Source organism: Perissodus microlepis, chromosome 23 (genome assembly GCF_051167445.1).
Source record: "Perissodus microlepis isolate ML-2025 ecotype Zambia chromosome 23, ASM5116744v1, whole genome shotgun sequence".
Taxonomy (NCBI): domain Eukaryota; kingdom Metazoa; phylum Chordata; class Actinopteri; order Cichliformes; family Cichlidae; genus Perissodus; species Perissodus microlepis.
Window position 1 is genome coordinate 18244999 of NC_140482.1, and position 144179 is coordinate 18389177.

Consider the following 144179-nt stretch of genomic DNA (forward strand, 5'->3'; position numbering starts at 1 on the left):
TTCCCCTAAGCAGTGTACAAATTACAGTTTACAAGGCATGCAGGAATAAAAAAAAAAGATGGAGTAGATAGACTGAAAAAAGAAGAAGGTGGGAGGGAGGGTGAGCAAAAGCAGAATATCTTTTCTCCCGCTATGTTTTTTTCTTTTTTTAATTCGGCAAAGTGACATGTAAATTAGCCTTTAAGTGCTCCACTTGGGGACTGCGATCGTGCCCTAATTGTCACAGTCAATTGTGGCCAACAGTCTCTTCAATCCAGGCAGCTTTTGACAACAAGCACGCTAGGATCAAAAGACGAATCATCGACTCCCCTCCTAACACATACGCCAACACACGCACACATACAAAGAGAAATAGAAGCGAGAGGTGCGAGTGATGGTTTTACTCGGTGAGGATCAAACGTGGAAGGAAGTGTTGAACACAACAGCAATTTGCTTCCTACGCCAGCTTATATTCCCCAAAATCCTTTGAGTGTCAAGATAACAAACGCCATGGATGACAATGTTGGAAGGATAGTGCGTCTAAAATGAGCAGTGGAGGTATACAGTGCATCCAGCAGAGCGTGAACTGACTTTCTACGAGTTCCTACAGGGCCATAAACTTTAGCAGAGGATGAAACAGATCTGTTTGTCTGAGGCAGCTCTGAAAAATAATGCAAACATCTGAAAGCACAAATGAGCAAACTGGGAACTCTGTGAAGTCTTATCGAAGAGGCCAAGGGTTCAAAGCTGACTTCTCTGCAGTTACCCCACAGTTGATGGCAAAAAAACCCCCAAAAAACATTAATTTGCTGCAGTCTGGTTTAAAGTTAGTGATCCTCTGGGAAGACACACATAAACACACTAAAACCAGTTGTAGTCATGTGGTCCTAGGCAATAAATTAACTGATAGTGAGTTTGGACAGTTGTAGGTGATATTCTGGGAATCATTTTGTTTTACTGAATTACTTCTGTGGTATAATGTGCTTGTTTTACACTTTACTTCATCGATAACACCAACATCCTAAACTCTAACCCTTTGCTATCATAATATGTGGCTTTTAACTAACACACATCAAACACATTTTCCAAATAAAGTAATTTTCCTTCCCTCCAGACCTTTTGGGGTTAAAACTATTCAACCATCTAACGCACCAGACTCACTCACTGTGAAACTAGAAAAAGTGCAATGCAAACTGACTGCCTTCAAAGAAAAATTGCGCCTCACCACCAAGTTTTACTTACACCAATCAGGCATAATATTATGACGACCTGCCTAATATTGTGTCGGTCCACCTTTTGCTCCTAAAACAGTTCTGCCCCATCGAGACATGGACCCTACTAGACCGCTGAAGGTGTGCCTGGGTATCTGTCACAAGGTATTTGGAGTCCAAGTCAACACCCAAACTTGGTGTTGTGCTACTCAAACCGTTTCTAAACCATGTTTGCTTGGTGGCAGAACATTATCCTCCTGAAAGAGGCTACAGCTGTCAGGGAATACAATTTCCATGAAATGGTGTACATGGTCTGCAGTGATGATTAGGTAGGTGGTACGTGATAAGGTAACATCAGACCAGGCCACATTCTACCATTGCTCCATGGTCCAGTTTTGATGCTCATGTGCCCATTGTTGGTGCTTTCGGCAGTGGACAGAGGTCAGCATAGGAACCCTGACCGCCTGTCACTGGTTTACCACTGATCTTTCCTTGAACCACTTTTGATTGATACTGACTACTGCAGGCTGGGAACACCCAGCCCCCAGTTTCGGAGATGCTCTGATGCAGTCTCATAGTTTAGCCCTTGTCAAACTCACTAAATTCCTTGCACTTGCCCATTTTCCTGGCTTCTAACACATCAACTTTGATGACAAAATGTTCGCTTGCTCTCTATTATATCCCACCCACCAACAGGTGCCATAATGAAGAGATTATCAGTGTTAGTCAAATGGTGTTCATTTCTGGTTTGCATCACACATGTTGCAGTTTCACCACCACTTTGGCAAGCAGTTTGTGACTCCCCTGCATCTTCTATGCAAACTACAGGTGACCATCAGGTGGCTGATGGAATACGCAGCGTTTTGAAAACGCTCTCGAAAGCACATACATTTGGAAACTGTGCTTTCGCGTGGCAGTGCGGACAGCAAAAACGCAGACTTTCTAAAACGATGACGCATGTTAGTCATATGATGCAGTCATGTGACCTATTAAACTAAGGCTACGTCCACACGTACCCGGTTATTTTTGAAAACACTGATTTTTCTATGCGTTTGCACCTTTCGTCCACACGTAAACGGCGTTTTCGGTCACTGAAAACGGAGATTTTTAAAAACGCCTGCCAGGGTGGATATTTTCGAAAACTCAGTTTTTGCATTTACGTGTGGACGAGAAAAACGGAGAAAACGCAGCGTCAAAGGTGTGTGCCTTTTTTGACGTCACACTGTGCGCCACGTTATTGTTTCGGTGAAATGAATTTCTACAATACTGTTACTGTTAATTTTACTCTCTGCAGTGTTTAAATGCTTACATATACACAGACAGTTTCTGTCCCTCCACACATACGACTCGGTTCTGCTTCTATGCCCCAGCTTTGTTTACTTTTTCCCACCAAGGCTTCTAGACTTCTGATTGGCCAACATTTCTGCACGGTTAGAAATATATCGCCACCTGTTGCTTTGGCATGTTCCTAGCAGCGTTTTCCTTCATTTCTGCGTTTACGTGTGGACGGGATGATTTTTTAAAATGAAAACGGAAAATCTCAGTTTTCAAAAATACCCGTGTACGTGTGGACATAGCCTACGATAGCGGAGGGCATTATACAGCAGTTGTTTTGTTTGCTCTCAATTTTGACAGCCCTATTAAAGAATAATATCAGTTGGTACATGCTCCAGATAGCTTTTCTTCAAATTCTTTAACTCTCACTCACTTTTGCAACTTTGTACTTTTGTGTTACTCGCTGCAACAACTCTACCTCATTGTTAGTCCATTTAAAAAAACTCTGTGCTTTTCCTCGACCTTTTGGCACGACATTTCAAAGAGTTTCAATGAGGCAGGTCGAATCTTCTTGCGTTTCACGTATGCGCAGTACTGGAACGTAAGCGTTTTTGGCCGTTTCAATGTGGACGCACAACTCTGTAAAAACGACTGAAAACGCTAGTGTGGACGCGGAGCGTTTTCAGACGAAAAAGCCGTTTTCAAATCTATTCGGGCTAGTGTGGACGTAGCCTGTGTCAGACTGCCAATGTCTAAAGCAATCCACAGGAGGTTTTTGGTCCAGTGCAATCTACCTCATTTTAATAAGTTTCCCCTAGCAACCGTTTGGGGAATATAGAGGGCCTGAGTCTCTTTCCCTCTGAGTCTTTTTCTTTTTCTGTGAGTTGGCTAAATCACAAATTTCCATTCCTGGAGGCAACACCAGTTCTTAAAAAGTGGCCAGCATCCAACCCTGGTTGAGAGGATGGTTAGCTACTGTGCCAATCTGAAGAGAGTACAACGGCCCTCCAAACAGTTAATGACAGAGCAAACTGGTTAAAAAGAACTCGTGTCTATGTATTTATAATCTGTCAACTTGGCCTATTTAATGGAAGCTAAAATGTTATAGCACCTAAAAGTAAGACTTTAAAGAGAATAAAAACTGAATGTTGCTCTAAAAGTGAGTAAATGCCCCATAGACCATTGAAAATAATAAAACAGAGCATGTTATTTATTGCTAAAAATGTTTGCCCCCAAAACCCACCCAGTGTTTGGTTCGAAATTGATTGGTTTGATTTCAGCCAAATGTGTTTACTTTTTAAGATATCTTGCTAACAAGCAGACAGGGGAAAAGCTTTAAAGGCTGATATTATTCCACCGAAGACTCATCCACTTCATACCCAACAAACTTTTAATACAGCTAATCATTTCAGCCTTTTTAATCAGTCCACATATACTTTACCTATTCTTGAAAAAGAAATGATACTAAGGAAAATTTTTAGCTGCAGTTGCATGTATTTGCATTCCTAGGTGTTGCAATATTACGTGGGATTGCAGGTCTTATTTTTCGCCTTTATCCATATGTTTAGAAACTCTTTTCCTCTCGGAGCAGTGCTTCTTTCCTCTCTGAGTGAGAACTCGCCGAGAACCAGACAAGGTTTCTGCAGATGTAAGTTAGATCTTTTAATTCTATCCGTGCGTCCTGAGAGGATGTAAACTCATATACGGAGGCAGATATTAAGAGCACACCGATATGCAAATGTCTGTCGAGATTAGAGCTACAACAATTATTCAAATGTTTGATTAATTATTCATCGGAGACGCCGTCAATTATTCATTTCGGTGAGCGATAAGTCGTCTCTCTTTTTCTCCCCCTTCATCTCGGAGTGAAAAGTTTTCTTGAGGGATCTATCAGAATCCCAATCAAAACCATTTTATTTGCGAAGTGCAGTAAACGTGCAGGATTTGTTTTGGTGGCAGCAGACAGACGCTACACTTTAAATACTGTCTCTTTGTGCTCGTTCAAACATGCTCAGAGCGTTTCTGATAATGGTTTTTACAAGAAATAACTGATTTCTCTATATCTTTGTTCTCTATATCTATATTCCTTAGATCTCCATATTTCTATTTTCTCTGTGATCTGCATCTTTCTGTCTATTCTTTATTTTTCCATCTCTGCTTTCTATATCATTATCTCTATATGTCTATTCTCTGTATTTATATTCTCCATATCTCTCTATATTCTTTCTATGTAGTTATCACTCCATTTTCTGTATCTCCTTTTTGCTCTGCCTCAACATAGCTGTTCTCTATTGAAATCAATCTGTTTTCTAATGCTGCACTGTGGTGCAATTATCTTAAGCCACCCCTCCTTTCTTTATATTTTGCTAGGATAATGGAAAACAGATGGGCTGGTTTATTGACAAGTGCAAATATACGTGTAAATGCAGCATATAAGGCAAAATCCAGAGTTTGTACAATTCTAACAAGCTTGAAATTCAATATTTGGTGTGACCACCTTTATTCTTCAGCACAGTCTGAACTCTCTTGGGCAGTTTTCTTTTCATTTCTTTAAGTAGTCTTCAGGAATAGTTCTCCAGGCTTCTTGAAGGACATTCAAAACTCTTCTTTGGATGTTTCTGCCTTTTGTTCTGTTCTCTGTTCAAGATGACCCAACATTGCTTCAATAATGTTGAGGTCCGGGCTCTGGGGAGGCCAATCCATGACTGATAGTGCTCCACTGTGTGTTTTTCTATCCAGGTATGATTTTACTGCATTGGCAGTGTGTTTGGGATCATTGACATGATAAAAAATAATGCTGTTGACAATCAGATGCTTTCCAGATTGTATTGCAGGCGAATCAAACCTGATGGTACTTTCTGTGTTTATAATGAATTAATTTTGACAAGATCGCCAACACCACAGACCAAAATGTAGCTCAAACCATGACAGAGCCTCCATTGCGTTTTACAGATGGCTGTAGCCACACACTGTTGTTCCTTCCTGCTGATCTTAGTACATACTGATGATGATTTGAACCCCAAAATGTCAAATTTGGATTCATCACTCCATCAGACCTACTTCCACTGATTTTCAGTTTAGTGCAATCTGCAGTCTTGTAATTTGGCATACCTCAGCCTTTTCTCCCTGTCAAGAATGGCTTCTTGACAACCATCCTTCCACATTTCTGATGAGGCTTCAGTGAACAGCAGATGAATCAGTAGAGGGTTCAGATGGATCTCTTAGGTCCTGTGTCAGGCCTTTGCTGGATTTGTTCCTGTTTCTTAAGGTCATGACTTTCCGATACAGTTCACCTGCTGTAAATAGTAGTTTTAGTAGATAGTAGTTACTGTAGTTTTTTTCTTCTTTTGTCTTCCACATTTCCAGTTTCCTCAATTTTTTAAGGACACACTGCACACCATGAGAAGTTTTATATGACAAGTTATGACAAGTTTTCAGCCAATAGCTCTTTGGTAATCACAAAAATTGTATTTTAAATTTGTCACACTGTGTTATCTTTGACATTTTTCATAGATTTAACTGAAAAATGATCTGTTTTTGAGACAGGCTGCTAGTAACAAAATGTCAAGTAATTCATAGGTCACTGCTAAGTGGCTTAACAAAATAGAATTCCTCTTAAAATTGTGAATACAAGAACTGATTAGAAAATGAGTAAAAAAAAACAGCCAACGTCCAAAGAAAAACTTTGAAATACCTCGAGGAAGCCTGGAGAACTATTGCTCAAGACCACTTTAAAAAAATGACAATGAGGGGTGGCTCAAGACTTTTGCACAGTACTATACAGCTACTCTAAATGTCAGTTACGTCCAAGAAAATAATACATACATACATACAGTTATGTACTTGTACACTGAATATGACATATTTAAAAAGCTCACATTTGACTTTCCTAAATTACAGTTTAACAAAAATTAAATAGTCCCGATCTGCTGGGGTTTCTTTACATTTTACGCTGTTGCTGGTTAACCTTTGTGTCACATGAATATGACAAAAGATGTCAACGTGTGTCTGGCTAAAATAAAAGTTTTCATTCAGTTTTCTTTCCCACACGGTTGCTTTTTTCCCCTCTTTTTTGAAGACTTTCCACAGGAGAAAAGGGCACACGATGTGTTTGTCTTTCTTTTTTTAAAGTGGCTCAGTCGTGGTCATTTGTAGAAGACTCTGCTCGGGTTTTTCAGCTAACAAGAACAACATGAAAAATCAATACTTTTTTTAGTGTGAGCATTTGTTTCTGCACCAATCAACTATGCAGCGATCTTGTTCTCTCTGCGAGCTTTCTTGTCCAACTGAGAGAGATCAGAAATGCTCAGATAAAGAGCAGTTTTTCCTCCTCTCGCCCTTTTTCTTCCTCACGGCCAATGTAAACTAAATTCATTTTGCATGTTTGAAGAGTCCTCGCAGATCACACGCTCCAGCCTTCGCCTCTCGCTCTTTAATTGTCCGTCAATCTCTGGAGTTGTTGTGGTGCCGGGGCTCTTGCGGTGGCTATCACAGAGCCAAACCCCGTCGAGAGATTTCCAGTTTGATGTTGCAGAGCTGGAAGAGCCACAAACGAGTGCAGAGAGGAGCCAGAAAAGGAGATGTGATCTGGGATACTTCTGTCGTGCATTCAAACCCTCTGAACGCCAACAACAACCGTTATTTTAATTGAAAAGAGGCGAAGCTCGCTTTCGGGGCTAAAGCACAAACTGTATGCTGAGGCTTTAACACTCGAGGGGCTGAGCTGCAGCTACTTGACAGCTGTTTTGAATTGTAGAAGTGCATTTTCAAAAATGTCCCTCCTCTTTTTTTTTCTAGACCCACTTTCTGGTAAAACCAGCTTTGTTTGATTTTCTACATGAAGTGGTTATAATTGTATTTACACCAGCTCCCTCCACTGCAGGCATGTTGTTCAAACTCTGTCCATCCTCATAACTTTGTCTAACCTCTGTCTTTCTCCATATCTCCAACAGGAGTGGAGCAGATTTGAAGTTTCTAGCAGTTTAACTCGACACCTAGATTTCCACCCTGTGGGCAAATCTGAATCATTGTGATGATCGCCCAAAGATAATAAAAAAAAATCCCCTCTTACTTAATGTCTAAGAGATGTCATATGCCCTTGACACATGAGCAAAGCGGCACCACCCATCACACGAGGTGGAGCTGGTGTATATTACTGTCAGACTTTGTGGTTATATCACAACTGAACACTGAGCAGTCGTTGATTGAAACTCTGCAAGTGCCCCTTAAAGTCTCCGTGCTCATAAAGGAGGGTAGTTTTTAAGAACAAATGCTGCTTAATGCTACAATCACACAGGCAGCGGCACGACCACAATTATGGCGGCCGAGTGCAATGAACTTGTGATCCTGACAAGTCCTGCAATGACTTGTGGTCAGTTGACGTCCTCAGAGCAACCCTGGTACATCAACTCAGTCGTAAAATACGATGGAGTCAGCGTGCTATCAGTTTGTGATTGAATCTGATCAAATTGGTATTTAAATGTAATTGTCACACACACACACACACACACACATATATTCTTTGAGTCGCTCTTTTTCATGATTCACAACCACTCAGTGCCTAGTTGCCAAGAAGTCGGGATTTTCTATGCAAACAATGTTCAACAGAAAAAATCTGCTGTCATCAAAGCAGTCACATGAGGTTTTTGGTGCGACATCCTCCTTGCAACTGATTCGACTCTCAGGAACTGCTTGCCAACTAGTTGTGGAATGGACGATTTTGCCTAGTGACCAGAGATAAATGGTAAATGGACTGGTGGATGGATGCAGCTGACATTTGACATCCAATTAGCAGATGACCTGCACAATCACCTGAGCTACAGCCACCCTAGGGGTTGCAAAGAGGCCCTGGTATGTAGTATACCAGGTATGTAGTATACCAGGTATGTAGTATTATACATAAAGCACGTATTCTCACACATGGTTAGAAAGTAGGGTAAGGGTTAGTCCTAACCCTACCCTCTGGTTTACGCGAGTTCTAGATTGATCAGCAGCCTGGCTCACTGTACTATCATTCATCGATCATTGATCAGTGCTTCAAATGCATCTTATTGGCGAAGAATTCGCGAAGAATTCGTGGCAAAGCCAGGTGTAGCTATGGCCTCGCAATCATTAACAAGGAACAGCAAATCCAACCCTAACAGCACTTTAGGATTAGGTAGGATTATGGTGGAAACAATGTTTATCAAATGTACAACGATTCGGGGTAGTTAGACAACTGTTTTATGGCACGTTTTAAAATTCTGATTTTTTTGCATAGCCGGTATACAAAAGGTGGCGGTCACCTCTTCGTTTGAAGAGTGAAACCAGTGCACAAATGTGCAAAAAGCAGGAGGGTGACTCCTCTGGTTGTAGAGAAGCCTGAAAAAAACAGGCTTACTTCTCACTTACTTACTTTCCTAATTAGTTTATAGGGTAATTTGCTACTTTCTAGTCTTATTTACTACAACATGATAATAATTTTTATAAATTATGGTTTAAAAAAAGAAATAAAAAAAGAATGTTTTTGGTCAAAAGTTGCAAATGTGTGTGATGTGTTTGCAAACCAATATGGTGATAGAGAAAATACTAAATAGTCTGTAAACCAATGAGAAACGTTACAGTTGCCATTCTTTATATACAGTCTATGATTTTTTTAGTTATGTGTATTGTCACTCATATTCAAAATAGTATTTTTTATAGGAGTGGGGGATTTTCTGTACAGAACTGAACAGTAGTTATGTTACTGGGACATTTGTACTAATGCTACTTCGCGATTACCCTGAATTTCATCTGAATCTCTCATTTCTCCCTGGGGAGTTTCGGCTTCCCATGTCGGACAGAATTCTTTGTAAGGCTATTTTCTGCTTTGATGTCATGAACCAAACTGAGAGGGAAACGCTGAATCATTGTTTTGCTTGGAAAAGTGTCAGATTTGTTTTTGCCAATAATTAAACTATTAACTGTTGGCATGAAACAGCAGTTTCAGCAGCTTCAAGCCAAATGCATCAGCGTCGGGATCGTCCTCCATCTTGACCTTTGACCTCCATCATGTCAGTTGTGCGTAACTGCAGATAGCGTTGAAAGTTTCGCCCAAATCTGGGCATTGGCATCGACTGACAGCGTTTTCTCGGCATCAGCTCCACTCCTTAATGGATGGATGTCGGGTGTGTCGTGACACTTGCGATTCCCCGACTGAGGCGTCAGTGCCAAAACGAGCTCAGCTTTGGCCCGAATGTGTCTGCTGTCTGGCATCTTTAACCTGATCTGTAGTCACATAAAACCTTTCCTCTCTCTTCCTCTCTCTTTGATGTGTCATCAGCAGTGAAACTCCTCTCGGCGACCCAAAATGAGGCGTATCACCCCCTCACCGTCATCCTCCACGAGGCTGATTCTACAGCTCTCGCGGTGCAGATCTGAGCGGCACAGGTCAGTTTTAGATAACAGACACACCCGAATGCATCACTGTCATGCAACACTCTTTTATTTCTCCCTGAAATTAAACCATAAGAGAACAGCACGCACAAACGACCACAATGAGTATTCCCCTCATATTGTAACAGGTTTGGTCGAGCTGCTTCTGCTACTGATGATGCTGCTGCTGCCGGACTGGGCATAGATTCATCACCGCTGCGTCACGTGACGCTCACAGATCTAAATTAGGCCAATAATCAGGGACGCCTGGCGGCTGAGTTGTTGAATGCACAGCATGTACATGCAACAGTCCCGAGGCGTGTTCTGCAATGGCATCCTTCTCTCTCGCTCCCTTCTTGCCTTATTTCAGCGTGCAGCAAAAACCAGAGATGCACACAGACACGTTGATCCCTGCAAATATATCCCTAGCACATTGTGGGCCTCGTTAATAACCACACACACCGGCGGTGTCAGATGGTCAGCGATGTCGGCCACGGAGAGGGGAGAGCGGGCACGGCTGTAACACAAGCGACCGCACCAATCAGGGAGGAGACGGGAGTTGTTTGGTCATTTAAGGTTGGAAACAGGTCGACGTAGATCCTGGAGGGTTTTTCTTAGTTATTTACACTATTCCAGATTAATTGATGTGATTTACACCAGAGTGAAGAGTGCAATTTGCAGGCAAAAGCGGGGATGGAGTGGGTTGTAGCACACCTGTAATCCTCAATGTGTGACCCTAATCCCAACCATGTCTGACACAAATGGCAGCTGATTTTTTTTTAGGGGGTGTAAATCTAAAAATAATATAAATAATAATTTGTTTTAGTTCCCTGATTGCAAAGACTGAGAAGAATAATTTTCAAAAGCCCCCTCCCCCCAAAAATCACCTTTTTTGTGAGGGTTAGGGTTTGTATTTTATTCAGTTAGTGCAGATTACAATATTATATTTTTATTATATTTGGCACATTAAGACTTTATTTTTTGCTTCCTCCTTGTCCGTTTAGGGTGAGTGCACACCGTTACACTGAGAGACCGGAGAACACCACCCGACACAAAATCAGGAAGCTTCCAGGATGAAGATCTAGCCGTCGTCTAATCGAGAGGTCGGAGCGTCCCCGGGCAAAAATACTGAACCTCAGACTGCTGCTGACAGATCCCTCATCGTGTGTGTGGGGTGTGTGAGCTCCGAGTAGAAATGAATATAAGTACAAACACATTTACACTGACAGAGGTATGCAAATTAATATTTTCAAAGGACAAAATCACATGCAAATTTTTACAAACCTAAAAAAAAAACCTTGATTGATTGAACAATTGGAAGCCAGAGGAGAAGTAAATATTAGCACATATATGTGTGTGTGTGTGTGTGTGTATGTGTGTGTGTGTGTGTATAGTCTGTTTTCTTTCAGAGAGATTGCAGATTAAATTTTCACAAGGCAAAAAAAGAGAAAAAGATTCCATGTTTGTAAAAGCTTTTGAGAATAAGGGTGGGGTTTAAAAGTAAGCTGTAAGAGGATCACTTCTCAAAGGATACCTGCACGGACAGAAGTTAAGCCGCAAGTGCACGAACGTGTCTAACAGGTCAGCTTGTTACAGACGGACTCCCTGCGCGCTTCTTCTAGAGCAGGAAGTTCGCAGCATCGGGTGAAAGTAACACCGAATAGCGTCTATCACAGATTCTTCTTTAATTCCAGCAAAGCGCTTTTTCTTATTATTATTTTATTTATTTTGAATTTTTTTGCTTGAAGCACAGCACGCATCTCTGCCTCTGATTCGGCTTCTTATTGCTGATTTTTTCTCCTGCCACATTAGCGGTAAATACGCCACCTTTTGTAGGTTTGATTTGTGTTCGTTTACGTGAAATCTTCTGAGGACTCAGTTGCTGTGGGCAAAAACGATCAGCAGAAAACCCACTAAAAGTCAGCTGCTTTGACCTCTGACCTCCCCCGTTTGCCGCCTGTGATCTCAAAGTTGCATCCTATGAGTGATGTTTGTTATTATTAACACGGAGGGTTTTTTCTCTCTCTTTTTTTTTGTAACAGCAGCTGACAGCGAGCGTAACCCGACTGCTCAGCAGTCGCACAAACAGAAGCCGTAATTAGACCGACAGATCCTCCAAATACTGCGAGACGTTCTTGCAGAAGCCTCTGCACTGCTGTCTTTGTGTGTTTACACCGTCGAAAAAAACTAAAAGTGGGCCTCCTCTCTCTCTCTCACACACACACACTCTCACTCACACACACACTGAGGCTGGGAGAGAAAATTAGGATTATAATCTCGGTAATCAGCAGTCACGCCTGAGGCGGGCAGCTGCAGAACTGCAGAGCTCCAATTTAGGCGTCGGACATTAAAAACCATTAAAACCCAAGTGAATTTCCCACTTATTGATTTTTCTGGGGCAACAATTCAACTTCAGGAAGGAGGAACAACAGAAAAAAGAAAGAAAGCCAAAAGAAAAAGCAACAGCGGGTAATGTGCTGCGAAATGTTCTGGTTTTTATTTCCAGAAAAGAAAAAAAAGCCATAAAAAACACACGTTTTGATCATTTTCACTTCAAACCTGCACAGTTATCTCACACTTTTTATTCTGCAGGTAATGCGCACACACACAAAATGATGAATCATGCATGTGTTGTTTTGGGTACCCCCCCTTCCCCTCCCCTCCCTTCATTGAAACCAATATATTCATTAAGCACAAGGTCCCCCTATAGGTCACACACCGACTGTAATCCGTTTTCACGGTGAATATGTGGTGGCCCCACGGACGATGGAGGGGTGGGGGTGTGGGAGAGGTGCCACTCAGTGGGGACAGAGTTGGAGCTGTGGTTCAAGTGTGTGTGTGTGTGTGTAAGAGAGAGAGTGAAAGAGGAGGAAAAAGGGGGTGGGGGGATTATGGCGTGACTGCTTGGTTTACACCGTGGTAGCAAATTACACGTGACAACAATTCACCCGGAACCAGAACCACTCTGGACCCCGAGCAGCAACAGCAACGGGGGGCGAAGCAGCTTCGCTGGTCCTCGTCATGCTCAGGTTCCTTGTCTTCCTCCTACGACATCATCCTCATCAGGGTTTAAGGAAGGAGACGAGAAGAAACGATGGAAGTGATTAAAAAAATACAGAAAAACAAAAATAATGAGAGAGAGAGGACACTTTCTCTCCTTGCAGACAACAACAACAATAATAATAATAACAATAACACAGAGGAGGGGTTTCTATGCAAAAGTTTCTTTTGCAACATCTGATGTTTTTGTTTTGTTTTTTTGGTGTGAGTGTTGGGGGGGGGGCATAGGGGTGGAGGTGGTGGAGGTGATGGGGGGGTTGAGGTGAGGTGGGGGTGAATCAACCAGTTCAGCCCCTTGATTGATGATTTAATTAGCCATACAGTGGCGAACTGCAGGGAGGACAGGACGCAAAATAATGCTTTATTTACATAACCAATCAGAGCACTGCAAAGGTGGAGCTTCCTCCCTCTCTCCCTCCCTCTCTCTCTCTCTTTCTCTCTCTCTCTCTGTGTGAGTGGTGCAGAGATGGTTGACTTCTGTAATAAATGCGGGATTCATCCTGTTAAGTGGCGTCCAGAAACACACACACAGACAGAGAGGGAAAAATCACTCGAACCATCCCGGAATATTCCTCTGATATTCCTGCGCGGGCTCGTGCGGCTGTGGCGGTGTGGCATCACACTCACTTTATTCCAGTTGGGGTCTTTTTTTAAAATAAAAACAAACAAACAGAAAAAATGTAATGATTTTCCCCCTCCCTTCACACACGCGCCGAGGCTGCGCGGCAAGCATCGAGGGAACAAACGGCGAGGACTCCTGCAAACCGGCAAACATGGGACTATTTTTTTTTCGTGTTTTATTTTCAGTTTTTTAAGTTGGATAATGCGCCGAGTTTGCGCGCAGGTGCATTGATTTAAACACACCTCCAGAAACGAACCGCAAAAAAAAGAACAAAACTTGTTCCAAAAGCATCAAAAAATAAATACGAGGGGGGGAAAAATAAAAGAATTAAGACGAGCCGAAAACAAGAAAATGATCATTTCTAACATTTTTAACTAAAAAACGAAAACATTTTTTTCAGAACCCAAAAACTAATAAAATTGAGGAAAAGCTGCATTTTCACCAAATCTACATATTTTTACAGCGTAAATAAAAACCGAACATCCGCCAATCTTTGGCAGCCAATTACAAAATAATAATAATAATAATAATAATAATAATAATAATAATAAAATAAAGAACACATGTAACTGCCCCCCCCCCAGCTCCAGCATCCCTCTCCTGTTTCTGCGACTTAAACCACATTACTCCTAACAACAGGCACACATTTCCACGAGCGAACACATATAAAAATGAATCATCCTTATGAGCTTTTTTTCCTTTTGCCCCCCCTCCCCCAACCACCACCACCTCACCTCCTCCACCTATCTTCTCTCTCTGCAACACAAACACTCAGAAGACAGGGGTTAAAAAAAAGAAGCACACTCACTGTCGCCTGGTTCTTACTCCGTGTCGAAGCCCGACATAGTTGGTTTCACGCTCCAAAAAAATAAGAAGAAGAAAAAAGAGAAAAAAAGAAGACGAAGAAGAAGAGAGAGAGGGAGGGAGGGTAGAGAGAGAGGGGGGGGGGGGGGGAAACTTGAGCCCAGAAAGATGCTCACGTTTGGCTCTCCTCAATTATCCCCTCCCGTGAAGATAGGTGGCGTGCGTTTCAGGGGGCTTCTCCTCTCTCTGTGTGTTTGCACGGCAAAGAAAAGGAGGTGGAAAGGGAAAAAAAAATGTCATTAGAAGAGGCGTAACACGTCAGTCCCTACCCAGGTTTGTTTCCTGGAGTGGGTGTAAGACATCAGTTGTAAACCTGCCCTAGCAGGAATAGCGGTCCCTCCCTCCTCCCAACTATTTCTAAGGCTTTTATTTCTAAGGCTTTATCATCACCGGTGGAACAGGACCCGCTCACCGCCGCCAAGCTCCCGCTATCAGCCCGTCCTCGCAGCTCCTCTTCCCCGCAAAAAGAAGCCTCTGGACCCTCCTTTAAAAAAAAAAAAGCAAAAAAAAAGAACAAAACAACAAAAAGAAAAACCCAAAAGAGAAAAAAACAGAGCCGAGCAGGTATGTGCATCCTTACTTTTCTATCATTTCCACTCTTTTTTTTTTCTTTTATATTCCTCCTCTCTCGCGCTCTCTCTTCTTCTCTCTCTCTCTGTCGCTCTCGCGCTGTCGCTCGCTGTCTCGCGGACAAATTGTGTCGGATATTACAACTTCCACGCGCTCGCGCCAGAGTTTGGGAGCTCCGAAACTTCGACTTACCTGCGCAGGTGGAGAAAGGTGCGCTTGGGTTTAAAAAAATTATTTATTTTATTTTCTTTAAAGGAAAAAAAATCCATCCGCTTTTTACATTTTTCCCACACACACACACGCAGACACACGCCTCCCTGCGCTCCGCTCGCCGTCTCCCTCCGCGGTGTCCTGTAGAGGCGTCCTGCGGGGTTGTGACAGTCGGGGAGAAGCTGCTTTTTGTCGGGCGTCTGTCGCCGCACAGTCCCGGAGACCCGGAGAAAAAAAAGGCGATTCCGTACGGGTGTCTTTGTTTTTTTTATTCATTTATTTATTTCCTCTCGTTCTGGATCTTATTTGAGCCATTTCTCCCACTCGCTCGCTCACTCAGCTCTCCACTCCTATACCCACTTCTCCCAGTAACGGCGATTTGCGCTGATAGATTCGCAGGCGAAACGCGCAATTTGGCTCTAATCGCTTCTTCTACTTTTATGTTTATGCGCCATTTGTGCCTTAAAGCTTTCTTTCCGCTCTCCCCTTTCTTCTTCTTCTTCTTTTGGCACATTTGAACAATTATCCCCCCCCCCGTCCATCTGTTATTTATTAGCAGAGTTTGGATTCACTTTATTAAACCTGAAAGAGCAATTTTTGCTCAAGTGTTTATCGGGCGTTGCGTGACTTTTAAATCCCAGGGAAAGCCCTCCGTTTTTAAAAGAACAGAGTGACTGAAATGTGAGTTTGTTCTCCCTAAAAAAAAAGCGCAAAAAACTAGAAAATGATTGTTTTGAAGTTTAATTAAAAGAAGTAGATTTTTTTTTAAAATATTTTGCTTACATCGGAGAGGAGGAGGTAGAGAGCGGGCTGTGAAACTTTCCTGATTTTAAATAAGAAGAATTCCGCTTCTCGTCCTCAGCCCTGATCTCTGAGTCGATCAGCTGAAAATCTAAATTAGACGGACACGGATCTCCCCCCCACCCTCCACCTCACCGCTCCTCTCCTCTCCTTCCTTTCCCCTATTTCTCCCATTTTTTCTTTCCTCCTTTCTCTCTTTGAAACGATCTGTCCCTCCGATCCAACACGCATTTTCAGCTTCTCGTCCGGGGCGCAAGTGGATGTGGATCACTCTCACACCCCTCCTCCTCCTCCTTCTACTACTTCACCACCACCACCACTACCTCCTCCTTCCCTTCACCCCAACTCACATTGTTGGTGCTGGTGTGTGTGTCTGTGTGTGTTTTCAGATCTCAAGCTGAAATCAAGGAATCGAGTCCATGCGAGCTGCCATCTGATCCCACACACACACTTATCAATGAAGCAGGAGATCATGGCGGATGGCCCCAGGTGTAAGAGGCGAAAACAAGCCAACCCGAGACGGAAAAACGGTAAGAGAAAAGATGACGGGACGCAAAGCTGCTGCTGTTGTTGTTGTGGTGTTAGTGATGGTGGTGGTTGTGTGTGTGTGTAGTGTAGAGGTGGTGGTATCTTTGGATGTAAGCCCGCTTTCAAGGCTTCTCGCTGCGGTTCAGGGGTGTGTGTGTGTGTGAGAGAGAGAGAGAGAGAGTCCGCGTTCATTCGGGCTTAAAAAAATAAATTATTATGACTATTTAGTTTATTTAGTTTTTACGCGTGGATGTAAAGAGAGCGTTACCCCAGGAGAGAACGTGTGCGTAAATGCGTCCTAGGATTCAGTTTCTCTGTCCTTTTTTTTTTTTTTTTTTTTTAGTTATTTATAATTTGAAATAATAGCGGCTTTTAATTGTGGTGAAGCGAGGGGGAGGGTGGAGGGGGTGAAGATTGTCAGGAGGCTTGTGTTGAAAAACAAAACAAAACAAAAGAAAAGTCCAAAAATGTTAAATAGTGAGAATAAACTTGTGGATGTTGGAAAGTTTGGCGGTTGCCGGCTGCTTTCTCTTTGGGGAAAAAAAGAGAAAAGACAAGAAAAATCCGCCATGGGGGAGGACTGAGTGTCTGCCTGAGTGTAGCGGTCACTGGCTGTGGAGGAAAAAAAGTCCAGTCTTGTGACTTTGAGTTTTTAATCCACGCGCTGGCACTCCGTGACCACCACACACAAAAACACACACACACTTTCCCCCTCTATTTCTATAATAAATCCACGCTAATGGGCCTTTATATTCTTTCTTTTTCATTAGTATTTTTCAAAGTCTTTGAACGCCTCACTGTCGCTGCTTTTCCGGGACATATCTCACAGGAGGTGGCACTTGGCTTCTCTGGTTCACTTTTTTCCTTTTTTGAATTTTTTTTAAACGATTAAAAAAACAACAACAACTTTATTTTCCTATCAGTAAGTAAAGGCAGCACGAGAGACTTGTATAAATAGGGTGACATGTCCGATAAATGCTGGACATTAATTGGGTCTAGACTGGGGAGCGCTGGAGGTGGAGATTTGTTGCTTTTCTTCCTCCATTTGACTGCACCACACTTTTCCCCACAAGAGGCAAATCTGCAGTGACATTTCCTGGCCCCCGTTATTCCTGATTATTCCATACAGGCTCAGAGAGAGAGAGAGAGAGAGAGAGTGTGTGTGTGTGTGTGTGGAAGTGTGTGTGATTCAGCAGGTTTTTATTTGCAGTTTTTAATTTTAAAAGAAAGGAAAGACAGAGAGAGAGAGAGAAAACTGTGCCCCCACAGGTTATTTATCTAGATCAGATTTCACTTATTGATCCCGCGCAATCGATGGCAGACAAGCATTTTGTTCCACGCTTAAAGAGCCTCACAACAGTGCAGGAGATCTCTCACGTTCTGGATCTGCGGCAAGATGGAATAACAAGGACGGAAGAGATGTGATGGTGTGTGTGTGTGTGCATTTTAGCCTTGGCCACCTGTTTTGGTTAAAAAGGAAATCAAAATAATAATAATAATAATAGGAGCACAAATATCATTTTCACACCCTTAAACCTGACGGAGCTCTGGCACGGCTGCAGGGAGATTATTTTTATCCGTTGTAGGGAAAGCATGCAGCGTATTCCCGTCTTCTTCTTCTTCTTTCCTCATTTTAAAAGAAAGTACATTTATTTAAAAAAAAAAGTCAAACAAGCTCTCTCTGATGACACCCCCCCTACTATTCCCTTCTTCCTCCTCACTCCTCAACCCCTCACCCCCCCCCTCCAACCCCCCTCCTCTGGGAATTCAGAGGCTTATTGAGGCTTGGCCACTCTCTCCTCTCTGTCCTCTTCCTGCCCGGGCTCGGGTCGCTCGGAGGGGATGGCGGTTTGTTTACGGCCCGGCTGCCACACTTAAAAACAAAACACAGATTTAAAAATGAAGAAGAAGAAGAAGAAGGAGGAATGCTAAATATTCCAGCAGATGGATGTCGAGTTAGGCGCACTAACTGGCAAATCAGATGAATGTACACAAATGCGATATACGTTGAATTAGAGCTGGTGTCTCTGAGGCGGCGGTGTGCTAATTCTAATTTGTGTGCCACCTGTTTTGTTATGTTTTTTTTTTTACTATTTTTTTAAAAATAGAAATAACACACACACACACACCCCTTCCTCCTCCTCCTCCTCCTCCTCCTCGGTGGAGCGCTTTCTTGGAGCCCCTCTTTGACATTCTCCTCCAGATGACTGTTGGCCTTCAGGGTTGGAGTTGCTGCACTCGCTCTCACGTCATGTGGTATTTAACAGCGCAGTTCGCCACTTATCCCTCTCCCAAAAAAACCCCCACCTCTCTTGCAGATTTCCGAGGAAAATATTTTTTATGAAAAAGTGCAGAAATGACATTTTTTTATTCACACACGACTGTTAGAACCACCGCAGAGAGAGGGAGAAGAGAGAGAGAGGGTCTCTTCTTCCTGCTGTGAAACTCGATCTCAGCAGCGTGAAGCGTTTGAGAGTTTGGCCTTCGCCAGGTGTTGCTTGTCACATCCAGCTGTGACAGCACACACACTCACACACACACGGACACACACACACACACACACACACAGACATACACACACCTGTCCTTATTTTCTTATTACTCAACCATCATCAAAAACAAAAAAGAAACCACGAAAAGCTCGGCTCTGTTTTTGCAGTTTGGACTCCCTGCACGAGCAGAGGAGGAAGGAGGAAACACACATGTTGCAGATGTTGCAGGTGCTTTTCCCGTCCTGCTTTCTTTTTTCCTTTTCTTTTTTTCTTTTTCGGTGATTCTTCGCCCTCCAAAATACTCCTATTACATAATCCGAAGCAGTCCGAATCCTGCTCTCTATCTATTGCTGACTCTTTCTCCTCAGTTGTGCGAATGTTGTCACATATTTATGAGTAAAATGGAGGAAGAAACCATCTTTTTATTCTTCTTCTATTCTGCTTGTTTTTTTAAAGTTGTGTTTGGAGCATCTGCAGTCAAAAATTTAGGGGGGTGAGGGCGACTAAGCAAAAAGAGAAGGAAGAGGTTGGGGGTGAGGAGGAGGAGGTTTCACGGGGTGCTCGCGGACAATTGATTGTCAGCGGTAATGTGTTTCATTTACATGTTTATAACGTCAATAGTGGTGAATGAGGGGGGGGGGGCTGGGGGTGTCCACGGCACGCCATTCACTGCTGCCATTCCCATACGGGCTGGCGATTGTTGTGCACCAGCAGACAGAGCAGGAGAAGAAAGAAAGAAAGGACAGAGAGAAAGAGTTCAGCTGTGCGTTATTTTCTTTAAGTGAAATGATGACATCAGGCAGGGACGACTCCTCCGAGCCTCCTGCCTGTCACTGCTTCGGCATCGAGAGGCCCGATATTCCTCCTGCACGGAGCTAAATATATCTGTGAATGAGATTGCTGTGGAGAGAGGAAAAGCAAAAACATAAACAAAAATATATTCAAAGGAAAATAGAAAACAAGGGACTTTTTATTCCTTATAAAATTCCTGTGATTGGGATTTATTTCGGAGATGCGGTGTGATGTCTGTTCCTCTTAGCGTGTGCTTTTCACCAGGAATTAAATCAGGAATGTTGCTCGGGCTGCAGCACATGCATGTTTTTTTTCTTCGACTTCTTCCTCTTTTTTTTTTCATGCTTTGATAAGGCAGATAAAAGCAAATAGCATGGCTTGTGGCTGTACCCCCCCCCACACACACACATATTTTAAAAAAAGGAGGAAAGGTAGAAGCTAATGATCATCTCACCTTCATCCTAAACGCAGGACAGCAAACTTTCATCAATTCCCTCCTCCACCTTCTTTTAATTTTTATTATTATATCTCCCCCCCCCCCCCCCCCCCCCCCGCCACACACACACACACACACACACACACACACACACACACACACACACACACACACACACACCACACACCCCAGGGGGAAAAAGGCATTTTTTTATACTTCTTTTCTTAAAAAAACCAAAAAAACTCCTTCCTCCTCTTCTTCCTCCTTCCTCCTCGACCGCCCTGCCTACTTGTGTGAAGATATTTTTTCCGCCTGGCGGCCAGAGAACACACACTCACAGAGGCACGGCGAGCCCGGACCCCCTGACACCGCGGGTCTTTGGAATGCCTTAGGTACGATTTCACTTTCGCTCACATCAATGCTGACCTGAATGCCTTTCATATCTGATCCGCCGCGTCTCTCCTGGTAAACATCCCCCCGGGGGGAGGAGGAGGGAGGGAGGGAGAGGAGAGTAGAGAGGGGTGGGGGGGAACAAAGAAAAGGAGCTCCTCTTCTCCTTCTTCTTCTTCTCCTTCTTCTTCTCCTCCTTCTTCTCCCTCTTAATCACAATTCAGCCCCTTTCGCCGCCAGCAGCAGGGCTCGCACATTTGCATTCAGCATCAGGAAGAAAAAAAAAGGGCCTGAGATGAAAAGGGGGGCGAGAGAGAGAGGAGAGAAAAAAGGGAGAAGAGGAAAGGGGGGGGAAACTAGAGGTGGGTGGGTGGGTGGGTGGTGGGAGAGAAATAACTAGGGTGTTTGTGGTTGTTTGTTGGTTGTCCCCTGGTTACAAGCCTTTTATAGCCTCCCTTACTCCATTGCAAGGGTCCCCGGGCCCCTCCTGACAGACAGATAGTGTTACGAGATGCCCACACTATTCGTGGCCAATCACACTTAAGAAGAAGGAGGAGAAGAAGAGAGAGGTATAAAAAAAAGAAAAAGATCCTGGCTGCGACCGATTGGATTGTGCACAAAGAAGGAGATAAGAGTCGGGAGCAGGTGTCTGCACGATGCGCTTTTTTCCCCTCTGCTTCTTCTTCCTCTGTTTGGCACCAACTTCTCGGCAACTTTGCACGTGAATTCAAATAAATAAATAAAATAGTAGCCGCAGTCTTTAATTATTTATCTGTTATCGTCGGATTGCCAGAGCTGTAAAGTGTTGGATGGATGGATGGATGGATGGAGAGGTGGGGGTATCATGTGATCTGGATTTCAGTTTTCCTTTCATCCCTTCCTCACCCACAACTTTCCTCTCTTTATTTTTTTTCTTTCGTCTTTCTTTTTCGGTTAAGAAGAAGGATTATCGGTACACCTTCCCTCCCTCCCTACTGGCCCAAGCTGCGCAGGATTTAGGCAGATTTACTTCAGCAAACACCTTTGGACACTGGGGCTTGTTGGTGGTGGTGGTGGATGGGGGGGGTGAGAGAGAGAGGAATACGAGTCTGTTTGCAAAAGGGGCCTTTTGTTCGGAGAGGTTCTGGATAATGCCTTACCAGGCAGCCACGATATTAACCCGTGCTTTGGAGAAAACAGGGGTGGAGGGGTTAACGCTTTGCATGAGAGCGCTGTGACCATCCCTGCCGCCTCCTCCTCCTCTCTTGTTTTCTGGGTTTAGTTAAATAAAATTCCCATAATTTTGAAAAAATTCGACTCACATATATATATTTTTTTCATGCAGTATGTATTTGGGCTGATGCACACTCACACAAACACGAAGCAACTGCCAAGAACGATGAAAGCGAGAGCGGTGGCCGGGATCCGTTGCCTGACTAACACCGAGGCATGAATCAGCCAATAGTGAGCCAACTCTGCCCCTCTCTGACTTGCCTTTATGCTTTTAAACCCGCTTGCAATGACACGTCAGACCAAAGAAAAGCAACTCTTTAAAAAAAAAAACTTTTTACTGTATCTGTTCCCTGAACCGCCGGTAAGGGTCGAGCTCGGTTTGCTCGGACTCTGGCAGTTTGTGGTGGTGTAAAGGCGGCGGCAGCAGCAGTAAAGATGGAGAAAAGGTGACAGACTTCAAGGTGTTTGTGGCAGCCGGCTCGTCCCCTCCTTCCTTATTATTTTTTTTTTATTCCACCACCACCATCCCTGAATTTGACAGCTCCTATCAACTCCCCCTCTACCCTCCCCCTCCTCCTCGCTCTAAAAGTTGCACTCAGATGTCTTTCTCCTGCTTCCCTGACTTTATTTCATGCCTCCATGCGTGTTTTCTTCCACCTCTTGTTTTTTCTCTCTCATTTTTTGGGGGGGACATAAAAAAAAAAAGCAAACACAGAAATTGAAACTTCACTGGTCCGGCAAATAATTGCATGCATTTGGACTTTTCATTTACACTCTTTACCCTAAGCCCAGGCATGTTTTATGCATCGCGTAGGAAAGATGGTAGGAGGAGGGAGGGAAAAAACATGCATTTTCTCATTTTTTTCCCTTAAAAAAAAATATCATGCCTCATTTGAGTCTTTCTCAAGTGAAAATGCAAAGTCTTTATTTGGCCCATCCGTTCCATCTCGTTCCTGCTGTTTGCACTTATTCAGTCGTTGCATTTTCTACGCCTGTGATTTTTCTGTTTTTTCTTTTTTTTTAAAATGCTTTTCGACATTCTTTCCACGACTTTTTTCCCGTTTGCGAGGGAGTCTGGGCGCGACAGGCGACAGGTTGCTGAGCAGGTGTAAACTAACATTCAGATTTCATAATTAAACGGAAAGGGAGGGGAGGCAAAAACCAGAAAAAAAAGAAGACGAAGAGAAAGAAAGAAAGGAGAGACAACTTAAAAAACACTGACTTCTTTTTTTCTAACAGCGGCGTCTGTGTGCATGGCAACTCTTCTAAAATGTCCCGTTTCTCTGCACATTCATCACGACTACTGCGGCTTAGAGTCCCCCCCCCACACACACCACAAATATCGATCATAATGGGGGGGAGGCGAGGCGTCAGCTCCGATTATGAAGCGCTTTTAACAAACAAGATTGAGTCTTAATGGAGCAACAAAGAATCAAATATAGATTTAATCAAAAGAGCAAACACCTCACAGCTGCTTTGAGCTCGTGTGCTAGCACGCGTGCGTGACTTATCGCTGCTGCTGTCAAGTGTAAAGCAGGGCACAGCTTCATGAAATAATCTATTAAAATAATTTTTTCCCCATTTCTTCTTTTTCTCTCCCCGTTTTTTTTATTTGGCGGCAGCTGCTTCAGAGATGACACCTTTGTGCAAACAAGTGTTGAAAGGAGCCTCCAGTTTTTCTGCTCTGATGTCGGCGCTGCTGATCTGCAAGCGCCTGCTCGCTGCCACATGTACACACACTCTCTCACACACACACACATTTAGTAGGAAACACACACACACTCTTTGATGTATGTTTGATTGTCGGGTGGAAGAGCTCTTCTGGCAAGGTCACGGCCGCGTGGAACAATCAATAACAGATCGGCAGATTAAGGCACGGTGACATCTGGAAATCTAGGTCCCTTTTTCCACGTTCGCCTTCGTGCTTCCATCCCACCTTTAATTCTGGATAATAGAACATGCTATTTGATCAGGGGGCTCGCTTTCTTACCGTAGTTTATTATTCAGAAGGTGTCCCGCTTCTCTGCCACCTAAGTGCGCCCCTCTTGTTACCTTTTCCTCTTTTTTTCTTTCCTTCTAACGAGGACTTGCTGTCCGCTTCTCTTTGTGCTCCGGTCTCCCCCCCTCCCAGCTCCAATCCCGTCTTGCGTGGAAGTAAATTCAGATGTGTTATCTCAATTTAATTGCACCAGATTGCCAAGTGAGATTAGGACAAAATTAGGTCATTTTGCGGTTGCACAAATTTCACTCACTTTCATCTCGCTGTTGATCAAGCACCTTCTTAACCGGAGGTTGCAGCGCAAAGAGGGAGATGGTCAGAAATTGCCCCGACCTCCTTGTTATTCAGACGTTCATTTAACCTTTTGGCACGAAGGAGAGCTGGAACACGGACAGGGAGCGCACCCCCCACCCCTTTTAAATGTCATCTGTGGTGCAGGCAGTGGACTCTGAGAGGTGAATCCACGTGTTAATGGGTTCTGACTGGAGAGGGAGCCCCCTCCCCTGAACGCCTCATGTCCCGTCGCTGTCAAACACGAATGTCAAACAAACACCTCCTCAGGTAGAGGGGGGATAATCACACCGACAGGCCTGTCCTCAGCCTTTCTGACACGCAGGAAAAACAGGATGGGGGGGTCTGCAACAGAGAAAAGCTTTTTCTGGCAAGAGCGCAGGTCAAGGTTTTTCGGCAAGGTGGTCTGGCAAAGAGTTCGTGGGTTTGAGTGTAAAATACATGACGGTAAATTAAGGATTTTTGGAGCTGGAGGCTTAGGTTTGACAGGGTCGAGCTTTTTGTGGTTGTGGTTGCAGTTTTGGTTTTCGGGAGTCAGAGCACGATTCTGGTTTTGGATTGGAAAAAGCTCTGAGGCTGAATTATTATCGACCTTTAGAAGTCATGATGAGGTGTTAAACCCAAGGTTTGTGTGGTTGTAGCTGCTGCTTGCTTTTGAGGCCTTGAGAAATCCGATGAGACCTTTTGGCTATGGCATGCTGTTCACGCTGGATTGTTGGGACGAAAGGGTATTTCCTGACCTAGAAACCTTGCGGGAGACAACTTAGATCTGGTCCGATATGAAGACTCGAGTTCATACTTGGCCTTGTGACTCAGTCTAAGACACAGCCTGGTCTTTGGTTGAGTCAACATTTTATCGCTTGATAGCCTGGGGATGTTTTTGTACATCGCTGAGGGTTTATTCTTTGGGGTTTTCAAAAATCTTACAAATTCCGTAGGGGGTAGCTATCAAGTCAAGGGTTCACCTCTTCTCTTCTGTGTTTTTCCTTCTCATTTTTGGTTGGAAAACCTTCAGGTTAGACTTGTGTTGCACTATCAAGTCATTAGTTCGGTGCCTAAACTCTAAACATGAACAACCAGGGGGAATCTAACTCTCCTTTTTGCTCCTCGCCCCCCCTTTGTGTCGCCCAACCAGTCCATTTCCCCTTACCTCTACTTCCATCCATCCCAGTCAGTCATCTAATCAGTCAGCCGTCTCTAATTACTTCTCCCCCACCCAAGGGAAGCTACTTCCTTATCGCCTGGCCGTCTTGCTCCGGCATTCCTGAGATAAATTCTCCACCACTTTGTTATTCTTACTACTTAGGGGTATTGGAATTAGCATGGCCATCAAAGCAGACCTTGTACTCTGCCTTTTTTCTCACACACCCCCTCACGACCTTATCTGTGGTCATACATTACAGTCGGGCATGGGGGGGAGGCGTGCCCACAGGCCACAGAGGTGAATAACGGACAGAGGTATCGAGCCGTCTTCAAAGACGTGTGGGATGATGAAGCGATGCAAATGTGCAGCTTGTGGCCTTTGTAGCCGTGCAGGTACTCGAGGGCTGCGTGGTAAAGGATTAGTCAAATTGCACTCGGCGGTCCAGGTATTGCATGTGTCCTTTCATATTTCCATGTTTGTATTTATAGAAAACGGCACACTAAAGGGCTTCCTGCGCTGCCAGAAAGCTGTCATTTACGCACCGAGCCAGTTTCACAACCTCACCAGCTCCTTCATACCTGTTAAAACCTCCACTTGGCAATCTCAAGCATCCTGGGGTAAATAATCAGTGCTCCATTCATCCCCACAAACCCCACTTTCTTTTTTTTTTGCTTCCGCTTTTTTTTTTTTTGCAGATGTACGGGTTCGCCCTCGCTTCCTTCCTTCCTTCCTTCCGCTCCTCGCCGTATGTTACCCAACATGGTTTATACCTCAACAGCAAGGAGACGCCGCCTTATAAACTGGCAATCACAGTATCCCTAATGTTATTACTTTTCATAATTAGTTACAGCAACACTCATTCCACGACTGGCGGAAAGGAGTATTCCTTAGTAATTAAGGTAATGAAATATTCATTTATGCTACCTTTTCAGCGGTCTCACAAATGAGCCAGCCATGCTTAATGTCCGCCCTGCCTCTGATTTTATTATGATGGCAGACTGGCACATCTGCAATTAGTACTCGCGCTGACAGTTAGCGTTTCAGTTAGCGGCACTAAGCAGAGGGAGGCGAGGTGAGGTAGCGAAGGGTGGGTTGGGTGCACCCCGGTGCGATTACACGCCCCTCTGCCACCCTACCTACCCCCCCTCCACAGCTTGCAGCCTTTACTCCACTTGTCTTTTTTTTCTTTTGCCCCCCTTTTCTGCTTTTTTCCTGTTACCTTTTTCTCCTCCCCGACGGAGAGGTTACCTTTTCCCAACGGTGCAAAATTGACTTGACATAACTGTTCATCAGTTTCAGTCCTCCCCGCTGCTGTCACCGCCACCACTGCCGCTCTCTCTCTCCCCTAGCTCACCCCAAGGTAGTTTGCATCAAATCAGGCCCAGTCAAGCTTCAAGTGGAAATTGGCAGGCCAGAACCTGACAGTGGAGGAGAAAACGAAGGAAGGGAGGGAGGAAAGAAGCAGGCAAATCACGGCACACAAGGAGAGACCTGAACTACATCCAAGATGGTGATCGGGAGGTCAAGCTTTGGGGTTAAGTGCTAATAAGTCAGCTCGGAATCAAATCTTATTAGCGAGAATATAGCTAACAGTTTGGATATTTACTGGGCCAGATTGCCACATTTCTTCTTGCTTGGAACCACTGACACGAGCAGTTTTCCCACCGGCTCGGAGCCACGACGTAGCGAAAAACATAAATTTTAAGGAAAGTATGAATATTAATTACCAGCTGGGAGAAAAAGGAAGTCAGAGGAGTTTTTATTTTGCATATTTTTAAAGGGGTGGTGGCCATCTTCTTAAAGAGGGGCCACAAACATGCATCCATATTTGCATATTTTTGGACACATGTATTTATACGCCACCCATCTGTGCATGCTCACTGGCACGCAGGTGCACATGTTTTCCTCTCCTCCTGATCCTCGCTGTGGCCCGCAGTGGGACATTTAGTGATGAAACTTTTAGCGACTCTTCGCATTTGCTCCAGTTCTGTCGCAGCCACGTCACACGAAGCTCAAACCCCTCCTCGCCTCCCTCCTCACAGCTGCTATATATTCTTATTAAGCGAGAGAGGTGAGTGCTCTTTTTCTCTTTTCTTGTTGTTTTTTTCTTGCCCCTTTAATGGCCTCTGAGGATTTTTGACGCTCCTTCTTCACTCTTGCGTCGCCCATCACACCTTCTCCCTCTTTATCTTCATCTACTTGCGTCATCTTTGCTCCTTCCTCGCCACTTTCTCCTTTACTCCCACCTTCTATCTTAATCTCCCCCCCGCCTCCCTAGCCTACCCCTCATATTTTCGCCCTTTCTCTCATCCCCATTCCCTGCCTCCCTGTCCTCGGCTTTGCATGTGCCTCCGATGGGCTGATGGGCTGTTGCGACAGGGCAGCATTGAGGTAAAACGGTGTGACGGCAGAGTTTTGTTAAGCCGAGAACAAAGGCCTCGGAGATGCCGGGGCCAAGCCATTGTCGTCCCCCCCCTTACCCCCCCCCGTCCCCATATTGGCCTTGCCACAGTTTTGCAAGATTTAATGCTCTGTTTACCTCCAGCCAATCGCCACTAATATTCAAAGAGGAGCTTCGTCCTTTAAGATAGATCCCTCAAAAAAGAGAAAGAACTGCGGGTTTGCTCGTAGAGGAGCGTCACGCAGGGTATTCATCGAAAATCATAAAAGGAAGTTGTATTCAAATCAAACTGTCAACCTCGGGCCTGTAGTTGTACGGAAGCAGTGGCATGCTCCTTATATACATCTCAAACTTCCTGCGAATCCCATAAATCTTTAAAATAACACCAAATGCTTTTTGCAAACAGCGAGACTGACGGTGACTGTGAGAGAGATAGGGAACAAGTGTATGTGTGTGTGTCACACAGAGGGAACGAGTGTGTGTGTGTCTGGTCCGTTGGAGTTACCCTGCATGGTCTTTGGGCAAACTGAAAGCAGTGCTCAGTGGGATTAGAGAATGAGTGTTGCTGGGGGTGGCGGGGGGTGGGTGGAAGGGGGGCAGAACACAAGAGGATTCTGGGAGTTTTTTTTTTTTTCCCTGTGCTATAGCAGCAATCTGCTAAAGAGAGAAAACAACTGCTTCCTAAAGGGCGCGCACAAAAAAAATCCTAGATCCTGATCGCTCCTGATAGCAAATCATTTCCCAAAAATGTAACCTGGCAAGCTGGGAGTTTTAAAGAAAGGTGCTTAATTTGCATGGAGTGCATAAATAAATAAATCTACAAGTTAAAATACAAAAATATATATATAAATTTATCACATTTTTCCTCTAGCAGGTCTCTGTCTTCTGTCTACATTCGCCACCTGCATCACTCTACAGGAAAAAGTGTTTATCTACCTTTGATGAGAGGGCGTACTCATTAATGGCTTCCCTCTCAATTTGGCTGGCGGATGTAGATAGCAGACAGAAAATAGTTCCTGCATGCTAAAAGCTACTGCTCACACAATGTTTGTGGATTTTTTGAATAACCTGGTCATGAAAAGCTACTTTCAGCTGCTTCCTCCTCTTTGATCCGGCTTCTGACACAACCCTGAAAGGATTAGTGTCTCCTGCTGGAATCAAACCAGTGACCTTTTCCTTGCAAAGGTCCTTCATGAGGTCCTTTTAGCGCCATTTTACTCAAATTAATCACTCCAAAACTGTGCAACTCACACCAGAAACACCTGCAACACCTAAATTTGACCTTTGTGGCTCAGAGTAAAAAAGTCGCACCTCCAAGCTTACACAAGCATTTTAAGGATTTCCTCCGCAACGTGGCGCGTTTGCTTTATTTATTTATTTTCGCTTCAAGTGACTCGGACATTAAAATCAAAGTTTCCGAGAACAAGGGGCCGTAAACGCAGTCGAAAGCGCCGTCATCGAACCCAATGATATTTTCATGAGCGCATAAAGATTATGAGTCCATTTCGGTCGCACCCCATCTGTGCTTTCATTTGCGACTATATGCCGAGCAGTTAAAGGGGGGAGGCAGAGTTAAGATGCACCGGTGACTTTCACTCGGTTAGATAGTTTGTTAAGGTCAAACGACATGGTTTAATCCACACGCCCTTCCTCCCTCTCCTCGAAAAGCCTTAAAACCTCGGGATGATTGACAAACAAGGAAGTTGATGGCAGTTGTTCTGAGGTGGTGGTGGTGGGGAAGAAAGTAAATAAGACACTTCCTGCCAAATCCTCCCCATACTGCGTCGGCGATTAACGGGTTAACTAAATGAAACAATTTGTCAACAGACGAGTCTATCCAAACCCCCTTTTTTTTCCACTGCTGGTTTTTGCCTTTTTTTGCCCCCCCCCCTCCCTCCCTGCAAAACAATTACAAAATTACAGTAGATAAAAACTGAACGTCGCTCCGTATTTATGCAATCAACATAACGAAGAAACAAAACAATTTAATGTGGAAAAATCATCATTCATCTGCATTATAATTGCTTCTCTTTCACATCTACAGGGATGGTTAATTAAAATTGTGATTAAATGCGCCTGCACTGCCTAAGATGTCTTCCCCCTAAACAGGTGCTACAGAATTTAAAAGTAAAGAGAGAAAGCTAATTAGCATTGGAAATTGAGAAATTGCCTGCAAGAATCGGTGTTAATTTCAGTCACTGATGAGGTAATTTATAAAGGGGGAGCACCAAGGAGAGGCTGAGATTGCAACATGGACTCCCCCACCCCACTGCACCTCACCCCAACCCCTCCATCCACATAACTGGTTTCCCAGCGTGCAGGTGAAGCTGTTTGCAAAACATCAAAGCCGCTTGGTATTCTGTCTTAGTTACCGCCGCTTTAGGAGTAAAGGCAAACACATATTTTCTTTCCAAGAGGTTAAAAAAAAGGAGTCAGGAGAATCGTTTCCAAGCAGTAAGATAAGAGGGGGGTTGAGGAAGTAGGAAGGAGAGGTTGCATCCTAAATCTGCCTAGAAGTTTTTTGGTTGTAGCAGCGCTCAAATGGTGGTTGTAAATCTTTCAATCCAAGTCAGGGAAAACACGACATCGAAGCTGCGGTGCTGTGGGTATTTTTCCCCGCTTGGGCTTTGTTGGCCGGCGTCCTTCGTCCCACTCAGAGTTTCCAGAAACTTCACAGATACCGCTGATCTCGAGTTCTCGTTGTACGCTCTCCACCCCTCCCAACACTAGTAATTACCTGTCATTGTCCATCATTATAGTTGGCCTTGGAGAAATGTCAGGCCTGGAACGAGACCGAGCCAAGCTGTTCCAGCATGTTCTGAACTTGGCCGCAACCGGGTCACATCTCCCGTTTCTGAACTCGCCCCGTTGACCTATCTGTCTCATTTATCTGCTTTATCTGTCTCTCTTGAAACATGTCAGAGTTTGCATAAGTTTACATGCTTCTGTCAGTGGCTCTTCTTTGACAAAGACAGGCCTTGCTCCCGAATAAAAAAAAATTCTTCTTTGATGCTTGACCTTTTCTGATTTGTCACCAGCAGTGGTTTTTGGAGCAAAAAAAACTTCAGTGGCATCAGCAGCTAAAGTTTTCACAGAAATTGCCGTTTTTGAACCGAGAAAGGGGGTTGGACAGGTGGGAGGAAGGGGGTGAGCTAGCAGGCCGGAGATCATTAGGCTTCCACAGCGGTGGAGCTGAAGCATCAGCCAGCGCAAGGTTTAAAGAAAAAAAAAAACTAGGAAAGCCAATTTGCTGAGACATACTCTGTCGACCTTTCATCATAACTGGGGCCTTTTTCTTTTAGATTAAGTCCAGTGAGCAGAACCCAGCCGCCTGTCAGCCCGTTAAGCCCCCCTCCTCCTCTTCCTCCTCTTCACTTTTTAACAATCGCCTCTCTCACTCAGCCTCAAAGCTCCCCTAACTTTCCACAGCTGCTATGTGACAAATCATCTACTTTATACCCCTCTTACCCCCTGCTTTTGACACCAGAGATGCTTGTTGCAGCATCCACTGGAGTTCTCTCATCCTAAAACATGAGGTGTCTAGTGTTAAAGCCTCACAGTGGTTGTAATTTGTTCAAACATACTGAAAATGTCAGGATGAATTTGTGGGGGAATATTTATGTATATAATTCAGAACAGTGATTCCAAAGCATGGACACCAGTATTCCTCATGGACTCATGGAGTATGTGGACAGATTGGTTTTAATTACAAGAACTGACTGGTCCTGAACAAGTTTAAGCTGTAATATAACAGACCTGCAATAGAAACAGACTAAATGCATATGTCATTAAAGTTAAAAATAATGATAATACTTGAAATAGCTCTGTACAAGTATGGCTAACAGCTATAATTGTTAGTTAATAGTAATGAAAACTTTTTGCTAGAAATATGGAAAAGCCATTGTAATCGTTATGTAACAGTTTAGATCAGCTAATAAAATTGTAAACTACAGATACTCGATAAACTATTAGTTAAAATGGTATATAAAATATTGGATTTACTGGCTAAAAGTGGAAATGGATTGCTAAAACTTCAGATTAACACACTGAAATCGGTCAAACTAGCTATCAGTATTGCTATTGTTAGCTAACAATGTTAATAAACAAACAAAATTGTTAGCTAAAATGATAGCAGGTGAATAGTTAGCAAAACCTTTTACTTTAAACTAACTTGGTAACTTGGGCCTAAACTGATAACAGCTAAAAATATATGGATGAACAAGATTGCTCCTAAGTTGAAATACCTCAAACTAAAATGAAATGTTGGTATTTATTAGTTAAAAATTTAGCTAACAGTTGAGGTTAGCTAAAGCTACAGATTAGCATTTTTTTAGTTAGGTAGAAATATAGCTAAAGGAACATATCAAAGTATGTATCATGTATTAGAGCTAAAATTGGTCGGTAAATATAATATATAGCAGTTAAATGGATTAGGCTTTGAAGTCAGTAAGCCGTTTTGACCATTTCCACGTGGTGCACTGGGCAAAAAAATTATCCTAGGTTTGATATTTTCAAGCCTTTGAGGCAGCTTTATGGTGAAACAAAGAAAAGGAAAAGCTGGAGTACATGTCTTACAAGTATATTCCAAAACAGGAATAAGAACGTGAAGGAATTTGCTGAAACTGTTCCATGGACATCACCCATAGCAGAGCTCCTTCATGATTATTTTATGACCCCCCCCCCCCCGCCCCCAACCTCTCCTTCCTCTACATCCTTGTCCATCTTCTTCCTCGTCTTCCTTTTTCCCCCTCTCTGAGTCACTTCGCTGAACAGGTCAGGCAGTAAGTGACAAGGTATTTCGTCGTTTTGTGAACCTTTGCCAGACTGATTGTTCAGTGCAAGTGTAGTGTAACTGAGCCGCTTGTAGCTCGCCGGAGTGTGGAAAATAAGATCGAGGACTGATTTTTTTTCTTTCTCCCACTACCTCCCTCCTTTCTCCCTCCCTCTCTGTCTCCGTCTTGGTTTTACAACAATGTAAGATAGTAAAATAGATATCCAGTGGCTCAGTGAGCGCTCGCTCCCGTGCTCCGACGTTGCTGTCGCTCTTCATACATTTCCGTTCCACCTGACAGCCCACTGTATTGCTCCAACATTTACACTTGCACCGGTTTGACCCGTGACCACTTGTAGTTGCCTATTATGCTATTACCGGCCAGGCGGTAGCCATACTGACTCCTCTGTTTTCACCGGGGTTAGGCATGAGAGCCGTCCCTGTAGTGTCAGAACGGGTCAGAAACTGTTGTCAACATGTTTCTGCACCAATGAGAAGAGGCCAAATTCCACTTGTGTTTCTTCTTGTTCCCTGAAACCAGTTTGTTTTATGGACTACATGAGGAAATCCCTGTAGATACACTTGTAAGATTGAAAAAAAGCCACTTTCATTGAGTATTATTTAATAAGGATCTTTGATTTAAGGGATATTCTTTAACTTTGTGAGGTCTTTTCCATGGTTTCAATCCATCTAGCCTCTTTGTGAAAAAACACTTGTATAATCTTACAGCTTCCAAGTTTATGCATCATTTGTTTGAGGATAACCTGTGCTATCAGAATATATGTACTATAGCAATGTCACATGAATGTATAGAAAGTTGTGTGTCTATAAAGGAAAAAGAAAAAAAATTATTTCTACAAGTTCCTAGCTCATGGCGCTAGTTTAAAGGGGTTGATTTCTCGAGGAAAGATCCTTAAATATTCTCATTATACTGGTGCACTTGTGCTTTTTCATCCTCTCATGTGCTAAAACATGGTTTGCAAGGCTCACTTTTGCTGCTGCTACTCTTATAGGTGACCATCTCGAGTAATAAATCCCCAATCCTTGGCTGAGTTAGTGTCTCGCCTTCATAACCAGCTACTCAGTGCCACAAAAGAGTATTTATCTTACAGGCGATGGGGTAAACCTCCTGTGTGTAGTACTGCAAACTCTCTGTTTATTGCTCGAGGCGCAGTTGAAAGAAGAAGGTGTATTTATCAAAGAAAATCATCCTGTAGCTTGTAACTGTCTTCCTTTGTGATTAACGTTTTAAAGAAGATCTGAAGCGGCCATTTTTTCCCTCCCTTCAGCTGAAAATGAAATTTATGCTTTTATATGGCTTTTAACGCAGGATAGGATGTGATGTTAGTGTTGATGTAGTGGTGGCAGAATTGCAGTTTATAAAAGGGGTGAAAGGGATTTTCTACAACTTCAAAAACAAGCCAGAGGAGGAACAAGAGGAAAAGCCTCCCTAAAACCCCTCCGGGAGAGACTCACACAACGACACCAGGGGGGAGAAAACAATCGCTAATATTAGGAGGAGAGGTGGCAGGGGGGGAAGGAGGTGAAGACACTCTCTCTCACACACACACACACACACACAAAAAAAGAAAACCTAGAGTTTGTTTATGTGCACATAATGCGAGTCTGTGCGCCCGGTGAAGCGCCGCAAATGGGAGAAGTATGCGTGGGTTTCTCAGGTAACAGGATTACGTGGGCACATAATTGATCCATTTGGGGGAAAAATGACAGGGCTCTAAAGAGGCCTCGGCTTTGGAAATGGAGTTTATGAAACAGGCATTCGTAAATTCAAAGGAATCAATATGTCAATTTTATTACATCTCCGGGCCAGATGGGCATTAAAGGCACAGCTCATCCCTCTGCTTCTCAACCTCTCTCTCTCTGTTCTGTCATCTCATTCGCGGGGTCTCTTTATCTCTGTCTTTCTTTCTCTTTTTTTTCATTTTCTGCTGCTTCTTTCGCTTTCCGATTCCTCCCGTTGTTTTCTTTTTTTTCTTACTATCTGCAAATGTTTGACAAAGGTTTATTGCCTCCCTCCTCTCCCCTCAGCGTTTTACTGTTTCTTTGTCAGCCTCACTGTGTTAGTTGGACTAAGCCGACCAATTCTGAACACATTTACAAAAGGAAGGCAGCCACCCTAATGTTTTCAGGTCATTCATGGGAAGCCCTCCTTACAAACAGGAAAACAGCCATTTTCCCCTTTATTATCACATTTATTGTTGGCAAAACTATACATTGAATAGTGGTTGTGCTTGACTCAAAATAGCAGAAAAAAATGGATTAATCTACCGCCAGGTTGAGAGCTAACAAATTTGGGGTAATATTTAGGTTTGGTTGCATTTTAACCACATGCTAAACAAGCCTTGTTTCACAAACTAGAATATGTTACCTCTCAGATTAAAATCTGGCCTTGCAAGTTTCCGTTTGGGTAGGTCAACCGGGTGCAGATTCCATATAAAGAGATCTTTTAGAGATGGAGTAATTAAACTGGTGATTTTTATTGTTTGTTGCAAATAAAGGGTTTTGAGCTTTGTTGTGTTCGAGCCAAAGGTTTCTTTAAGGTGTTCTGTAAACTAGTCTCACTTAGGTTCATTCAGTGAGGGCTTTCGTCAATTGGCCTTGATTCTGAAATGATCAATAAAAGTATATTTACAGCTTAAAACTGTCCAGCAACTAAGAGCTGTTACATTTAGAGGTTTGATTGACCTAACAAGTGTTTTTGGGGTTATTTCTGGGGTATTTTGGTGACTGGATAAATCTGCTGAAGTTACAGGGCTGGCTAATTTTACCACTTTAACGCGCAGGCTAAGCTAGACTCCTGTACTGGAGTTCTAGGGAAAAAACAATGCAAATCTAACCGCATCTCTAACATGCTGCCAACAACCTGGTGGTGGTTAAAGATACCTGCTAATTAGCTGACGATGCTTTCTGGCTTATGTCATGGATGCAAAAAGAGGGCAGGCAGTCTCCACGACACATTTTATAAGTTTTTTTTTTCCATTTCCATTTGGGTATGTCAAAGATATCATACAAGATATAAACATTACTTGGACAAGGAAAAAGATTATGGTCAGGGTTAGGGTTAAAGTTCATCGTTTCACGTTACAAAGGAAAAGACAAAAAATGGTTTAGTTAAATGTAACTGTTCATGACAATATGAAAAGCTATTGTGTAGGCAGGTTCCAACCCCTTTAATATCCACTTGGTTAGTGATGAACTACTTAGGGGTAGGGTTATGTTGTTACCTTCCAAATGAAGTCTCTTCATTTGGAAGATAAAAAGCAAGGTAATGACGTGTTACTCATACGTCATTTCATGATACCAGACTGATGTGCAGGCAAGTTTTTAAAAGTTTACAGGTTCCAAACTCATTATTGGTTTTACTCATCCTTCGAATGTATGACACAAGTCTCCCGCCCCCTCTCGCTGTCTTCTTATCGCCTCACTTCTGTCGGTCGTCCCTCTTGTTATCTTTCTGTCTCTTCCTCCCTAATTCCTTAACTCTCTCTCTCGTGATCTTTTACTACATTATCTCGCCGTCTCTCTTTCTGTGAGTCGAAGGTCCTCAGTGCCCATTTTGTGGGCCAGATTTTGTATGCCTCCATACATGCGTGTGGAAGAGGAAGCTGAATGCAAGCATGTGGGTCTCCGAGGTATCAAATAACCCTGCCCAGGCAAATGCATCAGCTGAAATATGCTCATCAATGCAGCTGTTGACTCAACACTATTATTCTCAGGAAAAAAATCTGCGAGAACAATAAACAGTTTTAAAGCTTGGCCAATAGTCGAGCTCTTAAAAGGCAAAAAAGAAAAGGATAGAGAGTGGGTGGGTGGGTTGGGGAGGGGGCAGATTAAGCATTCTGCATTTCCCCCGCTAAAATATTCACATTTCATTTAAATACAACAGCATACCAGGCAAGATTTAATTACCATCCAGCGCTATAATGCAAATGAATAATGCAGCAAAGACTGATGCAAACGGATAGAAATATAAGACTCCTGCGCTCAATAGGGGAATGTGAGAGAGAGACAGAGAGAGAAGGAAAAAGTGGGGGGAAAGGAAAGGGAAAAGGTTAAAAAATGCCTCTTGATGCTCACTACTTAGCTGGATTTGAAAGGGAGAAGGAGATTGACAGGAAGGAGGAGAGGAGAAGAGGAGGAAGAGGAGTTAGGGAGGCATCGGCAGCAGCAGCACAATTACAAGGCCCAGCTTCCCTGGCGTTTGCCAGGATTTTCCTTCTCCCATTCCAGTAGTTCATTTTTGGAGTAAGTAAATAATAAGAAGTTGGTGATGCTTGCATTTTTAATTCCACCCCCTCCCATCCCTGCACTTTTTTTTTTTTTTTGTTCAGTTCACTGACTGACATCTGCTATCAATGCTAAGCAGGTGTTCCCGTGCAAACAGACGTGCCCCTGTTTGTGTTTCGCCATCCCCGCCACCGTGCACCCAAATGAGCAACGTGATTAAGAATCCTGTAAATTTTTGAAAGGAAACGGATGGCTGCCCGGCTAGAACGTAATTACACCGCCGCCGACATCCGCAGCTCACCGCTGCAGCAGCCAGAGCCAAAGCAACAGCAGAGAATTAATAATATATAATGGCATCTTTCCTTGTAATTCATAAATGAAATAAAATGAAGGAGGAGTAACTGCTGATAAGTTTTTTTTTCCTCTTTTCTTTTTCCTCTACTCTGTCTCTCTCTCTCTCTCTCTCTCTCTCTCTCTCTCTCTCGTGGGGTGGGGAGTGAGTGGGGGTGTAGCAGCAGTGGCAATTTTCAGAAATTGAGTCGAGACGATCATCTTCTGCGATGCGTTAACTCAGCTCAGGCTGTGTGTAAGGCGAGCTTCCTTTTCCCCCTTTAGCTCATTTATTTACTAAATGACACCTTCACATATGTCCCCTCACTTCTTTTCTTCCTTTCTCTGTTTTGTCATTATCCCCCTCTTTTTTTCTTCTCCTCCTTCTTCTTCACTTTGCTCTATGATCTTGTATGCAATGGACAATTAGCTATGACATCTCAAGTGGCGTGTAACTTCCTTTTCCTTGAACTTCAAAGGCAGTCGGCACATTAAGTTTGCGCTCTTCTTTGAGACTTTCAGCCTGCAAAAAGGTAGCGCCTTAAATAAAAAGACAATTATAGAAAAAATATTAAAACAAGGGGGGCACAGAATGAAAGATGAAGCTGAAATGTGCAGCAAAAGGCAGGGAGAGGAGGGGAGCGGGTACAGATGGTAACCTCTGGGGATGCGAAATGAGGTGAAGGGAGTGAAGCAGGAAGAGGGAAGAGGAGTGTAGCGTGACATACAGGCCGACTAAAAAAACTAAACAAAAAACACAAACCCAGAATCCTTTAATTTACTTCTTGTTTTATGTGCTCGATCATCGCTTGCAGGTGCAACATAATCGAGATTTACAAAGTATGGCACGGTGATTTATAATAGAAACCTGCTGCAAGTGCAAAGGGACATTTGTACAACATTTTCTGCTACGCCGCTACGCTCCGCCTCCACGCGGGGATTTGTGGGGTTACCAGAGCCTTGTAATGCACTTTTCACCCAATTTATATCCATTTCTCAGTCTGTATTGCAGTCCAGGCACCTTGGCTACTGTTTCCTCCCACGGCAGCTATTGATAGTGGCTGACAGACATTGTTTGGACAGTGAAAGGTGCGCCTCCCCGTAAACGGTGGCTTGTAAAAGGGAGGCGACACTCCTCTCCTGTCCCCTTTAATCAGAGCCAGAGATGGTTGCATCCTCCCATTCGGATACACAATAATTACCCTTCTCTGTGAACGCTGGGACTTCACTCTGAGACGGGGAGGGACAGACGCTGACAATTATATTAGGCATGTGTGTGTTTGTTTCTCTGTATGTGTAAATCCCTGTATGCTGCCTTGTAGCTACCTTTCCCCAAACCACAGCTGAGAGAGTTCGGCGCTCATGATGATATGAAATAATAAGGTGTAGTTATGTGTGCGGCTCCCGGCTGTAGCAGGACAAACATTGTTTTTGTCTGTTTGCTATCTCTATAAAGCGCTGCTGTGGCTGGGATCAGTGGGCTGACTGTATGTGTTGCTCAGTGGGAAGAACAAGGCACTAACACAGCTGGGGTGAAAGGGTTCGGGTCTATTTGGGACAGCAACACGAAATATGGGGACATTTTTACATAATTTCTTACAGTTCATTTAATATAGAGTCTTATATGGTGTCCTCGAACTACATCAAAGTTGCTGTAGATCACACAAAGTAATGCACATAACTGTTATTGGTATATTTTTAAAGTGGGGGATGTTTGTTGTTGACGTGTTTTTGTAGTTAACTGTTGTTGCAACTTATAGTATTGTAAGAAAAAAAACTCTTACTGTCATTTTTTAAAATTAAGAATCAGTTTTTGTAGATTATAGTCCACACAATGTAAAACAACACTCTTGTACTGTTATATTTGTTAAAGTAGGACGCTTTTGTTACAGATTACACAGACAGTGTAAAACAATGTGTTTTACAGTAAAATGTCTTAAATATAAAGCTGTTGTTAGATTAAAGTGCTGTAAAACAACAGCGTCTTGCTATTACCGTTATGTTTTCTAAGTGGGAAACTGTTGTTGTCCACACAGTGTAAAGCAACTGTTATATTTTATAAGGTTGTTAACCGTTGTAGATTACAATGGAGACCATTTAAAACACCTGTTATTGCTATATTTTTAAATGTCCCCATAATATAAGAAAAATGTTTTTACTTCAAATTTCTAACAGTAGGAAACATTTGTTGTGGATTGCATTAAAGACTGTAAAAGAAACATTGTATTACTATTTATGTTGTTAGCTTATTGTCTCTATACTAACAGTAAAATTTAAAAAAATGAGAGTATTGCATTTTAGCTCTTAAAATCTATACAGCATGTTAGAGTAGAGTGAAGTAGGGGCACTGTAAAATAACGGTTTCCTATAGAAAAGTTTCACAGTGAGGATCTGCTGTTGTAAATTACAGTGCAGACCCTGTAAACCACTTTTTTGTTTACAGTACGACACTATTATTGTTGATCACAGTCTGCTCAATGTAAAACAACAGTACCGCACCGTTACTGTTGGCAAGTCTGTTGCATGTATTATAATATAGCGTCATTGTGTGTTTAATGTTGAATAGTACATCTGATATGGGAATTTGAAATTGTGTAGGATAAGTGCACATGTTACTGGACAGGATCCTTTTATAGGGAGGGTGCTGGAGCCTTGTGTATGGTAATGTGTGGCTAAACGATGTGGCAAGTTTTATCATCAAGTTTACTAATCTGCAGAGACTAAGTGTGGTAAGAATCTTCTGTTTCCACCTTAAAGCGTGTGTTGTAGTAACCATTAGAGCAGTATATTACTGTGCTGTAGCCTTTAGTGTTAATATGTAACAGTTGACTGGTGAATCTAGTTAACATGTGTGACAGCTGCGTTAATGAATGAATAGGACAACACTGCTGCTCCTCTGCTGGGATGATACAGTAGCACACAGGGGGCTGTTGTAACCTATAGAAAGCCTTTTTAATAGCAGTGACAGCCTAAGCAGTGTCTGAGCTGTGTTAGCTGAGCAGAAAGACAGCGCAAGTCTGTCTCAGCTATCTCTGTTTGGGCTCGTAATCGTGTGCAGACAAGGTTTTCCTCCTCCAGCTGCTGGGAGATGATTCGGGTCACTGCGGGCTGCTTGTTTCAGGGGGGGTTGGGGGGCAAGCTGACTGAATCAAGGGGGCAATTGTGTCTGGTGCCAGTCAGTCGTAATTAAGAGCAGGATCAGGGGGTGGGCGCACACATACAGATAGACCTAGGGACATAAAATGGCAAAGATACACACATGCACGTAGACGTTCACACACGTACTTAAGCCGGGCCGCCTATACAGAGCAGCTCACCTGAAAATAATCGCTACGAGGGGCAGCAGGGGATGCAAATGAGGCCGGAGGTTAGCGTGGGAAAAGAGGAGTGGGGTAGCCTGGGACTAGGTGATCCTCCGGGCAGGGGGCTGGCCTCAGGAGGGGCCTTTGTTTCCAGCCTCCGTTTAAAAATACCCACCGCCGCCTCCTCCTTCTCCTCCCCCCTACTCCTCCATCACCTCCCAGTCCAGGCCAAACAGGGAGAGAAAAGAAGAGATATATGGTTTGTTTAACAAAGAGAGAGGTGTGTGTGTGCATCCTTTCAGTGCTTTTTTTAAAAAAAATTGGAATCACGGTGACAGATTTTTGGACACTTTGGATTTGAACGGATGATATTGTGTGCCAATAATAAATATTTGTGTTTCACCAGAGTCAGAAGCTGACAATTATTCAGTGATTTATCAGGATTTTAAAAAATCTGAACATCATATTGTTCACTGAAAGTTGATGTTGGTTCAGTTGGGCAGCCTTTGACAAGCTGCTAGGAGGTTGCGAGACAAATTCCAGGACTCAAAAGATGACTGAAAGCTTTAAAGTGGTCATTTATTAATCAATTTCCTCTTTGTCTTTCTCTTTTTTGTACTCCTGGTCCATGGACTCCTTCCACCTGTGCCTCTTCACTCCAAAGCAGGTAAGCATTTCATCTCCTCACGCATGCTACATTATGTAAACTGCACCTGCATTACCCCTTTTGTTTCACATAATGCACACAGACCTGGCTATCTAGGCCCAATAGATTCCCAAGCTATAACTAAGAGGGAAATACTGCTCTGTGCACAACACAATCTCATAAATATTCAGCACAAGCCAAGCTGTAAAAACGTGTGTATGAGGAGGGGAAAAGTCTCCAAACAAGATGCTCAGCATAAATGTAAGAGTGCGGCTGCAACCTGTTTGACTGCACAACAGCGGATACTCTTCTTCCCGTCCTCTAGACACCCTGCCGCTGTAATACCTCTCTCTTAATTATTATTTATTGGCACTACCTCTGTCCCTTTCCCTCTAAATAATTTCTACAAATGAGGAGGTTTTCTCTACTACAAGCACGCACGCCCGTCCGCCCTAACCCGCCTGCATGCTCTCAGCTTTCACTCATCAAAGTTTAATCGGAGCCCGCGTTTTAGTTTTTTCGAATAAAGCACACTTAAAAAATTTAGATGCAAATTATTTTGCATTATTCATGCCTTCTCCCAGTCCTTGTAGATTTAAACATTTCCGAGGCCACCTTGATTCAAGTAATTACCTAGGCCTCAGCCAGCTCCGTCATGAATAAGGTATTTCCTACAAGCCGAGTATGTGCTTGATGAGCTTTTAAAGTGGCTGTACACCCAACTTATGTATTGCTTCTCCCGCATGAGTGACTAGAACATGCATCGCAATCGCTCTCAGGTGGGGTGGTTCAGAGAGCTGGAAGGGTGAGGACTGCTGGCAGGGGTTCCCAAGAGTGACAGCACTCTCACTTTCATACACTGGAGGCTTTCATGTCACTATCTGTGGTCTGCTTTGTCTATGCTCAGTCCCTTTGCCTTTCCTTGTGTCACTGCTCTGATGGAGTCAGGTTGCATTCACATATTGGAAAAAAGAGCCATCTCAGCAAGTCCTGCCAACCCAGTTTTAACCCATTTCCAACATAAATGTGCTCAAGAGAGGAAAATTAAACTCAGGGTACAGTCTGTGTTAACCTGCAGGTAACAGAGACTTTTCACTGAACTTCTTTATCTGCCTCCAAGCGAGCTTTTATCTTACCACTGGAAGGTGACAAAAGCAACTAAAAGCAGCCACCTGTACTCCAGGTCTGATTTAGTACCATATGTAGCAGTGGCTTCCAACCTTTTTCATTATGGACCCCCTAAGCACTTTCAAATTAAGTCAAATCTCTGTGTTAATGATGTCAAATGTGTTTATTTGAACTCACTTTAAAGTTGATCTGGGCCATATTATTATTCCTCTTTTAGTAGTGTAATTAACAGTTTTTCTTTGTCTTGCTGCGTCTTTCTTTATTTGTGTTGTTAGCTTATAATTTCAGCTGTTAATCAATACTTTCAGCTTAAAGTTTAACAGTTACATTTTGACATTAACTAATGATTTGACTCCAAGATCATATAGTTTTTAATTTTACTAGACTATTTTTAATGTTTTTGTTTTTATTGTGTTTAGCTAATAACCTTAATCCAAACTTTTAGCTGCTAGTTTTAGTTTTAGCTAACTACATTTTTTGCTAATAGGATTCATTCTTATGCCTTATTTACATTTTTAACCACAAGATTTACTTTTAGCTAACAATTTAGAGTGCTAGCTATACAGTTTGAACATAATTTTACATTATGTTTGTTACACTGTGAGCTAATCATTTATCTTCTATTTGTACTTTTAGTTAACAGTTTATGTTAACTGCTAGCTTTAGTTTTAGCTAAAATTAAACTGCAAGTTGTTAAATGTTATTTTTTCCCAACTTTATATTCCTAATTTTAGCTAGCTTGGGGATATTTTAGCCGACTAAAACCTCAAATCATGCCCCTGTCATATAAGCTTACACAGAAACTGATAAAAACTAAACTAAAAATAAAACATTTAAAACTATTAGAAGCTAAAATAATTTAAAAAGCTACACTCAAAATGAAATCACAATAAAAAATTAACTAAACAAGCATGGAGGTATAGTAAATATACACCACAGGTATGGTTGGGAATCACTGACGTAGCACATAGCCCACATTATATGGTCTAGTGCTCCTTCCAGACAAGTTAGAAATATCAGTTAAACCCTCAGCTGCAGTGTGAATGCAGCCTCTCCTTTTCTAGGTCTGCCTTTGCCTCCCTCTCCATCCTTCTCTCTTCCACCCCCTTCTCCTCCCTTCCCACCTCCCCCCTGCCCTCAGCTCTTTGTATCTTTATCCGTTTCAGTCTGAAGGATCCCAAAGTATTTCAGATGTGAGCAAGTTAATACCCACCTTTAAGCTGTCAGCTTTGAAATCTCTTTCTGACTAACAAGGGAACTTAGCTTCCCTCCACTTTACCTGAGTGGCGGTGGAGATCCTTCTAAATCACACCTGGCTTTGTTGGGCAAACACTTTCCCCTCCTTTCTTCTCGGTAACACCCTGTAAGCACTTCTTAACGTCTGAGGGGTTTCATTTCGAAATGAAGCGAGCTGCTGCTGCGTGGAAGTTATCAGCAATCTGGAGTCATTTGCACAAGAAATATTAATATTTTACTGAATGATATCTGTAGAAGTGAGGCTGTGGAAATGAGCATCAGGTGATAATTACTTTTTGAAATTTATTCATAGTGTTTTTGGACTGAAACCACTTCATGTCCACTCTGTGAGATGACAGTCACCTTGACAAAAAAAGAAGAAGCACTTTTTAGCCAACATAAGCTGCTGTTTGTGACTGCGTCTCAAAAGGAGTCTTTTACATCAAGTGCATGTTGTTGTAGCACTTGAAATGTGACCTCACCTTCGGTCAAGACAAGAAGTATTGATTTTCAGATCAAAGTTGCTCAGATGACACGTTAAACCCTCCGGATCCTTTCAGTATTATCACGTGCGGTACAACGTTCTGCTTAAACATCAAAAATGAACATGTTGAGCTGTGAAAGGAATCTGCAGAGTGACCCTGGGTGCAAAGAGGAAAGTGTATTTTTCTGCAGGAACAGGGAACAAAGCGAGGTTAGATGGGAAAAAAAATAATGCAGCTGTGGCCTACAAGCAGGGGGAGGAAAAACAAAGTAGTTGACTCCGCGACTCCATCATCTTTACTACCCAGCAGAAGAATTAATATTTAAACATTCTAATAATGTAGCTCGCCTTGCATGCACTTTTAAGCAAAGCAACAATATTTTTCACCTGGGGTAACACAATGATTTTTCTTCCCGCTGTGCACAATTTCCCTTTCTGATGATCTCCTCCAAGCTTCCCACCTCCACGCTGCAGCCAGGCGCGCATCCCCCAAACCCGTTTTGTGATTTCCACGTTATTTTTCACCTCACAAAGAAAAAAAAAAGGATGAAGAAAACGAAAAATATTCATGGAGATAAATATTGAAATGAATTTTCCCAGTTATATGAGCAGAGACGGCCGGAGCCGTGGCTTTAGGAATGCACAATGTGTTCCCTTGAGGAGCAAGCAGTGATTCATAAAATCGAACCTGTTTGAAGGAGGAACTCTGTGTGAGGAGAGAAAAGAGAAACAGCAGAATAACAGGACAGCCTTGTGGTTTTCAAATGTTTTGTTTATTTTTTACATCTGCTGTTGAGCTGCTGAGGCTTTTGCCCTTTCATACTAGGAACTTTTTTTCTTACTACAGGCAGCAGATAATTCAAGCGCTGGTATTTATCTGCTAAAAATGTTTAATATTTCCTCTGGATTTTTCATCCTACCCATCACTGGGTGCCCAACATCACTAAAACCTAGATACATGAGTCTCTCTGTGTTAGAAGCTTTTCAATAACAGTTAATTTATTTGATAGCCAATTATATAATGGTCCAAGAAGCTTTAAGACTATGAATTAATCTAAAAATCATCAACAGCTCAAAGGTGGATGACACTGACTAGATATTTCGAAACAAGCTACTGTCAATCCAACAAATGGTAATTTCTCATGTTACATCATTTGGTTCTCAATTTGAGTACCAGATGAAACAAGAAAAGGTCAAAGTTAGGCACAAAGATGAAAGATCAGGATTAGGCAAGGCCTAACTCTTAAGCAATGAGAAATAAAATGGAAAGTCACGCCACAAATCTTCTTTAAAGGACCAACCTGTGATGGATTTGGTAAATTGCTGATAACCGATAGAGTTGCCCAGTCGCACAGTGTTTGAGAAACAAAGTGGTCAAAGTCAGGTCCAAAGGTCAAAGGTCTGGATTAAGAAAAATTCTCCAGCAGGCAAAAATCAAACAACCAAAAGCAAAAATCACCTCTGAAAGACCAACATGCGATGGGCTTGGCCTATTGCTGATAGCCGACAGAGATCCCCATTCACCCAATGCTTTAATCTAAAGAGATGTCAGTGTGGCCGTAACATATCAACTTCAAACAGAAAAGGTCAAAGTTACGTCCAAAGGTTAAAGGTTGGGATTTGGTAAAGCCAAATTTCTGAGATAGACAGACCACTCAATTAGCCAGATAAAGGGCCAACCTAGAAATTCCCTTTTAAGAGACTAAACAATGGTGAGCCCATGCAGAATATGGTAAGACATCAATATAAGTTTAATTATATCATCTTGAGTGGCACATCAACAACAACAGGTCATAGTTGGGTCCAAGTATTTTATTTTTGCCATTTTTATACATCCTAATTGGCGGTAATGTTGATAATCAGGCACGTAAAGTAGTTAATAACCATTTTACCCACTGCGAGATTCTTATATCTTCTTTGTCCCTGAGCTGAAACTGGCCATTATTTGCTCTTTGGCTCAAGTCAGATATCCAGAATCAACCCTGTTCTTTGTATCTTTGCGGTACAAATTACCACTTTGCTGCTTGTTTCTCATCTCGTTTAATACAAGCTCAGTCAGCTGCAGACACACCTCACACGAGTGTGCGAGTTCAACACAACACAAAGCCTGCTATTAGCATCAAAGGTGTAGGTAACTGTTGACTCCCGGGGGATAAATATAAACAAATACTCAATGAAAAGAGAGGAAAATTAGCCAATTCAGCCTATTCTCATAGGCGCTGGAGTTGAATATTTTACAGCTGTGTGTTTGAGCGAGCATCTGTGAACGCGCCCTGTCAAGCCAAATGCATTACAGATGCCTTAAGGTTTTGTAATTGATCATGAAAATGAATTGCCAAGCGACCGGGGCTAAATTGAATGACATAAATAAGAGTTATGCATTAAGCCAGACTCCCTGGATTTGTTTATGTGTAGCTGAGCGCTGAAGGCTTGTGATCGGGAGCTGAGGAGGATGTATATCTTTCAGAGACCACAATGGTATTTACTCTACCCCTGCACATCTCACCTTGTCTGAAACCTGCACACAAGAGCAAGCTTTCTTAAAAGATCATGTCGTAAGCTGATTTCGACATCTTATGCAAGGTGCCTCGCTGAGGAAAGAATAGTTCGTCTGGTGCCTCGGGGTGGAGATTAAAGTCGCTGCTAAGGTGTAGAGGCACCTTTGTGTTGGTAAAGACTCCTTCCCTTTGATACATGGTGTAACCGAGTGAAATCCAACAAGCTCACTGCTAAACGGTGCAGAATGAGGCTAAAACCCTTCCTACCCTTTCCCACAGGTTTGAAAGTTTTGGTGGCGAGTGATAGCGGTATCAGATGTGAGCTATATTGAAAACAGAAACAGAGGGCTACTTGGAAAGAGGCTAGTGGTTTTAAATGGAGGGTGACAGGGTGACCCAAAGTTCATTAGGAAAATAGTCGTTTTAGCACCAGCAAAAGCCTGGTGCCATATCAACTCAGCTGTTTTCAGTTTTCTACTTGAGTGATCTCTGCATTCAAATTGGGCCCATGACTTCTGCTAGAGCCACTTTGTGTTCAAAAGTGTCACAAGTTTAGAATCGCGCAGGAAAGTCGTCGTCATATTTTTAGGCACCATGATTTCCTCACGTTTGGCAGTCTGCACTAGAGCTCGCTTGATGTCTCCAGGCCTTCTGTCTAGAGGAGATTTTTTATTTTTTTGTCTAGACTGCCAAACGTGGATTGGTGACCTGTCCACGATGTAGCCTGAAGGCTAATTTAGATACCTCTCTCTCCATCCCAACACCCACGTACAAACATTTTCTTAGCTGCTTATCCAACTTAAGGTCACGGGGAGGCTGAAGCCTATCCGAGCTGTCAAAAAAACTCTGTTGAGGGATGAAAGATGTAAAGAAGTTAAACTTTCAGCATGTTCCTAGGGTCCAAGAGTCAATCAACACTAAAACAACCGTGTAAACTTGCAGATCAGGCGAAACGGCTCTGCCAAATTCACAGTTATGTGCTTTGCTTACGACAATGGTGCCATTGAGGTGTGTGATTATGTGTGTGTGTGGTTTCTATTTTACCCCCATGGGACTACCCTTCCATTCTTTTCCTCCTGCCAGCCTCCTCCTTTCCCCTTCATTCCCTCCCAGGAATAAAGCCAGACACTGCGTCCAGGAATCACCTTTTTAAACCTTAATTGATTTCCTTAAAAAAGAGGCCTTTGCTGCCACCCTGCATTAAAGCCCCGGAGACGGGCTTCATGTCAGATTGGCCTGCCTCTCTGCATTTGTCCCTCTGCTGCTGCTGCTGCAGCCGGCGGCGGCCTGGGACATTAGTGCCGTCAAGAATTCAGTCTAGACTGCAGAGCAGAGGGGGGATTTAGCAGGGTGAAGGTTGAAGCAGATGACTTTCACCAATTAGGCTAAATCCCCAGCTAATTTAAGGTACCTCTCTGGCCATTGCAACTCCCACAGTGTTAAGCAATGTGTTATTTTGGTGCACACGCTCATTGGTTGGAACAATTGCGACGAGCACGATTATAGGTGTTAATTTACCTCTGAAAAGTAGAATCATGCCAGAGTGCTTGGAAACCGCAGATTTGAGGCTTGTTTGTTTAGTCATGTACTGTAGTTGGCATGGCTCTGCTCAGGTGATTAATCACCCAATGTGGGTGTGGAAAGAAAGGTTGTTGATTTTAAACCTCCTCCTGTAATATCTGTTGATCTAAGCGTCTCACTTCTTGTCCAACTCTGATAAGCAATCGGTGTGGATATTAAAAAGCTGGATTTAAGGTTGCCCCCCCCCTCCCATCCGTCCCTATGGGGAGCAACTTGTAGATCTTCTGCCATGAAGTGCACAATGTGTTCCCGTGGAATGCAGCAAGTCAGCGTAGGAGCTGTTTTCGGTCGTGGCTTTTTGCAACGTGTTGGGACGCCCATCTGGTCTGAATCAATCAGGACCTCGTCCCCACGCTAGCATCTCCTCTGGGTCTCCCAGCTGTAATAATATGCCCCGGCTTCACCAAGAGCCCACGGGTCAGATGACCCAGCACCTGAATAGAAGGACACTGAAGAGTCCTAAAGAGTTTTCCCTTCTAAACTAAACTTTCTACTCATGATGGAAAGTTCAAACCAAATATAGTCTGCTCTTATCCGTCTGTGATTTGAGAGCGAAATGAGAGCATTCAGTCTCACCCAGTTTACCAACAAGCTAAAAATAAAACCTGTTTGATGTTGAAACTAGATCAATGCATCAGCTGGCCTCACCGGCCTTAAGGAGCTGCTGCAAACTTCCACTCCAGAGCTCTCGTGCGCCGTGATAGCGAGGCCTGAGCTCTGTGGCTTTCTCCCCTAAGAATAAAACAAGCAGGAATCTTTGGATTTTTTTTGGCACCGTAAGCGCCCACATTACATGCACCAAAATATCAGCACAAACTACCACCTTTGCAGTTTTTTAAAAACATCTGGCTTCACCTCTGTGTCACTCCACGCCACCACTGGGCTGCAGAGACGTGACCAGAGAGTTGGCCTGATCGCTGGCCGACATGGCCGCCTCCAAGTTCCAGCGGCAGCGACTCTGGGGCAGCGACGCGGTTGCTCTTTTTTTCTTTTTCTTTTTTCGAGGCAAAGAAGAGCAGGTTTTCTCTGTGAGAGAAGAAGGAGGAGGAGGTGGAGGATGGAGGAGGAGGCGGAGGGAGGGAACATTCTGCATGACAATACCTACATCTGTCTGCCGTTTTGTTCTTTGTCATATCGGGGGCTGTCTTTGTGGCAGAGCGCTGTCGTGGTAACAGGAGGTTAGAGGTACGGGGTGGCGGGCAGACGGGGGGGAGAGGTGGGTGGCGAAGGAGGGGTTTGTCGAAGGGAGACTTGTGACTCAAACGCCCCTGTGACACAGCTTTTGTTGTGCTTCGATATTTGATCCTCTTAGCAGTTTGCCATGCCTCCGCCCCCTTAGTACCCTCCACCACTATTACTACGACTATTAACACACACATACACACTTTCATTTGCTCTTTCTCTCGTTTTCTCTTGTCACCTGTTAGAAAATAACCTCAGCGTGTTTGTTTTGAGCGCTGTTACCTCCCAGCAAGGTGGGAAACACTTTTCTGTGATTGTTTAAAACCGAGGTGTCAAACTTATTTTAGTTTGTGGGTCTTAAGTAGGCCAGACCAGGGGATATATTGCCTAATAACCTACAAAAAAGCACATGCAAATGAGTTCTCATGGTGGAAAAAAAGTTTATTCAGATATTTAATAAATCATTGATTTAAAAAACTGATGATAAAAACACCCTGAGAATTTGAGAATCTGAGGTTTAAGGCATTATAGGTGGTAATCCTAATACTGCTCTAACCTTGTATTTTGAAGATGCAAAAAGTGACTTTCTTGGAAATATGTCTCTAGTTTTTAAGGATGTTTTGATAGAATAATTATTTTCTTTGTTCCCTGAACCGAGAGACTGGAAACAACTTTGATTGTCTAGGGTTGGGGGTTACGGTTGCATGACCAATGATATCTTTGACCTCAAAGGGTTAACTTGATGCTACAACTAGATATCTGCCATTTAACAAAGTAGAAGCCAGTCTTGGATGCCAAGCTGTGGCATTTATATGGCTTTGTGTGATTTCTCGGGTGCGTTGAATTAAAGATTTTAACACATTGAGGTCTAAGTTGAGTTCAAATGATGACTTCAACCCTAAACCAGAACCTTGTACTTTGGAGACCAGAAAAAATGACTTGTAATTCAGAGTATGTCCTTTTCTTTTTTTACTGTGGACTGAACTGAAAAGATAAATAGTAAGAAATCAGGAACTTTTTGCTCATTTAATGGTTTATCTTTTACTTTGGTGTAGCATGCCAGGCATTCAGTCAAAAGTCTAAAACTTTCACATTTTCCATATCCATCCAGTGGGCTGGTTTTGACGCCCCTGGTCTAGACTTAAAATCTTTGCTATCGCTATCATGTATCTTCTAGGTGGCACCGATGGGCACGGTCGGTTAAAGAGCAAGAAAAGTTTATAACCCGGCCCTTTTTCTTTCTTTTTTTCTCTCCCTGCCTTCTCACACTTTCAGGAGAAACAAAGTTGAGGCAGCAGGCCTCATGAGAGACCATTACAGGCCCTTTATTGTTTCAAAGCTGAGGTCATCCTTCTGCTCAGCGTAGTCGAAACAAAGGCCAAGGGTTTATTGCATGCCCGACTGTGTGAAAGGAAACACACTCCAACATTGTTTGATTCTCGGAGATAGTCGGCAGCCATCCCTGCTGCTTCCTCTGAATGCTTGTACGGCCGTATTATCGCTATCAAGCAGGTCGGTTTACATCTGAACCGAGAGATGTGGGTTTTGTTTTGATGTGGGGTTTTATTTAATTTTTTTTCTGTGTGGATTTTTTCAGTCACGCCCGCGAGCGCCCCAGCCAAAGTGTCGAGCGTGACAGTTCACTCGTGTTGGGATGTCATCCCCGTTTTCCCTGACACGTTGACGGGCGTCAGGGAGGAAAAAAGAAAAGAGAAGAGGGAGGGTGAAGGGCAGTAGAAGTCAAAATCAGGAGGAGATATCTGTGTGTGAACTGGGTTTTTTTGCCTTTTCACCTCAAATGAAACAAGGATTTTGAGCTTTTTTTTTAGTTTTTTGGAAATTATTGACCTATATACAAAAGATAAAACACTCGAGCCTTTATCTGTATTTATCGCCATCACATATAACAGCACCACCCCGCACCCCCCTTCTCTATGATCAGGATTCATAATAAAGGCTCATCAGACTCTATTGCTCCGGTCACAATGTCAGCCCCCTTTTGTTTTTGATGCAGTGACCTTGATAATTGTGATGGTAATTACAATAAGTGGCCATTATATTTCAAGGTGCGGCGACCTTCATTATCCAAATCAATTTGAGTCACTATCAATTTGATAATACCCTAAATGCGTGGCCGCATGGAAGATGCACACTCGGCACGGCTGTCGTCTGCCATATAATGGAATGCTGTTATTGAGATTGAGCCGCCCCCTACTCTCGTCCGCGGCGGCAATCAATATTAACAGCTTGCAAAGAGTACGGCAAAGGATTAGCCTCCCCCCAACAAATGGAAAGAGATACTTAAACAAAGTGTAGCAGATCAGATAGAAACTCCAGCGTTTGTCTCGCTGAAAAGGTGGTGGTTAGTGAGGCAGCAGGTGGATATTTCTGAAAATGATATTCACCAGTCGATTGGGAAGACTTGACTCATCCAATTCATGCTTTTTCCCATTGGCCTGTGGAGCTGTTTTGGGGAGATGGCTTCAATATAATAGATGTAGTCTTCTGAAGGACTCCAGGAATCAAAAAGTACTAATACATCTTCATACAGGAACTACTTTTTTCCCACAGCCTACATCCGCCAACCAAAAAAAGTATCCATTTGCTTACATTTCATTAAAACCAGCGTCTTTTGTTTCAGTTGATGTGTATTGGAGAAAAATGTTTAAGACGGAGGCTTTAGCAGGGACATTGTGGACATTTAAAGGGGCAGTTCACTTAAAAAAAAAAACCCAAACCCCAATGCTTCTTTGGTAGAAAGAAACCAGTTCCTACATGAAACTGCTCACAGTAAGGTTTGTGGAGTAACTAGGTCATGGTTTCTGCTGGGGTTTTAATTTTTGGTTTCTTTTTGGCAGATTTAAGCGCTACAAGGTGAGCAGTATTTAGTTCCTTCATATCCAATAGTAGGTGGACATCTCTGCAGCTTCCAAACCACAGGAGAAATATGTAAATTTGGTTTTGGAGGTGAACTGTCCCTCAAAAAACTTGGAGTTTTTACTGCGTATGCAACAGAAGTATCTTTTTATCAATATATTAATGAGACTCAAAGTTCAACTGGATCAGAAATTATATATTTAAGCATTTATAATTTGAATATAAACAAAAATAACTTCACAGAAACATAAACCACTGATATATAAGTTAAAAAAGAAAACATCGGTTAAAAAAAAACAAGCCAAAAAATCCCTGCTTTTGATTATTTTTTTCTTGATTCTCTAGGTCATTTCTAGAAAACTATTTTTTTTTTAAAACGAGTCTCCTAGGAGTCAATTTTAGTCAGAAGTGACTCGCTGAGATGGAGTTTGTTCACACTAGCTCCACTGTGGAGGATTGCCAGGCCCTGCAGGCTCAGGGAGATCTGTATTCATGTCTTTAACTGTGTTAGGGGAATAAATGTGGGGGGACTTGGCTCGCGAACACGATCCACCTGGATTTTTTGTGACCTCGGCTTGAAAAGGAGCAGGCGTCCTGGCGAAGGCCTATCTCCCTCCTCAATAGAGCCGAGCCACAACGCAGCCTGACAGATTAGGACGTTTTACAAGCCTCTTTATGCTGCAGGAAAATCCACACCACTGAGCTGCACCTGTATTGTGTTGCAGGAGGGGGAAAAGAAAAAAAGTGCAAGCCAGGCACTTCTCCTGGCCTTGTCCAGCAGCAATATTCGAAGCTTATTAATAAAAAACAGACAATTGTTTGGCAGTTCTTTTGATGTATGTGCCTATTCGCTGCGTAACCCCCCACCCCCCCACCACCACCACCATGTCTGACAATGCAGGAGGGAGATTGTTTTCTTCAAACAGACCTCCCCCGCCATCTCCCAGTTGAAGCAACTTAGCCGGCCACAGGCATGATTTGTGAGGTACCTGACATCATTTACTGTCCGGGCGACTCATATTTCAAAAGATGAGGACAAACGGTATTGAATGAACCGCCAATATAATTAATGGCGATCATGATCGTGCGGAAATTGTTCGCCCACTTACCCCATTCATGCATTTAGCAGATGTAAAATAGTGATCGGGCTTTGTGTTCAGGGTTACAAAGCAAAACAGGGCAAAGGGCAGAATCCCTCAGACTGAATATAAAAGATGGATGTAGCCCCTGAGACCCCACCCTCTGGTTTTGAAGCCTGAGCTCTAGATTTATGGCTATGACCATCCTGTGGTTTTTAATTTTGTATTTAAAAAAAATACGATCAAACGTGAACTTATTTGGAGGCAAGGGTGCTAACTGATTGGCTAATGCTTCGATAGGTTGGTTGGCAAGCTGTATCCACAGATGCACACCCCTGATGAGTACTAAAGCTCACTGATCTCAGGTAATTGCACTAAACGAGCTCCAGAAGGCTTCAAAATCGCAGGGCAGAGAGGTCATCTTCAGTAATTTGAAATGGCTGAGGTGAGCCTAGCATGAAGCTATGGCCTGTGCCTAACTCTAAGCCCTAATGTACTTAAAATGGGGGCGATTCACCACCCTTAAAGCTCTCACAAGGGTGTTAATTAGCTTTATAAAGCAAATCTGTCTGTCGTGGCAGGTGATAAATGTGTTTGTTTCTGTTATAAAGGTAGGCTTTTTAACATGGTATTCTATGGGGATTGACTTACTTTCCGAGCGAGCCTCTAGTGGCCATTTGAGGAACTGCGTTTCTTAAAAACATCAGCGTACATTAGGAATCCCTGCAACAGGTAAAAACACTGGTTCTTGTTTTTCTTTGTTCTTTTGTTTTTTAATCACTTAATTTGTAGGCACTACACTTTTTCTGGAGCCCAGCAGCGGAGCAGGATTCGTACGCCTGTCGTTGTTACTTACATTACGCTGTGCGGTTATAAAAAACAACATAAAAAAACAGCAATTATTTCAGTGACCTCATTGTCATCTACTGGAAAAATGTGTAATTAGCGCATGTTTACAAGTCTGGCACACCTGCAGCTCATCTTTCGCTGTAATGTTTGCCTTCAAGAAGCCAGGCGGCTGCCAGCCACTGTCACTGGCTGTCACCGGGACGAGCAGGAAAAAAATAAAACGAGAGAGAGAGAGAAAGAAGCGAGGCAGAGAGAAAAGAAAAAAGAGAGAGAGAGGGGTGAAGTAGAAAAGAGAGCGCCACTGTGTGTGCCATTCTTCCAGAAATCTCTGACTGGCTTAATGCCGTCGTTGCTGTGCATGTGAAGAAATGGGCATTTACATGGGTATACAATAGAGACTACATTACTTACACAGTAGCCTCATTATATCCCCGACGCCTACCTTCTGCCCTGCACTGGTTTACTCACTCCTAGCTCTTATTGTTGGGGTATAATGGCGCTTGGGCATTTCTGAAATTCCCTCATTATTCAGCTTATTAAGGCTGCACCAACTCGATAATCGTGCCGCATTTCGTGTCAAAGGGGGCGACTGTGCTGATTTGCCACATTTGAAGGCTAGACAAGGCTCCGAGCTCAATCCTCCACGCATTGCAGGCGGGATGAAATTGCTCTGTAAATACAGGCGACGTGTAATGCTGCTTTTTTTTCTCTGTCTTTCCGTGACACAATGCACGCTCCTCCCCATAGTCGAACCCGAGGCAAAGTGCACCTGACAGATAACCCCGCCGATTTGGATGTCATTACAACGGTGGGCCGCAGCAATCCGTCAGCACAGACACACATATTTAAACAAGAAAAAACAGAAAAGAAAACACAACAAGCAGCATCTGATGAGCGAGGAACCATGTTAAAGTGAGGAGGAGGCCATTTGCGTCCTTCCTCTGACTTCAAATGCTCCATAGTTTCTGGGCGCAAAAACCTGAGGGGTTTCACGGCAGGCTGACAGAAAACGCTGAGAGATTTGAGCGGACGTGTGTCGAGCTGTCACTGAAATGTTGCTTTTTTTCCCCTTCCTCCTCCTCTTTCTTCCTCTTTTTTCCTTCTTTTTTTTTTTTTTTTTTTACAGTAGATTCACTCTTTTGCGATCAGAGACGATTGTCCCACATTTACTTTGAGACAAAATAGGTGTGTCACTCGTGCTAATGGCACTGACAGCGACTGTGAAGCAGCAAACAGGCATGTCAGTGGGAAATATACAGATTTTTTTAAAGAAGGAGAAAATGCCACCATGACGAGTCACCCTGTATGTTTAAATAACAAAAAAAAAGAAAGAAAGAAGAGGGGTGAACGTGCGCTCTCTCTAAAGCTTTGTGGCCTCCGAAACGGAAAATGGGTCACAAAGAAACAATCCGCCGCACAAAGAGCGTTTTTCTCTTTCTGTCTTCACATGCATTGAGTTTAATTATTGTGTGAGGCGCTTAAGCTCTCTCCCTGTTTTCTCTTTTTTCTCTATTTTTTTTTGAAGAATATTCACAGGCTGCTTGGGATGCCAAGAATATGTGGCCGCCTTGGGCTGGTCGAGGACTGCATTTTGCTATGTGACATGTTGTCATATGCGGAGAGGAGGAGGAGGTGGATTGGGGGGGGGGGGGGGAGAAAAATCAATTGGCAATTAAATGATACACCTTGTGAAGATGACAAGAGGCATTTGGTTGCACAGGAAGAAGTGGGTAGTGAGGGGCTTTGTAATGAAGGCCCTAATGACTATTCATAAGCGATTTTCAGACCGCTGATCCACTCAACTGGGAAGCTCTGCCCTGGAGAGTCGGTGCTGTCACTTTCCCTCACCTCAAAAAGGCGCCGCAATCGACGGTGTAGGATGTGAGCGAGAAATTACCCAGAATTCAGCCCCGGGCCTGTCTCAGGTCACATGCAGGAGGACGGGAGTTGGAGTGGAAGTGGGGAGGGAGGATCGGCAGAAGGGGTTGGGGGGGGTGGTAACGCACATCTGGCACACTATAGGTGCCACCCGGGGACAAAAAACTCCAAATCAGGAGGCTGCGAATGCACGGGACTGACAGCGGCGGATACCTTTTCACACAAGAGCGAGTTCGTAGCTTTTTGTTCTTCTTCTCTGCCTGGATCCCGTTCGTATTATGGAGCTGACAGAGCTCCATCTGTAGAGGCAGCAGCGGGGATTTATGACTTTGCCGTGAACTGCGGTCAATAGGTGATAAATCTGACAGGGGCTCTTTGCAGTACTTTAAATGTGAGCTCTCCAGGGGTAAGGAGACAGCAGGCCAGCTGAAGTAAAATAAAAAGGCTTCAACGGTGACCTTTCACCTCCAGCGTCAGAGCATTAGGCCACTTACAGCCTACTGACCCTTTCCCTGATTCTGAAGGATTTTATCTTGTTTTAAAAAAAAAAAAAAAAAGATTTCAATCAGATTTTCTGTGATTGTTGACTGTTCAGGGGCATTTCTAGGATTTCTTTGAATGGGGGGACCACAACCCAGCTGGGTGGGGGGAGGGTGAAATTAGAAAATTATCAGTAATCAGTGATAAATACCAAACTAGCCCACTTGAAAATTGAAAAATCAGTGAGCTATAATAATTTTAATTGTCAGCAGACCACCTGCCTCCATAAATGCACATTAGGAGATACGGCAGCCCCGCACTGAAGCACAAAATTCAACCAGGGAGGTAATGGAGCCAACAAAATGCACTGTGTTTACAAGACTGATTATGTTTGACTCTGCTGAGAGGAAGAAGTACAGATCAGTGTCTCACATTTCTTTTGATTTAAGTTAGGAGGAGTTAGGGAATAGTAACTAGTGGAAAAAACCATGCTGCGATTGGGGAGGCGGCGCTTTTTAAGATCTATTATATTAACCACGGATTCATAGCTGGACTTTAATTTTATCAGGCTTTAACTTCACAAGTATATAATGATATTTAAACAATTTCTATGACAAATTTAAAAAATAATGCCAGTACTAATCTAAATTAACAAATGCACCAATGTGTGATCAGAAAAATTGGCAAAGACCAAAACTGGGGGGGAACTAGTCTAGTTATTACAATTTTGTTATACTTTAAATTAAATATAATCTTGAAAATCATACAAAAACAACAATTCCACTGTGTGTATTATTGACACAACAAAGATTTCTATTTTTACAGCTATATTTGCAATGACTTCAACATTATTATCCCTGAAATATTAAACTCTTAAACTGATATGACAACTCCATTTGTTGTGGTAGGGCTCACTGCGGGGTGGCAGTTAAATAATAGCCCCCCTCTTCACCCCCCTTTAGCCACTCCCTGTCTCCCCTTTGATCCAGGTGTATCACATTCCTCTTCAACCTGCTCACCAAATACCAAACGATCCGCTGCGTGTATACGTCCGCTATCCAAACACAGCATTATCTGTCTGTTATCACCTCGGGTGGCTCACCTTATCTAAGGTAAATACAATAATGTGCTCATTAGGATCTGCTTCATGGCTACTTGGCAGGCGTGTTTGCTCAGTAATAAGAGCCTGTCAGAAGCAGGCCAGGGCAGCGGAGAGAGAAGGGGAGCGTGTACACTTCCAGCACTGCTCTGCAGAACAGTAATTGAATAAGTACCTGAGCAAGCCTGCAGCCCACATGGCTTTTAAACCCTGATTCAAGCCAAGGGTCTACAGCTTCTTTTCTTTCTTTTTTTTTTTTTTTACCTCTGCTGCAAGTGGCACTCCGCCAAAACGACTATTACATAATTAATCTGCATTGATCATCTGGTTAGCACATGAATCAAATGCCGGGAATAATTGAGTCATGAAGTTTTCAGGTGCCCCCCTTCCTTCCCACCCAACCCGCCCCACTCCACGCTCGCTCTGTACGTCTCTCTCGATGGTCTGTGGCAGCACGGGTTGGCCAGACAATGCTTTAACATTTTGAACTCGAGGTGACGAGTCAGTCTCGGGTCTTAATGAAGGTTACAAGTTGAGCTTTTAAATTAGGGGAAGCTCAGAAGAATCAGCTCCCCGGAGGAGCGTTGTAAAAAAACTTTTCTGCATCTATTTTCTTATTATAAACCGCTTCAAGACTCCAAACTGGGTCAGGTTTCCTCTCTTTATTTGGATTGTTTGGAGCTTTCAGCATGAGCAATAAAAGCCGCACTTGTGAGTTTTAAAAATGGCCACCTTTTATCGTTCTTTTATTAGAATAATTTACTGGTCAGGAGTGGGAAACTTCCTCTTTGTGAGGCCTGGATAGCACGCTGGCAAGTGCGGCACGTGAAGCGCAAACTGACCTCATCAGCAGAAAAAAAAAAGTCAAGTCGCGTTCACTGCTGCAGGATTTAGCAGGAAATGTACAAATATGTGCAGGGGGAGTAACTGCGTCCCTTTACAGGCACGGATGGTGGGAGAAGGTAGTCGGCTGCAGTGAAGGGGAGAGAGGAGGGAGTGAAAGTGAGACGTGTAAATCAATGCCTGCTCTATCTCATCCAGATACGAGCTGTGTGTGTATGTGTGTCTTTTTTCTTAAATCAAGTGAAAATCCTTTTCATGTATACCTCTTTCTAACACAATACAAGAATTTAACATCTAACTTTTAACTTCTTTTGCCATTTTGCCTTATTTTGTCCTATTTCTAGATACTCAAGCTGTTTCGGAAACAATAATATTAGCTCTGAAAACATTTTGAAAGAAGACAGGATGAGGCTGAGAAGCTCTACGTAGACTTGAAAGTTACAGAAAGTCTAGAACTGCCTTGAAAATAGAATAACAATGCACTATACATGTTCTTGCTAACACCAAATTTCACTTTCGGATTTTAGCTATCAGTAATAAGTCAGTGTTATTGTCCCATTATGGCTTTCTTCCATCACTAATTAACAGCTTTTGCTGTGCGTTAGTCTTCTTTACGTTTGTTTTGTCAGCCACTTTGAAAGCGCTTCATTTATTTCAAAAGTTTTCTTCAAGTCAAGCTTGAATGATGCGACACAGAAGGAAATTCTCTCTTCTAAGTAAATTTAGACTATTTTTAACACTTGAAAAGAAAGTTTTATTGACACACGATTAGTATTTACATAAAGGCGATTTAACTTTTTTCGATGCTGTTAATGCATTACAGGGATTTTTTGGGATGCTGATTGTAGCAAAACTCCAGCACTTTATGCTGTGTTATTATCTTTTAAGTTGGTGTAACAACTGTATTCTCCCATGTCTCTCGTAGCGTACTAGGTAGGTATTTAGAAGACAACCAAAAGATAAAAAGGCAAAGATTGGCTAGTTTTGCCTGTTTTGAATGCTAAAATTCATATTATCAGTTTTTCCAGTCCAAGGTGTTACAGCTTTGCAGCTGTTACTGACTAAACTTGGGAAAACATATTTGGGAAAGTTAAGTTGGCAACAGCTGGGACTCACACCATTAAGAGACTTATGGCATTTAAATCCATACAGGGAGCCCAGGGCTTTTCAGTTAAAAATGTCGGAAAACAAGGGGTTAAACCAAACTTTTGGATCTTACTGCCAAGCAAAAACAACTGAGTGTAAGATAGAAATCCTCCATCCAATCGGCTGCTTTAGTCTGCGTTTGAGCCCTAAAATATCGGTTTTATCAAAACAAAATCAGTGTTCACAGTAAATTACTTCCAGAACTTTATTTTTACTGCAGATGTTTGCCCTGAACATGCTGTCAGATCCTGACCTGCACTTGATTTTAGCAAACTAGTGCAACTTTAATCCCTGTGATTATCTCTAAAGTAGGTATAATAATGCTAGAACAGCGCCAAATGACCCTTCATCCCAAACTGTTCTGGAAACCAGTCGATCTCTATTGAAAATATTCTCACTTGGTTTAAGAGAATTAGGCTCCACAATAGACTCCAAATGACCTGATGATAAAAGGAGGATTTTTTCCCGTGAACGAGGGAGACGGAGGACTAGCTTACCTCTCCACTCTCATGGGCTCAGTCGGGGTCAGCTGTAGTAGCTAAGTAGTTTTAATTGAAGCAGCAGTGCCATCATTAACATTGCTATCATTATTACAAAGCGAGCAGTTCGGATCATACTTGTTTCCCCAGCTGCCGCCGCCGCCATTGCCGCCGCCGCCGCCTTTTACCAGTCCACCCCCAGACACCAGCACATCATTATGCAGTGGCATCTATCAGATACTAGCTTAATTAGGGCCTGTACAGCACATTAAGCAAGGGGAGTAGCCAAGCTCAAATATTTATAAGGTTGAGTATATTTATGATCTGTGTCATAATCCCTTATTGGAAGATTTCAGCAGAGGTTTCAGAAAGCAGACCCTCGCTCTCGCCGTCACCCTCCTATACATTACCTCTCCTGCATTTAATATAACGCACCAATGTCCACCAAAATGCACTTTCAGCAAAGTTTCTTCAGGTAAAAATATATTTGTTGCGTTGCTATGTCTGTTGTTGCTACTGTACATGCACAGACAATTTGAGCGCCCCTGAAAACAAGATTAGCTAATCTAAGGAGACAGAGAGTCTGAACTTTTACCTGTTGAACTATGATTGTTATTTTTGCCTGATACGCCCTATCTGCAGGCACACTGTGGTCTTATAAACAGCTCAAATGCTTAGATTATACTCTTGAATGATGAAAATACTCTTGCAATATAGGATTCCTTGTCTTTATTTCTCCTGTCCTGAGTGCAATGAGGTTAACTTTGTGCTATTTTTAGAGAGTGCAGGTCTGAGTGGCTCTGAATGGCACTTCTGCCTCCCCTCTCTGATAACTCTCCTCGTCTCTTTTTGTCCAGGCGAAGGTATCATTGTTGTTGTTGTTGTTGTTGAGAGCCCTTCTCTTTCTCTCTCTTTTTTTTAAATGCCGTGCCTTGGGAGAAACCACAAGGGTCATGTTTATTTAAAATACAAAAACATGGTGCCTGTCCTTGTCCTTAAAACCCACTCGCACTCTCTCTCTTTTCTATGTGAAAGGGGGGAGGCAGGTAAGAGTTGTGGAGGAGTGCAACCAGGATTTTAAACTGGGCTATTTCCTCTATTCAGTGGGAGACAGAAAACGTTGGAGTTGAATGAGAGTGAGAGCAATTTAAATGTTGTAAGTGCAATGTTTTCCAGTCAGGGATATAAGTAGTCTACTCCAGGGGTGTAGTTCAGTAAACCTGAACAGAGTTAACAGTGAGCCTAAAAGTATGGATGAGCAGAAGAAATATATGAAAGTAATGGTCAAAAACCAAATATAAATGTTTGAATAGCTAGAATTGTTGTCAATAGATGAAACTGATAGCTAATACTAAGCTAATAATGAATTAAAAGATTCTTAGCTAGCAGTATTGCTACCAGTTGATGCTATTAGCTACAAATGGCTGGCTAAACATAAAGGATAATACATGACATAGCTAGCTAAAATTACTTATTGATAACAGATTAACTGTTGAATTAACTAAAAACTAAAGTAAAAGTAAAATTTAGAATAAAAAAACTGGACTAACTAACCGGACTAACTATTTAAACTTGTAGATAAACATAATGGATTGTTGGCAGAAATAGTTAGCCAAAATTGAGACGCTAATGGACAGAAACATACTTATAAGTATGAATATAGATATAAAAAGTAGAAATTGTTGGCTAACAGTGTGAATTAATAACAATAATTATTGGCTGACAATGTAAGTGGGAGAACTGGTTACTAAACATGCACAAAAAACCTGTTAAATTGAGTAACTTCTAAGATATGATATACACAAATAGTTGAAATTGCAGTTTCTCTGTAATAATAAGCCAGCTTTTCTTTTAAAGTATTTTTTTTAATTCCTGGGGAAATAATGGCTAAAAACAAACTACCAAACAATCAGACCGCCAGAAAAGTTTCAGTTCTCCAGCGTAACCTCCACCTACATCGCTCAGCTCGACGGCCGAGGGCAGTAGCTGTGACCCTTATAGCAGCTGGCCGTGATGCGGTCTCGGCGTGGGCAGGCCTCTGCTGTAACATCCCAGCATCCAGGGGATTGCTGGCATCCAGAGCCAAAACCTTTGGAAGAAAAAAAATGAAGGAAAATTCTCCTGGTCACTAAAATCCTTCCTTTAAGACGCTCTAATACAGATTGCAGTGGAGGAATGAGGAACCGTAAGAGGCCGTTTCTGCTGACCTCAACCACAATACTCTCTCCTCTCGCCGGGTGAGTGGAGAAAAGCACCGCTCTTAAGAGTTCAGCTGGTTGTTGTTCGCCAATCACTCAGGTGGGGAAGTAAAATGGTGCTCACCTCTAGGTGTAATTGAGATTAAGTCGCACTCTCATATTGTGTGGGAGGAAACAAGTACTCTCTTTACAGGGTGCAGCAGCATTTTAGGGCGAGTCACAGTTGGAGTGCATTAGGGGTTTTATGTTGTTTTGCCATATGTTGCCAGAACAGTGTGTCAGAGTGGAAGAGAGAGAGTGAGAGGGAAGGAGGGAGGGAGTGTTGAGTCATATTTTGATTTTAGCCATTCAACTGTTATCCAGAGGAGCTCATGCATGATGTCAGAGGGAAATACTCTGAAACAGCCAGCGAGGAAGGGTTTCTGACTGAAACTGAAGTAACTGGGTTTGGCACAAGCCAGTGAAGAAATTAAAAGCTGTAAAAGAGCCAGAGGTTGAACAGTAGAGCCAAAAGGGAAAGTGGAAAAACCTCAAAGTCTTTATATAAGGCCTCAAAGCAATAAGACATTAATGTCTCTGTAAGGGTTGGACAACAGCACAAATCTATTGATTATTGATCAGCAACTCTTTGGTATTATCTCTCACTTCATCTAGCAATTTAGACTTCTGCCTTAAGGTTGGGATATGAGATGGATGGATGGATACCTCGCTGAGATTCCACTTCAGTAAATAACTGCTTTCAAAGTAACTGCTTTGGAATCAGATAGACATCAATAGATATATTGGCAGTTGCTGGTTGTTGAACACATTTTTAACTGTAGCTTTAGTGCTTTGTTGGTTTGGTCAGACTGGTGGAGCTGGTCTTAACTTAACAACCCTTGTGGATGCTAACCTGAACTAGCAAACCAATAATGGTTAGCGTTGGTTTTTAGACCTTTTATAAACAAGGCTAATTTCAGAAACTAGAAGATGTTACCTTACAACTGGAGCCTTTCTAGAAAAAACATGGCCTTCCAGTTCACAAGTGAGTATGTCAGAGGAATAGATCTGAATCCTACCCTTAGCCCCAACAGGTTGTTCTCAAACCACTTAGGGTTTGCTTGCACTGGAGTCAGAGGCTAAACAATCCTAGTTTCAAAAGCTAAAAGATGTTACCAAACTGCTCAATTCCACTTAATCAAAGGTTTATAACCCTAAACCTTACTTTGGGTCACTGGCAACCTGGTGGATGTTAATAGGTTAGAAATCCACAGCCAAAACGAATAATTAAAAAAAAAACCCACTGAATAATCTCGAGAAAACTACCATCGAGGCAAGCCAAGGAAAGCTGATAAGATTTCTTGATAGTTGCTAAACAACGTCTGACCTCAAAAGTAAAAACAAAAGACCTGATGTAACCAAAGAAACTTTCCAAATAAAGATACTTTGGACTTGGGACAAACGCAGTAACTTCTGAGACAGGTCGATTTGTTTTATTGAATGTTTTTTGCTGTATGTACAACTAAAACACTTTTTTTTTTTTTTTGCTGGGCCTTTAAAAACTTTCTTATAGAAGTGCTTAAGATATTTGGTTTTGATATTTAAGTAAACCCTCCCAAACTCTGGTTTGCTTCACCCACCTTTCATTTGCAGAATGTAGTTCACACAGTACCACCCACACTATTAGACTGCCAAGTGATCTCAGCTCAAAATACCTCAACAAAGACCACTTAGCACCAGAGATGGAAACAGCAAGGATTTTGACTTTACAACCATCGCTTTAAATACCTTGAATCTGACTGTAGGTAGTAGTGCTGATGGTAATAGTATCCAAATGATCTGTGGCCTTCTGCCCCGACTCGAGAGCAGTGCAGACAGCCCATGGGCAACACTGTGGGAGGAGCCCAGCAGCTCCTCAGGCCTCCTGTGTGGCTCCCCGTGGTCTCCTCTTCTCAGCTCCTCCATGCTGTAGCTAGCGTAGGAAGGAAAAACCTAGGAGGGAAAGGAGCAGGGCTCGTAACAACGTGTATGAACACAGCGAGCCTTTGGCCAGGTGGTTGGTGGGGTCTTGCTTTTATTGATTTTCGTTACTTTTCTGACAAACATCCTCCTCTTTGTTTGGCCACTGAGGGCAACGAGCGGTGCGAGCAGCGTGGGGCGTTTGGAGTTTGAGAGCGGAAGCCGAGAAACCGACTGTGCTGCCTGGCCCGGGAAACCTTTGCCTCCTTATCCTCGTCTTCTCTGCGTTTTCTGTGCTCCCAGTGGAGCGCTAACACATTATTATGCATTTTGCTTTATTTTACTGCATTGATTCAAAGTAATTTGAAGGCTCTGCAGGGACTGGTACCTGAGTTTTCTCGCAGAGAGCTCAGTGTGAGCTTGTGTGTTAAAACAGCGGGGCCTCTGCTGGATACCGGGCCTGTTTATCCCAGAGGGAAATTTTAAGTGTCAGTGAGAAGGTGGGACACAATAAATACATTATATCATTGAAATACTGAGAATCCAAGCTGTTGGAGTGTTACTTACTCTCCCTAACAGTTAGGCAGAAAGGACATCCTGCTATGTTCCCAATATATATCATATATTCCCTCTTTCATATCTGCTCGAGAGCCGCCACTTCAGGAAACCCACCAAGGTGTCCAGTCGCTCACAGTTCCAGCCCTTCAACCTGTCAGACACACTTTTGTGATGCCAAATCCCTCTATTCATTTTTCTCCTCTTCGGCACAAATATATTTTCCCTTTTTTTCACCTCCTTTCTCTCTTTTATCAAGGGCAAACCTGAACTCCATGGAAAACACACACACACACATCCAGGGCAGGGAGATCTCCAGGGCCTGTCATTTTACATTTACATTTGAGCCGTTTAGCTGACGCTCTCATCCAGGGTGACTTACAGAGACAGTGCAACGGCAGGGCTGAACGCGAATGGTCAGATGTAGGTGAAAGCAGGAGAGCCGAAGGAGGAGACGTCAGGTTTATATGTATTTATTACAATTTGGGGAGCTGGTTTGGTGACCTTCTGATCCCTGAAATCCATCTTTCAAAAATTTAAATTTCAGATGGGTGTGATAAATTCAGGACAACCCACGCTTTTGTTTGTGCAACACCACCTCCTTTGCTTACATCCATGTTAAATATGCTGTGGAAATCAAGCCCTTTTACTCAGCGGAGTTTATTCTGAGAGTCTGCACCTGGCCACTTGAATTATTTAAAGGTGCAAGGAAGCGCCTCTCTTGCAGGTTGTAAAGACCAAAATTGCTTCATCACGCCCGTCAAATGAAAGTATGCATACATTATTCAGTTGAACCCGAGGAAGATCAGATGTTTCCCCTTCTTCCCTTTTTCCAAATGCTAGCATCAAATTGAAAATTAAAAAAAAAAAATACTCAAAACGATCCACGTTTCTTCTTTAAAGAAGAAATTATAAAACACGCACACCTTAAATTGCTCCATCTGTACTCTGTCCCTGGACTTTTCTTCCTCTAATTGTTTCTCCTTTCTATCGACTGCCTTATTCATCCACTGTTCCACATAATGAGAGATAAGTCGCTTCATGCCATCAAGCACCTTTCTCATTTGTCTTGCACGCTAACACACATGCACTCATATATATCTGTGTACAAACACACATCCCCCCCCAAACACACACACATGAGACATCCGTACGCACACAGCATTGGGCCTAGGGCCTACTGTATGGCACTCTTATCTGCAACGCACAGACTTAGCATAATGCCATCAACAAGCTGGTGTCTCCCAGACGCCACCGCCGCACTGATCTCCTCTCAGGTTGGACTTCTTCTCCCCTTTTCTAAATTGACGTTAATTTAGCATTGCTAATCAAATGGGATGGTGTCTTTTTTTTAAATAAATCGCCAAATTCGCTCAGTGTCAGAGGTCCTTTTCCACACTGGCAATATTGTCTCTTTTTTCCTTTTAATTTGCTGCTCATGTATGCTATGAATATCCCCACGCCGTGCATAATGTAATTAAGTATGACCAATGCTGCGCGGGCAGCCGTCCCAGAGCCAGTCAGTTGACTAACTCAAAATATAAAAACCTTATGAACTGCCACCACTTTGCTGTTCTGTCGCTGAGCTCTTGTGGCAGTGACACCAGCTGCGTTTATCTGAAAAGCTGTGTTGTAGTTCCGATTTACGACGTTATTTGTCTGAACTTGATATGTATTTTCTACGAATGTGACAGTTAAAAGCATCTATTAGATAAATACGTATTGTGTGGCTTTGTGTGATGCATTTCAACCTAATCTGGGCTACTTTTGGCTCAGCTACGGCACTGACAAACACAGTGTGGGCCAGACATGGGCCCAAAAATCACCAGCCAGATTTGACACAGGTTGTGTTGGCACAAGTTTGCTCAGTTTTCACACACATTTCGATCTAATCAGTGCTATTTTGAGCATTTACAACCTTGACAAATGTAGTACAAGCCAGACATAGGCCAATGTGTTATGGAAAGCATTGTGCGGATCAGAGGTGGCCCAAAAGTCACGGTACACCTCACATCTGGCCCATTAAAGGTGGACTTGGAGCTACGACTCACCCTGCCGTCACACGAGGCCAAATGTGGGCCACACTCTGTCTGTAGCAACATTTCAAACACAACTTAAGTTTGGCGCACAAAGTTCAACTTTTCTTGATGATAAAACAGCTCCCGTTGCTCAAGAAAATAATTTCAAAATGGAAAGCTAAAGTTCACCGGAAAGCTGTGGGAAACACGAAGCTGCTGCCTGCTGTAAAAGAGAAGGGACGGGCGGATATATGTGATCCTGGTGATATCTGGCAGGTTATTGTTTAGACTTTTTTCCTAAACAGCTTGGAAGTCATGTTTGCAGATTAGTGTAGGTTTGCGTTCTTGAACATTTTGACGATCTTGCAAAATTTGAAACTTGGACGCTGTTTCATGTGAGGGAGAAAGCAGAGCAAGTGTCACAGTGTAACAGCTCAAGAATCCCAAAAGGAAACAGCTGCATGGACAGGCTGAAGTGTTTCTGTGTGTGTGTGGTTGTGTGTGTGTTTGATACGGGCCTGCATATTGCCAGCATGTGTTTTCCCATAGTTTCCCAAAGCCCCTGTGTGATTACGTGTTCGGGGCAATGTGTTTGCATAAGAACGGCAAAGATTGCACCAGATATTTTGCAAGGTTTAGGGTAAAGCCTGGAAGTGCAGTTGTTTTTAAGGAATATCCTGCCAGGTGTAGTCTTCGGAGTTGGAAAGACAGTGTCTTCCAGTCTTCTCAGCTGTTGTTCTGTCATTCCAAACGGGACTCGGGAGAGATTTTTTTTTTGGGGGGGGGACTTAAGGGAAAGCTTGGCTGAATGTAATTTCTTGCCATCCTGACAGCACCACGGAATAAAGTGGCGCTCTCCTCCTGGGTGATTTGGGGGGAATTGCTTCTCAGGGTGACAAATGATTAGCCGTTATCTTGGACAGGATTTGATTCCTACAAGCAGGAAGGCAAGTCAGCTGACAGTCAGTTGCCCGCCGGACAGACTGCGCTGAGTCAGGTAACTTCACGGGAGGATACAAGGGTGTACTCACAGGAAATGAAGTTGCCGGCCATGGCTAACCCCCGCCTCCTTCTCCTTCCTCCCTCTATGAGGGTCCCTCCAGGACAAAACCTAATCTGCTCTGTCAGGGGCAGATTATGACTGTTTAATTGGAGATGGGCTTCGCAAACAATCGTGCCTGTTGTTGCTCAGTTGTGCAGGTGTTTTACCGGTGCTTTTCATCACCATTGAGCATCCTAGAGTTGTGGAATAGGTCCCCGAATTACAAGGTTTTAGGCAGGCTGATATCTGTGACCCCCACTCGAAGGATCAGATAAATGCTCGAGCTTTTGACAGCCTTGAGATCCATTGAAATCATGATATCATGAGGTGAACTGGTATTTATCATCATTGTACATCCAGTAATGACTCTTAGATTCCTAGAAAATACCTCACTGAATTACTAGGTTTCGAGAGACTTATATCTGTAACCCTGAGTGGAAGGATCAGGTAAATGCTCAAGCTCTTGAAAACCTTCAAATCATTTGAAATGATAGTAAATGCTGAGGTGAACTGACATTGCCTCTCTTTCCTTTATAGCGAGACCTAATAAAGAGAGCTCATTGCAGTGTAAGGATTTCTGACGCATTAATCGCCGGGTAGACTTCAAGCCTTTGTCCGTCTAATGGCTCTTTGGCACCTTGGATTCCTGTTGGAAGCCAATTTGTTGCACTGACATTGAAGCGGTGTAGCGGCTCAGCAGCGGCGGCCACATTCGGTGAGAAGAGTCAAGGTGTTAAAGCTTGATTGGTTCCTCTCTGTGGTGCAACGGGCGGCTGATTGTCACCCCATGAACACATGTTTCTCAAATGGGAAAATGTGTAGACATTGTCCTCCTTTGCACCTCGCCGTGCCCTGCACAGATAAGAGAATTTGAGAGTTGTAGTCACATTAGAGGAAGCGCTTGAGAGGAGGGAGAAAAATGTCTGAGCTGAAATATTCCTGTGTCGCAAGAGTAAATAAGTTCTCCCCATGCCAGCGAAGCCCCATGGGATCAATTAGCTGCCCATTACCATAGATACAGAGAGTTTCTTACACAACAGCTTGCTTCAAAATTTGAGTGGAGGACGGGTGAGGAGGAGAAGAGGGGGAAAAATGTTTAAGGATCTTGTCAAACCTCACCTCTGGCTTGAACAAGCGTGGCTGGAGGCTCTGGCACGTTGTCCAGGTCACGAAAACAACATGAAAACGTCTCTGTCAGCCACTCTGTTTTCATTACCTGAAACAACAAACAGTGTAGAAAAAAATTAGGAGACGAGGAAGGAAAGAGTGAGTGCTCCCTTGGGGCGCCATTTACTTCCTGTGTAGATGAGGAGATAGGTGAAAAAAGACTACTTGGCTCCTGAGATTGGGTTAAGATTCTCACTCTTCTCTGTTCTTTTTTTCCACTTGCTCTTTGTCATCTTTTATGGATCCAAGCTTTTTCATCCAAAAATCCTCATAGTCCTGGCAGATGGACTGAAGAACAACTTAATTCAAATATCTTTATCTAAACTCATCTTTAAACTAGATCTGAATTAATTTCAGCTTAGCATTTGCTCTGAGTATTACATTCAGTTTACCATTTATCACTTTAGCATAGCTAACGCTTTATAGTTTCAATAATGCATTCACAGACTACTTTTACTACTTTATTGACTAAGCATTTTATTTAGTCACACATTTTAACTACTTATTCGTCAGGTTTTGCTTGTTTATCCATACAATTAGCTAACAGTTTAGTTTACACTGTTATTTTATTCTTGAGGTAAAAACACAAACTAATAGCAATGGAAAAAGTTTAACCACTGATCGGTACTTACGATGACGACTTCAGCTGGTGTTTATAAAAAAATTATATAAATCCGTATTTTTTGGAATTCAATATGAACTGCTAGCTAGAAAAAAATAATTGGTAGTTGTAATTATAAGCGGTCATTTTGAACATTTGAACAATTCAGCAATTTGTTCGCTAATATTAGCTTGCTATTTTAAAATTTTATTTACTTTTTACCTTGTTTTTACTAATCCAGCTGTTTTAGCTAACAATTTTAACTGCTTTTAGCTGGCAATTATAACTACTAGCCATACAGTTAGCTCAGAAAGTTTGAGCTTTTTTCATACTGTTGGCTTTTACTGCAAGCAAGAATTTTAACTTGCTATTTCAGTGTTCCTTTTTACTTTTTAACCACTACTTTATTGTAATATCTGTTACCTACAGTTTTAACCTTTTAATTGCTTCATGTCCATATAAATGATTTTTTGAAAAATATGTTGCAAGTGTTTGGTGTGTGATTCTGCACTGGGTTCTCCAGGGTTAAAGGTCCAGCCCTCCTGGAGCAACAATGTCAGACTACCAGTCTAACTCCGGCTGGTGTCGCCCATGCTAAAATTGTACGCAGCAAAAATGCTTTGGATAAAAATGTCCACCAACTGGCTCAGGCTATGTTAACTGCACTTGAGGGAATTGTCCCGCAATAACAACCACCCACTGGAGGTTCTGCATGTATCCTCCTCTCCAACCACATGGAAGAGGGCATTGTTTGGCAGCCCCCACCCTCACTGGGCTGAGGTTGCTGATATTTTAACTAAGGTGATGATAGCCTTAGTTGTTTTCCTCTGAGGGGCGTTCCCAATCCCAAAACCCTTCTCTTTTCTCCTATCTCACTCCCTTCATGGGAGCTAAACTTTTCCAACTTCTTCTCCGTGATTTATGACCTCTCCATCAGATCCGTCCCACGGGCCCTCCCCCAATGTGCACACAGCCCTGCCACAGCGACTCCTGACTAAAATGGATTAGGTACAGTTATCCACAAATGGATTCTTGACTACCTCCATCCTGTTAGCCAAGATGTTGCCTGGTTTGATTGCAAAGGTGGAGTGGGCCTGAGCAGCTTGCTCTGATCCGTGGCGTCTCTGTTTGCCCGCCGTAATTACCTGTTTTGAATGAGTTAATAGCCATAGGAAACCCGTTTGCCGGGGATAAAAGGGACAGTATCTGGCGTTCAAAGCACTGAGAGGTTTTTAGCCGCACTGGGGTGTGCATATATGTGTGTGGGAGGGGGATACTTTCCTTTATGCACTCTCGAAAGGGAAGAAAAAAGTTTCCTTATCAGGTATGTACTTAAAAGGATCCCACTGCTGGAAGCACACTGTCTTGGGGGGAAAGCAGAGAGAAAGATGAAAGGCTTTTGTTAAAAGTGACGCTTGGCCCAGGTTTCCTGTGCCTTGCCTAGACTCCCCTGTCCCTCCCCGCCTGAGTGCTCGGCTCTCTTCCTCCTTCCACTTTTGCCTTCTCTGTCTCGCAAAGCTGTCTTTGAGGGGGGAAAAGTAAACCCTTCTTGCCGCCTGCCGGTGTTAGATTAAATACCGAGATGGCGACAGGAAAAAGGCAGGGAGGAAAAACAAAAAAAAAGAAAAAAAAAGAAAGTGGCTGCCTGTTTAGCTGGCTGGCTGAGCTGCGGTGAGGGATGTTGGAGGAGAGTTATCAGGTTGGCGATGGAAACTGCCAGTTAGTCAGCAAGACTCCCAATCCGGTGTAGTCCAAACATGCCGCCGCGGGTTTTCGATGACACGGTAATCTGTCTCAGGGAGTTCAGGGTTGATCTAAAGAAGAGGGCTCATCTCTTTTCCTCCTTATCACACCGACATAGCAAACTGGAGGTGCCTAAGGCCAGCGACACAATAACAAGAGAATAAAATGATCTTCTTGAGGAAGGTTGTATTGAGTTCATTTTTCATGGCTGAACTATGTGTGTGTTTGTGTATGTGGTGCTTTTTGGGGGGTGGTGAGGTGGGCTTTAATTCACTGGTAAATACAGACTTAACAGGAGCATTTGAACACATTTCCTCTCATTTGAAATCATTTGCCTCTTACACAGGAAAAATAAAAATGATATGACTTCCGGGAGCTGTGGAGATCAGACTACGGCGAGCTGATTGAGGGGCCTTCTCGGGCTTGGTTTGTGAGGGGAAATATCAGGAAACAATAAGACTCAGATCTAAGATGTCTCTGTTTTTCTCCCTGAATAATCAGGACTGCTGAGAAAAATGCTTGGTGACAGTGCCCTGGCAGGTTTGTAAGCATCTCACGAGGGAGGGGGGGAAGAAAAGAAAAAGCAGCCGGGGCTATGCATCCTAGAAATGAGCCTCGGCGAGCGCTATAATGTGTTTAACTTGTAAACCAGTGCGGGTGACAGATTACGGGCGGTCCAGGGAGTGTGGCGAGGAGCCGCCGTCTCAGCCCGCTCACCTTTTGCCTCTACATCTGTCCTGCTAATGGGCTTCACTTCCACACTTCCCCGCCGTTAAGAGAGCGGGCTCCTAAAATCCTCAGGCGAAGCGCTCATTCCATTTCCCAATTAGACGCGAGGGCATGATTAGTTTATTAGCAGTAGCAAAAGCTCCGGCGAATGTGTTTGCGGATTCTTAGCCGTTAATGAGCAAATTCAAACCTTATTGAACGGACGCGGGGGGAGGAGGGTTGTACGCGTGCACAGTTGGCTAATAATAGCATCCCAAAGACAAAAGATGGAGGAAATAGCATTATAGGAAGAGAAGGTGGAAGAGGAGGGGGTAGAACAATGGAGGCCTACCGGCGCTCTTAATGGCATGCTCTTTCATTTTGAAAATTGTTTCCCTTTTGGAATTATGTATGCTCGCCATCCTCTCCTTCAGGGTTTGGCAAAGCGTGTATACACATTCCCCTCTTCCACTAACACCAGGGACCAGAGTCAGGTCTGGAAGCACAGGAGACAGTAGTTCCACCTGTGGGAAATGAACTCTGGTGCAACCCCTCCTTTGTTTTCCCTCTGCCTTGGCAGGCTTAACCACCTCCTTTACAAGCCAGGTAAATTGTTCATTAGGGCCGAGGTAAAAGGAGATGGTGGTGGGGTAGGTGGGTGGTTGGGGGGGGACTTTCTTTCTTTTTTTCCCTGCTTTTTCCTCGCACGGCGACCGAGAAGTGCGAAGAACAAACAAGTCGGAGCATTTGTTCAACGGTGTAATCTACACATCAATTATCCTGCCGAGCTAATTAGCACCTCTGCATACCCCAGGTACCTGAGCACTCACACATGCTCGCCTCTTTCAAGCCACTGATCAAAAAAAAAAAAAAAAAAGCAGAGGATTGACAGAAACACGGGGAGGCAGAACCCAAGGGTAGGTGGGGGGAAAAGCCTTAGATCAAAATTTCCTTTTTACTTACAGTATACCACAAGTGTGCGAGTGAGTGTGTTAGTGCCCGCGTTTCAGCCATTCACATCATGCCAATGGAGCTGCTCAATTATGTAAGCCCTATATACATATACATTCATACACACATGAGAGTGAGTGTATGCAATCATAGCCTATAGTAGGAAATTCTCATTTTTGCCTAGACTGTGACCTTTGTTTGTACTTCTCTCTGCACGAGAAGCCTTACCAGTACCTGAAATTTGATTGGAGATATTATGTTGCATCTATGATGGAAAATATCATGTTTGGAGGTGACTTTAAGAAGCACATACATTCACCAGCCACTTTATTAGGTTGACCTTGCTAGTACCGAGTTGGACCATCTTTTGCCTTCAGAACTGTCTTAATTCTTCATGGCACTGATTCAACAAGGTGCTGGAGACATTCCTCTGAGATTTTGATGCATATCGACACGAGAATCTCCCGTTTCACAACATCCCAAAGGTGCTCTGTTGGATTGAGATCTGGTGACTGTGGATAGATCCATGCGATTATTATGCTTATCTGAAATTTTGACCCTGCCATCTAAATGTTGCAGCAGAAATTGAGACTCATCAGAGTCCAATTCTAATCTTCTGTTGTCCATCTTCATGAATTGTAGTCACAATTTCTTGTTCTTAGCTGACAGTGTGGTCTGCTGCTGCTGTTGAGATGCTCTTCTGCATACCTTGGCTGACTGAGTAGTCTGGCCATTCTCTTCTGACTTCTTCAACAAGACATTTTCTCCTTGAGAAAACTGCTGCTCGATGGGTAGTTTCTCTTTTTTGGCCAGTTTTCTGTAAACCCCAGAGATGGGTGACGCAGAAAAACGTCAGATTCAAAGCCACCTTTCATCTCCATTCTGATGCAAAGTTTGAACTTCAGCATGTCACCATGCCCTAAACGCACTGAGTGGCCGGCACATAATTGGATAATCAGATTTCTGCCTTAAAATGCAGCTGAACAGGTATACCTAATGAAGTGACCACACAAGAATTAACCGTTGTACTTTTCTCTGCATCGAGTAAAGCGAAAGCACAAGTCTTTACTTCATTACTTGTATTTTTTGATCTAGGCACTAATGGTAGGGTTAGAAGTACAGCCTACTACCTAAAATATAACTAGAAATATTATAACTTTCTTAGATGTTGTCTTTCTTGGGTTTTTAGCCAATTATCTTGCAGGGTTTTTTTGTGCATCTGTGTCCACAAAATATAGTTTGGTGTTGCTTTGAGGAGTCAGAAAAGGTGTTAATTTTGCTGTTAACTGCTAAGCTAATCAAATAAATGGCTTTCACCTGTGCACATTGAGGCTGTTGCTGTTTTGAACTTTGCCGTTAACGTCTGAGCTCCCTTATTAAGGTGTTTTGAAAAGAGCCCAAGGTATTCACACACACACACACACACCTCCCTCCTTCTCCTTCCCTCCATCCCTCCACTGCTACCGCCTGCTTCCACCCTCTACTCCCACCATGTAATTAAAAGTGTAGCTTTCGCCCTCCTGCAGCTAGATAAGAAAGACAGGTACAACATGAAAAAAAGCATCTGGCAAGAGGGAAGAAAGGAAACGAAATGCCTCGATCTGCTCCTGTTTACACCCACCCACGTCATGTGTAAGTCATGGGCTCTGGGGCCCTCCGACTTCAGCGCTGCCTGTTTGCGCCGTTTACCGAGATCGAGAGAGAGGTTAAGTTGTGTCATCTAGCTACTGTCTTACACCTGGCGTACCTTGCCGCTGGCACCATCTAACACACACACACACACAGATCTGCGCATATGAAGGTGTGCAAAATCTCATTCAACTGGAAATCAAAATAAGAGCTAAAATCAATTGAGGAAGGCTGTAAATATATATTTATAAGCATTTTTTTCACCTCAAGTTCAAGCTTTGTGTGTTTTGTTTTTTTTTTTTATTCCTGGGCTATTAGCATGCTTTGCATGATTTACAAATCAAAACAAGCCTTTATGGCTCCTCCCCCCAGAAGGCAACTTTCTTTTAACTGGCTGCCGCTCGGAAGCAGGTGGATGGGGCTTCTGTCAGATGACCATACTAGGGTTATATGATTTCTCTGATGTCATAAAGTTCCAAGAGGAGAGAAAACTGTCAGAAACAGCATATTTAGAGCACTTTTATGTGTTTATTTAGCCTGGAAGTAAGACCGGTAACTTGGCATGATCTCAGCAGTGTGAGAAACCAGATAAGAAAAAGCACAATAGGTCCCATTTAACCAGCTTTTATCATTTCTAATTATGATTTTGTAGGTCTTTGTCACGCTTAAGGGCAGCTTATTATATCATAAGGTGCTAGCAGACAAGCTGTAGGGGATCATCACGTGACCTTTGGGTTACAGGGGCACCTCTAATGCTACCGAGCCAGATATTTGGCACCGAATGCTGCTGAGATTTAACTGAAATCACCTCACAAAAGAGCCCCTAGGAGATGGTTGTGGATGCTCAGGTAGTTGCTGTGACAATAAGCTGTGCCCCCTGTCAGCCCAAACCCTAACACCCCCCCCTCCTTCTCCTCATCCACCTCCTCTTTTCTCTCCTCCCTGTGGCTGGCTAGTAGCTAATTGGGAAGTTGGTAACAGTGTCAGAGAGAGTTGCCTTTCTCCAGAGGGCTTTCCCTCTCTGCAAGGGTCCAGGCCACCTCTTCTATGTGTGTGTGTGTGTGTGTGTGTGTGGTGAGCCCAGTTTGCCTGCTGGGAACGTTACACACACACACACACACTTCCCCATTTCCTGGTCCTTATTTGATACCTGGTGGGGATGCTATTCAGGTGACAAAGAGCTTCAGTGTGTGTGTGTGTGTGTGTGTGTGTGAGGGGGTAACAGATGTGATTTTACACTCTCATTACCATGTGAATGAGGCCCCAGGCCCCCAGATTGGCTTCAACCACAGAAGAAGAAGCAGATTCAAACCTCCTCCTCCCTTTAACATGGTGGCCCCTCACCTGGACCCCCCACCCTCCCGGTTCATCCTGTCTGATCTCTTTAGTCCATCTGAGCTCCCTGTTCATTCCACACACACACTCATACACACAGACACACACACAGATCGACCTTTAAACAGCTGCTGATTGGCAGAGTTTTATGGCTGCGCAAGGTCCCACTCTGCTCAAAGAAATATTTCACAGGAGCGTTTTCTCTCTCTTTCTGCCGCCGCTGCCGCTTTTGAGGACTGAGAAGTGCTCGCTTTCGCTCTCAGGTGCTGTTTTGCTGAGATAAACGCGGCCATGGCCCCATCGCTGTGGACAAGAATGCAAAACAACCTTGGCCAGATCAAACCGGTTGTTGTGTTAGTGTGTGTGTGTGTTGTGCTTTTTTTTCCCTTGCTGCTATCTGGCCAGTGCGACAGTTTTGTCGTCTGAGGAGAAAGGTGAAAGGAGTAACCACGGTGATGTGTCTCTAGCAGCAGCGAGGTGGCTGGTTGTCAAAGGGTTGGAGGGGGTGGAGAGATTACTTCAGACACTTTTATGCAAGCAGAATGAACCAGACTGATGTTTTACTGCTTTTTTTTTTTTGCAACATTTTTTTTCTTTTTCAAACCCCCAAAGTGTTGCCCAACTAGGTCTGCAACCGCTAACCTTTGCAACAATTGCTCAACTCGCAGACCAAACGACTTCTTCCACAAAACGAAGTCCTCCAGCTTTCCAGCTTTTGGAATTTTTAGCAATATTAAAAGATGAACTTCAAGCCTCGTGATTAATTCCTCCAAAATAGACGCCTTCATTTTTGTTTCCTTTCACCGCATCCCCATTCTCCTTCCTCACAGTGAATGAAATCAGCATCAAAAAGCTCCCGTTAGCCGGTAATTACAGCTCAGGTTCTGCTTAACTATTATTAACAAAAAAGTACAGTAATCTGGCCTGGCAGTGCAATATGTTACCGTCGCTTTCTAATTAATCTTACAGGGAGCGTAATAAATTTACAATATCAGATTGGCGCAATACTGTATATAGATTTATTAAAGCTTTTAATCAGTTCTGGCAAAATTAATTTTGCAATGATTGCTTACATTTGAATTTGCATATACTTAGTGCAAGTAATTTATTTTTATAGATTCTTTTTTATTAAACTGAGGCACGTGGGAGCCGTCAGAGATGAGGAATTGCTGGGGTTTTTTTTTTTTTGGCTTTCCGTGCTGCGAGGGAAAGGGTTTCCTCTTAGGTGTGAGGAAAGGTGTCACAGCACCTGTCCTGACAGGAGGCGACGGGTCACGTGGTGGCAGCCCGGGGTGTTGTGAGGAGGCTGTTTCATCCCTGTTTCCTGTTGTTTGTAATGTCTCTGCCTGCACTGAAGGTCACTGCGTATTAGAGCCATGGAGGAGTGTTTTTAACACTGCTGTTTTAGGGTTTACAGATTTTTATTAAGGCTTGAGATATGAGCCTATTTGTATATGAACATAGAGCTTCAGAAAAGCTGCAAAGCAAGTTTCCTGTTTCTTTACATTCTGACCTGTAAATAGTTGTTTCCAGAGAAAAATGGCCATTTTCTTTCAAAGTGTATTCATTTTAAGTTTATTACTGGGGGATTTCTTCCTTTCATTCTTAAAAATGTATTTCTACATACATAATGGAGACCAAATTCACCCTATTGCAGCACCAGTTTGTCATAGAAATACTCTTCAAACTTGGAAATGACTGACTTGAGTATGTAATGTGCGATTAAGATTTAGCGTTTTCAAATTATTTACCAATTTCTTGGAAAAAAAACTTTCACTTTAATGGGCGGAATGTTCCATTACCAGTCTAAATTGCTTGCCTGTGACCATAGCAACATTCTAGAATACTTCCTTCGGTCTGTTTTGACATTCTAGAATCTTGCCATAGCAACAATCCCACTGCAATTTAAGCAGTTGCGTATTTTACTTTTTCTCATTCTTAAGGGATTCCTGGAATCTTATTGATCATGGAAGTTAGCTAATATTTAATCTCTAACTTTGGTAAAAATGTTGTTCAAACCTGTTGAGTAATCCTGCTAAATTCGCAAATCAAAGAAAGCACCTTAAATGCCACTTTAATGCCTCGTACCGTACTGAATGCTACCCTTTGCCGCCCTTTTGGCCTGTATTATCATAAAAATGCAAATATGGCCTGTAACGGATTCAGGTGTGTTTGCTACTTGATAAAACACCACCTTCCTCCTCGTCTCGCTGTTTTCCTCCCGTGTAAATGCTCACAATAACACGAGCCTACAAAGAAACACACACTTGGGTAGACAGGAACGCAAATGTACACACATACACAAGCACACACACACTTGCAGGGCAGATAAGAGTGATTCATAAACAGATGAACCCAAAGCAGATGTGTTATCATGGTGGCACTGTGCACAAAGTACTGCAAGGCCACACCAGCTCTCCTGGGGCTCACACACACACACACACACACACACATTTGATGAAGTCAGGTTTAAACAGGGAGACCTGATAACAGAAGGTTGCCTCTATCAATTTGTTACCCCCACCTCCAACTTGATCCAAGGCTCCGTCAGCAGATTCCTCCACCTGAGTGTGTGCTAACATGTTTGTCTATATTTAAAAACGCTATTTTTATAAATGCATGTTGCGGCTGTGCAAAGGTGTGTGTGTGTGTGTGTGTGTGTGTGTGTGTGTGTGTGTGTGTGTGTACATGTGTGTTTTTTGTGGGGCGTGGACTCATGGCATTGAGCCACAGTGTCCCTTTGAGACTGGGCAGGAGGAGGAGGAGTGGAGACCGAGAGAGAGAGAGAGAGAGAAAGAGGAACGATTTAGATAACAGTCTCAGCTTGTGGCATGCACACACATACACACACACACACACACACACGCGCACACACACACACACACACACACACACACAGCTGCTATCAGAAACACATTATTATTGGAGAGAGCTGACCACAGGAGAACCCTGGCAAGCACCCCGAGATAGGCTCTTATATTCTTCCTCCCTCCCCAGGGAAGAATTCATGAATTAAATCTTTCTATTAAAGGTAACTCTCTCCTCCTCCCACAAGAATACAAACAAGGGGGAGAGAGAGAGGGAGACGTATTCAGTCTGGACCTGCAACTGGTGATTATTTTCATTACCAAACAATCTCCTGATTATTGTTTTGGTAAGCTGATCAATAAGTTGTTTTAAAAAAGACCCAGCCACTCTACTGTCAGCCGTCAGAGCTCAATTAAAGTCAGCACAGAATTCAGAGATGTTCAAATTGAAACAGCATGTTTTTACACTGTTAACATGTAGGAATAGATGGCACTTTTCTTCAAGTTCTGATTAGCAAGTTGTTAAGTTATGTAAAAAGTGTGCAGATATTTGTGTCAAAAAAATGGAAAAAATCCAGCATTATATTCAGTGCAAGTGTTTCATATTAAGAAGCACGGCATAGTTCCTGTTAATAATTTTAAAAAACGTGTAGGGAGAATTTAGTTATTTTATTTTTCATTTTAATGAGAATAAAGTTCAAGAAATAGATTGAAATATTAATTATAACTAGCTATAATTTTTTGATTAAAGTTGAGAGGTGTCAAGAATAAAGTTGAAAAGTAGGAGAAATAAATAAAATCAGAAGTAAAGTGGAAACAAAATGTAGAGAAATCAGTTGGAATTGAAGTTAATGTTTAGAATACAGTTAAATTATTAAGAGTAAATTTAAAATGTTTCCTAATAAAACCAACAATTTTGCAAAACTGACTTGCTGACAAAGTTTAACAAATAAAGATTCAAAATCTTAATATTGGGAGTAAAGTTAAAATTTTGAGAATAAATTCTGAATGCTTACAGAGAATGACGACAATGTGAGTACGGGTGTAATATCAAGAACAAAGTCAGAAAGAAAATGACACCGTTATATAGTATAATTAAGCCTAAATAAAGTTGAAATACTGAAAAAAATTACCGTAATTTTCAAGATTCTAGTTGAAATATCAAGAATAAAATCACAAATGTAGGAAAATTAAATCAAAACTTCAGAAGAAAGATAAAAGAAGAAGAAAGTTGGAAAGTAGATTAAAATCAAAATGTTAAAAAATACAGTTAAATTTTTAAGAACAAAGTTAAAATAAGTTTGAGAATAAAGTCAAAAAGTTGAGCAGAGGGTAAAATCAACATCTTAAAAAAATGAAGTATAAGTTAAAATATCAAGACTGAAACTTGACTGTACAATAAAGTCAAAATTTTGGAAGATGTAGTTAAAACTTTTAAAATAAAGGAGAAATGCTGAGAACAAAGATGAAAAGTAGAAGATGTGATGAGCGTGTCGAGAAAACGTGAAAAAGTAAATAAAAGTTTTAATAACGAGACTACAAATGATGGAGAGAAGACAGCAGAAATGTAGAGTAAATAAAAAACGATGGAAAGTTCGAAGAATAAAGAAGAAAAGAGGAGGACATGATCAACTCATCCACAAAATGTTTTTGAAAAGTACGTAAAATAATGATGGACTAAAAGTTCAAATGTGGGAATAACATCACATCTTCTGATTTGTTTCCTTTTTGTTTCTAACAAACAGTAACACCGAAAGTCCTCCTTCCCTAGCGTGGCCCTGGTACTTGTCCATACTCTGGTTTGAATCCACGTGCGATCATTGTGTTTCGGCTCAGCTGTAGACACGCGTGTAAACATGTCCGTCTCTTTATTATGCTCGCAGCGGCTCCACACATCTGTTTTATTAGCTGTGTTTCCTTCTTCATATTAAGCCGCAGGTGCTCTTGTCGCTGCCTGCACTGATGCTTCTTCTTCTTCTTCTTCTTCTTCTTTACAATTCACATTAATACCCGCACGCACAGAAAAAGCCCCGCAAATTTCAAATAGTTTAAAGCACTTGCTGCATTCATTCAGCTCCGAGCATTAAAAGGGGCCTTTATAGTGGAGGGGAAATTAGCGATGGTCTCCCTTTATGTGTGTAAGAAGCCCTGCTTTGCCTGTGACGACTCCAAAACTGGAAGCAGTTCACCCAGCAAACGTTTTCTTTTTTCCCCCTTCTGTGTGTGTGTGTGTGTGTGTGTGTGTGTGTGTGTTTGGTTAGTTACAGTAATTACGGCCCAATAACTGACAGCCAAAACCAGGCAGGAGAAAGTAGAAGGGGGCTGTTTTTCCTCAGCCGTGCGCAGCCTCGCTGCTGAACATCTGCTGAGAGATTTGCATATTAATTAACCCATATTAACTCTAATTATTCTGGGAAATTATCAAATAAATTAAATTTTCTAATTTTAACCGTTTTTTCCCCCTTCTTCCCGTTGCTTGACGAGTGTCAGGGTAACGTGAGGAGACGAAGGGGAAGCTCACCTGTGCCGAGAAAACATTTAATATATGTATGGATATATATATATTCCATCACCACCTCCCCCTTCTCCTCATCCTTCCCCTTTGCCTCCCAACCTTTCCCTCCTCTGTTCTTCTTCTCTGAATCCTCCCTCCCACTCTCCTGGCCTGGGAGTCCTGAGGGCAGCCAGGGGAAGCTTTTGTGTGTCTTTTTTATTCTTCTTCTTTGGCTTGTGTGACGAAGAGGAGGCAGGCGGTGGGGGGAAGGACGGGAGGTTTACTTCTTGGAACATTTGTTGGAGGCAGGAACATGTGTGAACTGGGGGAGGAGGAGGAGGAAAGGGCGGGGTGGGCACAGATGGTGAATCCATGCAGGACCCGGCAAAGGTGGGACCTCTGAGCTGTTGAGCAAACCTTGAAGCTTTCTGTGCCTCCCTCGCCCTCCCCAGCCTGTTGCGCGGGCCTCCTCTGCAAATAAATGGCGCTTTAATTGAATTAGAGTCAGGGCTGCGCGAGGGGCTCCTCGTGGACACAACCCAGCGGCGATTCGACGCAGTCCAATGGGTCGGAAGACGCCACAAATATCGATGCTGCGAGTTTTTTCTTTGGTAGTCTCTAACAGAGGAAGAAAATCTGCCATTTGGTGGCCTCTTTACCCTCTTATGTGTCTCCGTGTAAAAATCCTTCTGTAATCTCAGCTTAATTATGCACAATCGAGTTATGGGCGTCGTTTATTTTCAGGGCAACCTACGCTATCGTGCTACAGTGCTGTCGTATTAAAGTTAAATGACTGCAAACACGAAAGAAAAAAGGGCTACGATTGCCTCATTTGAACCCCGCAATCGGTCCTTTTTGCAATGCTTTAGTGTCATCTGGTCAACAAGACTTATCAGACACATTAGTCGGAGCAAATTTCCTGAAAAACGCTCATGCTGGGAGGCTTTTCTTGGCATGAAAACAGTGCAGTATTTCTTACGTTTCACTCTCTTGCAAGCAGAATGATTTAAATTCCGTCAAAACTCTCATCACGTCACAGTTTTTGGAGTTTATTTTGTTTGCCTCACTCTGGATGTCCACAGTTAGACTTTCTTTAACTTACTAAGCTTCGACAGTGACTTCTTTTACTGCTATTTGCTCATAAATCTGACTCAAAATTAGCTCTTAAACACCTAAAGGTGTCGTCCCCAGCAACTTATATCCGTATACTTACTTCACTTTGCAGCAGCACACCTCCCCCTCTCTATAGACGCACACATGCAGTGCCCAGACAGACGCACACACACAAACACTCCCAGGTTGCGTTTACACTTCACTGAGTTTTCACCATTCATCGTCTCTCCCTCCCCTCTCTCCGGCCCTCACCCCTCACTCTCCCTCTCTGTCTCCTTTCAGAGCTTTTGTTTGCCCTCTGCCACCGTCCTTTCACCGACTTGGCCCTGATTTGCCCCTTGTGCTCGATCACACCATTATACTGAGACAAGATAGCACAAAATATCCAAACATGTCTGCTATCCTTTTGTCTGGCCTGATTTGGGTTGGGGTGGCTCTGGTTTAGCAACTGAAGGAGGGTGTATTCTTGTTTTGAACACAAAGGTGAAATAATCTATAAAATAGTTCCTCTTTAAGGAGCGCTGTTAGCCCAGTTTGAGTTTTATTTCAGAAAAAATGCCATAAAGTCTGTCTAAGGATATGTATAAAATAAGATTTAACCGTCTTCGCTGTAGGTGTGAGCTTTCCATCAGACAGGAGTAAGACTTACCCGAGGAAGTGCTTAAACTGTTGCAGACAGGAACCATGGCAGACAAAAGGTCATCGCGAGAATCCACTACCACTGGCCGTAGCCACAAGGCAGCGACCTCGCTTCCACCTTAATGCCCTCCCACACACACACAAACACGGACACACTCTGACTAACAGAGCGCCCCTGCTTCCCCATCTCCCTCCCAGCCATCCAGGTGATCCGCTTGGCTCACATTCATGAGACAGGGAGCGAGCGTGAGCAGTTATCGTCCAATAGGGAGAATGTCCTGGCTCATTATCGGCGTAGGAGGCCGAGCGTGTCACCTGGAGCTAAGCCTCGACACTTGACTAAAAAGTCAGCCGGGGTTAGCGTGAGAGCGCGAATGTGGGTGTTAGTCATTCTCCCCGCAGCGATCACCTCCACCGTTGGCCTGCCGAACAGTAAGAGCTCTTTTTCCTCTCTGGCTCGGAGACTCCAGCAGGAAGGGCTTTTAGCGCAGCCTCCTCTGGGCACCTGATGACTACTTTGGGATTGTTAAATAAATGTGATTATACCTGTTAGCATTGTGAAGTGGTTTTTCTTGGCAGAACGCAAGTGGAACACCTCTGAACTCGGGCTTTAGAGCATAGGAGGGTGGATTTTTTGGCATAGAGTAACCTAGTGTACTTGGGCATTGAAGAGAAATGTTCTTGATTTGTTGTAACCCAGCTTCATTTAACTTGATGCTACAATCAGATATCTGATATTTAAGGAAGCAGAAACAAGTTTTGATGCTTAAAATGAGGCACAGATATGGGTTTGCATGATTTTAAGAGTTAGATTTAAGGACTAATGACCCAAAATACAGCTCTGAACCTATTTGCAACCTTGTAGACAATCATATCTCATTTTTTGCTTTTATTAAATTAGAAAATAATTTAATGATTTAAAAGAAAATAATCATTCCATCTGACATACAATAAAAGTTTTTCACCTTTTACCAAAAAAGTGAATTTCCAGCCCAAAGTCTAAGTCATCAAAGAGTTAATGTGTCGCTACAACCTGATTTCTATTATTTAAGGAGCCAAAACCATTTTCTATGTTAAAAATAGGCCAAATGTAGGATTTGGGTGATTTTAGGGGTTAGGTTTAAGAACTTAGACACTAATGTATTTTTTGTGATGAAGTCACAATTAAATGATGAGCCCAATCCCTAATGATGAGTTTAGTAGACAAGGAAAAAAGTCTTTTTGATGCATATCAGTTAGAATGATCCTTTTTGTTTTGGTATCCTGATTGCCAGAAAAATAGCAACAAAAAAAAGATATTCTAATTGCCTAGATTTAGGGTTGTGGTCATAACCAGTGATTACTTAGACCTCACAGAGTTTAATCAGGTTTCGTCAGATGTTTTAAAAGCAAACTTTGGTATCAAAGGCCCAACGGATCTGAACGTAAGCTCCTTTTTTGACTTTTTATTCTGTGTCAAGCACGCTCGGCTTGTACAGACTTATCATATATGCAAAAGTTTTCCGACAAACAGATGCGTGCGGTCAACATCAAAGACGCAAGTTGGTAGCTGCCTATTCCTCCAAGTGACTTTGGGCATCTTTGAGCGCAGCATGTGGCCTGACAACTGTTATCTTTGGTGGGATTTTTTCTTTCTTTTTTGTGTGCAGGAGTCGATTGTGATTCCAACATTAAAAGCGTGTTTTGATCACTGGAGCTACTCGTTCCCTGTCAAACCTGAAGCTTTGTAAATACAATCATGTTAGAGTTGGACTAAATTAATTCCACTTGCTTCTCTGTGTCTGCAGAGTGCAACTGTCACAGCTGAAGAATTGCCTGCGCCATTGTTTTTTTTTTCTTCCTCCCTGACTTTATCAAAGAAATGATGAGATTTTAATAAGACTTTGTCCCTTTGCACTCTTGATTTTTTTCTCAGGCTGTCATTGCTGATGCTTCCAGCCGTACTAATCAATATTAGTCCTCACTCTGTACTTTTTTTGTGAGTGACAGAATAATGCTGGGACTGTGAAAGGGTTATGTCAGATAGCTTAAAACCTGATATTAAACAAGAATTGCGCTGCTACACATGTCACTTTAATTATCAACAAAAACGCAAGTCGAAGGAACCCCCCCCCCCCCCCCCCATTTACCTTAAGAGGAGTAGAAGAAAGCAAACAGGTAGCGGCAACAGTTTGCGATAACGTCGTTCATAATTGCTTTTGTCAAGGATGACACTTAAGGTAAGAAAAGGAGAGAAGAGGAGAGGCACTGGAGAAGTAAACACTATCTTTTCTTTGTCTTTCGCTCTCCTCGGCAACACAAAAGACTGATTAAGAGTGAGGTTCGGGGAGGGGGATGAAATAACTGCCTGCGAAATATTAGTAGGTTAGAATTACTTTGTTGCTTGACACAATACCAATAGATGCTTCATGCTCGGAGAGGGAGAGGCTCTTGTCAGCAGTGGCACCTAAACAATGGCAGCTTTCTTGACGTTAATACTGCGCGTTTGACTTGATGAGCACCCCACTGTCATTTTGCCTTCTTGGAGGTATACGTTGAATGCGGAGGAGACAGCTGACGTTCGGGGAAGATTGCATCCACGGAGACAGTTCAACGCCCCCGTGTTTAAATTTGTTCAGAAACTTGAGGACAAGACGTCACGACAGATAAGAAAAAGCAGCAGGAGACATAAACTGGTGTCAAAAATAAAAAGAAAGCTCCTCTCTCTTTTTTTTTTTCTTTTTTTTTTGCTTTACTTTGAGGTCCGGTGTTCTCAGTCCTGCCCTGAAAAGTTTGCTCCGCTCCCTCATTCCTTATGTGGGAAGTCAGAACGGTGTGCATTGCTGTGGTGGATGTGTTGCTAAACAAAAAGAAGCTCCCTAGCTCCTTTTATTAGGGAAGAATAGGCCCTTTAAAACCTGTCCAGCCTTAGATAATTTCATTCAGCCGGCCCCTGCCCGGCCGTCATTGAATCTGCATCCAGAGATCAGGTTCACAGCAATGGGTTGATAGCTTCCCAAGCCTCTTGGCCTTTTGTTCTACCAATCCTGTGCTGCTGCCCCCTCCTCGGCAAGCTGGGGAGGAGGGGGATACAGAGCTGATGGGACATTGCTGAGGAAAGTTCAAAACTTCAGGGGTGAAGGGGCGCAGAGAGGTGAATTCCAACAATTTTTAAGTTAAGAGATTTCTAAGTCTGGCAAACTTTCATCTCATTCAGACGTCTAGACGTTTGACAGGTAGAGACGGCTCTCTTTCAATCCAACCTTTCAAATAAAAGCACAATATCAATTGTACCAAGGTGGATGTGGACCACCCAGGAACTCCTAACGTCTCTCTCCACTCGTGGGTCTCCTGCCTCGGTTGCCTTTTTTGTCGTCCCCAAGGAGCATTACTGAGTCTGAACTTGCCTAAACCCTTGTGATCACACCTCTTGAAAAGGTTTTGTTTCCTCCGTCGATTGGTATTCGAGGCAGGTCACCGCACTCCCACCCTCCTCCTCGTCCTCCTCCTCATCTCCTCCCCCACTTTCTGCCTGCCTGCCACCCCTGCCCACCACCCCCAACTGCCTCCCCTCCCACGTTTGAAAGCCCTGTTTTCATTTTAATTTGCACCTGTTGTGCAGTTGTTCGCTGAAGGCAAGTGCAGACCAGTCAATCGCACAGAGACGTGTCAGAAGGAGATGTGGGGAGGCTTATCTTTTGATATGTATAACGTTTTCAGAAATGCCGTGCATGAACTTCATCTGGTTGGCACTCCTGATTCTCAGAGAGTTCAAGAGGCAGGGACACTTGTAGCTATAACTTTGGCATAAAAACCGCCTTAATTAAGCTTGTTGATTCCTCGCAGGGTCACAATGTGAGGAGTTCTGCATATTTTCCACAAACAAGATATAAATCTATTGATTTTCACCGAAGCTCTGCTGACTTGTGGGCTCGCTAAGGCTTTTTTTATGACTCGGAAACATAAATTCAATGAAAGCCTCCACCTCTTCACTTCGGTGGCTCAGACTCTGGGCCCTCCCATGATTGGCTCTCACCACAGAACATTTTTGCACAAGCTGCCAATGAGGTGTGTCCCCATGTGATGCCATCCATCTGCACTGCTCCAATAAGTCCTCTGACGTCCCTTTTCTGCAGTGATTTACGCCGTGGCGCGTACTCGCTGAGAACCAGCCGATGGTGGTGACTAATTTGCACGAGAGCCACCTTTGATTGAGTTCACAGCCCTTATTTACAGGCCGTCTATTTTAAGAAATGCAGGCATATGTCTGGGACCTGGGTGTTGTGGAACTGGGCGAGCCCTGCTGTTGGAGTTTTGAATGTGTGTGTGTGTATGTGCCTAAAGGCGCTGCCATGCTTTTATATTTTAATATGTTAGGAAACATTTATATTAATGTTCATGGTTCACTGGCAATGCAAATGTGAAGACATCCGAGGGCTACATGCAGTGAATAATCTAAATCACTATAGGTTAAGCCTTTTGTATGCATAGCAACAACAGTTGTAATATTGTACGTGCTATGTGGAGCATCTCAAATGTGAGCGGTATGCTCCGGAGCAGAGCCATCCTGAAAGGTGCAGCTCGTTGGCATCCAAGGCATGTGAGCACGGCTGAAAATTAGTGGCTATTTTGGCTCGTATCTCCTCGACAGCTGTCTGCCCACCGCTGTGGTTTAGTCACAAATTCCAGCCGTGGATGCTGTAATTGGGGTGTAACCCACCAAAAGAAAAAGGGGCCTACGCCTTGCATTGAGCAGTAATGTGGGGTTATCCTTTTAATCTGCGGATAGACCTCAGTTTTCCAAAACTGGTCTAAATCCCTCATCAGATTCATCTATCCACAAGAAGTTGTAGAGAACTGCATTATTTCTCCGCCGTGCTTTCCTGTACTGACCAAATTTGTTCTTCCTTTGTGTCACAGCTCTCAACTACGAGAATGTGGTGGAGACCGGATCAGAGACGGAGGAGGAAGACAAGCTGCCAGTGTCTGAGGAAGACCCTCTGATCAACGGAACCGGCAGCCCGGCCAGCCTCACCAACCCTGAGGTCTCGCCACGTATCGAGGGACACGGCCTGCTGAACAAGGACGACGATGACGACGAGATGAGGGACAGCGGCGTGGAGCACATTTGGCCCGACAATGACATGCTGAGTGCCTCCGTGGACGGTACTGGTGAGTGTAGAACAAGTAAATTCAGTCATGTCAACTGTAGGAGTTTGGTAATAGTTGGGTTGCAAAGCAGCTTGCACAGGCAACCTTAATGGGACACTTTAAAATGAGCCTTGGCAGTTGTCAGATGTGTAGAATGGCATCAGCTTGATGTCGTGATCGCGGATAAGCTCTGTGACTTCCCAAAGTAACTCTGTGCTGGATTTTTCTTGAGCTTGTAAAGCTGGCAAAAAGGCAAATTGATGATTTCCTAATTAAATTCTGCTTGGCTTTCAGTCTAGGTTTTGTTGACTAGAACAGTTGTGGATCTGCCCACTGAGGTTCCTAAACAGGCAGCAATCTGTTGCCTGAAATGACAAAGAAAACATATGGGGGTGTTTATTCCAAACTCGGATATCCACTATTTGAGAAACGTGACCTGCACTATTAGAAATATCAGAAGATGATAGAAGAATATATTTTAAATCATGCAAACATCCATGTTTTTTTAACCCTTTGCGGTTTAAGTTCTTATAGGCGGTAACACTAACACCTACCCTACCCTCAGCCTATGTTTTGGGCTTTTTTTTAGAAGAAATGTTAAGTTTGGTTGATTTTGGTCAATTAGGATGGTTATTTTCTTTGTACCCTGATTGCCAAGACTTAATAAAGCAAAAATTAGATTTTAGATTTTTTTAGGTTTCGAGTTAGGGTTGGGGTTGGGAAGATTTAGAACCATAAGAACTCTTGGCTTTTCTTACCAGATGTGTGGGGTTCAGGTGAGCTGTCAGTCAGAAAAACTACCACTAAGCTCACTCTTGGATACTCTATAGTGAATGTGTGCTCATCCTGCCACTTGTGGTATCATCTTATGCTGTAAACCCCACCCATCTGGTGCCCGAGCAGACTTAAACAAACGGCACGGAGCGTTTTGCAAACAATGCTTGAGCCAGGTCTGACGGTGAAGCCCCGATGACGCTCCCTCAGCAGACAGACATGATAAACAGTTTCTCTGTGAGCGGCAGAGACCATTTGGTTCACGCTTAGAGAAAAGCCAAACAACAAAAAAATATTTACAGTAATGTATAAGGAGGAGGTGGGGTGGGGAAGAAGCCTGTGAGCTGCAGGAAATGAAATCTTAGCGTGTTTTTATGGTGTTTCAGCAACGTCCAGCAGTGACTGATGCTGCTTAATTCGTCTCGCCCCTAACAAGCTGCCTAATCCCAGGCAGGTGATACCTACCCCAACTTGACTGACTTATTGTCTTTTGTTTGAGCAACTCCTTCTGCAGGGGCCCCAGTCACAGATGCTTGAAAGATAAATACTTTTAATTAGGGGGCAGGGTATAATCATTAAAGGAAGCCAGACTGCTGCAAAAAGTCATTAACAATCTTAAATGAAATTTTTATTTTTATGATAGCCATTTACATGTATAATAAGAGTCAATGATTCTTGGAAGCATGTGACAGGAACAGAGTATGGCGAGAAGTCATGTAAGACAGCCCATTTAAATGAGCTGGGCTTTGCTATTCATTTCTGCTAATGAACTAGCTGTGCACAGTGCCGAAAAACGGGGGAACATTCAGCAGTCTTAAATTTTAATATGGGGGAAAATTGCACATTTATTAGGGATAAGGGGGGGAAAAAACTTAGCGGGTATCAACTTTCACTTCTCCTAAATAACCGTTCATATTGCCTCCTTAAGGGGTGGAAGAAAGAAAAGACAGTTTGGTAAATAAATCAAGATAAAGGATAAACAAGCTGTCATTGCACACGGTAATTGTTTATTTGATAAAGACCTGCGGTGCCATAATGTCTGTAATTCAACTATGTTGCAATTCCCAGATAATATGCTTCTTGTGTGATAAAGCGTCTGACATATTTCGGAGAGCAAGTCAAGTTCATTAGAGCGTTTGGGAGTCTCTTTCCCAATCTTGCGGGTGCTGTGTTTCCCAGCCTGCCTTTTTCTTTTTTCTTTTTTTTTTTTTAACATCCGCGGTGCCTAAGTGTCTACAGTGATACCTCAGCACATAACTCAGGCCTGAGATAAGTTAGCACCCTCCCTCCTTCCTACTCGGACTGATTTGGTCGTAACTCCCCTATCGAGAGTTTTTGCACAGGTCTTGGAAGCATGATTGAATGAAGGTCCTGGGAAGGGTTGGGAATATTCGAGCCAAATAGAAACTGTACGGGGAAAAAACAGCCGAGGTGACTCTCCCAGACACAACTACAGCATGTAAGAAAGAAAAAGTTTATCGCAGAGCCTCGTCTGATTCCACCGCACAATCAGAGTCTTGTGTCTGGCATTGTCCTTGACATTCCTTAATCCCACAGTGAGGCTGGACACGATGTGCTGGAAAGCATGACATCATTATCACTGACAGGCGTTTTCAAATAAATCACCTGTCTTCCCCCCGTTGCCCTTTTTAAACCCCTTCTCCCAGCCGTTGGTGGGGGGGCAGGGGGATTTCCGACAGCAGCGCTGTTTGCTTCATGTTTGCGTTGTTTGCAAACAAAACAAAACGAAAAAATATATTTTTTTAGCCAAATTTGGCCTTCTGTTTTCGATCAAACAGTGGTTCTTGTTTTCTTTGCACATCTATCGAGTTGTGCAGTTATTAATTTGTCATTTAAACACCTACTGCAGTCCAGGACTTTCCCATAGCGTTTTAGATGCCTATCCATCCTGCCAAGAATAAAATTCAGAGGAAAACACTGTGTTCTTTGGCTGCTAAATGCTCAATTTCGAAGCGATGGAACAGAGTATCTGCCATTGACAAGTCTAAAAATATCCAATTTTGCATTAGCCTTCTAAAACCTTTAATCCTGCCACTTTTGTTTTGTTTCCGAGATTCAGAACTATTAGGCGCTTGACTCAAACATGACAGATTCAGGATAAATGAGGCTAAATGCACAAAGGCAGAACTTTAAAGCGCCTGTGACTGCGGTGACCGGCCATAAAAACAGGAATGTTTTCAAAATAAACAGCATCTGAGCTGCTATGAAAATAGGTGGAATTACAGTCGGGCCAAAGGTAGTCTGGACTCCTCCTGAGTCCAGAGTCGGCTCTCAAACCTCAACATCACTCTTCAAGGAGGTGTGTACCTTACCGCCTCAGGTCTTCAGTGATTTACTGCTAACAAAACACACTTTTCCACCATTTAGCGGACACTTTCATCCAAGACGCTTTCCATGACCAAGAATAGGCACATATTTGTGGTATAAGTGGATCCAGCAGAAATCAGATGCCTCTCTTCTTTTGCTTTTCTGACATTACTTGCAGTTTTTGTTTTCATAATGTAACATTTTTAAGCTCCCTTTCAAGGATAAACTCACTTTTCTAAGAATTCTTCTCTAAACAGAAGCTAATAACACTAATGTTGGACATTTTTATTAGTTTAAGGCAGCAATTCCCAGCCAATGACACTAATCATAATTCCCATCCATTGCCAAGGGCGTGTTTCTATATTCTGTGCCCAGCCCGGCTAATATGAAAAACGAGAAAATACAGTTTATTTTACAAACTAAATATAATTGAACTGGCTAGCTTATTAGCTTTGCTAATAATATAGCTAGCAGTTAGCTTAAATTGTGGACAACAGTTGAAATAGGTAGCTAAAATTAAGAATTTACAGACAGTGATTTTTTTTAGTAAAAGTATAAATAAAAATTGAAATAAAGACTTAAAATTATGAATAGAGAAATGAAGATTTTAAAGCTGCCAGGGTATTAGAAATATAGATAACTGTTTGAAATAGCTAAGAGACTTAAAGATATTTTCATGGTTTTAGTCCAGTTTGGCCCATAGTTTCTTTGGATATACACTTAAAACAGTGAACTAAAATTGCAAATTTTGGTTGGAAATAAAGTTGGAAATTCTTTATTTAACAGTATGGCTAGCAGTCACTTTGAATTGCAAGCTAAAAATGTGGATTAACAAATGAAATAGCTAGACAACAACATGGAGTAACAGTTATTACTGATCCCTGTCATGTCGGGGGAAAAAGCACAACTTAACATAATGATTAAATTGTTATAAATACATCACTAAATAGAATAAAAAGGCATTACATTGAGTGTAATGCCTTTTTATTCTATTTAGTACCAGTTTTAAAACAAGGAAACTAACTTGAGTCTCTCTGAGAGAGGGTTGTGTGATATGTAAACAGAAAAAGTTAAAAAGAGCAATGAGCCACTGTCACTCACTGCAATGGCACTTTGTCCCATTTGAATGTAGCTCAGCACTGGCATGGATCTATGTATTTAAGTGTCCCAGAGGCCATAGCAGAGAGGTGTATGTGGTGTTAGTCTACCTCCTACTGGAAGCAGCCGTCCCTCCCTTCAGACCACAGATAACAAAAGTTCTCCAAGGTAAATAGGGGAGAGTGAAGGGCCAGTAAATCCCACTGGTCATCCCCTTGCGTCAGACTAAAAGTATGCAGTCAAATTTGATTACCCAACGCAAACACGGTGCCTACGAGGACACAGAAATGTGAGGGAGTTTTAAGCACAAAAGGGTGGACGGGGTGGGGGGGAGGCTTTTCTACATTCTGATATCTGATACTTGTGGGTATATTTTAATCTGTGGTGGAAGTATTTTTTTTATCTGTTTTGTTTTGTCATAGCTTTAATTTATGTTCTTTAAAACCCATTTATTTTCCCATAGTGCGACTGTGGTTTTGATGCTGTTTGGCAGACGTGCAATCAAATGTACAGCATGGGGAAAGTTAAACTAGGACATACCCCTGCAGAAGAGTCTGTCATTATTCTCTGAAGCCATTGACAGGGGTATTTATCATTTCACCGCAGAAGCCAAATCTCTAATTTCAAGCAAACCCGAATTGCGAGTCTTAGAAAGCATTCCACAACGATCAAGCCCATTGTTTCCAACTCCAAATAAAAACTCTTTTTGCTTCTGGCTTTTGTGCAAAGCAATGTAAGCAGGATAACATTATTATCAACAACACACCCACCACCTTTCCTGTATTATCTCAGCCAGGTTGCTCTTATGTAGGCGCTCATCCTGGTTTAATAGCCAAGGGATAGTCCGATACATCGGATCCTGCTGTCATCTGGGAAAAAAAATAAAAAATGCTCACAATGCAACGCTTGTAACCTCCTTGCAGGAGCAGCAGAGCAAGAACAGATGCGTGAAAAGAAGACAATGCAGGTTTTTTGTTCTTGTTTTTTATTTTAAGACAAAGGCCTCATGTTCTCGGAAGCACCTTGATTTAATTTTTACTGACGAGGCAGGAAGGAGGGACCAGGGACTTCTTAAGCTGATTGTCAAGTCTGTGTCCTCCTGTCGACCGTGAGGTGGAGGTGGAAAAGAGGGTTTGTTTATGAGCTTGTCAATCCACCCTTTATTTACTGTCGCCTCACCTGTGCCAGGGCAATATCTCCCCGTCTGCACAGACCGGGAGCCATTATCCTGATTGGCAGTAAGAACTTGTCCTGCTTAAACCAACATTTCTCCGAGGAAGGGTTTCTTTGAGATGAAGGAATAATCTGAATAGCTGAGGTCAGGCTTGAGTAGGTGGAGCCAAAAAAAGAAAGCCACAGATTCTTAGAGCCTAAAATCTAGCCAGAGACTGAGGAATATTGCTTGATAATTATCAAATCAAAGGCTATTATGAAAGGCTTTCAATCCAGATAGGTTGCTGCAGAAGAAGGAATATTCAAAGGCCTGTAAGGCCTGGAAAAGTGGTAAATAGGGCAGATCAAATGTGTGTCTTTTTTTTGGTTAAAAATGCACTTTCCCCTTCAGTATCGTGTGTGCGAGGCTTTGAAATAATAGTTTCCGCCTGTTTTACATGTTTTTCTGTATTGTCGGGCTTCATACCTCACCAGAAAACATTAATTTATTTATTTTCTGACTCCACCCACCTGAGGTTTACCCCAACCAATGAGGTTATTTCTGCCCGGGAGAAATGTTTGTGCAACTAAAACTCTTAATTTGTGGTTAAGGGTTGTATTCCTTTTAGTTTCGGAGCAAGGCACTACTAAGTCTCTGCCAGGGCTTGTGGTGAATCACAAAAATGTGCGCGCTCACAATACTCCAAGCTGCTTTGGATAAAAGCATCCACCAAAATGACATATGATAAAAAACAAGCGTGATCCTGCATGCAGCGGATTGCAGCGGCGTCACAGCCGGGGAGTAATAAGCTCAGCCTGCGTGTTGGCTGGAGCTCTATGATTGCTCAGGTGGATGTGTTCCGTGTTGTATTTAATCGCTCTGTTTGGCGATTGAAGCTTTCTTCGCCTCCCCCCCGCTTGTTGTCACGTTAAAGGTAAATAAGTCTCTGTCTGGCTCAGATGATAGCATTCATTAAGCATGCTGAATAAAGCCGTGGTGCACTGCGATGCACAGCGGTGCCTTTATTGGTTTCGCCATACCTTCTTCTTAAAGGCCTCATTGTCAGCGTTTGTCAGCGTGCATGGTACATCGAGGTACTCACCCTCCCTTCTCTGCTTTTTCTTCTTCTTCTGTTTTTGTGCAGATGAAATAAAAGATGATTTTGACACCCTGGGGCCTGATACCACTTTGCAGACAGTTGGAAACGGTACAGGTGAGTTCAGATATTTGCTGTATGTGTGTCAAACCTTTCATATTAAGCCATTCTTGTCTGGTGCCTTACGTGCATGTTTCTTTGTCAGCCTGCAAGTCTTTAAGGTCTGACAGCCCTATCGTTGATGATTAGTACTCTAACCTATTGGAACAAATAAACATAATAATGGAAGTCCTTTGTTTTTAACTCCGAAATATAGGGTAAGGGTTCTCTACCGTCAAGGATTGGATATTTTAGTTTTCTTTCTCTTACTGTTTTTTACCGTCTTTACATCTAGCAGGTCATGTTAAGAGGTTAAAAACTTACTTCCAGCAGCTCAACTGCAACTTGTAGGACCTCGTAGATGTTAAGAGCTTCTCAAACTGAAAGTGAACTGTCCAACATGACCATTTCACGCCCAACACTGGGTTCAAATTCAGCTAAAGTTGTACGTTTTAAAGACCCCAAACTACCGACTACTGATCTAGGGTTAGGCTAAGCATATGTTTGTAAAATTGACTATTTAGTAAGTGACTGAAACTAAACAAATCCCTCCTTCTTAGCTAGATGTGTTGCTGGTGACCTGGTGGATGTTAAGAGGTTAGAAAGTCTTTGATGTGCCATCAGATTGAATGTGGCTTGTTTCAGTGGGGTTGGATTTCAGCTAATATCCAGCCCTTTGATGGCACTTCTGCCTGTTTTGGATACTCAGTTGGATAATCTCAAAAAAGAAGAACTGTAATGCCAAAATGTATGTAAGACATTTGATTAATTTGAAGGGTCACTAGTTTGTAATTCTAACCTTAACAGTTTATTGATAACCTGCTGAAGACTGATGGGGTCAAAATGACTAATTCCAAGTCAAAACTGGGTTTAAAACTAGACTAAATTTGGCTGTAACATAAAAGGTTGTAATAGTTATAACCACTAAACCACAGAACCTGAATCTCTTAAGATCTACCAGGTCACTGCCAACTGATCTAGAGCTAGAGTTATGGGTTTCCAATTTGTGAAAATTTGCCTAATTAACACGTGGATAAAAGAAAAATCAAACCTAAATGGGTTGCTGGTGGCCTGGTGAATGTTAATAAGTTAATACAGGCCTTTTTAGCTTTTTGCAGTCCCTGGAGGAGTTCCTGAACAGAACAAAGCAAACATATCCACAAACTGCGCGCTGTAATTAAAAGGAAATCTTCCTCTGCTGACTCAGTGATCACTGAGGCAATCCCGTGTATGTTTATAGGCAGCTGAAGTGATTTTGATTTTAATAACCATTGATTACACATGCTACTTTCAGCTTTCCCAGTTAGCTAAGTGTTTCTTCTGGTGGAGTCGAACACGATCTGCCATTTTTCATTAAGCCACCAAAGCTGATTTGTCGCCACATACCCTCCCTTCCATGATATCATCCTGGCCACCCTGACAATTGGCCTCGGACGCCGTTATGGTAAACTGAACTCGCCCAGCAGAACGCCATGCAGCCCTGAATCAAAATCCTCCCTTCAGCTTTAATTACCGTTACTTTCTGCTGGTGTTTTCTTCTTCGCTTTCTTTTCTCCTCTCCCCCTCTTCATGTTCTGAAAATTCAAGCCCAGCAAATGTTTTCCATTTAAAGGACTTTTGGAAACAATACTGTGGCACCGCTGTGGAAGCTCCCCGCCACTAGATCACATGTGATTTCATTTAAAGACATGAGCAGTTTGATCACGTCCCCCGATGCCAAAGCACACTTTGATCCAGGTGATTTCCTCGTCCGTTGGAAAGAAAGCTGGTCGTTTTCTCCTTAAAGAAACACTTTGCATGTATGTTTTTTCATCCAGAATATGTCCTCATTTTATTATTCCTGATGATAGAAGCTTGGTCGCTTGCATCAGCTGAATGTTAAAGTAAACCATGTTTCATTACCCTGAAGCTTTTCAGCTTTAAGTCCAGGAACTGCTTGCACTGAGCCGCACCCAGTCAATCATCAGTCAATCATCACAATTAGCTTAGCACTTCCTCCAAAGCCACAAAGAATCATCTAATGAGAAGACTGAGAATTATGCCATCACGGTTATCAAAAGCGATCCATTGGCACCGATGACATTTCGGTGCCATTTTTGACATCCAAATATCTACTACCTTGACCTTTCGCAAATTGGCCTGCAAAGTCATCACGGTCTAACAAATCGCTCTTTAAACCTCACCTTGGCTCGCAGTCTAAAAGCCTAATTAACTGGGGTCTGATGAGACGTCACTTGGTTGTTTTTGTTTTGTGAGGATTTTTTTTAAAAAAAGAATTTTGGTCGCCAAACATCCTCCAGGATCTCTCCAGGTTGTAAACAGTATGTGTGCGTGTCTGTGCGCGCGTACGTGTGATGTTTTGAAAGTCGGCCATCCCCTTGACTAATGAAGGCTGCTGATTTTCTTTTTGCTCCGGTTTGTTGTTTAGGAGGCAGCTATCTCCACGCTGCAGCTTAAGAGTTTCCCTGAAGAGAAGGGACTGGGAAATAATTTGAGAAAACGCATTGTGTGGCCTCAGCACTTTGGTTGGCTTAAGATTCATTCAGCTCAGCTATGGCAAAGCATGCCCCCCGCCCCCACCCCCCACACTCTCTCTCCTCTCTCGCTCTTTCTTTCCCTTTTTTTTCTTCTCTTTTTGTGGTTTGGCCCTGGTAATCTGTTCAACACAGAATCAACAAAAGCCACAGCCTCTTGATTGACCTTATATGTGAAAGTCGATACTGAGAAACGTGGCTCTGTTGCTGATTAAGCCAGGCTTGTCTGTATGTGTATGTATATGAGGCTCTTTTTTAAAAAATTATTTGCGTAAATTAGGTCAGTGAAGTTTTTTTCAAGGCTCATGGTAGCACCTTTATCTCCCGACTTTTGTTCAGATTAAGTTACAGTTCTTGTTTTAGCCGACATGGCGTGACAAGCAAGCCCAGTAATTTAGATGCATTCTCCCCAAAGCACGGCCGTAATGTTTTAGGGTGGCAATCCTCATCACATTTCCACCAAGATGTTCCCAATATCCTCCTGTAAGACATTTCTCTGGGGACGAAGGGAATCCAATTTATTCCTCTCGCCTCCCCCCCACCCTCCTGTCCTCAGTCTCCTCCTTCACAATCTCCATCTCTCTCTCTTCCTCTCTGTCACTTCAGTCAAGAGCGTCGATTGCACTTCAGAGTTGGAGGACTTCTTTGCCAAGCGGAAGCTGGATGACAGCGACAGCCACGTGGTGAGCATCGCCGAGTACCTGCAGCGGGGCGACACCGCCATCATCTACCCGGAAGCCCCCGAGGAGCTGTCCCGCCTGGGCACACCGGAAGCCACTGGACCGGAGGAGAACGGTACGGGTCCTGTCCAAGGGTTTGTAGGAAGGATCTGGGTCAAAAGATTAGGGTGAGAGGAAGGAAACAAGACAAGATGTAACCCAGAACAGCTATGACTCAGAAAATATTGGGAATTGATGCTAATTTTGACCTAATTTTGATAACCTATCTATGGTTCCCTGTGTTAAGGAAGAGTTACAGGTAGGTTTAACCTCTCAGAGTCAGGGTTAGGGTTATTTTTAGTCACGTGTTAAAAGAAAGTAAAGTCTAAGTCATTGGGGTCATTGGCACTGACCCAACCCGAACCCTAACCTATCAGAATTTGTCATTATGATTCTTTAATTGTTCTTCCAAATGTTCACAATCATGGGATACCAAAAAGGATCCTTCTAGATGGCAAGCATCAAATCTATTAAAGTTTTTTCCCTCTAAAATATAAGTAGGTTTAGGGTTAGACCTCACAGGGCTAAACAGGCATATTTTCAGGAAGGAGAATATGATATCTTTCAAATTAAGCCTCATGCATTTGTTCTGGCATCATAGTTTTTCAGTTCAAGGTTGTCCAAGTAGACAAAACCTAACCCAAACCCTGCTCTTAACTCTAGATGTGTTGCCAGCAGCTTGGTGGATGTTTTTTGCAGAAAGACACCCACAATAACCTTTAAACTTGAAGAATGTCTTAAAACGTTCTTTAAACCGATGCATTTAAAAACCTTTCCTATTACTCCAGACCATTTTAAAGGATATCCAGCCTTAAATGTGCCTACTCTTATAGCATAACTGCTGCAGTAACTGAGGGTGCTTGCTCAGCTAATGTCCTGGCAAATGTTTAAAAAAAAAAAGAAAAGAAAGGGGGAGAAAAAGTCTTCTCGCTGACACGACCGGGCAGCTGTTGGTCCCACAGATTCGCCGGATGCCTGGGTGTTTACCTACAGTCTTAAGCAACAGCTGGGCAGGGGCTTGAAATCAGATAGCACACCTCCGAAGCTCCCCGGAGGGAAAGAATTGGAAGAGGGGGGCTTGAATTTGAGCGGGATTGTGATTCACGCTGCAGACACGATGAACGTGCCAGCGGTGGTGGTTAGGTGTGGGGGGACTAGAAAATGAGGGCTGTTTAAAGAAATTCGGACTATCTGTGGAATAGTGTGTGCGTCCAGTACTGTGTACATGTTTGTAACTATGTGGAGGAAAGTGAGAACGAGTGGGAGTGCTGTGTGTGAGTTGGGAGGAGGTCGTAGTGCAGCGGATGCCAGCCTGACACTGTGACTCTCATGTGGAGCAGATTGCAGAGATAACTCCCATACCACTCTGGGCAGCCCGCCCGTTAGTTGCCATTGATTCGCTGACCTTTTGGCCCGCTTTCCTTTCCCCTTCCTCCTCCCTCCTTCTCCTCCTCCCGCTGTCTCCTGTGCAGACCTGCCACCTGGAACGCCAGATGCCTTCGCCCAACTGTTGACCTGCCCCTACTGCGACCGGGGCTACAAGCGTTTGACATCGCTAAAGGAGCACATCAAGTACCGCCATGAGAAGAACGAGGAGAACTTCGCCTGCCCTCTGTGCAACTACACGTTTGCTTACCGCACTCAGCTTGAGCGGCATATGGCCACACACAAGCCTGCAAGGGATCAGGTGAGGGGGATATTCTTTCTTTTTTCTCCTTCTTCTTCCTCATCCCATCCCCTTCTTCCTGTTTTTCCCTCCTTCCTTTTCCTCCTCTGTCTGTCCCCTGTTTCATTTCATTTCTAATGTGCCCCGATCCCTCAGAGAAGGGAGATCATTTTTTCTGATTGGCAATCATTATTAATTTTTCATGGCATTTTGAAGATGCAGATCCTTTAATGGTAATAACTTTAATTGAGGCCCTAAATGGTTTTTTGATGGCCCTCCCTGATATGATTTTCCAGTCTCGTGTTCACGATCGAATGATTGTGTTAATTTCCAATTTGGAAATTTTTATCAGCTCCTTAACTTCACTTCACTCCTGGCCTTTAATGTTCTTCTGGTGCAGCCCGCAGTCGTAGCACTCCATCAAACTCCACCCCCCTCCACTTCTAATTTCATGCACTGCATAAACATCTGTGTATACTTTAATTTTTTTCTCCCACGATTTATATCTTGTACGTCTGAAATATAATGTGAATCCGCTGGCAGTTAGCATGAATCACCTTAAAGTTCTGTGAGGTGAAAACGCATCCAGCAGTTACGGGTGTTTAACTCGCTTGTCAGCTTTTAGTTGAAGATGTGCGCTGAGATAGATTGTGGCAAAAAAAAATTGCACGCTTTCAGAGTTTTTGCACATTTGGGGATAATTATAAGTTCTCAGTAAGCTAAAATCGGAGCAGTACATTTCAAAGTAGATGAAGTTGGTGTTTTTGCTTCGGAGGATAATTATAATTGAAGAATTTTTGCTTTATTAAAAACTGCGACTTAACCTCTAAATGTAAAGAATCCACTTATGTAGACATGTAAACAGCGCCATGCAACAGTCATGCCAAACTGTATTGTATTATGAGTTAATGACACTTCAGCCAGCAATCCATTGATCCACCTATGAACAATCACTTGATGAAAGTGGGGACAAGGAACTCCCTTTTTCTCAGGAAGAGACCTCCAGCAGGCAGCTGTTTGGCCTTAAAAAAAAAACAAAAAAAAAACAGAACTTTTTTTTCACTCAGACACCCTGAAATCATTGGCTAATAATTTGTTAAAATTTGTTAATTTATTATTTTTAACTACATAAATAATACAATTCTGTAATAGTTACATTCTGATTATATAACAAGCTATTAATGATTAATAAATGTTACCATCACTTTCCTCATTTTCTTAGCTCACCTATAAAACCACAGATTCAGTCAACCCTGATCTGAACAGCCTTCCCCAGCCTAATGTGAACCTAGACTACAAACAAAACCAAACAATGAGTAAGACAGGAAATGATGTTTAACCATCTATAAACACAAACTATTAAGTAGCAAATAATATTGTCATTTCGTGGTTTGTTAAAAGTAGAAAAACTGATGTAAATCTGTGTTGCAATGGTTATTGTAGACATGCCAGTAATCAGATTATGTATGGGTCTCAGTAAGAAACTTAGTTAAACATTTTACTATTAACTAATAGCAGTAATAACTTGGCGGATTGTAATAATAACTAGACTAATGTAGGGGGTCTGTACTTGTCTGCCAAACTAAGTGAAAAATCAAGAATGAATTGGTCCTGGTGAGATACAAAGGTAACTACCAATTTATCGTTTATTACTAATGTTTATTATAAAATGTTAGACTTTTTTCTTTTACATACAGAAGAACTACAGCTCAAATGGGTCAGCCCCATTTGGAGAAAAATAATCTGTCACGTCTCGGTGTCCAATTTTCTCTTGGACTTCCTCTGCTAGAAAAACCTTGTAATGCAAGTAGAGTTATAAAAAAAGAACTGAGCCATTCAGCCAATAACAGATGATATCATGTACTCTGATGCTTTGCGGTGTTCAGTCCCAGGTCGTGGGTGCTGTGTTGTGCTCTCTGAAGCGAGGATGACAGGCTCAGACTGTGGCTGATTTGATCAGATGTCAGCAGCCAGCACTTTCACCTGATCTACCAGCTGGGTGTAAACGTGAGCAGATGGGCCGGCCGACTGAGCCACTGTCCCAATCCTCATATTACAATGCTGTTGCTGCTCCCCTCCGGAGTCCAGTCAATGGCCAAAGACTCCTATTCAAGCACCGTGGCTCCTTCTACAAAGCCGGTTATCTTGATTTGTAAATGAGCTGGATTGTTTAAGTGCTAATCCTCCAGATGAGATTGAGGTGATGTCTTACTCATTTTGATTCCTTTCCCTAGGTGGCGCTCTTGTTTTTTTAAGCCTGTCCTCTAATTATCGACACTGACAAACTCCACTGTTTGCTTATATTAGATGTACATTTGGCAATTAACAACAAGCCGAGCCGCAGTCAGATTAACATAAAGAGTAATGTTCTGATAGGTAAACATGTGCTGCTCCGTTCTGTCTGCTATGTTTACAAGCGTTAATACTCCTCCTCCTCTTAAGCAATTAGCTGAAATATGACTAATTAGAGGTTATACATATGCAAACATCCAGTCCAATCCAGTCGGGCCCCCGCCCACAAACAGCAGTGGTGGCATTCACACAGACAACAAGCCATGAAGGAGAGACGGAGCGTTTTCGCCAGTGCCATTCACAATTACGAGCGCGGAGCAATTGTGTCTTATTAGCAGTGGTGGCGAGACTAAACTTTACCGGGCAGGGGTCCTCAGGGAGGGGGAAGTAAGAGGAAGGTGGTGGCGGTGGCGATGGAGGTGGGGGCGGAGGTAGTGAAGCAGCTGTTGCTGTTTGTTTATGCAACTCAGCAACATACGAGCGGTGGGGTCCCTCTCCGGCGCTTGGCGGGGCCTCGACTCTCCCTGCTTGATCTTTGAAGGTTGGGGCTGTTTGAACAATTCCTCCCAGTCCTCCCAGTGTCCTGCGCGCCACCATCTGTCTCCCCAGGAATGTGGGTAGAGTCAGCACACACCCCAGCATTTGTCAAGGCTGAACTGGGAGGAGGGAGTCGCTCTGCTTTTCCCCCTAGCAAGCTCAGAGAAAATGTGTCTCTCTCTCTTTTTTTCTTTTATCCTTATTTACTAACCATTTAACATCCCTACCTCCCACTTGGAATTAATTGTTTTGTGAGTGACGAGCCAGGTTTACACACCCCGTGTTGTTGTTGCTGAGTATTATTATATTTTGATTTTTCTTTCCCTTTTTTTAAGAGAGGAAGGCTCTGTTTGAATTGCAAATGTGATGGATTGCAACTGATGTTTACCTTTTTTTTGAACAGCAAAATCAAGGCCGGACCCATGTGCTGGCTTCTTTATCCCAAGATTATTAAAGAGACATTTGAGGGTTTTTTTTTTTTTTGGGGGGGGGGGGGACCTAATTACTGCAACACATTTGCAGAGGGGAGGAAAGAAAAAAAAAGGTGCAATTCAGATGGTGTGAATACAGGTATGCTGGGCGAGAGAGAGCTCACAGATGATTCTGAATACATTTTGGACTGATTAGACCCCAAATAAATGAAAAGTAGATCACATCGGCACCTCTAATGAAGGAGAAACGCTCTAAAAAAAGACTCTTTTCATTTATTCTATTTTCTGGGCTGCCAAATTCTAAAGGCAGGCCTCCTTTGGCTGTGCAGCCAGGAAATTAAAAGGTATGTGATTCTCTCTGTTATCGCCGCCGCTGCCTGTAGTTGCTCAACGGAGGTGGGAGTAGAAAGCCAAGATGCTTCGTTTGCGACAGGAGCCATTTGGCTTGTAGCGTGAACTGAACTCTTACCCCCTCCATGTTTGTACATTTTTCTTTTTTTAAAATCTCTTTCTCTCTCTCTCGCTCTTTTTTTTTTCTCTCTCACACAGCACCAACTGCTCAACCAAGCGGCCGGCAACCGCAAGTTCAAATGCACCGAGTGCGGCAAGGCCTTCAAATACAAGCACCATCTGAAGGAACACCTCCGGATTCATAGCGGTGAGTTGCAGGAAGAACGCTGCCCTGCTCTTTGAATATTCATAACGGTGATTTAAGGATCCACAGATATTCCTTTTGGTTTATTTTGGACACTCGTTGGCTGTTAATGGACACTGAAGTCCTCGGGGTGTGCAATATTTGCTTATGTGTGTGAAGCTTTTAAATTGAATTGAATTTATTTGTTTACTTGTCGCAAACTTTCCTTTTTATCAGCCTTAAACAGTATTTTGTTGCAGAGGTCAGATGTGTACATTAAACTTACTTCAAAACTGTACTGTGGAGCTGTTATTCTGGTAATACAAGCATGAAACAAATAGTATCCTTACCTAGGAAGCCCTATTGCTCAACTATAATTTATTATTTTATATAATTTAATTTATTTTTAATGCAGTTTTTTTCAGATTACATTGACTTTAGGTTCAAAGCAAAACATGAAGAATTAAATAACTTTTACATTTTCTTAACAGTGCCCCAACTCTTAAGGAATTTGTTTTTTCAATTAATTCCTACAGTTTATTGGATGAGAGCCTTTTTTCCTACAAATAAAATCAAATAAAAATAATTTGATGTCCATCACACTTGTTTGAACATGCTTAAAATGTCCAAAACAAAAGTAGTCAGTGAGGTTTCCATGCCTTTGTGTTTAGTGTCTTTGTGTGCCCACTGAGCTGAGCAGAAAACGTTAAAGCTAATAAATGTTAAAGAATGGTTTACTTTCACTCAAAACATGTAAGTACAAAAAAAGAGCAAAGATCTCTAAACCAATTCAGTTTGGCAGAAAATAAAGAAAACGCATACACTACACTGGCAGATTACCGGCTCTAGCGCATATTGCACATCTTGGCACAATTCAGTTAATTTCAATTCTGTTTTATTTACATAGCACCAGTTCACAGCAACAGCCACCTCAAGGCGTTTTATATTGTAAAGTATAGACCGTAAAATAATATGAGAGAAAAAGCAAAATTGCATGACCCCCCTTTGAGCCAATTGGTTGTTTACTGGTCTTGGCTAACCATCTATATTTCTTGTTTCAGGTGAAAAACCTTATGAGTGCCCCAACTGCAAGAAGCGCTTCTCTCACTCGGGCTCCTACAGTTCCCACATCAGCAGCAAAAAGTGTATTGGCTTGATTGCAGTCAATGGCAGGATGCGCAGCAACATGAAGACAGGCTCCTCCCCCACCTCTGCCTCCGCCTCCCCCACTAACACTGCCATCACCCAGCTGCGGCAAAAGCTTGAGAACGGCAAGCCACTCAGCCTCGCCGAGCACAACAACCACCTGAACATCAAGACGGAGCCGCTGGACTTCGACTACAAGCTGATGATGGCTTCTCATGGATTTGCCGCTCCTGGGCCTTTCATGAATGGAGGAGTGGGGGGAAACAGCCCACTTGGGATCCACCACAACTCGGCCCAGAGCCCCTTGCAGCATCTTGGGATGGCCGGACTTGAAGCGCAGCTCCTGAGCTACCCGGGTCCACTGGGGAATAACCTGAGCGAAGTACAGAAGGTTCTCCAGATCGTGGACAACACTGTGTGCAGGCAGAAAATGGACTGCAAGCCAGAAGAGCTCTCCAAGCTCAAAGCCCACATGAAGGAGCTGGGATCCCAGATAGAGGAACAGAAACAAGCGCTGACAACGGCTCAGGTCGGTCTTCCACTTGTCAATCACAACGGCGCCACCAAAAGCATCATCGACTACACATTAGAAAAAGTGAACGAAGCCAAAGCCTGCCTCCAGAGCTTGACTACAGACTCAAAGAGACAGATTAGCAATATCAAACGAGAGAAACCCAACCACATGCTTGAAGGAGGTGTGGATGAGAAGGTGCAGGAAAACAACATGTTTACACCTTACGCTTGCCAATACTGCAAAGAAACCTTCCCCGGGCCAATACCTTTGCATCAGCACGAACGCTACCTGTGTAAAATGAACGAGGAGATCAAAGCTGTGCTGCAGCCCAGTGAGAATTTGATGCCCAATAAACCAGGGATATTCATGGAGAAGAACACTCACTTACCCTCCTCCGTGTTGTCTGACAAGGTACTCACTGGGCCTCTTAACCCTTACAGGGACCACATGTCTGTGTTGAAGGCATACTCTGCCATGAACATGGAGCCCAACTCGGAGGAGCTGCTCAAGATTTCCATAGCGGTCGGCCTTCCTCAGGAATTTGTCAAGGAGTGGTTTGAGCAGCGAAAGATGTACGAGTACGGCACTAACAGGACCCCACCACTAGAGCACAGGAACAACACGGATATGGTTGTCGGAACAAATAACCACCACACTCCACCAAAAGACTCTTTGGCAGCTAGGTCGCCACTGTCTCTAATCAAGCCTACTGACCGCATCACATCACCCTCCATAGCAGAGCTCCATAACAACGTGAACAACTGTGACAACTCGCTCAGACATTTGAAAAACCACCAGTTCAGCGGCAGCCAAACCAAACCCACAGGTGAAAAGTTGGACCACTCCCGCAGCAACACCCCTTCCCCGCTAAATCTGTCCTCCACTTCTTCCAAAAACTCTCACAGCAGCTCCTACACTCCAAACAGCTTGACTTCAGAAGACCTGCAGGCTGAGCCGCTGGACCTGTCTCTGCCGAGACTCATGAAGGAACCCAAGCATGCACTGACTGTCAAAAGCAGACCTAAAGTCAACAGTATTACCATTGACCATAACAGCATCCCTTCTCCCCGAGAGCACTTCGAAGAGCCTTTGAACTTGGCCTATCTCAAAAAGGATTTCTCAGGCTCTACCAACAATGGAAACTTAGAAAAAAGCACTAGCCCCATCTTCGGCATTAACCCGTTTGCGGCCAAACCCTTGTACACGTCGCTTCCACCTCAGAGCGCTTTCCCACCCGCCACATTCATGCCCCCGATGCAGGCCAGCATACCAGGTCTTAGGCCCTATCCGGGCATGGATCAAATGGGCTTCCTACCACACATGGCCTACACTTATGCAGCAGGGGCAGCTACCCTTGCCGAGATGCAGCAGAGGAGAAAGTACCAGCGGAAACCAGGTTTCCAGGTAAATAAGCCACCTGTGGTTTTGTGAAAGCCCCAGGCTCACTCAGATTCTCTGAAATGATCTGAACTCATTTCTGTACTAATTAAAAAACCACTCAGGAGTTAGGAGAGTGAAACGCTCACCTGAGGTAGACTGAACTGGCATAGGCGATGGAGATAAACAGCTGTGACACAACCCCGGGGTGGAAAAAGTGAGGCGTCATTAGTGGGAGGAAAGGAGGGCCTGTGCAGCCTGTGTTCAGCTGTTTTAGCAGTAATATCATTCAGTGATGAAAAAGAAAAAGCTTTGAGGATTGCTTCTACTTCCTTGACTTCATTTTAACTGGATTATCTCATCCCGTCTTAATGAGCCTCCAGCCCTTCTACCAGAGTTTCATTTGCAGATTTATGAATGTTAGTGGTGTTTTAATTTTTACCCTCAAAAAAACACTGGCACAAAATATCAAACAGCATCAGGTTCAAATATATGACAGGACCCATATTGGCCCTAAAGTTTAATCTCGTTAAAGCTCTAATTGTTACCACTCTGCACAGTAAATTTTACCCGCTGGAGTACATTAATGCTCTCGACTCCAGTCCTCCTCCAGAGCTGGCCTGAACGCACATATTTTGTTATTAAATATGGGTGAAAGGCCTTTGTAAAAATGACAAAGGTGAGCCCCGGAGCTGTGCACTTCTCTGAAATTTCCCATTGCAACTTTGCTGCATTTTAAAGAGAGCCAAAGCCAAAATGAGCTTCTACATGTGGATTAATAATGCACAGTCTCCATGTTCATTACCAGTGAATGCTGAAGGCTGTTTAACATAGAGGGAACCATTTTGATGAAAAAAAGTATTAATAATGTTTCCTATTCTAAGTTATTAAATTAGATTTTAAAAATACAGCTACAGGCGTTTAGTTCAAATTGATTGCAGAGTGATAGTGGTCCCTTCTTAAAACACAGTGCAGTGCTGTCCCCACATTATCACACACATATTCATTAAAGAAAGCTTCGGTGGCTCAATATTGGCCATTAAGGTGCACCTTCTGATTTTAATCATTATATGAGTTTGCAATGTCAAGAATGGCTCACTGTGCCTCCTCTAATGTTGTAATATTGTTCTCCATCAATTCATATTTAAGACTAATCTTCATCATAAAAGAGAATTTTAAAGGAATGTGCAGAATTAACGCTCGTGTACAAAATTAGACCACACTGAATACACCATTATAGCGGTGTTTCATAATGAGGAGACTGTCAGTTATAGATGGGTGATATTACTGCAGAGCTGAAAGTTTTATAAGAAATAAACGCCGGTATGTGCTGGTAATCAAAAATGCATGAGAACATGTAGCGTTGTGTGATTGTTTGGGAGGAACGCTTCAGTGTAATGATCCTATGTGGACAAATGGTGTCTGGCTAGATATTTTTATGATCTTTCACCAGCTATTGTTTAAAGAAAAGAGGATATTCACAACTAAATAACTTCTTTTTTTTTGCGTTGATCTTCTGGACTTTCCTTTAAAATTAACAGTTAGTTTAGAAATTAGCATGCTATCAGTAACTTTATATTAATGTAATATGAAGCAGTTATGACCTAAACTCACAAATTTCAGCTAATAATGTAAATCAATGTAATTTAAAATAATATACGTATCAAGATTGAGCTTTTCCACCAACGTAGATTGAGCTACAAAGTGTTTGTAGTTTTGCTAAATGACACTCTCAAAGCATACTAATTAGCTAACAAACACTTAGCTGTTAATATAGCAATTAGCATGACACCTAATTGCTAACTTTTTGTCAAACTTCATACAATTTTTCAAGATATATCATAGCAAACCTAAATATAAGAAATTGCAACTAAAATTATAAACATTAGCTTTCTCTCAAATTAGTATTAGGAGTTAATAAACCGGCACATGAACACAGGCACCTTATTTTTCCTTAATTTAGTTATAATTAACTGTCACCTTAAAAGATTATATAGCTTGAAAATGTAACTACTAGTACAAGGTTGTTTTTCTATCAAGACAAAGTTAGCAGGAAAAATAAACTTTAGCATTTCTAACATACATATTCTAAAAAAATAAACAACTAATAAACTTTTTTTCACATTTAAAAAAATATACACATACTGGGTTAACAAATATTAGCTTTCTTGCTACAGCGGCTTAAGGTAAATACCCTTCTAAAAGGGTTAAAAACTCCCAGCAGCTCAGAAAATATTTATTGTGTTTGCTAAAAAAAAATTTGTCACACCTTTCTGAGATTTTAACACAAACGCTCTTTGAGCAATATGTAGCATTTGGATATTTACTCTTAATTTACAGTTAGCTTAGCAATTTACACTTCAGAAAAAGGTGTCTTCTGGTTAAACATAACTATAAATAAATTTATTTTTGTTTGAGTCACATTAAGAACATAAACTCATAATTGAAGTGAAAATTTAAAGGGATTACATGTGGAATAATGTCAGCAACAGATATTAGCAACATTTACATAAAGCTAGCTTAAGCTAGAGTCATGTTATTTGCCACACACACAGTGACCACCTCACTGTTTTCTCACTTTTAAAAGAATATACAACATCTCATCATCACACTAAATTCATTATTGTGTTATCCTTTCTCCCTTTTTTTGTTTGTGATTTTTTTTCTTTTTAGGGGGACCTGCTCGACGGTACACCAGATTACATGTCAGGGCTGGACGACATGACAGACCCCGACTCCTGTCTGTCGCGGAAGAAGATTAAGAAGACCGAAAGTGGTATGTACGCGTGTGACTTGTGCGACAAAACATTCCAGAAGAGCAGTTCCCTTCTAAGACACAAATATGAACACACAGGTATATACTGTTCTAGACCCTTATTTTAAACCCCATGCTTTTTTTATGTTTTAAATGTTTGTGTTGCCAAATCCTATCAGTATGAATATATTTTAATATATAAATATTTTTTTATGTTATCCCCCTTTTCCCTCCTTCTTTCCTTCTCTGTTTAACCCTTAAGTTGTATATATGTAAACCCACACCTAACTTGCTTCTTCATTGACAGGGTTGAAATCCAGCGAATGAGTAAAGGCTTTGTGTGTTCTTTTTCTGTAATTTTGCAGGTATAGGCAGGATTGTACCATTTATTTCCCAATCATGTCTTCCTGTATGAACCACTTTGCTATCTTTAAAGACACACATCAATTCACCTAGATATGTAAAGCCAGCAAAAGGCCCCCTAATGCCTTTATCGGCCCTATTATTGACGATAGATCACATCAGCGGAGTAGTGCTTAGAAGCTTCAGAGCACCGATAACAAGTCTTTCATTATAGTTATTATACAGAGATCCTCTTTCACCAAGTTGCATCATTTATTTTATCCACTATCTGTAGAGAAGCGCTCTGAGCTTTACGCAGCCTTCGTGTTATCTGGTTGGACATAAAAGGGAGGGAGGCTCCACCGTCAGAGCTCCTCTTTATTTAAAAGAGAAAAAATGGGGTGGGGCGCAGGGATGCGTTATCTCTACTCCTGATGCGTCGCTGTGTGTTTTTAACAATATCGTGCCAGATGTTGGACCTGGAGTGCAGTTTCGGAGCTGTCAGAGGGGGGAGTCATGTGATTTGTGCGAGGCAGGAAGCCATATTTCCACACGTGGTGAGCAGCAGTTAGGGAAATGCCAAAATTATAGGCTTCTTTGTAGCTTCTTAAAAAGAATCCAGGTATGTTTTAGGTGAAGGAGTGTGGGGAAAAAGTGCCATTTAGCCAGAGAGTTTATGGCCCCGTGTCATAAAACTATCTCACCCTGCACTCTCGGACAGCTCAGGTTTCTCATTTTGAGCCTTGGCATCTGAGCCGCGCCGTCATATTTGGTAGGGAAGGAGCTCCAGCTCAAAACCTAATATAGGCCCAGGCCTCGGCATGAACTCGAATTGCAATTGGAGATGAGCAGGGTTACCCCTCGGAGCCTTCCCCGCCCCACAGCCCCATCTCGGGTTTGTTTACCCCTTTGTCGCCTTCTCTGTTTGTTTGCTTTTGCAGTAGTTTATTTATGTTGCATTCATCAGTGTGGCACGCAGTAGTTGCGGTTGAGTTTCTTCATGCTTCAACCACAGGAGGGGAATTTCCATAATGTAGGCCTGTGAATGCGAGCACGCTTTTCTCATTGTGCTCCCAATTTGAATAAACAAATAGCCCAAAGTCGTAAGTTGGATTTAATGCTCGGTGATGTCATTTTTACTCCATGCCATCCAGTTCATCAGAGTTTTTCCTCAATATTTTGCTTTGATTCTGACTTGTGTGTGTGTGTGTGTGTGTTTGATTTGCTGTGGCTGCAGGACGCCTCTCACGTCCCTTTCGTTTTTTCTCTGCTTTGTGTCTCCGCAGGCAAGAGGCCGCACCAGTGCCAGATCTGCAAGAAAGCCTTCAAACACAAACACCATCTCATCGAGCACTCCAGACTGCACTCGGGGGAGAAACCTTACCAATGCGACAAGTGCGGGAAGAGGTTCTCGCACTCGGGCTCATACTCGCAGCACATGAACCACCGCTACTCCTACTGCAAGCGGGAGGCCGAGGAGCGGGAGGCCGCAGAGAGGGAGGCCCGCGAGAAGGGCCACCTGGAGCCCACCGAGCTGCTCATGAGCAGGGCGTACTTGCAGGGCATGACTCCTCAGGGTTACCCGGAGCTGGCGGAGCGAGAGGCTATCCTGAGGCATGACGTGGTGAACGGAGGGATCAGAGATGCAGGGCGAAAGGAAGTGGATGGAACGTACGCAAAGATCGGACGGAGGGACGACGAGTTTGAGGAGGAGGAGGAGGAGAGCAAGAGCATGGACACGGACCCGGACACGTTGAGGGACGAGGAGGAGAACGGAGAGCACTCGATGGACGATAGCTCGCTGGACGGCAAAACGGAAACCAAATCGGATCACGAGGACGCGATGGAGGATGGCGTGTAATCGGCGGCGACACTTCAGAAGCTTCCCATCTTTAGAAGTTTAAAAAAAAAGAAAAACTAATGAAAAAAAAAACAAAAGAAAAGAAAAGAAAAAAAGTTTTTAAGTTTCTCTCTTTTCGGTTCAAGTATTCTTACCTGCTCGGTTTAAAACGCCGTGTTTTAAGCTGTACGTGCACGTGCCTGAAGCTTCCGGGAAGCTTGACGGACTCCTCAACGTGGACTCAAATATCAATCTGGAAGAGGAGGAGGAGGAGGAAGAAGGAGGCATTGAAGGGGAAAGGGGGAGGCTTGGGTTTGTGAAATAAGCTGCATTATGCAAACCGAACAATGAATAAATGAATACATTTCAAAAAATGTACAGTACTAAGGCCTAAAAATATGTGTGGTGCTAACCTCCTCAAATAAAACCCCTGTGTTCCATAGTATTTATAGCACAACTAGTGACTTGTACAAATTGCACTCCGCTTCTATAATCATGAACAAAAATAATAAAAAGTATTGCCTATGTATATATTTATACAGTGTTGGAAAAAGAGCAGTAGTATCTGCACTACTACAGTCCTTCGGTATTACCTTTGTTATCACCAACCTACCTACGGTGTCATCTTTAGTTTTCATCTCCAGCCACACTGTTTTAGGCCTCTTGAATCAAATGAAGGAATTAAAATTCAAAGACTGTGTGAAGGAGCTTTTTCCCCCCCTGTTTATTTTTTTCTTTGTTTCTTTATTATTATTTTTTTTAAAGAGACCTTCATTTTAAGGGAAAATACAGTTTTACGGACAGATGTTGTCTTTTGGGGAGGGTCAAAAAAAAAAATGAAGGACGAAGCCTTTGTAAGGTGTTTTTGATAAGAAAAAAGAAGCCTTATATGCAAACCTTTTAACCTGTGTGTTTTCTGCAAGTGCCACCCTCGTATTGTGTAAAAGGAAGGTTACTTTTTTTCACCAGCTTCAGTATTGATGAAATGGTTCACCGTTGTTCTTTGAAGCACCCGTGTCAGTATTATAGGCAGCAGTTCCTTAGTTTACATTATGTTGTGCAATGTTTTCTCACCTCTTTTCTTTGTCAGTATTACACCAAACCATTTTTCCTCTTTTTTTTTTGAAAACAACAAATTGCATTTCATTTATTTGTAGGTTGAAAAGAAAACATTATTTATGTGGCCCATTTTATATTTCCTAATTTTATTTATTTCATACTGTTGTGTACAGTACTATAGTTCTTCAATATATAGATATATTTTAGTAAAAAGGAACATGGTGTCGATCATAGGGGCAAATTTTACGTAAAGAGAGCATTTATTGTGTTTTGAAACATTGTGAAATGCGAAGTTTAATCTTATTTTATTTTATTTTTTTTCCTTTATTTTCCAGCTACTGGAAAATTCCAAATTTGGGAACTTTTATACAATTGTGAAAACACTGTATTTTCAACTGAAAAATTCCACTTTCTTCATCTTTGTTTCTTTTTTTAAGCTAAAAAAAATGAAGAGGGACTGTTAAATACTATGTATGATATCATGACTGAAGAAGAATCTTTCCTGAAATGTCTTTGTAAAAGTATTATTGAATTCTTAATTTGTAATTTCTCTTGAAAATGACCCTGCTCGAATAAAAGTAGCCAAATTACAGAGTACCAAACCCTCGGGGCTTCGTGTTTGTTCACAAACAGTGAGGTGTGCTTGGCTTCGTCACAATGAACTCTTTCTTTTCAGATGGATTAAAGTCAACTGAGCCCAGCCCTCCTGCTGATTATCACTATTTTAAGATGAGAAAACAACATAAATGCCACGACCAAAGTTTTAAACAATAAAGCCAAAAATATTCTGTATTAGTTTCTTAGTAAATCACATTAAATGACTAAAACTTTGATTCCAGTCACTGGGAAACTAGATGTGAATCAATCTGCCAATGAAAATAGTCTCATCCTGTTTTTACTGAATTTGCTGAAATGTGCTGTGTCCAGCTGTTCTGGAAGTGTTCTTTTACAGGTTAAAAAATGCTGTACATATAAAACAAATTATTAATTTAGACAAGAAAACACAAAGTGAAGCTTTTTAAAACCTTTAAAAAATATTAAAATCATATTTGGAAGCTTTTCTTTTGAAACAAATGACATTTTAACGCTTTAATTAAAGCATCTTGAGCAAATTGCTGTAAGCAGATAACATACTTATGTAGCTGTCAGCAAGTTTAAGAATCAAAATGATTTGCTTTGTTTCACTGAGTTACTCCCACTGATTGGAGGACCAAATGTACACCAGAGCAAACCTACGACTACTACTTATTTAAAGGCTGGTTTAAGGCAAGAAAACACAAGGCAAAGACACATTTAAAGGTTTTTAAAGCATATTTGAAGCTTTTATTTTGACGCATGACATTTTTGATAAACTGCTTGTTGTTTCACTGAATTGATCTGACTAACTGAAGGATCTAGCATGCACCGATCCAACTTATCCCTGATAATTCTAAATAAATACACCACCTCCGCTTAATAACTGATTAAAAGCTACTACAAGAAAACTCAAAGACACATTTAAAGGATTTAAAACCCTTAAAGGTTTTATTTAAAACTCATTTTGAAGTATGAGATTGTATGATAGTATTTAATAGTTCATAATAAATCCCCCTCTTCCTCCTGTTATAGTGAAGCAGCTGAGAAGCTACAGTGATGACAGTAATAAAAATCCTGCGTGTATCATTCAGTATCAACACTGATTATTGAAAAAGCACGAATAGTTTAAATAAAAACACATTTTGAAGTTTTTGTATTAAAGTATTAAAATATGGTGTTTATTGAGCCTTTAACTATATTCTTTATATAGCTTTCAGCTAGAATAGATGTGTGATTTAAAGGCATCTTTTGCTGTTTCTCCACATTTTTGAAGTAAAGGGTAGTTCTATATATTCTATATGTGATTTTCAATTAAAAACCAATATTAAAAAAAACAAGCAAATGCAACTGCATTCCCAGATTACTTTAAAGGCTTCACAAAACTGTCAAAATCAGTGAAATAACACTAGATAAAAAGAGAAGAAGCTTTTAAATGTAAAGAAACTTTTTTGTGATTTTTATTTTGAAGTATGACAACATAACATTAAAGCACCTTCAGCTGATCTGAGTTGCTGAAAGTACATTTAGGGAAGAAAGTATCATCTTTAGGTTGGGTTCAACTATCTTAATATTCACACTAAACTTATGAGATTTGGGGTGTTGACACTTGGGAAGAATAATCGAGACATTTAAAGGCTTCACATTGGACTCTGAGATCCTGGGACCTGCGATTTTTATGGTTTTGTGAGGATTATTTCAAATATCAAATGTTAGGAGCTGATGACTAAAATTCTCTGCTGCTTTTGTTCTACCAGCATTAAACAACAAATGTCATTCAGATTTAAAAGTGTCACATTGGACATGAAACATGTGACCTCGATTTTTTATAAAGTTTTGCAGTGAAACATATCTAAAAATTGAACATTTTTATAACAGCTAGTGAAAAAAAGGAACTTTCTGCCTTTTAATTGTTTATCTATCAATTGTTTACTTCGGTGTAGTGTGAATGGACATGAAGGAAGTGTTTATAAGAAGATAAAAGTTGTAAAACCTTAGAAAATAAAGTAAAAATTTTAAATTTATCCCATTTTCCAAAGCCTTTGCTGGGCCGACTCTGGCCTTATTTTTGACACCTGGGGTTTAAACCCTATCAAACTGATAAAATTCAACAGAAAGACCAAAAAACTACTAATAATGAAATTCACTGCCTACAGAATAACATATGTATTAATCTGCTACTGAAAATAGTACTTATAAATAGTCCAAATGCACTACTTCATTTTGATTGAGTGTAAACTACAGTGATCAGCTGTTTTGGTAAATTACTAAACTTTTTCTTTGATGAAACTGTGTGTTTTTACCTGACTTATTCCTTTAATATTTATTTGTATGCACAAGACAGCATTTATTTTTAATGGAGACAATGGACGGGGTTAATCAGAAGCTCTTTTAAAGCTTCTTGAATGTGTGTGAGTATATAAAAGTTGTGAAATTACATTATCTTCTATTAATCATACGTTCTTGATTGTCAAAACTTGAGCAATCCTGCAATCTGCTTGAACAATTAAAGTACAAGTTTGTGAAATCGTGTGTCCAAATCAGAGCTGCCAACAAATTTTAACTGTCTTAATGTGGTTCTTTAGCCGGGGGTTCATTGCAGGGTGGTCTTCCTTGTCACCTAATAAGTGAAAGATCCTGGTTTGATCCAGGAAGAGAGATGCAAATCCCTTTGGGACTGCGTCTGGAATGATATCTCGTGTTAAAAAAATTACATTTAAAAATCTGCCAAATCAAATGTGTGGAGCTACCATTTTCCAACTAGGTTATTTCGTGTCTAACATAAGAAATGGCTTTACCTTTTCAGGCACATTACAAAGATCTGTAAACAAGGATTGACTCAATTTCTCCTTTCAAAATAAAGCTACCAATTTCAAATTAAAGCATTTGCAAGTATCTATTCAACATTATAATTAAATATAACAAAAACAAACACTGCAATTATGGTTCAAGGATGCCAAATGTAAGCATTTGTTTCTTTTCTATCATGACATTAAAGATTTCTTGGGTTTGGTCTTGTGGCGAGACTGAAGAAGACATCTGAAGGTTTCATGTTGAACCCGTGACCTGCATTTTTCCACCGTTTTCTGACATTTTTTTTCTCCCCTAACCAAAAATCAGCTCCTCATTTCCTGAATCTCTTTTTTTGAAACTTCCCTCTGCCCTGACAGGTGGACTCCACTGGAGTCCTCTCCAGTGGAGGAGACGCTCGCTTCTATCATCCACTCACGCGGCGTTATGCAGATTAAAAGCAACATCAAAAGGCAGAGATAAAAGCGCCAAAGGTTGAGCGATGCCAAACATCAGAACGCGCTTTGCATATCTCGATTTTCCTATCGATCGGCACGCCATCGGATCATGCGCGGACCTTCTCGCAGATAAAAGAGGGGGTCTTAAATGATTAGCTGATGAATTTGATAATGTGCCGTGAACCGCCTGGACAATTACGCATGCGGAAAAATGAGCGGGTGAGGAGGGAATCCTCTGGAGTATATCACTATCATTAAGGGAGAAATTTTCAACCTTCCTCTACTTCTGCATTTTACATCTATTAGACTTGCATACAAGACTGCGTTCGCCACTCTCTGACTTTACAAGCCGCTAATGGGGAAGGTCAAAGGTCGAGATGGGAGTGATGAAACATTCCTGCAACCCTAAAGTAAAGGAGGCAGAGAGTGAATTGGAAACAGAGGAAAGAAACGACAGGATTTCAACTTATTAGACGGTGTAGAGGAAAATAAAACAGGGAAAAGGTGCAAAAGGCAGAAGATGAGTTTTCCACTTCTGTTTACATTAGAATCTGCTGATTTCTGAAGTGTGTCTGCCATCCAGCTCCTGCGCGTTTCTTCCTTCTGTATGAATTCCCGCTGTCACTCTTAAATATTGACTGACACTGATGTTGATCCAGTCTACTCTTACATTTACTGATCAATACTGTCTCATACTATTAGCCGTGGGCCCAGAGGAGGACAGCTTTTAATTGCAATCAAGCTGCATGATGGTGCCCTGAATTGATTTTTTTCTGTCTGTGTGTTTCTGTATGTTTGTGTGTGTGTGTTTTCTATAAATATGTTTTGACAGAAAATTGAAATTTGCTCCTTTTAAATTTTTAAGCTGCACATCACACAGAAAAAAATACATAAAACAAATAAATCAAAAATAAGAGAGGAAAATAATTCCAGTAGCTGCAGTCCCTCTAGCAGCCACTAGAGGCTGGCTCCTACAGTGAGTCTCTCCACATAGACTCCCATGTTAAAAGGTCCAACTTTACAGCAGAAATAAACACATTTATATAGGGTTATGAAAACAGTTTTAATCTCTATACCTGAAGCCCAAATTTGTGAAAACTGCACAGGTTTTGAGTTCAATTGTTTCAGGGCTTAAAATTATGCAGTAGTAGGGGTGTGACTGTGGATGCCAACCACAGACAGTAAAAAGTAGAAGGTGGGAATGAAGACGACTGGACTACAGCAGTGAGTTTGATACCATGAGATGTAAAGAGTAGACAACAGCTAGAAAAGCAGGCAGCCCAGTGAGATCTTCCTTATTGTACCTGCTTGGTTCTTTGCTAATATTTCAGTCATGTGTAGACACAACACTGGTTCATCAGCCTTTCTTATGCTTGAATTTTAGGTCAGTGTAAAATAGCTTAACAAACAAAACAAAAACAAAACCATCCACACGAGGATGGTCAGGACTGGACTGAAAATGAGTAAAAAAGCAGAGAAAAACATTGAAAGACCTTCAGAGTTACGCACTATGAAGAGAGCCTAAAAATCCCAAAATAAGTCACTGAAGATGGCCGATTGTTATCAAGGCAAATTTGAAGTCTGCTGCTTTAAATGCAGTTTTATCACCAACAAATATTCATTTTCACATCTTTCAGACTGATCTGTGAAAACCTTAAGCCTGATCGCATGTCTCTCTCTCTCTCTCTCTGGTGTTAAGAAGCTGAAAAAGCAGACCTGTCTGGCCGCTCTTCTCGGGCATCGGGGCAGCGATTTTGGTCTGTTCTCATGTAAAACAGTGGTGGGAGCACTACCCGGCTCATAGAACATTTAAAAGGGAGACAAAACAAAAACACAAGCGTGTAGTAGTAATTCATACGAGTGTCATGCAGCCATATGCCTCGGCCAGATTGGTGGTGTATTTTGGACAGCTGAGCTCTGATGATTCAGTGCTGGGCCTTGTATAGACCAAAGCTAAGTGTACATTTTGCCTCGGGCTACTCTGCTGCCTCCACAGATACACTTAGTAGTAAAATCGACTCGTTTTGCATTTAAAAAATGCTCGTCCGTCTTGTATTATTCATCGTCTTCACTCCTTTACCTGCATTTCTCATCCTCAGAGAGACACAAAGGTCATTTGTCAAATACCGTAGGTGATTGTCAATCAACTCTATTTATACACCAGCTTATAAATACAAAACCGGCGCATACATGTGCTTTAAGAAGCCGAGGGGTTACATTATGGAAAAAGGGAGCCGGAGCATGAAACATCAACAGCAAAATGAAGTCGTAAGGGAAAAAAAGATCACGCTTTAATGCACAAAATATGACTGATAGAGCATGACAGAACACGTCGGAGGCCAGTGAATGAAAATAGGTTTGAGGTTTGGTTGCAACAGAGGATTTGAGGGGCATTTTTTCCATTTTGAAGTCAGTCTGGGCTCCACTGGAGAACAGATTAGTCCCTGAAATATTCAGAGTATATGACTCAGTGCTAGCTTTGCATTTGATGAGGAGAAGAGGAGGCTGTACAAGACCAGCCAATCCAATAAGTGAAGCAAAGGATACTGAGAGGTTTAGCATCCATGTAAACAGGTTCAACTTCCTTTCTTGTAGTTTTTCCACCCTCAGTGGAAAAATCTAGAACTGTGTAAGTTACATGTGATCTCCTCCTCTTGTCTTTTTTAATGCTGATCCTAGACCTGTTCTTGGAGCCGGTGGTGTGTCCAGAACAGTTTTAAGTCATTTTATTTATCCAGACTTAAGAAGAGTAGAAATGCACCTGAAATTCAAGTAAAGAAGAACTAGTATGAAAATGTGGCTGTGTAGTCCCCAAAGCTCCAAATTAGGTGCATCCATGTCAGATTAGCTCGTTTAAGTTTGAGCAAACTGTGAGCAAACTTTCAGAACACACGCACTAAAAAAATAGCTTTTTATTTTCTGTGGAGCATTGCTGTGGTGTAAAGGTTCAAATCTGGCGAGGCACAGAACATTAAAGAGTCTGAATCATGTTTTATTGGGGTTAAAATCAAGTGAGCCTGACAAGTAAAGAAACAAAGATCGGACGTAATCGGCATGAGGCTGATGACAACTTCCTGTGTAAAGGACATACATCATCAGACGGTGAGTGCGAGGATCCGTGTGGCTGTCTGGGTGCTTGCCTGTTTTTGTGACCACATGGACAGTTGGCGAACTTCAAAGAAGTACAACAATAATGACTACTCGGCCATTGGATCTCCAGCTATCAATGTCCACAGTGGAGAGTAACCACATCACCCTGAGCACTCCAGATCTCAGACACTAACCAGTGTCAGGTCTGGTTAATACCTGGATGGGAGAGTTTCACGGAACAACAGGTGCTGTAAAGTAGAGGGTAGCTGTGTCTTGGGAGGTAGGGTGAGGTGATCTATTTACCAGAGGGTTAGTTGTTTGATCCCGAGCTCTTTTAAATGGCATCCTAACTTTTTTGGAATTGGAGTTGTATTTGTCTCTGAATGGAAAAAGTTAGAAACAACTGAACTCAGAGGTGTTTTGAGGTGCATTGAACACTGTTTTCATCTGAAACTTTCCTGGCGGAGGAAGGGGGAGGTCTTGCATTCATGTGCAGCTTTCATTAAGTATCCAGTGAATGCAGATGCATGTTATAGCAGGTGTAAAGGTGGTGTTCCTGACAACCCAGCAAGCACGTTTCATATTTAACCATCGATGCCATGAAAAAGGTTTGAATGAAGGGAAAAAAGAGGAGACTCTCACACTTTTGACCTCATTAAATTATTTACATATCCCCATATGCCACCCGGACCATTCGCAGGGCACATGAAGGACGGGCCTGGGCAAAGACGAGAGAGAGAAAACACTCCTCGGACCTGGCACGGGGCGAGAGAAAGTTCAATGACACTCAGGGAGGAAAAGCGCAAGTGACCAGCAGGGATTAGCCAATCAGAGCTTCAGAAGAGCAGCCAGCTGTTCATTCTGGCTGGAGCGAAAAGAGCTGTGGAGCAGGTGGTGCAGTCCGGTGCCAGCGGTGCTACAGAGGAGGGGAAAAAAAGGAGGTGAAGAAGAAGAAGAGGACGATAAAAGAAACCCATCCTTGCCTAATGCAGAGCTGTTAATGCATTACTTTTGGACTTGGTGTCTTCTTTTTTTTTGGCTGCCTGGTGCTTCCTTTGCCTGCGATTATTATGCATAAATATTCCAGGGACATAAGAATATCTCAGCTATTTATGGGCCATTTTGGGAAATGGGTCCAAAATGCTTCACAAAGCATAAACGAAAAAGCAATTAAGTAAAAGACAGCAAAGGTAAAAGTGAGTCAGGAGTCATGCATAGTCTACAAATGTAAAATAAAAAGGTCATTACATAAAGCTGATAAAACTGAAACAAGTTTACATTTGATTAAAGAAATTACTAGATTTGAATATATGGAACCTAATGAGTTAACTAAAAGTAAAAGGAATGCTAAAATATATTCATAAATGTTTCAAATTCTGACGCTACCATCTGAATATTGAAGGGGACCAAGTAACCATTTTCCAATCTTCTATTGTCCAGTTTTGGTGAGCCCGTGGGAATTAAAGCCTCAGTTTCCTGTTCTTAGCTGACAAGTTTGGTATCCATGTCTAAGTCTTCTGCTGCCACTATAGCCCATCTGCTTCAAAGCTGGACAAGTTTGTGCATTCAGAGATGCTCTGTGAGAAAATCCCAGCAGATCAGCAGCTTCTGAAACACCCAGACAAACAACCAGGCCACATTTAAAGTCATTAAAATCACCTTTTTCCCCAATTCTGATGCTCGGTTTGAACTTCAGCAGGTCGTCTTGAGCATGTCTACATGCCTAATGCACCAATCACATGGCTGGTTAGATAATTAAATCAACCAGCAGTTCAACAAGTGAACCAAACAAAGTCACAGGTGAGTGTAGATACGCAGTTGAAATTGTTGGCTAACAGTATTGATAAATTGGGTGGATGACTGGATATGTAAAGCGCTTTGGGGTCCTTAGGGACTAGTAAAGCGCTATATAAATACAGGCCATTTTACCATTAAATCCAGCTAAAATAACAACATTATTACTGGAAAGTATAATGTGAAACTTTTACAGGTATATGTTAAAATGTTTCTCAAAACTACAGTAAAAGTAATAAACCCAGAACTATCTGAATAGAAAAATAAAATGATTGTAAGTAATAAAATATTTAAACGTAGTAAAATCCATGTTTAAATTGTTGAAACTGTTATTAACCAGCAGTATAAATGAACAAAAAAGCAAAACAAATGTTAGCTAAGCACACCGGACAAATGGTTAACTAAAATCATTACTAAAATATAAAAAAACAAACACTTTAAACTTTAAATATTTAGCTAAAAGCATGCCTAAATAGTAGAAAAACCACTAATGGTTTAAAAGTATTGTTAAATATATTAGCTGACAGTGTAGCTTAACATAATAATAGTAAATACTGAGTTGAGTATAATCAGCAAGAGTAAATGGTAAGCTGAACATGATCCAGATCCTTTTAAAGATTAATTTAAATGAGCAGATTTGAGTGGGGGGTTCCCGCTGACAGGGTTAAAAAAGTTGTGAACTGCTGTTTTAATTTTATCTTTAAAGACTGATGCTCCTGTAGTGATTAACATCTCCAAGTCACTGTTCTTGATCTTGTTGTTGATCAAACATTAATTTAAAAAAATGTGTTCCTGCGGTGTAAGGGGCAAAGACATCTTCAAATACTCATTTTTAAAGTGTTGATGTCCCACGTTTCCCAGAATGCTTAGAGACTAGGTAGCTTCAGTCTTTACTATACAGTGCGGACCATCACAAGCGCTACACATAAATCCTTTAGACATATATGTGTCTGTTTAGGATGTGCTGGAGTTATTTTCTGCAGAACTGCATGCAAGCTGGAGGTGACCGTGTGAGCATGAGGGGAATAGAGTGCTATCGCTGCCTCGTCCAGTGAATACAGCAGCTGCAGAGCGTCCACAAAGACAACAATGCTCTCACCATCAGAGGGGGTTCGGTGCACTGTGGTGATGTTGGACAGCTCTGCAAGGACCCCCCGCATGGAATTTTATTAATTTGCATTTATCGTTTTATCCTCTCGCTCCCACCGAAACACCATGTTTGGCACAGCGGAGTCATGGTATGGCAGCGCTCCTGCCGAGATCTGGAATAGCTTCTCTGCTGCTGGTGCTCCTGTAAAATTCTTCTCCAATGGAGTTTATTGGAAACCAATTTTTTTTTTTATTTTGAGGCAGTTTTGTATATAAAACTGAGGAAATTTCAGTGAAAAGTGAAAAAAGAAGGTCTGCCACCACAAAAACTAGTGAGTTGCTTTAGGGTCGCTGATACATCTCACATGTGGCAAAAACTATAGGAGTACAAGGAAAACCCATTTGAGCCAGATCTGGGCTTATTTTGGCACTTGCGGCTGAAGTACGGGCCTAATACTCGTGAGCTGGCATTGATGTGGATTCTGGCAAGTGTTGTGTGGGCCAGATGTTGCCCCAATGTTGCAATACATGCGACATCTGGGCAATATAAGGTGCACCTGTGGATGGTTTGTGGCAGCCAGACTTAAGGTCAGATGTGGCTCATGGAACATTGGTAATGTGGGTCACATTTGGGAAGAACTTTAATTACCGTCTAGGAAATGGAGCAAGTAGAAGCTGTACGAGTTAAGGTACAGTTAGAATAAGGGTTAAAATAAAGCTAGTAGTAATGCAACTGCTTTTGTAGAGAAAGTGTTTTAAGTTGCTATTATTACAGTCCTATTAGTCAGATATTCAGTACACTAAATACCATAAAAGGTTTGGGCATTGTGGTGGCAGTTACATTGTCTAGAGCTCCTAAGCAGTGACCAGTGTTGGTCAAGTTACTTGAAAAAAGTAATCAGTAACTAATTACTGATTACTTCCCCAAAAAAGTAATCCCGTTACTTTACTGATTACTTATTTTCAAAAGTAATTAATTACTTAGTTACTTAGTTACTTTTTAAAAACACGATTTACAACCTGAATAGGTGATAAAGTGATAGATCTTTCAGCCCAGTTCTACTTTTTCTGCATAATCCATCATACAAAATGTAATCAAATGGAAAAGTCTCCTTTTTTAAAACTTGTTTTATCAGTTTTAATCTTTTAACTTTATGCATCAAGCAAAAATTAAATTATATGCACCATTCTCAGACTGGAAGAAATTTGTTTAACATTTAAACCTATTTTCTGCACATTCCAGCACATAAAATAAAATATTTTTTGTGTTTACACACAGTCTTTCAAATAGATGCAAGTAAAAATAAATAAAATCAAAGACTAGCGGTCCTGTTGCTCTATTTTCACCTGTAAAGCAGGCGGAGGTTTGCCCTGGGGCAGGTGTGCCGCAGCGGTCAGTGGAAGAATCCGCGAGTTTCTCTGTGAATTTCCCATTAAATCATAGCGCACTCGGTGGTTGTTTAGGGGTTTTTTTCGGTGTAAAAAGAAGTTTTCTTCCCACGCAGTGATCAGCAGACGCTAATGTTTTTGTCACTTTTTATGGAATCAAACTCAAATTAAGGTCAGTACTTCCACGCTTTAAACGCTGCACGCTCATACTCTCTCCCGCACTCGATATATTATCCATTGTTGATCTGCACACAGCTGTTGTCACCAACGTTGCACTCGCTTACCTCATTGTCATGAGACATTCTCGCAAAAAAATCACGGTTTTAGTAACGCAGTAACGCAGCGTTCCTACGGAAAGTAACGGTAATCTAATTACCGTTTTTGCAATAGTAATCCCTTACTTTACTCGTTACTTGAAAAAAGTAATCGGATTACAGTAATGCGTTACTGCCCATCTCTGGCAGTGACAAATGTTTATGTGTGTTACTTGCGTGTTTGTTTGTTTTTTGCCTGTCCCGTTTGGCTCTTTTGCCATCAGAATTATTGTCTAAAGGCGGAGAAAGATGCCCAACGGATTTACTTTACCAAATGGACATCCCAGCCTTGCCGTATTGGTCTATTTGATTCACCTTTTATTGTTTATTTTATTTTATTTTCACTTGCTAAATACGGGACAGATTTGACTGGGGAAAAGAAAGGGGAGAAAGAAAGAGGGAAAGAAAAACAGCGGGGAAGAGGGACGGGGATAAAGGGCAAAAAACCAACAAAATAAGCAGACAAAAATACATATATCAATCACCTGGATCACCTGTTGAGAAAGAAAAAAGAGAAAACAAGCAGAAGAAGAAAAAAGAGCAACATAATAAACAACATCACGATGCTCTATGGGAATATAACAGTAAATACTAAATATTAAACATTATTGTGCAGCACATAAGATCGACAGCGCACAGTTTGCTTTGAGGTAGGAGCCAAAAAGGGTGTAGTTTGTGTGTGTGAGCACCCGTGTGTACACCTGTGAGCATGAGCGCGCTTGTATTTAAAAGGTTCCTTCATGTAATGATCTGCTAGAGGGTGTGGGGAGCCACAGCCCCGTCCTCCAGGGCATGAAGCAGGTATGGAGGAGATCACTTGCGTGTTTTGAACTCGGTGGTCTTTTCCACCATAATTTGCTTCTTTTGGTACCAGTAGGTGGGTGAAACACAGTACGTTTAGTTGTAAATAGTTTACTGTTGGTTGGTGGAAGGCAGCTCATTTTGCAGTCGACACAGTAATGTTTGAACGTACATGCATGACCTATTATATTTCAGTTGAATAGTTGGTTATTTAACATATTTAATAATTAAACTCTGGCTCTTTTTCCTCTCTGAGGCTGCTTCTGGTTCCTGTTAAAAGGCAGTTTTTCCTACAGACTGTCACCAAGTGTTTGCTCAAAGGGGTTTTGGCTGATTGTTGGGCTTTTCTCTCTGTTATTGCAGGTCCTTTAACCTACAATAATAAAGCACCTTGCTTGTGATTTGGTGCTATATAATAGTGCTGTGCAATACTGCAAATTTTAGCGTCAGTCCGATACCAAGTAAATACAGGACCAGTATCCTGGATGCCAATACTGATACCTGTAAAGGCAGCTTATATAGGGGACATACTGAACATAGAGTATACGTAGTATGGATCCTATAGTGCTACTAGTGATTCAGTACCAATACTAGCATTAATATCGATAATATCAATAGTTGGATAGATCTGCCCACCCCAGCTATATAAATAACACTGAACTGAAACAGAATTGTATTATATCCACCAGCACCTTGCAGTACCAATGGCCAATACTGAACCTGGGCCTCATCAGATCAGGTATTGAACTCTTTCTGACCCAGCCCTCTCTATTTATCTTGGGGCTGATATCTCATTGCTAGGTTACAAAATACCACTTTCAAAATGTGTATTTTTTATTTGTTGCTCTCTTGTATTGCATCTTATTGTTTACATGAAGGCTGGGAGTGAGTGATAGGCTGTAATCTACCAATCACATTTCTTTTTATTAAAAGAAAAGCAGCTGTTAGGGAATGGCACGAATTTGTAGGTTATGTCAGGAACAATGAGTCGAAGTGCAGCTCTGATTTGATTATTTTGTGCTTTTGGAATTCCTGAACTTTCATGAGCTCAGTGTATTTCCTCTGCTCAGATATTCCGGAATATCCGGGCCCTCCAATTGAACACACACACATACACGCACGGCCAGCAGTTATTGCAGGCTCGTCACGTGAGAACAGCGATTTCCTCCAACACTCAAAGGAAACCATCTCTGTCGGCGTGTCCGTCGTCCATCCACCCTCCGCCTGCCCTCCCTCTGAGGGATAAGTGATTATGTGTTTTGCCAATGCGTTTGTGGAAATCTTTTGATATGCACAAACACAGATTCTAATGCGCCTGCAATAGCAGGCTTTTTGGCTGACGGCTGATTAGGATGCCGGCTCATGGCTGAATCTGTGGGGCCCCAGCTGGGCGCGGGGAACATCGCTCATTACACATTTTCTAGAAGGGGGAAAGCTAATTCACACGGCTGCGCAGCATGCCGGTGTAGGTGTAATCATATCATTCTAAATCACCGGTCAGTTACGCACCGGCAAAGCCTCGGCTCGTGCCAGAGGGCCGGCTGGAGCCTGATTAAAGCTCGGCCAAAGACAAAGTGACACGTCCTTAACCTCATCAGAGGAGACGTTAAGCAAACCATCACTTACCCGTCAAGGTGCGAGGCTCACCCCGCCGAGACCCTCAGCCCTGAATGAATTTTCATCCTCTTCCTCTCCTTTTTTTTGTAAATTAGAGCTTTCTTCACAGGGTGCTGCATGCATTTTTTATGAAGGCATCATGGCCGATGGTGGATGGCTGCCTGCTTGGGCGTTCCCATCACTAATACGCCACTGTCCTCTTGATTTAATTAGACGTTGGCCCCCACTATTTTTGACAAGGAAATATCTGCTCTAATTAAGCAGTATACTTCACCAGAGAAAGCCCAGACAGTGCAATTCAACGCTGGGTTAATGTGGTCATAAAAAATCCATGATATCTTACCCTTTGCCCTCCTTTTTAGGGGGCATTTCCACCCCAAATTGTCAAGCTTCAAACGCCCTTTTTCTTTGTGTATTTTTTTATTTTTCTTTTGCCTTGCGAACAGTCCAATTACTTTTTTTTTTAGCTTGGTTTATGATTATTCATGCTAGAGAGACTCCCAGCCATTAATGGACTTAGCACTGTTTTGCACTCTCTCGCTGGAAATAGATAATTACTCCATTGAGGAGACAAACCTTTTGCAGTCCAACCTTCCTGGTGAAAAGGAATGAATGTGGCGTTACATGTATGTAATTTCTTAAAGGAAGCATTCTCTCTGTAGCCTGCAGGGATTAGGCCTAATGACAGAAGTTAATTATATTAAGAGTAATTTTCAAAAACAGTTCATGAACTGCAAATTATACTTAAAATTGCTCCTTAATGCTCTTAACTGTAATTAAATTGCCTAATATCTTAAGAAAATGAACATGTGGGACAGGAGTAATGGGTGAAGACAACTTTTCGGAGTTCAGCGGTTAATGGTCTGTGGGTAAAATCAGTAATGTGATATTCAGATTGCAGTATTGTGGGAACGCGGGGGCAGTTGTGGCGCTTTTGTGTGGTCAGTATTTTGGTCAGTTGCACACATGAAAGGGGAACAATTTACTATGGAAGTGTTTCAACAGCTTTTGAGAGCACCAGGCAGAGAGAAGCGTTCACAGCGGAGGGGTCCGTCTCCATCTTTGCTTGTGCAAACGAGGGGAAAAGTCCGCACTGCTCTGGTTTTTGAAAAAAGATAATAAGTAAAGAAACTCTACAGCGAACAAGTGTTTATGATAGTTGCGTGCTTTTTATTATTTCCTTAATAATTTAATGGCACTTGACAGGTTCCTTTATGCCTAAATGACTTAGTAATCAACAGCATCACGGTTACGTGATATCATGATGTCTCTGACAACTATAATCTCATGTAGCTACTTATAACAGTACTACTACAATAATATGAATAATAATAATAACATGCTTGGACAATCATGACCAGAATACTCAGACAGTAAATTAAAACAGAAAATCGCAAAAACATACGTATGGAGTTCAAAACAGAACATGAATCATAAACACCAGTAAAAGACTAAAAAGATAATAAAAAACAATAGGCGATAAAGGATGAATCTACATACATACAATACAAGCAAGTGTGAGTGATTTGAAGGCGGGGACTGAATCTGAGAGGCTTGATGGCAAAAGTGTGGCCACCAAACAGCCAGGACTACCAGACCTGAAAATCAACATGTTAGCTAACACCTTCTGTGAACAGTGAACAGATTTGCACTAAAGGCCTTTAAATTCATGCAAACATTTTGTGCATTAAAAAAACGTTTCAGACTCACCTATTCTTAACGCAGCCGTTCACACCGACCACATATTTACGCAGGATGAGTTAGATCAGCGGTCTCCAACCTTTTTTGCGCGACGGACCGGTTCATGCCCGACAATATTTTCACGGACTGGCCTTTAAGGTGTCGCGGATAAATACAACAAAATAAAACTAGTACCGGTACCGAAAAAAAGAAGATTTATTCATAACACACGTGAAAAGACCCAGGAAAACCGAGTTAACGATAAAAACGATAAAAACCCTGAAAACCATACATTTCACACCTGAGCCTCAACTCTCGCGGCCCGGTACCAAACGACTCACAGACCGGTCCGAGGCCCGGGGGTTGGGGACCGCTGAGTTAGAAGATTAGTATTTAGGGGTGCGGTTAGCTGTAGCCATTAGCTATCTGCTAGGCCTCACATCCACTGGAGGAGCATTTTAATGGTATTATCTGACAGACAAAATGACTTGCACTGCAGTGAATCATGATATCAAGATGGTGACAGCTATAGAGCCAAAGTGGAGCCCTCAGTCTGTGGTAGAAATGTACATATTTTATGTCGTGAAATCACGTTAACCTTAGGCTTTAGGTCAAACTCTACAGGTCTATACATTTCTTTCTGTAGTTGGGCAGTAACTATGGAAAAGGATCCTTGGAAGTGTAGACTCTGATCCACCGAACCTTTCCCTGTGACAGCATTTATCCATCATGACATGCTTGTAGTACATTCACAATTGCACGAGGAGATGAGTTGGCCGCACCACGCTGCAGTGAGTCTCACCGTCTGTGTTGCAGAGACACTTTTCCCAACGCCTCCGCTCGCTCGGCTACAACTCCTGTCCTCCGTGGAATTAGTTTTCTTTCTCTCCCATCTTCAAGCTGGTGAAACACGTAAAGTGAAAAGTACTTGAGCTGTTGTATGTTTTAATCCCCCAAACGGTTGACGACGTGCATTTTTTAAGCATTTCTGAGCTCCTTCCAGGAGGAGGGAGGGTAAAAAAAACCCCCAAAAAAACGGGGAATTATGTGCATTTGTCTGCCTGTAATTAGGTATATTTCTTCCCCAAGTTTTTATTTAATGATTGGCTTTTACAGTAAGGGCCAGTACTTTTTTTGAAGTGTAATGATTCTCCACTCAGGCGACTTAAAAGGTGGAAAAAAGGAAAAAAGAGAAACCGCCGTCATTCTGCAGCTTTGAACAACCCTTAATCTGTACAAAATTTAGGTTTGCCTTGCCTTTTCCAGATCAAAGACTCACGAGAAAGTATTATTCAATCATAACTGGTATGTTAAACCAGCAAAATGCCATTGTTAAAGTACTTACAGGAGGTTTTTCACCTCAGAAAGAGAGGTTTGGAGGCTTTCCGAGTCATGCCATTTGTGCAACTGTGCATATTAAATCTACTTGGAATTTCATGTTGCTGGGACTGTCTGTTCTGCGTGGCTGAAGTGCATGTGTGTGTGTGTATTTGTGTGTACATGGGGATCTTTTTCTCTCACACACACTTGCATGCAAAACTCTGCATACACAAAAACGCACACTCGGCGCGGTATCTTCCATCTCCGCCGTGAAGCCAGACCCCCCTCGGCTTTTCTCACTTGTAATCATGTCCAAATTTGCACAGGAAGGCAGGGGGAAGGGGAGAGCCATGTGAACTTGTGTGGGTGTTTTCTGTTTTTTTTTTGTTTTTTTTGTTTTTTCTTACAAAACCCGCTTCTGATTACCGCCGATCTCAGACGCCCGAGATCCAAATCACCTTCTGAAGCCTTTCAAACTTTCAAACACGGAGCTCGAAAAACATTTTGCTCTCTGTCCTTTTTTCCAACTAAAAATGAAGATTTGTTCGGGGAAAGAGGAAGGCTGTCTCTGCCAGATAACAAGTACATAAACTATAAATGTAAAGAATGCAGGGAGAAGTCCTCACTGGTAGAAAGCCTTGAAGGTAATTGGTAAAAACAAGTTGAACGGCTTGCAGGAAGAAGAGGTTGCAGAAAATATCCAGAAATATTTGAATGAATTCCTCCAGCAGCTGTTTATGCTGTTTTATCTGAATATATTTTGCTAATTTTTACCAGCGTATGAGGGTGTACCAGTCAAGTCTTTAACAGGTGAGCCCAAATTTAAGCATGTAATGGATTAATCGTGATCAATTTGTCCTTACAAAACAGAAAAAAAACACAAGGACTGACAAGAAACCTACATTAAAGTTTACAAATAAATTACAAGTAAATTCAAAATAATTTAAGCTTTTCCGGGGTATTTCTTCTTTGCTGATTGGCAGATCTGCCAGACTAAAAACAATTTCTAGCATCTATTTTTGATTGAAACTCACTTAACTTTTTAAACATCCATGTCACCTCATGTTTGGACTTAGTTGCATGTTACTTCAAAAAATAATGTAGTTACAAACAGAATTTTAAAATGAACCAACACAGTATTAAAGATTGTATCAATTGTGACTTAGTAGTGGCCAACCCTAATTTATTTACATTTTGCTGAGAAAATGGGAAATAGGTGCAGCGATTTATTGACACATTAACAAACATACCTGAATGTGCAGTATATAAGGATAGTATACGGTATATAAGGAAAACAGTTACATTTCTAACAAGCCAATCAGATGCTTTCCAGATGGTATTCCATAGTCGATCCAAATCTGATGATACTTTTCTGAATCTTCAACACCGCTCGATGAAACACCGCTCCAAACCATGACAGTGCCTCCACCGTGTTTTACAGCTGGCTATAGACACTCAGGTGGATTCATTACTCCATCTGACCTGTAGCCACTGATTTTCAGTCCAGTTCATGTGTAATTTGTCATGAGCCTTTCCCCCCCTGTTTCTGTATAGTGTACAATACAAAACAGAACATCATTCTAGAGATGGTGTTCGGGTTCAGGTTACTTGATTTGGACTGGTAGATCGTTTCGGTTTGTAGTAGGTGAGTCATCAACAGTCATCAACATAAATACAACAAAGTTGTACGTAAAAAATAGCAAATGGTCCGTACCACATCACACATTCATCATCATTTGTTTTAATTCACTAAAACAGTGGTTTTTCTGTGGTATCCTGTGTCGGCGTGTCAGCAACTTCTGACACTATGTGTGCACTGGGTTGCTGTTAATAACCATTACCACATTATTAAAACCAGATGTTTTTTGTGTAGTCTTCAGATAGAGCTGATAGCCAAGCTGCCATCAGCGCTGATCTCTTGGTTCAGGCCCTGGTTGGTTGGATGTTGACATGTGGTTACCCTGCTCCCTCTCCCCTCGCATTTTCTCTCCTTTTTAATTTTCACTGTTCAATAAAAACAAAATGCCCAAATAACAATAGAGACGTTATATCTCTGATCTCAAGAGAGAGTGAGTCACCACTCACTGCAATATTTTAATTGTAATTGTAATATTAAAATTATTGCTGCAGACAATAAGATAGCTGCTGGATATTGTTTGGGGCACGTCTCCACCAAATTATACACCATTGAAAACAAGAGTTTGCTGGAAGAAATGTTAGGTAGACTTCACTTTGTTTGTTCAGAGTGGATCTATCCTGTTTTTCTTTGTCTTAGGTGTACTATTATATGTACAGTTGTAGATGGTCAGAGGCCCAGGTTTGGGTACCTGACTAGGATTCCTTCTAGGTGACGGGTTTCAGGGAAGTGCTATTGGAGGGAGACCAGGATATAGTGGCGAGATTATGTATCTTGGCTGGCTTGGGAGGGCCTTTGGAGGGTCATTGAACAGCCAGAGAGGGAGATCTTGGCCGTGTTTGCTTATACTGCTACCTCCACAACCTGGGACTGGATAGGTGGCGTAATTTCATATCATAATAAGTGTATCTACATCTAATACCAGTCAAAAGTTTGACTTCAGGCTACTCTAAACACTCAGTTTCACAGGTTTTTCTGCTCTTGTATCCACCATGTTTGACTGTTGGTATGATGATCTTTTTATGAAACGCTATGTTAGTTTTATGTCAGATGTAATGGGACTCGAACCTTCCAGAAAGTTCAATTTTTGTCTCGTCAGTCCACAGAATATTTTCCCAAAAGTCTTCGGGATTATCAAGATGTTTTTGGTAACTGTGAGACGAGCCTTTGTGACGTCTTTGGTCAGCAGTGGTTTTCTCTTTGGACTCTCCCATGGATGTCATTTTTGCCCAGTCTCTGTCTTCCTGTTGAATCATGAACTCTGACCTTAACTGAAAGATGTGAAGCCTGTGGTTCTTTAATGTTGTTCTGTGTTCTTTTGTGACCTCCTTGATGAGTCACCAGTGCACTCTTGGAGTAATTTTGGCCTCCTGGGAACCTTTTACTACTGTTTCAAGTTTTCACTGGAGTCCCAAAGACTCAGAAATGGCTTTGTAACCCTCCAAAGTGATAGATGTCAGTGACTTTTTTTCTCAGCTGTTTATTTAAATTGTGGCATGAGGTGTTGGTGTTTGAGAACTTTTAGCCTGCTTGACTTTGTCAGACAGGTTCTATTTAAGTGATTTATTGATTCAGTAGGTAGGTCTGAGTGTGACGGATGAAACCGAACTCAGCTTTCCAAAAAATGCAATTAGTCACAGGTAATTCATGATTTAACAAGAGGGGCAGTTACTTCTTCTACACAAGGGCCAAGTAGGTTTGGATTTTTCCCTTAATAAATAAAACAGTCATTTAAAAACTATATTTTTTATATCTTTGTCTCATATAAAGATTTGTGTGATGATCTGAAACATGTAAGTGTGACAAAAATACAAAAACAAATACGAAATCAGAAAAAGGGAAACACGTTTTCACATCACCGTACAACTTTATGTGCAAAAAACACAACAAACACAAATTTTAGGTGATGTTGACCGACAGCACTATTGCTTTTTCCCCTCTACATATCCTGAAAGTATTGTTATTGGAAATATTTGTGTTATCATGGCATCTGTAACGAGAGGTATCCGATTAAGGGGAAAAAATTGATGTATATTAGTATAAATCTAATCTTGTTACATGTCCTGTGTTTATATTTTCAGAGTATTTTGCAGCTGCCATTGCAATCCAAACATATCGAACTTCCATTTTAAACACACAAGCTCCGTTGCTTGATTCTCTCTTTTTTGTTTACTTTGCACCTCTTTAACTCGTGTTTCATCTCCATTTTCTGCTACTATCTCTGCAGACCAATTACACTGTTATGTTCTTTTCTGAAAGATTAATTACCTTGCATTGAATTGCCTTTTTTGTTCTTTCCTATCAATGCCTGCAAAGCAAATTAGACCAGAGTAGATAATTTTTAATTCCGCTCTCTTTGTCGTTCCTCCTTCTAAAACACTGAACATTGTATTTATGTGCCAAAGCTGTTTTCTGATTCCGTTTTAAAAACCAAATTGGACACTGGTTCAGATTTTTAAAAGCAATGTTCTCGTTAGGGTCGACATGTACTTGGCTTCCTTCTGCACATCTCCATTCAGGCCTTGTGTGCTCTTGGGCAGCTTGGAGGAGTTTGTGGCACTCGCTAGTGTAACTGTGTGTGTGTGTATGTGTGTGTGTTGGAGCCCACCTTGGCAGTGGCACTAGCTATCAGCAGGGCCCAGCCGGCATGCTAGCAGTGAGACTGTAGTGTTTGTAACAAAAGCCCGTCTGACTGTAAAACGCTTCACATTTGTCCCCTGGGCAAAGCGAGGTGCAACCTTCCAGGAAAGAGGCTCTAAATGGACGGCGCCGAGGGGTGAGGGTGGCAGCGATGGCCGCCATGTGTGCTGAGGAAGTCTGCGCGCCACTCGGACCTCGACGTGCAGCCAGGGCGTCTGGCCGATGTGTCACACGAGACGTGACAATGAGATGGATGAAGATTTTGTTTCCTTTACTGGAGTTTTGTTCATTTTAAATGTTCATGGTGGGCTTTTTTGGCATCAAACTCAAAGAACGAGATCGGCTCGATCTGTAACCGTAAAAAGCTAAAAGGTATACATGTGTGAGTCCGATAGTACTTGATTCTCCTCCTTCATTGATGCCCTTTCTCCGTCCCGGAAGTTTGTCAGAGAACTTTTCCTTATTACATCGGTCTGTTTCTCATAAACGCCCTGCTCATTTGCGTGATCTCGCCAAGCATCAATCTGCTGTCGGTGACGATGTCTGTGATACGGGGGGCTACTGCCTCTGAAGGCTTTAATTAGCCGCTCTGCTCAGATTGCAGGGTGTCAGGGCCTATCGGCTGATCCGGGGTAGATGACGATGATGACTGCGGTGGCTGGAGTGGACTTGGTGAAGTGGGTCAGGTCCGAAGCGAACGGACATGCGAGTGACACCGGCGTGTGATGTGACCCATTAGCGGTGGCGTGGAGGGACTCGAGGGCAGCTCTCGTCCTGGCTGTCCAGGCCGATGCAGGACGATGCAGGACGCCGGTAGCCACGGGGCAATCAAATCAAAGGAAGTCAGGGTGACACTGGTTGAGTTTACTACCCTGCACTTCGTTGCACTTCATCTCCACTCTCTGAAACTGTGGTGCCGCAGCTCCGCAGCAAATTTCTCAAAAGAATTAGACGTTTCGATCCGATAATTATTTCATTTGGCTTCTCTTTTATTTTCCTCTTTAGGTCTGCCTTCCCTCCTCATCTTCTATTCCTGCTTTCTTTTTCTATATTTCTGGCATTAATTCTTGAATCCTTTAAAGTTTCACTTTCTTCCATCCACTCCTGACTCCCTTCTTTCTGTAGCTTCTGTGAATAAAAAAAAATCAGACTTCAAGGCCCTATTAATTTACAATTCAGTTATTTGATTTCCTCTCGCTAGATTTACCATCTTCTTTCATCTAGCCATACATTTCTTTTTGAGATGCTTCAGTCCAAGATTTTCTTAATTAACACCAGCATGCAGATTTTCCGTTCAGAGCTCCTTTGCCTACTCTGATACTCCCTAAACCGAGCACACATGGCATGAAACTCTTATCTGCATGAGTTCAGTATCAGTTTACTCCACATGCAGCCAAATTGCGTGTTGGATTCAGTCTAAAACTGCAGCCCTGTAAGTCTTTGACCATGATATAAGCTGGTGTCTTCTTGTCTCTGACTAAACAGGGCATGTGTAGCCACGGGGCAGCAGCATATCAGAGGTGATCAGGATGATGCAGGCTGAGAAGACACACAGACACACACACACTCAGCTTTACTTTGGATCTGTTGCAGAGTTGCACTCAAATTCAGTTCCAACTCCACGACCTCCGGAGACACGCAAACGCATCTCTGTCTGATGTAAAAGCGCTGATATTAAAAAAAGAAACTGTTTATGTTTTACACACTGTTAGATCTCAGCAATCTGTCACAGTGAACATCAGTTACTTACATACAGAAACCTCCAGGGCGGGAAAATGAAAGTGAGTGCCCGTTCACTGCTTACCAGTCAAACAGTGGCGTCACCGCAGTGCCATATCATTTATACCAGTGCTGATGGTGCGTAGACTCGCTGCAGTATTCTCCTGAACCACCGCCACTTGGACCAAACCTCGGTACTAGTGGAGAAGTAGAAGAAGTCAAAACTGGAAGCGGACCCCGGTCACTTTTGTTGTTCGTGAAGGCGAGGGCAGCAAGCATAAACTGGCCATAACGTGGAAACTGCAGTTCCTTTGGTGGGCACTTGAAGTTGGCTCCAAAAACCAGTCGGTGCCCGTAGACTCTCATGTTAAACTGTCCAACTTTACAACAGAAATAAATATGTTTGCAGCCTGCTACAAAGACAGGTTTGATCTTTATAGCTAATCTTATCTTAAAGCAACTCTATCAAACTGAGTTGAATACCAATCAGGGTGGGTGCTTTAAAGGAGTTCTCCTTCCATTTAAGTGTTTTTAGTAGGGGAATAGAGTTCATTAATATCCTCTTTTACTTTGACTGGTGCTGGTAGTTAATCTGGAACTGGGTCCAGGAATTCCTTCATGCCAAAAAGCTGGCTCGACCCAGAGTTGGAACCCCTGATATCGGTAGATATGAACAAGGCTGATGCAGGAAGTTGACCAGTAATTGGCAGATACAACCACTGCTTTCTTCCCCTTAAAATGAGCCAAACTTCTTCTACATGATGTCATGTGTAAAGTGAAGATCTGGCCTTTACCTTTTAGGAAATGTGTTAGAACTGCCTCTGTTGCCATAAAAGAAGTAAATGAGGTAGGAAGACCCAACCTTTAGGACCAGAAAGGATAAATCAAAAGAAAACCAAACAACTACCACAGTTACAGGTCCCAGGGCTGTTGTTCGTGCGATCATAACATTAAGTCACATGTGCTCATCGTCAGTTTAGCTAATCTGTAACGTAACGTCTCTTCTGTGTTTCCAGATCTGTACATGTGCAAGTGCAACGACGCCATAAGCAACAAAGATAGGGTACTGCAAACATTGTGACGGAAAAAAGCTGTAATAGAAATTATCCTTAGACATCTTCTAAATTTATGTCTGCTCTTTTCATCCTCCGTTGTGAGCCTTGAAAGCTCAAGCAGTTGGAGGAATTGAGTCGTCAGAAATACTGTCAAACACAAAGAAAACACCACCACGGCCCATCGCTTCCAGGAGCAACCACTGAGCTCCAGTAATAACAACTTGAAACGGGTTTTTTTGCTAATTTGTGAGCATTTCTTTGCTTCTGCTGTGTCTCTGAGGGCCAAACCCAAAAGAGTTTGTGATTCCAGTCAGACTTGAGTGATGATTAGATTGCTTCACCCAATTCTTCTATCATCTGTCTCCCAGTGCCTTTAATATGCAAATTGTAGGTATGCAAAGCTCTGATGCTTTTATTTAAAAGACATGTCCTCAGGCGATAACAGTGGGCTTCCAGAGAGAGCTCTGTTTTAGCATGAAATAAATAGTTGTTATAGGGATCACACAACTTCATATCTTGGAAGATGAAAAGCTAATTGACATGAATAATTTATTTGTATTGCCCTATCTTAAATATCTGAAATAATGGCGGATAAATAAAACTTGAGTTCAAACATCATATCGAGCATCTTCCGAATATTCAGAGGGAATTACATCTTTCAGATTAGTTGTCATCCTTTAAACTAATAATGGCGTTTGTCCTAAGGTCACTCCACTGCAATTATCAGATATTACCAGAATACTCAGAGGTATTAAGAGTAATAATCTGAATATGAATGATTGTGTTGCTCCTGAGGTCTGGGATGGTGGGAATGGGGGCACAAGGCTAGAGAATGGAGAGGTAAACCTGCCATGTCATCAGGTATATGGATGAAATAGCTAGAAGCTGGCGGCGTGGGATATATGACTTCCACAGCCCTTTGATTATTTATTTAAAATGTCAAGTTTTACCTGTTAAAAGTCTCTAGATAGATGAATAGATTGATAGACAGATCATCATGTGGAGGTTTTATTTCAGAGTTGAAGACATGATCAAGACAGATTACTATCTATCTGAGAAGATTACCATGGACTCACTGATAAAAATGTGTTTTTGCCATCATTTAGTCAAAATATAGGGTCATCATCTTGAAATTTCAACTTATCTAAATCAGGGTTACTAATTCTTACTTACTTAATTCAAAATGCTGAGAAATAAATCGAAATTGACTAAAGGAGTCATTAACTTCAAATCTTAAGAAAATAACTCAAAATTATGAAGAGGAGTGAAAAAAGGCTTGATGTCCTGTTATTTGATAAGGTTAAAAACATACTGGATGATGACAAAAGTACCTGACATTTGCTGCTTTTGTGAGGTAAAATAAGTCAGGTCAGTTATTTGTGCCTCTTTGAAGTAGCAGAACATCTTATTTTCTGTGGTTCAGTGACAAAAGATAACGTCACTTTCTACAGTTTAGGGGGAAATAAAAAGTTTAATAATTTTTTATTGATAAAAATCATATTTTGCATTTAAGAAAAGTTGATTTTTTGCTTGTATATGCTGTTAATTAAACCTTAAAAATTAGAAAATTTCTTTGTGCAGTTTTTTTCCTTCATGACATTTCGTATACCCTTTACAACCAAACCCCAAAAAATAATAATTTGAAAATGTAAAATTATAATAATGCCTCTCTCTATTTTTTTTTTTTTTTTTGCCTGTCCCATTTGGTTCTTTAGCCGTCAGAATTGTTGTCTGAAGGCCAACAAGGAGACCCAATGGATTTACTTTGCCAAATGGATTATCATGGCCTTGCCGTATTGGTCCATTTGATCAACCTTTGTTGTTATTATTTATTTTATTTTATTTTCAGTTGTTACAGACGGGACAGACATGACTGAGGGATAGGAAAGGGAGAAAGAAAGATGAAGGAAAAGAAAAACAGAAGGGAAGAGGGACAGTGAGAAAAGGCACTTAAAGAGAGAAAGAAGAGAAAAAAATCTCCTGGATCACCTGTTGAGAGAAAAAGAAGAGAAAACAAGCAAAAAAAAAACCAGAGCAACATACTAAACACAACACCATCACATTAATCTAGCTAAGTGTAAACAGCAGTAAATACTAAATATTGAATGTTGTTGTGTAGCAAGCAGGACCGAGTAGCAATGCCTCTCTGTTAATTGAATTGTTTATTCTGCATTTCTCTGTCCATATGTTAATAAATTCAGAATCCTTAAACTCACTAAAGTGTCTACATCTATAAAACTGAAGATTAGCATAGCAGAGGATTTGATCGGGATCGCTTGTCCTGCACGTTAAAACCATCAGAATTTATTCATGTGTCTGTACTTATTAACATGCTGTAAATAACTTGCTTTAAACTACAGGGTGGGCCATTTATATGGATACACCGTAATAACATGGGAATGGTTGATGATATTAAAGTCCTGTTTGTGGCACATTAGTATATGTGAGGGGGCAAACTACTCAAGATGGGTGGTGACCATGGTGGCCATTTAGAAGTCAGCCATCTTGGATACAACTTTTGTTTTTCCAATAGGAAGAGGGCCATGTGACACATCAAACTTATTGGTAATGTCACAAGAAAACAATGGTGTGCTTGGTTTCAACGTAACTTTATTATTTCATGAGTTATTTACAAGTTTCTGACCACTTATAAAATGTGTTCAATGTGCTGCCCATTGTGTTGGATTGTCAGTGCAACCCTCTTCTCCCACTCGTCACACACTAATAGCAACACCGCAGGAGAAATGCCAGCACAGGCATCCAGTATCTCGTATCTTCACACCATAGACAATTGCCTTCAGATGACCCCAAAGATAAAAGTCTAAGGGGGCCAGATCGGGAGACCTTGGGGGCCATTCAATTGGCCAACGACGACCAATCCACTTTCCAGGAAACTGTTCATCTAGGAATGCTCGGACCTGGCACCCATAATGTGGTGGAGCACCATCTTGCTGGAAAAACTCAGGGAACGTGCCAGCTTCAGTGCATAAAGAGGGAAACACATCATGTAGCAATATCAAATATCCAGTGGCCTTGAGGTTTCCATTGATGAAGAATGGACCCACTATCGTTGTACCCCATATACCACACCAAACCATCACTTTTGTTGTTCCAACAGTCTTGGAGGGATCCATCCAATGTGGGTTAGTGTCAGATCAATAGCGGTGGTTTTGTTTGTTAACTTCACCATTCACATAAAAGTTTGCCTCATCACTGAACAAAATCTTCTGCGTGAACTGAGGGTCCTGTTCCAATTTTTGTTTTGCCCATTCTGCAAATTCTGTGCGCCGATCTGGGTCATCCTCGTTGAGATGCTGCAGTAGCTGGAGTTTGTAAGGGTGCCATTTGTGAGTAGCTAATATCCGCCGAAGGGATGTTCGACTAATGCCACTCTCCAGTGACATGCGGCGAGTGCTTTGCTGTGGGCTCTTGCTGAATGAAGCTAGGACAGCCACTGATGTTTCTTCATTCGTGACAGTTTTCTTGCGTCCACATTTTGGCAAATCCAACACTGAACCAGTTTCACGAAACTTAGCAAGCAGTTTGCTAACTGTAACATGGGAGATGGGTGGTCTCGTAGGGTGTCTTGCATTGAAATCTGCTGCAATGACCCGGTTACTGCGTTCACCAGATATCAACACAATTTCGATCCGCTCCTCACGTGTTAACCTCTTCGACATGTCAATGGCTGTGAACAAAGAGAAACTTGTAAATAACTCATGAAAGAATAAAGTTACGTTGAAACCAAGCACACCATTGTTTTTCTTGTGACATTACCAATAAGTTTGATGTGTCACATGGCCCTCTTCCTATTGAAAAAACAAAAGTTGTATCCAAGATGGCCGACTTCTAAATGGCCACCATGGTCACCACCCATCTTGAGGAGTTTGCCCCCTCACATATACTAATGTGCCACAAACAGGACTTTAATATCACCAACCATTCCCATGTTATTACGGTGTATCCATATAAATGGTCCACCCTGTAGAGTGAAAGTGTTATTCCTCCAAAGCCACAAAGCCGTCCTATAAGCCATGATGGCTGCGATCCCTGTCCCTCATCCTGTTTTGGAGTAGTACTTCGAAGAACAATTTAATAAAAACAGGGTTCAGATTAAGGTTGGGCTAATCACCACAAACTGTGACCACAGACAATGTGGGTGAAAGCCTTATAATAGCAGACCTACAGGAAATTTCATGTAGCTACAGGGTCCACAATGAATAAAGGTGATACTTTATTTACTTTCAAAATATTCAAAAGCTACAACTATTGTTCTTTTCAGGGCTGTTTCATTTTGTACAAATGGGAGGGGGGGGGGCTTGTTTTAAATTGTGTTGTGAGTTTAATTCAGAAAACGTATTTTATCACTTCCTCAGAAAACATTTCAAATCGTGTTTGCAGTCTGAGTCATTTGCATTCTTCCTGCAGCTTCGAGCAACTCTTCATTTTCCCCTTTGAGGAGGGAAGCGTTCGGGCCTGTGTGGTCAGTTTGTTTTTGCCACAGCGGTTTTGTATGTTTTCACTCATGTCTGAAAATGAATACGGCGATGACTCACTGGTGTCTGACACTTCTTTTTCTTCTTCTTCTTCACGTTTGCTGCGATTTGCCTTTTTGCCTTGTTGTCAGTTTTCAGGTCTTGGCTGCGGGACGGTGTTGTTTCACGTTTAACGACGGCTGAAGCAGCCCTCTGTTTTGATAATTGTATGTGAGGGAATGCATGCTTTGCTCCCCCAGAGTTCACTCCGAGATCCAATCACAACTCTCTCAGTGACCGACTGACATTTTCCCAAAATGACGAAGCGCACCCACCCCGTCCTCCACCCGGGCTACAAGCGAGCGCTCAAAGTGTTTTAAAATTGCAGTTTGACCCCAGCGTGGAGGAGGTCCACACACTCCGAGTTTAATCCTACTCCATATCTCTGTTGGCATAGTTAGAATTCAGAAGTGTTCGGCTGTAACGGGGAGGCCCCTCTGATTAGAGAGAACCCACAATGCCCTCTGTTGTTGATGTGAACTTTTGACTGCGTGGGCCGGGCCTCGACAGCAGCGGACCGCGCTGAGGAGTCGGCAGCGGGGTGGAATATTTGACATTTCTCCGTGATGACAGCCTTGTTGCTACTCTCGTTTTGTGCTGTATGCATCCTCTCTGTGTGGACCCACGTCTCCCCTGGCAACAGAAAAATCTGATTTGGATGACAAATACTTTCCGGCTCTGGACTGTTTTGGCGAACTCCACCCAGTGAAGCCTCAGCAGCTATTTTCAAGGGTTGTTTGACATATGCTGGGCGTGAATCTATTCTCAGGGGACTCCTTTTTAATTCACACAAGTGGTGCACCAACAACAGCACCTTGTGTGTAAGTATTCACATCCCCGTCATCACGAATACCATCCAGCTGTAGTGATCTGAAGTCCTCCACTTTCTCTAAAATGGAATGAGTGTACGCTGTGGCGCAACAAGGCTGTTATTCAGGGTGACATTTAGGAGAAATGTGGTTTTGATCTCAATGTGAACATTCAGCGCTGATGCAGATGAGGGCCGTTGTGTAGAGTGGCCACGGCATCAGTGAACTGGCTCAGTGCCCACGTGGATCTTTCAGAAAAAAACGCAAATAGTGCAACACTGGGTTCATCCACCAAGGCTGAAGGTCTCCGTGACATGCACGAATTGTAGACTAGGTCATTTTCTCATAGCCTAACCCTTTATAACCAGAGTTGACAACTCCTGCTAGCCATTAGAAAAATGCTAATTTAAAGTTCTTTATAAATTCTACACATGCACCAGTCACTTTATTAAGTACTTCCAACCTTGGTTTACTTTTAAAGCTGAGTTACTTCTTCATGGCATATATTCAACAAGGGGCTGGAAACATTCTTCAGAGATTTTGGTAAATATTGACAGCGTCACACCTTTGCTGCAGATTTGTGTCCTGCACATCCATGATGAGAACTTCATGTTCCACCACATCTACAAAAGGTGCTCTATTGGACAGAAATCTGTTGACTGTGGAGGCTGTTGAAGTGCAGTGAGATGATTTGAGCTTTGTGACATGTTGTGTTATCCTGGAAGCAGCCATCAGAAGATTGGAACACTGTGTTCATAAAGGGGTAAACATGGTCTGGAACAACACTCAGGTAACTCTTCTGATGTCCAGGTTTGGTGAGCCAGTGTCAACTTTAGCCTCGGTTTCCTGTTCTTAGCTGACGTTTGTGGCACCAGGTGTGGTCTTCTGCTACCAGCTTCAAGGTTCAGTGTGTTGTGCATTCAGAGATGCTCTTCTGCATACCGTGGTTGTAACAAGTGACTCTTTGAGTTACTGTTGCCTTCCTTTCAGGTAGAAGTAGGCATTTTCACCCACTGAACTGCTGCTCAGTGGATATTTTTTTCTTTTTCAGACCATTTCCTATAAACCCTGGAGATGGTTGTGTGGAAAAATCCCAGCAGATCAGACTTTCTGAAATGCTCAGACCAACAACCATGACACAGTCAAAGTCACTTAAATCGCTTTTCTTCTCTTTTCTGATGCTCAGTTTGAATTTCAGCATGTCACCTTCACCATGTCTACATGCCTAAGTGAGTTCCTGCTGTGTGATTGGCTCATTAGATATTTGCATTAACATGTAGTTGGCCCTAAAAAATTGGCCTGTGAGTGTAGTTACTCGCCAACATTGCTAGAGACACGTGGCCCTTCATCGATGAGGTTCTGGTTTGTGATATGCAGCGTGTGCACGTGGGATTTGTAAAGCATGTTTTTAGGGTAGAAATTACAATGTGTTTCTTCTTCTTTCTCTGTGTGTTAGAGGAAGAAGCTCAAAACACAAAACATCTGTAACAACCACTGTTAAACATCTAAACTTCATTTCTACATACAGGCTCTGACTCTGAGGAGCTTTACACTGGTTCGTGTGCACTAGCAGAAGCTCCCGCCTTCTTCTTCTATTTTTTTCTTCCGAACAAGTGTTAAATCACACCGTGAGCCCTGAAATATCCTCTATTTTGAAGTCACGCAGTGCACAAATGAAATCCAGCACGTTAATATGAAGCAGGATATGTACCCTCACAGCTCTCTTGGACCAAATAGCAAGTGTTGAATGAGAGAAGAGTGGAGTCTTTGAATAAAGAAATACACTCTTATTGGGGAGGTGAAGGGCTGACAATGAACCCCCTCGCTCCTAGTTGAGCCTGCGAGAGGCCGACTTGTTCATCCCTTGTTATGCCGCTAATGTGTATGATTTAAGGGGGAATTATGCACATCTCAATGTGCCTATAAATGACATTATTCATGCACAGGTGCTGCACTAAGCAGCTCCTGAATGATAATTAAGATAATCTTTCTCTTTTTTCCCCCCCTCTTCCTTCACGCTCGCTCGCTCTCTTTTCTCACGGATCCACTTTGTTCAGGCAATATCTCCTGTGTCAATACCTCGCTAGACTGCAGCCCCCTCTCCCCTCAGCCATTGTCTGATCCTTATTCAGCACTAAAACCCGCACTAACAAGTGAGACCACGTCTATGTTTCTCCCCGGAGCCCGACGGTATTTCTGAGAAATAACGTGCCAAGTTGAATTAAAGTGAGAGAATTAAAAAAAAAAAAAAAAAAACTTTTGCGAGGCAGAAACTTGGCGGCAGCGTTCCCGAGGGAATTCACCGCGCAATGAATTTCTCAAACGAGAATATGAAGACATTGATGTTGAGCACTTTGCATATGATAAGCTCTTTTTCCATAAAGAGAAATGATTAGTTTTGGAATGGATAGGAAATGTTGCTGGGGAAAAAGTGTTCTGGGCTCTCAGATATTAAGGACATTTAGAATACATTAAAAAAAGAGAGAAATTTTGTCATAGTTAGGAGGTAAGTTATGCCAAAATTATGTTGAAACTCAGGTTTTCTGATTAAAAAAACAGGACTAAGGCTAAACTTTCTCTCTGTGCACAGAAAGGACACATGA

General features: G+C 42.3%; 1 protein-coding gene and 1 long non-coding RNA gene across 6 annotated transcripts; one reads left to right on the top strand and one right to left on the bottom strand.

Moving 5' to 3' along the window:
* Window positions 1-12327: 12327 nt before the first annotated feature.
* LOC146361196 (uncharacterized) lies at window positions 12328-14457 on the bottom strand. Its single transcript, XR_014799446.1, has 2 exons — window positions 14348-14457; window positions 12328-12915 (listed from the first exon to the last, which is right to left on the bottom strand). It is a non-coding gene; the product is annotated as an uncharacterized LOC146361196 (long non-coding RNA).
* A 512-nt stretch (window positions 14458-14969) lies between these two features.
* On the top strand, window positions 14970-112869 carry zeb2b (zinc finger E-box binding homeobox 2b). 5 transcript variants are annotated; one of them, XM_084921754.1, is made up of 10 exons: window positions 14970-15183; window positions 16374-16514; window positions 87640-87894; window positions 94371-94439; window positions 97562-97750; window positions 99147-99361; window positions 103150-103258; window positions 104296-106298; window positions 108945-109125; window positions 110655-112869. In XM_084921754.1, the coding sequence occupies exons 1-10, from the start codon at window positions 14970-14972 to the stop codon at window positions 111227-111229; spliced, it is 3951 nt and encodes a 1316-aa protein (XP_084777880.1). In that variant the 3' UTR covers window positions 111230-112869. The 5 variants fall into 5 exon arrangements, with proteins under 5 accessions (XP_084777880.1, XP_084777882.1, XP_084777881.1 ...); XM_084921756.1 differs by having other exon boundaries at window positions 108945-109047; XM_084921755.1 differs by having other exon boundaries at window positions 87643-87894.
* The last annotated feature ends 31310 nt before the right edge of the window (window positions 112870-144179 follow it).

Coding starts and splice junctions, on each gene's coding strand:
- zeb2b (XM_084921754.1), top strand. CDS start 14,970: ATGTGCATCCTTACTTTTCTATCATTTCCACTCTTTTTTTTTTCTTTT. Junction 103,259..104,295: donor ACACCTCCGGATTCATAGCG/GTGAGTTGCAGG, acceptor TTCTTGTTTCAG/GTGAAAAACCTTATGAGTGC. Junction 106,299..108,944: donor AGCGGAAACCAGGTTTCCAG/GTAAATAAGCCA, acceptor TTTTCTTTTTAG/GGGGACCTGCTCGACGGTAC.